We start from the raw sequence: 129838 nt of genomic DNA, 5'->3' as shown, positions 1-129838 counted from the left end.
CACATAAGAATGATGTGCGTAAATACTAGGGGCTGAAAATATTATAGTTTGTTGTTATTATTTATTACCCTTAGGGAATTCAATAAAAAACAACGGTGGGTTAATATACTTCAATTAGAAATAACTATTACTTTTGTAACTGGTCTCTCTAAGGTTTTTCTTAAATAGGAATAGGTTTTTCTTACCTATTCAAGCAAACTTTATTTTGCATTAATTTATGCCACTCACGTGGCATAAATTAATGCAAAACCTACCTTAATGCCCAAATAGGTAAGCCATCCTCTTCCCTTGCGATTGTTGGTAGGTGACAGGGTTCAACACGATAACCAAGGTCAAGGTTGTGGTGTCGCTACTAAGCACGGGGTTCACTACCATTTCCTATTCGTGTAAGAGACAGAGGTCTCTTCTATCGGGCTAACACGAGAGAGAGAGAGAGAGAGAGAGAGAGAGAGAGAGAGAGAGAGAGAGAGAGAAATGAAATGAAATGAAATGATATATTAACATCTTCAAAAGGCCAAAATGACCTATGAGACCAAAAAGGTTACAACAATTGGTGGATCTGATACAATGTCTGTGTAAGGAAAGCTAAAAACAACTAAACAACTAACTGAAACTGAAACAACTATGAGGAAAAGTACGGTACCAGGAACGCCTAATGGATAACATCTAGGAGGAAAACTCCAGCAACAAAGGTAAGCATCATACACATCACTATCCAAAGATGTCTCTCATCGGTCGATGGCGGATATCCTCAATGTCCTCCATGGTGAGTACTCTGACTGGACGTCTCCCATGCCGTGCTAGTATGATCCTGATCCTCTGTTGTAGTCTCCGCCGGTGTCGAGATGGGCCTCTCATCTTGGGGCGCCTGGACCGCCCCAGCTCTATAGCCCGATCAATCAGTGTACCTCTGGTGCGGCTGTACTCTGGGGCTAGCTGCAATGCCTGCTGACCTGACTACTCAATCTCTGGTCGAAAGAAGTCTGTAATCTGCCTCTGTAGGTGTCTCTCCCTCTCTGATCCCCTCCCTCTCAGGAGACCCTCTCTATGTCTACGCAGCTCCAGCAAGTACAATCCAAGGCATCTCTGATCCTGGTATCTCATGACTCTAGAAAGTGGTCCAAAGCCCTCTCTGAACAGGCAGTGAAAACGGCCTCGTATCTCATAATATACTGGACAGTGACATATGTAATGTAACTCTGTCTCTGGCTCCATCTGGCATAGCTGACAAATCCTGGCCTCAGCTGGTACTCCTCTGAATCTGCCAGTCTCAATCTCTAGCTGGTGTGAGGATGTGCGCATCTGACCAATAGCACACCGTACCCCATGAGAAAGATGAGTATCCATGTAGCTGGGTCTAATCACAAACCCATCCTCCGTGAGCTGGAGAAGATGATCTCTATAGAGAGAGAGAGAGAGAGAGAGAGAGAGAGAGAGAGAGAGAGAGAGATCTGCCTCCTATAGCCCGTCTCAGAAGGATGAAAAAAACAAAAGAACTCTACATGTGAGAGTGAGAGAGATCTACATAGTGAGCCACTACAGCAAGACGAGACATCTCTCGGTGCAAAGAGAGAGTGCTGTAGAGAGACAACACCCTTGCTCCTCTTCTTATTCTAGAGAGTGCAATCTATTGAGTAGGTGCATGTTGGACACGCCCCCAGACATCTCTCGGTGCAAAGAGAGAGTGCTGTAGAGAGACAACACCCTTGCTCCTCTTCTTATTCTAGAGAGTGCAATCTATTGAGTAGGTGCATGTTGGACACGCCCCCAAACACAAATTAGAAACTTTTTAATAAAAATCATTTCCTATTTTTGAACCTTACATTCACATTAATACTAACCCAAAGAAATTAATTAATCACACGCTCAAATTTGATTTTGGTGGCCTATTGCTCTCTATTTCTCTTAAAGCTCTCCTCCCTACAATGTACATTCTAACCTCACTACCCTATAGTTTAGTAGGATGCGATCCACATGCTCTACACAAGCCCCAGGGGATGAGAAAAGTGGAGGAGAACTTGTGTGCTTTGTGCTTTTATGTGTCTTCATACATATGTGTGGATTCAACCCTAGACTTATTATGCACGGGCTCCAGGGCTGGGAGAAATGGAGGAGATCTTGAGTGCTTTGTGATCTCATGTGTCTTCATAAGTATATATGCATTCGACCTCTCATGAATGTACTTATGCTCTGAAGAAGTGGCTCTACAAAGGCTCCATGGCTGAGAGAAGTGGAGGAGAACTTGTGTGATTTGTTCTGTCTTCATATGATTTGACATGGATTGTTTTTTCTCTCATGAATCTATCAAAATTGCTCCCATATACATACAATGGCAAGAAAAGAACAGTCATTGCTACAATAAGGTGAATGATGTGTGGGGCACAATGGATTTGGAATGAAAAGAATGATAGCTATCCCCCTCCATATGTGGCCACATAACCACCTCTCTCTCTCTCTCTCTCTCTCTCTCTCTCTCTCTCTCATGTGCACGTGCAAGAACCCAAATCAAGATTTTATTCTATCTCCATATGTGGCCACATAACCACCTCTCTCTCTCTCTCTCTCTCTCTCTCTCTCTCTCTCTCTCTCTCTCTCTCTCTCTCTCTCTCTCTCTCTCTCTCTCTCTCTCTCTCTCTCTCTCTCTCTCATGCGTGCGTGCAAGAACCCAAATCAAGATTTTATTCTCTCCATAAAGTTGAAAATACTCCAACTATTATTTATTTGGAGCACTTCAAACTTTATGGAGAGAACCTAAATGTTGATTTGAGAGAGAGATTTTGCTCTCGATTTTGATAAGTCACTCTCTCTTATTGTGTTCTTCTCATGGATCATACATGTCGCGACTCGCCTTCACAATGGGAGCACGTGGTGGCTATGCAAGGCAGGATAAACGGGTAGGCAATGGAAGTGTTCAAAGGTGAAGGATAAGCTCACCTTCTAATGCAAAGCGTAGAAGTCGGACATGATGAGCTAGTGCATGGCCATATTTTTAATGAGGTGCCAACATATTAGATGGCATGGTAATTTTAATGGTCATAAGTGCTATACAAGGCAACCAAGGGTTGAAGCGTTGGGCAATGAAAGTGTTTAGAGGTGAAGGATAGGTTGGGCTTTGAATGCAATGGGTAGGAGCCAGCCATGATGAGCTAGTGCATGGCCCCAAGGGGGTATAATATGGCCATGTTTTTAATGAGGCGGCAACTATTAGATGGCATGGTAATCTTAATGGTCATAAGTGGCTATGCAAGCAAGCCAAGGGTTAAAGGGCTAAGAAATGGGAGTGTTTGTAGGTGAAGGATAAGCTAGCCTTTGAATGCAAAGGATAGGAGCTAGGTCATGAGATGAGCTAGTGTATATGGCCTCAAGGAGGTATAATAATATGGAGATGTTTTTAATGAGATTGCAATATAATAAATGGCATTAGGCATAATTGTGGTTGTAAAGATAATCACCAAGGGCAAGAGAGGGCTAATGAAGCCTTGTGGATCTTGATGTTAGGAATGTTCATATGGTGACCATGATGTATGTGTGTGAAACACCCCAAGAAAGAGTTGCACTTACCTGTGTGTCCACCCGATACTGATACTCTATAATTGATAGCTTGAGATGCACATCCAAGCCATTGATATCCACATACGTTAGCTCCCTAAGTGTACACACATCCATGAGGACATAAATGGGTTCAGCTAGCACTCATCATAGGCACTAAACCAAGTAATAACAATAAGCCATCCTTAAGCTAGAGACCAAAGAAACCATGGCAAAGCCCACACCCTCAAGACCTGCATGTCTCATACCACACAACCCAGTCCTCACACAACTACCCCACTGGTATGCTGAGCCAGTGGGCTAGCTAGAAGTTGGGTCCCTTGGAAGCTCCTCTCCCAAGGTAGAGTTCCACATTCAAACTCTCTCACAACTATATAGCCCATAACCAGTTCATACTAAGTAAACAAATTGGTTAGCCTCTATACTAGACTCGTGATAGTTCAAACATGGGACATAACATTCTCCTTCTCATAGCCTCGTGAAGCAATAGTCTCCCAACTATTATATTCATCTCCACGATCTCTCCATCTAATCAATAGCTCAAAAATTGATCCGTTTCTAAATGTTTATTTCCTGCTATCACAATAACCAAAACCAGCTCATGGGGAACATAGATCTTCAAGTGTCACAAGCTCTTGGTTAGAAACCAAGTTATCTCCTACACCCAACATCTCTTTTAATCTACTAATACAAAAGACAAGATGCACATGGATTCCATCTAGGAGATGCAATCTGTGAACTACCTTAATTATCTCTATCATAGTGACATATGCATGCAGCATGTCCTCTAGTGTCTGATTTGTATGCTCATGTCTAGTCATCCTATTCAAAATGATTAGACGAGCTCATACTAAACTTTGTGTACAGTTTCTTGAACACCTCTCGTCGGAATTACGCTAGTAACTTAGGATCACAATCACTTTTAATATCAATTGGAAAGCCTCTCAAGAAATAAATGAGCAAGTAGTACAACTAAGATTTTCTCTTATTTACTATCAATGTCAAACTGGCATTTCAAAAAGATACAACAATCCACCACATCTCAAGCACTCAGCTTCATTTCACTTGTCATTATTGATAATTTTAAATATATTGCTCGACATCAACTTTCATCTTTGGCTAAAAGAAATCTTCTCTTACCAAAGTCTCAGTCCTTAGCACCCCAAAATGCCCAGTAAAGAGCCTATCATGAGACACTCAAGGAAGTTGTGATTCCTCTCACCACCATCAATATCAGGTACACAATCCTTCCCTTTTGAAAAGAGAAACTATTTTTAATTGAATACTTTCTCAAACTAACACTAGGGTTGTCTCAGCCTAGACAATGTCCTATATTTTGCCAAAGAAGCTCTCTCTCAAATACACGCCCTTAAGAGAGTCATAAAGGTCAGACCAATTCTAAGTAAAAGAAACAAAAAGTCAAACTCTTGTGTAAGCTCAAACCAATGAGCTTTTCTCCCCCTCAACTCCAAGGAATTGAAAAAGTACTTTAGAGAAGAGTTATCCACATAGATTACAAAAGTAGAGCCATACAAATAATGTATCCATTTCATTAATGCATAATCACAACATAAAGCTCTTTCTTATGTGTCGGCCATTCAATTTGTGGGTCAATTAGCTTTATTCTCAAAAGCAACCAGCATAGCATCTTAGAATAGTGCGGTCTAATAGCATAATCGTTGGCATCCTTTTCAACCATAAAAGGTTTACTTAGATCCATAATTTGGATCATAGGAGCTAAAATAACCTCATGCTTCAACTCGTAGAAACATTTATCCAACTCCTGAGTCCATTCCACAAGCGTGTACTTATTGTGCTTGCCTTTCTCCACCCCTTTAAAAATATTTAACAGAGGCAAAGAAATCTTTGCATAATTCTATATGAATGTTTGAAATAAAAAAGTATTTGACTTGGGTGATAGTTCTTAAAATTGGCCATTCCCACACTTTTTTTATTTTCTCATAATTAATATAGAACTACATTAGCTATAATAAATGTGTCCAAGGTATATCAGATCTTGTTTAAAGAAATCATAATTACTTTCTTTTGCAAACAAACTTCTTTTTAGAGAATATCTAACACAATTCTCAAATGCTCATCATATTTCTTTAAGTCATGCTATGTAATATTGAGTGCTACGGTGGAGCGGACATTGATAACGTGCATGGGTGATAGCTTCCGCACTTATTCCACTGGCATGCTTGGTGAGATTATGGTTGATATGTTGCCAGTGGTGGATGATAGGCTGTGTGACAGCCACTTTGGCGTACTAGAGTTATGGCATAGTTATAGCGCCAGCTCATATAGTCGGCCGAGTTCACACTATGGACCGACCATTGTATGTTATTGTAGGAGAGTACTTTCTCTTTATGTATTTACTCTTATTTTTTACTTATATGGTTGTAGAGAAGAGAAGAAGATCTTTCAGTAGTTTCGGGAAGTTCTAGTGGAGAACTATCTCTGGTCAAAATCTGGTTTTTGCAGTGCAATAGTGCATTTTGGGAGTACAGACAGTCTTTGCAGATGTATTATTGATATTAGGTGTATGTACATATACTCTGGTGAGATCTGGTGACATACAAGTTGTGCTAAAGTACTGCAGATCACAGAAGATATTGTTGTGTTATAGGTTACATATAGAAATTGTTTATTTGTAGGTTTATGATTGTTACAGACTAATATGTCTGATGGACTCAATTAGATTGTTAGTGAGAAGCTGGACAAGAATAACTTCCATGCTTGGAAGTTCAAAATGACCAATTTCTTTATGGGTAAAGGATTTTGGGACTATGTCAAAGGAGACAATGAGGAGCCTCTGGAGCCTCTGGAGAGAATGCCACTCCAACAGATATAAAGGCATCTGGAGAGAATGCCACTCCAACAGATATAAAGGCATTCAAGGATTGGAATTATGGTGCAAGGAAAGTCATGTATTAGCTTTCAATCACTATCACACAGACACGATGATATGACACAATATAGGAAACCCCCTCCTTGCCGTGCCTTGCAAGCAGAAAGGAAGGATTTTCAGAAGCATGTGAGGATCGTCCTTACCTTTCAAAAATGCTCTAAACTCTATCTTTTTCAGGAACCTGTTCACATCTTCATTAGGTAACCCATTAAACTCAAGGAAGTCCTAAGCTATGTCAACAATCTTTGACAACACAACAACTTCGCAACAACCAAACTTTTTAACTTGGAATTATTGCCAACGGATTACAACCAAAGGAAGACACAAGCTTGGGATTACCACCATGGGAAACTTACAACCAAGCTTCCATTACACAACTACAACACACAGTGCACCAAACCTTACACATACCAAGGCTTCTCATCTCCCTTTTTAACACAAAACCTAAAGCATTCTCATCAATGGGGGCACCAAAACAGTGTGAAACTTGGCAAGAACACAAAGATGTCTCTACAGCTGACCAATCTACACTGCTACACAGAAACCATATCTCCAAAAGACCAACACCACAGTAAAAGGGAATCCTATAATCTCCTCTCTCAAATCCACTCTCAGCACACACTCAAACACTCCTGATTTGGACAAGGGAAACTTTGATCTGAATTAAGATACAACTTGGGTATATTATGAACAAACTCATATTGATAGGGTAAAAGGTTTCTTTGAAAGTACAAGGAGAGTTAACATCATGAGGCTGCTACTAATATATACCAAGAGTGAGGAGCATGGAGCTTTGATTGTAAATACAAAACATATCCAAATGCTATATATGGTTTCCACTTCATATTGGCAGTATCTTGGATGCCTCTCAGAGCCAACTTCCGTGACACCCACTTGCAATCAGTGTTTCACTAATCTGAGCTCCTCGTATGCTTTAAAGAACTTTAAGAGGAATTGAGAAAGGGTCTGGTAGAACATTCAACAATGATGATAGCAGAGACAAAAGATTTAAAAATGGAAAAGCTTGGGTTAGGCTCCCCAAAATAGGCAAAGAAGAAGAGAGTCAAAATCACTCCCATACTCCCACTTTCTATTTTCCCACCACCATCAACCTCAATTCATGCAGAGAGTTTAGGCTACTTCGAGACTCCCGCTTTCTATTTCCCCACCACCATCAACTTCATTCATGTAGAGGGGTAGGAAAGTACTGTAGGTGAAGTCCCCAAACGAACACCTCCTCCATCTCTACAAGAACCAACAATCTTGGAAGTCCATGAGCCTAAGATATTGAGCACAATATAGGGTCAATAAGAAAGTGTGCCTCTCTATCACAACAACAAGCCCACATGGTACCTCCTTGGGATTCCACTAACCCATTTGAGTTGGAAGACCTGACTTCCCCCATCCAAACTTGAGCCTCAACTGAACCATCTTCTTCCAAAATGCATGCATAGACAGAGAATATTCAAGTAAGTTCCGAAAAGGATGTGTACATAGTAGCAAAGCAAAAAAAAAGCAAGAGGAAGAGAAAAAAGAAGAAGATTCTTTCAAGCCACTTCTACTCCAACTAAAAGACATGGACACCACAGCTAGTCCAATGGCCATCCATAGCTGAGGTGGAAAGCCTCACCCAATATCACAAGTTAAAGATCACTAAGCTACAGGAAAAGGCAGACACTCAGATGTTGGATATATAGGTAAAGTTCAAAAATGAGGAGGATAGTCACATGCCCTAGAAAAAAGATTGGAAGAGAATGAGAAAGAACTGAAGGCCATTGAAACAAGCTTAAAAAAACAAATGGCAACCTTGGAAGGATAGCTAGCATAAGCAATGGAAATACATGAGATAAGCTATGAGAACTATGAAATGTAGGCAAAGGACCTCAAGGAATCTCTGTAGGGCTTACAAACAAAAAAGGTGACAATGCTACAAAGAGACCAACAAGTCATCTCACACTTGAATGAATAAATTTTAGAAGTGCATATAATAACAACAAGCCTACAAGCTTAAGTGGATTTACTTACAATGGAAAATGATTCCCTTGTAATTCAAAATATGCAGCTCCATGAAGCTTGCCAACAAAGAGAACTAGAAGTGGGCCAAGGCCTTAGTAAACCATGAAGCTCCATGAAGCCCACCAACAAAGAGAACTAGAAGTGGCCAAGGCCTTAGTCAACCATGAAGCTCAAGTCACTGTGGTCCAACAATAACTCCACCAACATAGGGAACCCTTGCACGATTACATGAAGTTAGTGGAAAGGGTAGCCCTCTAGTTTACCTTCAATGGTTCCTAAGGCCCCTGCACAAACCTTTTCCCTATTTTTTTCTTCACTAACACTCTCTCTCTATCAGTATAACCTTAACCTCAATGAGAAACTAACCCAAGGGGATTTGGCACTAATACAAAAAAGTACTACACGTTATGTCGATCCCATAGTCATCATGGCTATATTTACGGGGGCTCTTGAATTGAGGGTCAAGCTATATATATATATATATATATATATATATATATATATATATATATATATATATATATATATATATATATATATATATATATGTATATATACCTCCCGCACCCAATTGTACTTAACTTTAGATCATGCTGTATTTATGGGGGCTCTTGAATTAAACAAGAGTCAAGGTATATATATATATATATACCGCCCACAACCAATAGTACTTAACTTTAGTTCTTGGTGTAGGTTGCTAATCCATTCAACTAACTTTAACAAGGGTGAAGAACTACTTGAGCTAATGAAACCCACTAACACTCAATCATTTATTGCTCCCCTCCCCTCCCTAAAATGTAACAAACCCAGTAACATTAATTACAACAAAACCTTGACTAGATGCTCCAACATGGGTGGGTAAAAGATTGGGATATGCACGAGCACCATCTCCTCCATAATAGTAAAACTTATCATCCTTATGGCTTGATATCATTTGTGCATATCTCTATACCTTACTAAAATTGTTAGTGTATGATTTTGAATAAGTGCACATAGAGTATCCCTCATTCCCTTTATAACGAAAAAACCATCGCCACCTTTTGATGACGAGGATAGGGATAGAAAAGATGAAGAAGAGGACAACACCTACTCGGTGTTTAAATTCATCACATCTTATTTATCTAATATCTATGATGATAAAAATAAGGATGACACTATCACACCATTAACTAAGAGTATATTTCTCTCTTCTTCTTTTCATTTCCCAACTAACACTCTAGACCCCAAGAAACCCTCGGATGGCTAGCCAAAGGCCAAACCTACTACTCAACAGAAAATTCATGACATGGTGGGTTCCAACCTCAACCCAATCTTAGATCTCCCATCACAAGAGTATGAGCATGAATCCTTTGCTCAAACCTCATCTCATGTGCTAATCCCTCTTGTAGATAACTCCTTTTGATCCCACCATTTCAATATAGGAAGATGCTTATACAATGGTGGCTTAGCCTATAGGTTTACCATACCCTTTCGTCAGGGAGATCGGCCACCACACAAGCAAGAGAGCTTGGGTACTTAAATCAACAAGAATCCCTATGGTCAAATGTGGCAAGAATCTCAAAGCTAGCCAACATGTGGCTTGCTAATTTGCTCAAAATTTGCATTGTCACATTTATGATGGCCCATGCTTACAAATGATGGAAGTAGAAGCATTCAGTAGAGTCATGGGGAGGTTATAAGGAAATTCACACATACTCTGATGGCCAAGCTGCAGTGGACAACTTTGGTATCCAACTAGCTGGAGAATGAAATTCATTACCATAAAACAATATGTTGACATATACAAAGCATCTCCATGGCACCTTCGCATTGACCCCTTGTACATGCCAATCAAACGAAGGTTCACTGCTGCTAGAGAGTTCTAAGAAAGGTGGGCTCACAATTCACATTTCATCTACAACTTTACTTACTTCGAGCATAGACAATTCGACACTCTCAACACAAACAACGTCAATTCATGCTCACCATAGTGCATGCATGAAAGGCCATCCAAGATCCCTCTATAGTGGCCACTATGTGCTTGTTCAAGATGATTATTATTCTCATTGATATCTAGGACGACTATGGCTACAACTGCAAGGATATGCATTGGTAGGAGAAACTAGCAAACCCCAAAATCATATACAAGACTGGTCAAGGCTCATTCCCTTTGCCTTGGTACACTCATTGGTCATGTGTCTGTTTTTATTTTTTGCCCTTGTAAAGAAATCTTAGACTAGCTGGCAATAAGTTTATGTATCCACAGGGGAGTTGCGTTTTTGGTGTGTGCATGCATTTTTATCATATGTATAAATATAGAATATGCTTGTTGTGTGTGTGATCATGGGCTCAAGAAATGATGATAACACTTTTGTGATGACTCTCGTGACACTGTACTCAAAAGCTCATTATCATGGTGCTACACTATGTGATAGACCCTTGCTAGCATGTAGTATGGTGGCTAAGTCAAAGCTCATCATAGAGCATTGCTTTGATATAGGTAGGTGGCCTTGTATGTTGCTCCGGGCATTGGCTTGAGGGTGTGGTGTGAATGGGCTTTTGCTAAGGAGGGAGGTGTGTTTATTTGTTTATTGCTTGTGGCATATGAACAAGGACTAGTCTCAAAAATAATTATAAGGTTCTTAACCTTAGTAAAGGCAGCCAAGTTAACACAGCATGGTATGGCGGCAAGATGATGGAGCAGCGTTATGTGCAGATGATTTTGTGGCAGTATGGGCAGCAAGAAGAAGGTCGACTTGATGACGTGGAGATGGTGTCTACATAGTGGCTGATGGCATGGCAAGATGTTAGAAAGACTTTCCTGCGCATGGGAAATTTCATGAAGGTAATGTGGCAGAGATGGCCAACATGCAGGGCGACCGAAATGGTAAGCATGGTGTGATGTATGGATAGCATTGTGATTGATAGGCCATAGCCGCTTATAAAGGAATAGTTGGGGCTCTTGTGGGGTGTGGTTTGGGGCCGCATGAAGAAGGGGTAGATGTTGCTAAATTGATTGCCCACTTAGAGAAGAAGAAGAAGAAGCTCTTTTAATGTCGTAGGAACAATCCCAAGAGACCAAATATGATCTATCCGACAGGAGAGAGAGAGAGAGAGAGAGAGAGAGAGAGAGAGAGACAGAAGAAAACCAAGGTGCAGCTATCAGCCACCCGAAGCACCAAGGGCAGAGAAGTGTGTGGCTTATGTGCCACAAGGTAAACCAAGAAGCAAGCGGCCAAGGAACCGACTGTAGTAGCACACTAAGAGCAATATTGTTGCAAAAGAAAATGTTCACACAAATGAAGGTAAGTTTATGTATTGCCACCTTGCTCCCACTGAGTTAATAGCTAAAATGGACATCACTGATGAACCAATGCTTAGTTGTTTAGCCAGACGAAGAAAAATAGAGAGCTAGCCCAAAAGGAGAAGGAAGTAGAAGCTCTAGCTAAAGCATCTGAAGAAGATCATGAACCAACAGACTTGACTTGTGCCCTGCACCCAGAGCACTATAAGGGATCGTAAGTTAGTATTTAATAATGCCACATGAAAACCAACCAAGTGTGGTGAGTCTACGATGGCCAACTAAAGTAAAAGAAGTAGACTTGGCTGAACTTTGGGAAGACCCTAAACCAGTCTTTATAGCAAAAGACTTTACCCAAAGTCAAGAAGCAAAACTCATTGCTCTCCTTAAGGAATATAAGGATTACTTCACAGAACCCTTTATACAAGAGGTAAGGATCACATACTAAGATGTTACCCTAGGAGGGAGGATGAACACTTATACATCTAAGAACAAGCACACCAAGGGGTAAATGGCGTGGACATTACTACAAGAAAGATACTTCAATTTGGGTATTGGTGGCCCGTGCTTTTTAAGGATCGCACATTATTTGTTAGAGAATGTGACAAGTGCCAAACCACAAAAAAAGGACATGATCCCTTTGCATCCTGTCAAAGTTTTAGAACCCTTTATGAAATGGGACATTCATTTTGTGAGACCCATCAATCTGGTTGCATGTAGCATCCGAGAACGATACATTTCAATAGCTTTAGACTATATCACAAAAATGGCTGAAGCAAGAGCTTTGAGGATGGCAAATGCTGTGGCCACATCTAAGTTTCTTTATGAAAACATTATTTTCCATTTTAGTTATCCTTTCGAAATGGTAAGTGACTAGGGAAAGCACTTTGTAAATGATGTAATCAAACATCTTACCATAAAATTCATGATTTCACATCACAAATCCACGCCATACTATCCACAAGCAAATGGTCAAGCTAAGAGCACTAACAAAAAGTTTGTATACTAGCTAAAACCGTTGAGGCTCAATGCAATGTTTGGGAATTTAAGCTAACCGCCGCAACTTTATGAGCTTATCACACCTCTTATGAAGTTGCAATTGGCTGCACATCTTTTAAGATGGTTTATGGGGTTGAGGAAGTAATGCCTTGGGAATTCATGATACCTAGCTTAATGGTAGCAATAGCCGAGAGACTTGAAGGTAATATGTTGGTAATTGAAAAGGATTGTTGCTAGAAAAAATGGTTTGATAATCAAGAATAAAGAAATTGAAATAGAGATCTTGTACTTATGTGTACGAGGTCTAAGTGAGAAAAAGAAACTCAAATATATAGGGAAATGACCATTGAGTTTGTGAAATAATGTCCAAAGGTACCATGCATGTTGAAACTCTACATGGAGTTGAAATAGTTGGTTTCCTTAATGGGATTAAATTTAAAAAGTACTATGGCACTCTCACCAAAGAAGCCTTACGAGCTGCACATGATAAGAAAGTAGCCAAGGAAAAAGTTGAGTTAAAAAGATCCATGCTTGATAAGAAGAAAAAGAGTGACAAATCTAATAGCAAAATGATGAGAAGCTAGCCTTGTACTTGCACAAACCTTTGTTGGAGAGGTTGAAGAGGGGGATACATGATTAGATAGCACCTTTTCAAACATTAGGTTTCCTTAATGGGAGCAAATTCAAAAAGTAATATGCCCCTCTCACCGAAGAAGTCTTGTGAGAGCTACACATGATAAGAAAGTAGCCAATGAAAAAGTTGAGTTAAAAAAGATCCATCCTTGACAAGAAAAAAAGAGTCCAATAGTAAAAACGAAAAGAATCTAGCCTCGTACCTGCACAAACCTTTGTTGGAGAGGTTGCAGGGGGGGACAAATGATCATATAGCACCTCTTTGAATACTCATAGAGAGTTGAATAGCCCTTATGGTAAAGTGTTGTACAATTCACTGACATTGGAGCTAGTACCAATTACTCTCTTTTAATGCATGGAACCAATTGGGGAAGCCTCAACTTGTTAGATAACTCTTTAAAACTGAAAGGGATTAATAAAAGGAATACCAAGGTACTTAGAATATTACACATTGACATATATTGTGATAACAAGCACCTAGTGGGAGAATTTTCTGCTATGCTTACAAGAACACTAAAGAAACCACTAATACTTGGTCATAGGTGAATGAAAGAAGATGCAAGGTGCACTATTGACTAGTCAATGGAGCACATCCTTATGGGGGAATTTCTAACCCCATTGCTCAACCCTCTACACACAGCTCGTCATTATAGACCTTATTATGTCTCTGTTCTGAAAGTATGCTAGTAGTTCTTTGTTAGCCTTCAACAATTCTGAGAACATGACATGGGAGGCCTCAAAGAAGGGGTTATTTGTGTTGGCCCATGGGACTGCTGAACTATTTGCTAGTCTATATTTTAGGCGCTCATTTTCTTTGTTTGAAGCTTGGTTAGCATCTTGCCTCAACCAACAGCTCTCCTCGCTCTTTCCTTGGCACACCGATCAGTAGCATCTTTGTGTTGTCCGTGGCTAAAAATAATTCCACATCAGCCTTCACCTACGAGTTCTGCTTGTAGCTTGCTAGTGTCCTCTTCTTTTGCTTCATGCAGCTCCAGCTTCCACTGCAGTTTAGTCTTCTGGGTCCGCCCTACCAGATGTGCCTCCTCTATTTTCTTTTGAAGTGATGTCTTGTACTCTGTCCAATCTCCAAGCCTTTCTCTTTTGAGTTGAGCCTCATTCTCCAAACAGTGCTGCGTCTCTAATTCTAGCTCATTCAGTTCATTGATTATGTCAATTTCAAACTTGGTGCTTTTCTCGAGCTTTTCTGTGTATTCCTCTACCTATGTCTTGGCCTTGTCTCTATCCTCCATGGCTTCTCTCAAGATCTATGCATACTCCTGGGAGGGTGTGGCGTCCTACAATTCCTCGTGTAATTCTTGATTTCTTTTTGCTAGCTTTTTAGCCTCCTTCTCCAGTGAGCTACCTTCCAAGCAGTGGCCTTCAGGGATAGCACCAGGTTATAGTCCTTTGTCTTTTGCTTGCTTGTCCTTTCTGGAAGTGCTTAGTTTGGGGGACCCCTGGTCTGCAGGTTGTTGTTGTTGTTGTTGTCTGTTGCTATTGATGCTGCTCTTTATCCGTGTCATCATCTTTGTCTAGGTTGTGGATGACCTTTTGAGCCTTGCAAGACATTTGTTCCTAAATTTCTAGTAGGGGTTTCAGGGCTTGGTCCCAGACCTTGCTGAGTCTGGCCTTCACTATTTTTATGATTTCTACTTTAGCATCAAGGAGAAGACACACGATCTCCTCTTCTTCCTAGGTCTTCAGGGCTTTAACCTCTGTCTGGGTGACTGCCAATGCTGTTGTTCTCTCCAGCACTTCTTCTTTTAGCCCTTGGATGGCATCGCCCCAAACCTTGGCTGGCTTTTGTGCTTCAGCTAACTCTGCTCTGAGCCTATCCACCTAAGCTTTGAGCATATTTTTCTCGTTGGTGAGGGTTTTGATTTTCCCTTCACTCAGTTCTTTCTGTTAGACTAAGGCCTTCTCCACTAGAGTGAGCTTGTTCTACATTTCCATGTTATGCTGAGCCATTGTATGCACTTTGCTCTCCAAGTTCCTAAATTTTACTATATAGCATTTTTTAGCATTACATGTTGTTGCTAATTCCGGGCACACATTTAAATAATGGTGTTCTAGGCCTTTGACTCATATTCTTCAACAGAAGTAATGGCATGAGAGAGGATGGTCTGGGCCACAGTCTCATTAGCCCTTTATTCATGTGTAGTTGTTGGGTGTAAGAAGTTGTGCCTCCAGTTCTCTGGGTAGTTTGGGGTTGTGGCTTGGTCCTGCAACTTCTATGCTAAGGCTACCACCCAAGGCTGCAGTTCCGGTGATATGGATAGATCAACCCCTATGGAGAACTTCCCCTTTTGAGCTTCTTCTTCTTTCTTTTTCTGTTGTTCCTCTTCTTTCTTCTTTCTTCTTTCTCTCTTCCTCCTCCCCTCCTCTTTTCTTCTTCCTCCTTTTTCCTTTTCTCTTCTTCCAGCTTTTCTTCTTTTTTGCTTCTGTCCCTTGGGTAGCTTCCTATTTCTGTCTCTCTTCCAGTTGTCTTTTTCTTTCTTCTTCTGCTTTCTACTTCTTTACTTCGTCTAGGTCAAGCAGGAACTCTTTGTCTACTCTAAGTTTTCTTCTCTTGCCGGCCTTCTGGGCGATTTTCTGCCACTCTTGTAAGATTCCTCCCTCCAAATTTTGAGGTGTAAATGTGTAAGAACCTCCCCTTTTGTTCTTGTAATTATTCCCCTCTCTGAAATAGGAGAAAGATCTTGTTTTACCCTTTTTTGTCCTAGAGAGAGAAAATGTTTACAGAGAGGTAATCCAAATTTGAGATATTTTTGGATATAAAAATCCTCCTAGTGTCTAAAATGGGTTCCCCTGAAACAGAAGCTCAAAATAAATTCTCCAAAATGCATTAGGAATCAATTAAAAATGATTTAAAAGACCTTAGCCTAAGGGTCAAGATTTTCTGAAAATTTTGGATTATGGTCCAATTAAGGTTCCTATGGGCCAATAAGATTAATCCAAGTGGTGGGATGAGATAAATCCAAAGAATAAAAGAAAATACCCAAAAACGAGAAAATGCTCACATAAGATGAAGAGTTGACTCAGTACAAGGTTTATTAGTTAAAAACTATGAGATATTACTAAAAAATGAGATATTTTAAAATAATGATACATTTTTGACACCTTGGTAAGGAGGGGGGAGACTTTGAGGTAGACACCTATTTCACACATGTGGATGAGTTTTTAAAATTGTGATATTTTTATCTCTCCTCTCTCCTGGATCAAACCAGATCAAAAAGGGAGCCAAACTGGTCCAAATCTTGTTCAAATTCAGCCAAACTGAAGCTGGAAAATTCTAGAACTTAGTTGGACTCAGTTAGTGGCCTCCCTCACCTATAAATAGATCCTCATTCTTTTGTATTCTCATCTTTGAGCTATACCATCCTAGTATTACATTAAAATAATGATATTTTGTATTATCCCTTAAAAATCCTCTACTTTTGGAGAGAGTGGAGCTTCTCTCTCTCTCTTCAACAATCCTTGGGGCTTTCTTCTCAACACACTAAACCAATTGATTGGTTGGGGGCTTCCTTCTATGATAAAGAAGCAAGAAAAATCAAGAGGTAAGATGTAATTTCATGGTTTTTCTCTACTATTCTCAATGTTTTCACTTCTCAACCCCTCTTAAGCTTGAGAAGTTTCTAATTAAGTGTTTATGATGCAAATCAAGCTTTTCTTAAGAGTTATAATGAATAATTAAGAAAAGTTTATCTTTATGCTTAATTTAGGATGCTCTTTCTATATATCTCTCTCTCCCCAAAAGAATGGTCATTCCTATTACCAATTCTCCATTCAAATGATGGTTCTCATTGATAAATTCTCAATTCAAAAATCAAACTCTATGCTAGTTAAGCTAGAGGTTAAAGAAATGGCTTTTTAATGCCTACATGTTAACAAACTTATGATTAATTCCATAAATTGGATTTAGGTCTAAATGATAGTTATTCTATCATAATGGTACCACAAAGTCTTATTCTTTTCAAAAATATAGAAAATTATCAGTAATAGCAGCGAAGCTATGGTAAAAATTTTAGAAATTAATACATAAATCATTTTTATGCATAATGTGAAAAGAGGACTTCCTACCATATTCTAGGATGGGACATCCTATGCTAAAAGAATTATTTTCATCAAATTCATGGAAAATTAAATTTTAGTGTTTATGCATAAATAAGTAATTAAGAAAAGAGGTAATTTTAGTAATTTTATTTTTATGTAAAAAGAGGAATTTCCATGATAATGGAGATCCATGTAATCAAATGGAAAAAGAGAACTTTTGGTATATTAAAATAATGAGTATTATATTTAAAGAGAAATTTTAAATAAGTTTATTTTATGCATGAAAAAAATCTAAATGATAAAAGAGGAATTCCCATGACATTTGGTAAATGGTAAAAGTGGAATTCTTGGCATATTTGGAATAATGGATATTTTTATTAAAGAAAAGAGAAATTTTAGATAAATTTAAAAGAGGAATTCCCATGACATTTGGAATTCAATCAATCAAATGAAAAAAGAAGAATTCCCATGATATTTGAGATGCAAGAAATTAAATAGAAAAAGAGGAATTTTTAGCATAATTCAAATTGTGAGTATTTATCAAAAGTGGAATTTTGAGCATTATTGGAAAATATGGGTAGAATTGATTTTTGTAAATCCCATGAATCTTTTACTCAAAACAAGAATATTGAATATATTTCACTTGATAAAATTGAGAAAGAATATGAAAATATCCCTTGAGAAAAAGAACCTTTACCTAGGCCAAGCATTTGGCGAAAATTTAGAAAAGTCTCATCGGTATCAAAAATAGAAAATATTACTAAATGTGAATAAGATGTGAATGCGATGATGTGATAAGATGTGAGTGGATGTGATAAGATGTGGTGTGATGTAAATAAATGTGGATGGGATGTGAGGTGATGTAAATGGATGTGGATGTGAATGAAGAGATGAGAATGAGATGTGAGGATATGTGAAAGGATGTGATGGGATGTAAATGGATGGGGATACGGATGTGATAAGATGTGGTGTGATGTAAATGAATGTGGATGTGATAAGATGTGATTCTTCTTCTTAGCATGTTTCCTCTAAAAGTGCTAAACTTTTATCCTCTCTTTTCCTCAATTTTGGACACTCGGTGCGATAGTGCCCCTTCCCTTGACATTCATAGCATGTGACACTACTTCTATCCCTAGGTTTATCCTCAACTCGTGGAACCCAAGGTGGCCTTATGTTGACTAAGTGTAACTTCAAATCAACAAATTCTGCCATAAGTTGTGCAATGTTATGAGCCAAGGATGGAGCTTGTACTACTTGAGATGTTGAGGCTATCTCTACTCGTGGTGGGGTCGGCACACTTGGAGAAGATTGGAATGTCGACTCAATATGAAGAGTGGCCTCCTTCTTCAAAGAAATACAAAGAGCCTCTTTAAAATTAGTGGGATCTTTGCTTAGAACTTTTCCATGCAAGCGGGAATCCAAAGCCATGATAAACTTGCTCATCTTAAGGTGCTCCATTGCTAAAGAACTCTTTGAATCTCCCATAGAAGGTGAAAAAGAAGAAGCAACAACATGTAAAGCAGCTTGTTGATATTTGATGAACAAGGCTTCATACCTCATTGAAAAGGCAGAAACTGACTCTCCTTCCTTTTGGAAAATCTGGTCCAATTGTAATAGTAAAGCATTTGGTGACTCCACTGTCCCAAATCTCTCCTTCATTGCTTTAGTCAACCTTAGTATGCTCGGTTAAACTCTCGGAGATAACTCCCCGGGTCTTCTCTTTCCGATCCTTGGAACACCGGAATGTTGAACATCGTGCACCAAAAGATGAGTAGCAACAAGGAAATTTACTTATTTCAAAATAACTTTTCCTTAATCATGCGAGACCTTAAGGTTAAAATAGAATAATTCTAAGTAAAACTTGCTCTCGTCGTCTCCACCAAAAAGATGTGACACAAAGCTAGGGTTTTGACTTCGGTCACTTCTTAGAATCAAAACACTTGTATGAAACCTCACAGCCTCCTCACCTCCCTTTCTCTCCCTAGGTTAAGATAAAGATAAACACATCAAAGGTGAGATCATAATTCATGGAAGAAAAGATGAAAGGCTCAGGAGAAGCAAGAATTTCTGCCAATCTTGCAGCTCCAAACAAGAGGGCAATTCTTTGTTGGAAGAAAATCTTCCGACGCAGGATTATGTGAACGGAAACATACGGGGAATGTTGGTAAGGTTCATCCGTTCGAATTAGGTGATTTGGACGAAACATCTTAAAGTAAAAGAATATAGCAATCACTTTACAAGAGGATAAGATATATGGGATTTGGTTTTTTATAAGAGATTAAGAGGAATTAATCATTATTAAGAAGAAATAATAGCCAAAAGTTTATAAAAATAGAGATACATGGAGAATTACAGTTTAAAATCCATATAGACTGTACAAAAGAGGATTACATAGGTACGTAGAGCTTGAAGAGAGCTTCGCGTCTATATAAAAACTTTCAAAAATGGGCAACCGAGCGAAAAGTTATGAGCATTTTACTACAAGACTATAAAACTGCCAAAATTCGCCTAGCATCAATGAAGTAAATGATTAAGAAATTAGTTACATGAGTGGAAAGAGCGTATAAAGAGATTCCTAGCCATATGATCAATTTTAGAAACTAATACCTGAGTGATGAGTAATTACCGGTTGAAATTTGGGTATTAGACCACCAAAACTGCACTTCCCTCTCTTTGCATGAAACCTAGATTTTCACATAGCCTCTTGCCTTTCATCTCCTTCATGATTCAAGCTAGAGGGTAAGGGTTAACATTGCTCAGCGGACAATCGTAAAGATTTACGTATGGTCCCCAAAGTCTTTTCACATGCTCATTACCGCTAAACCGTTGGTACCTCCAAAGGAGGGCAGCAAGGGCTACCTTGAGAAGTCACAGGCGCACCAAGATAATAACTCCTTATCCCACTTATCATGAATCATCAAAGAGGTCCAAAATTGGGTTAAGCATGAGGAGCTAATGCTAAATGAGACATTCACATGTAAAGAGAGTGTTTGAATAAGGGTTTGAAGATAAGAGAATGGCAATGACACAAAATGCTCAATTGAGGAGGCTTCATTCATTCATTTGAAAGGGAGAGGAGGGCTCCTTTTATAGGTGGAGAATCACCCTCTCTTCCATTGTTACAAATTACAACATAAAAATCTTCAACCCTTCAGTGATGCAAGCAAACAAGGAGGCAAGAGATCTAAGCGTGGCAGAGGTGTGTTGATAGAGATTTTATGATTTATGGTTTTATGGTTCATTGTGGATGGTAATATAGTAATGATGTGGATGGTACATTGTATGATAGTATGATGTGGGTGTGATTGCAAGGTTCTTTTCTATATACAGGTGGCATACTCTTACAGTCAGGATCCACTGGCCGAAAGTCTATTGAACAAGAGGCCTCATCTAGAGTACATGTGGCCACACCAATCAAGAGGAGAGGATCTTCCAAACATTGCATTTTTGTAGATGATGAGGCTCAAGAGAATGGCTCTAATGTGGTGAGTGATGAGGAGACACTTCCATTAGTGACAAAATCGGCCTCTCTTCTGGAGTCTGAGGATGGGGCAAATGCAACTACGGAAAATCAAGAATCTCATTCAAGGGTGTTGGGTAAGAAAATTTCCCTTTGTGTGATGAGTCAAGTTCTGTCATCCTTTTATAATAAGCATAGGGTGGAGCCACCGCTAGTGCCTCTTTGTCAGCTTGTATCAAACCAAGCCATTAGAAAGGCCTCAAGTGATGTTACATGGCTTGTTTCCACATTTGACAATGCCACCTACATGGAAAACATGGGATCCTTTACGATGTCTCTCAACGGAAGATTTGGGGAGCGTATGCCAATTACTTCCCAAGAATTGGATAGTTGGGGGCCTATATGGAGATAAGTCAATGATGCTTTTGAGGCAGAACTACCTAAAGAGTGAGAATATTTGAAAGGTATGAAGCTCCTTATTTGGGATGGAAACCACCACTACAAGACATGGATGAAAAGAGTGAAAGATGGATAGTATTGGAGCATGTACCTCTCTTTTGAGTTTGTGGTTTCAAGTGAACCTAAACATTGTGTTTATTTTTGTGTTAAGCATGGTCTAATCGAATTGATTATCATGTGTGGGTTCGATGTATCTTTCTCAATTGTGAGAAAAAAAAGGAAGGAGAGATCTTACTATCTCTAGATTCTACAAACATGTGGGTTTTTTTCTATTCTTGTATGTATGCTATTTGATTATTTCTATTCTTGTATAGTAGATGATGATATTTGACTTCGTTATTCGTATGTTTTTAGAATCACAAGAAGTCATGTGAAACCAACTCTTTCCCATGAGATATACATGTGTCATAAGTTTGGGATAGCTAACAAAGAGAGAATTATTGGGTACATGACACCCGAGCAACGAGAAATTATGAGACTACATTAAAAAGGAAGCATATTGGGCACACACAAGGGAGAAACCACATCCAACAAGCCTACTGTCATTTGCTTGCTGAAATCAAGAGTTCGGGAGACTCCACCTCTATGCCAGAATTACAACAATGAAGCAAAAGACTAGTGTGAAGGTATTAAAAATAATTTTGCTCCCATCATAATCCATTTCATATTGAGTTCTTGTCATAGAGACATAAAGGGTGTGTCTTGAATGAGATCTCTATATGTTGTAGATGGGTCCTTGACTACATGGCTAAGAATGAAATTGAAACCATGCCATTGGCTACTCAAGAGTGGATGCAGCCTTTAAACAAGGCTACCATGTTCTCTCCCACCATTTTTGAGAGAGGAATCATGTTATGGGAGTGTGAACATTGTCCTTTGTGGATAGATTATCCCATTGACATGATCTCTGCCTCTCTCCTTCTTCAACTATGCCTTGCGTTTTTTGCTTCGCTAGATTCTCTAGGCTATAGATACTTCAACAGTTTGGCTGTGTTTTCTTCATTAGCTATGTTTTTGATCTACAAGCCCTCCTACTGCTGTTGGCCAGCCCCAGGCTACGTTTTCTTCTACAGAGGCAAGTGGAGGAGTTCTAGCTACAAATTTAGTAAGGGCATCAATTTTTTGGAAGATTCTTGAAGGGTATTTTTCCAGACAAGTGGCACATCAGCTCGTCTCCCTCCAAGATCCCGTCTCCTTCCAGTAGAAGGTTCGCGGTGGTGTGTTTTGGGTTTCTTTTGCTGCTGTCTAGCCTGCATCTTCAGAGGGGGCTACTAGTCCCTAGTTGGATCATGTGGAAAGGTGCTTGAGAGAGCACATGGATTGCTTAGCTGTAGAGGTTGTTTGAGACATAGCTTCTTTGAGGCGGCAGACATGGGCCCCCCTGCACGAACGAGGACAAGCTCACTGGTTCAAACTATGACCACTGGAAGCTATAGATGAAGGTCTGGTTCACACAACACAAGGGACACCTAGATATCTCAACACCTCTTTGGGTAAAGATGGGGTTGGCCAACTCGATCCCATCCTTGGTCGATTCTCCAATGTTGGGTCATTTTCTACATCAACGTCATGGCCAACTATTCAACCTATTGTCCTGAGGAGGACCCTTTGCCTTTCCCATCAAATCTTGCGCTCATAGTTTTGAAGGAAGCTTTGAATTTTCCCTCATGAAGTTCTCGGGAACGCGTTCCGTTGAAATTATTCTCAAAGTTCATAGCACTCTTGCAGCATTGCTCAAAGGAAGTGTGGGCTAGAGCATATAAGGAATTATGCAAGGGTACATCATCAAGGCTTTCAAGAAATCTATTGATCAGCCTCTCATTTGAGAACTTGTCTTGGTCACCCATTAGGAATTTTTTGAGGTCATTTAGAGGGCCTTGCAAGGAAGTTTGACTGAAATATTCCCTCCAAAAAGTGGCACCGGCGGATAAAATTTTTGGAAACGAACTCCAAATTTTTTGAACTTCACATATTTAGATTCTACCATTCAAAAGCTATCCATTGATATATAACGCGATAGGGTTCGAAAAAGGGAAAAGATAGATACCTAAAAGATTCCTTTTTGTCTGGGGAAGGTTCACATAACGTGAATACCTAGATTCTACCATTCAAAAGCTATCCATTGATATATAACGCGATAGGGTTCAAAAAAGGGAAAAGATAGATACCTAAAAGATTCCTTTTTTCCTGGGGAAGATTCACATAACAAGAAACCATCCATCCTTAGATTCTTGCATAAGTACGCTTCAAATGGCTACATCAAAGGAATCAACAAAGACATGGAATGGTTTGGACCAATCTTGTGGTTGAACAATTGGTGCGACTGCCAACATCAGTTGTAAATATCGAAAAGATTGTTGGCAGGCCTCCATCCATAAATATGGAACGTCTTTCTTTGTAATAAGGAGATACATCGGATAAGCCACATCCACCAGATACGGCAACAAGAATCGATTATGTCATTTAATATGACCCAGAAATCTTTGTAATTCTTTGATATTGTAGAGTGCCAATAAATCCTTAATTACTTCCACCTTCTTGGAACCTACCGCAATTCTAGAGCTGCCCTAACAGGATTCCACTGGTGACTGCAAATGCACACTTAGTCAGATTGAGACTCAGACGAGCAGCTGTCTGGCACCTTTCAAGATAGAGTGTCAAAAACAGGAGAAGGCACTAAAATCATCCAAGAATACTTTCATAAATGGGACCAAGTAATCATATAAGATTTCTTAAACCATTCTTTGAAATATTGTTGTAACATTCTTCAGACCAAATGTCATCACATTGGAAGCAAATGCTCCCCATTCTATAACAAAATCTTTCTTTTCACACTCACATCTGGGGCCATCAAGACTTGATTATATCCACTAAAACCATCCAAGAAAGAATACATCTCATGGCATACTAGCATTTTACATTGAATCTATGTACGGAAGTGGAAAAGGATCTATCTATATTGCAACATTGAGCTTCTGGTAATCCACGGAAACGTGAAGCTTTCCATTCTTTTTCAACACAATCACTATCAACTAGACAACCAAGTCACCTTATCCACAGGATATATAAATCCAACTTTCAAGAGTTTATCAATTTCCTCCTTAACTTGCTTTGCATAATTCGGGTTCATCCATTCGCTTGACAAGAACGACATCCTCCGTAAGATTGATATGCTGTTGATAAAACTCATAATCAACTAGGCTTCATATCTTTATAACTCCAAGCAAATACATTCACATATGATTTTAATAATTTCTGGAATTGTTTAAATTATGCACATCCAACTTACCCCGCTGACGCGAACTATCTTTGGATCCTCGGCATCACATAGATTCATGTCTTCCAACTCATCTACTATCACCCTATGGTTGTGCTTCATTGCTTTCTCATGATTTTTATCTGCCTAGATGAGAGCTTGAATTTCCTCTGGTGCACCCACATCATCTAAGATAGTGCTCTCCAAACGCAAAGCATGAAGACTGGACCATATTCAAAGGTGGACTATAACTTGGGAAACAATTTTATCCACATCCACTTTAAACAATGATACTAAATCTAGATTCTTTTAACGATTTCTTCCTCTTCATCTAATCAACTCCTTCTAGCCACTTCAATCCTTTAGCACAAATTGGGTGCATGGACTCTTGTAACATATCACGAGATGCCACTTATACACGGACTTTCTTCTTTCGGTTTTGAATTGTAATCTAATCAATTGCCCAATTATGTTTAATCTTTGCTTGCCTCAACCATGGTCTACCCAACAGCATGGGTTAAGATGCAGGCACTCCTTCCATCTTTAACACAATGAAAGAAACTGGGAAGTCACATCCTGCAATTTAGATTTAAGAGTTTTGGAGTCCCCCCAAGCAATTTCACTCTTCGTTGATCTGCCATTTGGATGAGAAGTGGAACCGGTTCTAATTCTTTCTCCTCCAGGATGTCTAGTTCTTAGGGGGTTTTGTCCATAATGATATTTTCCGTAGATCCACCATCAAGAACCACACCCTCATGGACTTACCCTATATCTGAACTGTGACTTCTGGTGCCTCGTCCCAATCTGCTAACTAGCTAGACTTTGAAAGCAGACTGATCCTCTTTGTCTTCCGGAGTAGGGACCACTATGGTTGAAACCTCAACAATACAATCTTCTCCCACAAGCTTCCAGATTAGCTATGTCTGGTAGTTGGGTGCTAAAGATAAAAATTGATCTAGCGCCATATCCAGCTTCATACTCTTCAAATCCTCCCAGAGATCATACTTAAAATCTGACGTCTTTCCACATCCGGATTGTTTCTTTACAGACTGCCACCAGATAGTATCATGTTGCTTTGACTGTGTTAAGGCTCACCCTAACCCTCCTTGAAACACATCCAAAAAGAGCTTACCTGGTAAACCGCAACTATCGTGAGGATCTTTCCAATGGCCGAGCTCGTTAACCCTTGAGGTCTCCAAGCTCTACTACTCCTTGAGAAGCAATTCCACCGCGTCTCCCGCGCGAGCATTGTCACACTGTCGCATTGCACTACATGTCCTCATCCCTCCTCTCACCTCACTTCACTCACACACACTCACTAGCATGCATTAGAGAGAGAGATTAGCAAGAGGATTAGCAAGAGCCAGACTCAATTGCACAATGGGAGAGTATGTTGTATTATGAGAGAAATTCACTTATATACATGGCCATAAGTATTCACACTCACTTAAACTGTGGCCATCCGGGAACTTTAGGCTCATAAGAGGCCTAATGCTATTACAATGACTAATCTCATAATATATCCATGAAGTACATCACTTAGGACTTCATCCTATCTTGCTACCACATGCTCTTGAAGCGGGAATTGCCATAAATACTTCGTCACACCATTACGGGCACCCGTCCAAGTTGTAGCTTTGGACATTATTGCTTGATATCTTGAATGTATGACCCTTTGGTGTATCTATCATGACTCCTTGATGTAAGATAATGGTGGTAGCTCTTGTTAATCCTAGAATTGGATTAACATTCCCCCCTTCTTGATGAGACGATCGCATCCTCGTGATCGTGTTGTAGACTTTTGTGTGGGGAGGATGAACAAGCTTTGTCGATGGCTTTGATGTTGAATGGCATTCAATGGTCAATGTTCCTCTAGAAGGAATAAGAAAAACTTGTTAATGAGTGAAGAGGTTAGTGGTGTATTGGGAATTCCTAACCAGGTGGGAGGTTTTGCGAATGATTGCATTTTTATATTTGTGTGAGCCGTTTTTTTTTTTTTGCTCACTGTGTTTTTGGCAATCATCGGTAAGGTTACATGTGATTTTTGTTAGTGGGGACACTAAGAGATGTTAATAATGGGAGATAAGAGAGAGAAGGATCCAGAGAAACATAGACTTAATCATCAGAACGAGATGGTGATTCTCACTTCCTCATTTGATTAATTGAAGTCATATTCATCATTTGAAGTAATTGGCTTGTGATGATGTCCCACTTGCGAGGCTAATATAGATATCTTCACTAAGGATTGAAGATCATTGATTTGTGAAGATGGTGGCATCGTTTTGAGAGGTTTGTAATTTGAAGGAAAATTCCATGCAATGGGATTGTACCGTTGACCAGGCTTTCGCCTACCATGGCCCCCCCATCATCCAGAGATGTACCTGGAAGTTGTTGATGGTGAGGCTTGGGTGCAAATGTTCTCCAGTGCATGAGTATGGATATAAACTGTAGGATTATGACGTGAAACACTGAGGTGTGAAGACCAGACATGAATGGTCAGGACGTGAGCCATCATGACGTGAACTAGCAGACGTGAGACACCAAGGCATGAAAGACCATGACGTGAAACATATGACGGTCATGTTGTGAATCTGTAGACGTGAAAGTGCAAACTTGAAAGTCATGACATGAAGATCCAAGACATGAAAGCCATGACGTGAAAGTGCAGACGTAAAAGTTCAAGACGTGAAAGAGCAGACGTGAAAGTCATGACGTGAAGGTCCAAGACGTGAAAGTGCAGACGTGAAAGTTCAAGACGTGAAAGTCATGACGTGAAAGTGCAGACATGAAAGTCCAAGACGTGAAAGTCATGACGTGAAGGTCCAAGATGTGAAAGTATAGACGTGAATCGGTAGACGTGAAAGTGTAGATGTGAATCTGCAGACATGAAACTGCAGGGATTGACATGGGACATGACTTTACAACTGTGTTTGCACATGTTTAGGATGGATCATTTATCATTTCCAAAGGGGTGACAAGAGCATTTTTATTTTGTTCTTGATGTGATCTTAAGTCTCTGTATTTGATCTTGAATTTTGTGCTGAAATGATGTTGAGGCAGTAGGAAAAACTACTGATTTTTTGCTTGAACAGACAAGCTCTTATGTTGGTGCTGAATGCACGAGAGTGGTTTAAGTGATTTGCTTGTTGTTGCTTGGGACTCCATTTTTATCAAACTTTAGGTGAAGTTGTTGGGGGGTTGAGTCGGTAGTGAGGTTTTCTTCACATTGTTAGATTTTGGCAACCATATGATGAAATTACCATCATAGTATTTTTGTTGTTGAAGCACATGCACAGGCACCCTTCTTTGATGAACACTGTAATTTGGTGGCCGATACACTTGGTGTTCAGGCTTCCTTCTTTGTGCAAGCTTAGGGGACTTTGTGATACACTTGGGGACCCAAGATTTGGTATTTCTTTGGTAGTACCCTTGTGCTTGCAGCAATGTTTTTGGTACCCACACTTGTTGCATTGGTGCAGTTCTTTGAGGAACTCGCATAGACTCTTGTGGACGGTGTTATGGAGTACTCTTCTTCTTCCTTGGCTTTCAAGTGTGTAAGATTCCTCCCCAGCCTCTGAGGATGTCCAATGTCTTCCCTTGTAGTCAAATCCCTCTTCAGAAATATAAAAGATCTTGTTTCTACCAGTTTTGGCCTAGAGAGAGAAAATCTTCTAGAGATTTTTTAAATATTTTTGGATGGAAAAATATCTCTTCTTATTAAAATAAGTTCCCCCAAAATAGAAGTTCAAAAAGATTTTCAGAAGGTGCATTAGAAATCAAGTATAATCTGTTCAAGAGGCCTTATCCTGAGGGTCAAGATTTTTTCGAAATTTTAAATTAAGGTTCCTATGGGCCAATAAGATTCATCCAAATGTGTGGAGGAGATAAATGGAAGAAATAAAGAAAATCTCCCCAAAAATGAGTAAATACTCACATAAGATGAAGAGTTGACTAAGGACAAGGTTATTAGTTAAAAAAGAGAGATATTTAGAAGAAATGATGCATTTTTGACACCTCAGTATGGGGGAATTTTTCTCATGAAGGAGGCGCCTATTTCACATGTGGGGGAGAGTTTTAAACTCCCAAATAATGAGATATTTTTATCTCTCCTCTCTCCTGTTTCAACTAGATTCAAAAAGTGAGCTAAGCTGACCTAAAAATGGTCAAAATTGACCAAACTGATCTGGAAAATTCTAGAATCAGTTTGCTTCGTTAGAGGCTCACTTTTTCTTATAAATAGAAGCCTCCCCCTTTGTTGAAGCTTAATAGTGTTTTTTGCACTGTTACCCTGCTTCTCCCAAGAGCCAAAAACTGTGAATTTACTCATAATTCATTAGTTTTTGACCTTCCCATTGGTGGCCACTCTTGTTTCAAACAAGGGTAGGGAGGAACGGAAAGCTGTTGGTGGCAGGCGTATCTGCAGGTTTTTTGTGAAGTTTAAGAACTAACACCATATTGGGGAATATCGGAATTTTCCACAAGTTTGGGACACGTGGTCAAAAGTTTGGATTAACCATAACTTGAACACCACTAATCCAAAATGAGCGCTTTATAGCTCTTTAGATTCCATTTTTCAAGCGCTTTCCAATGATAGGTCATATGATAGGGTTTTGAGAAACTTACAAACATGTTATCCATGTCCCCTTTTTTAAGTATTCAAAAATGGAAATTAGGAAATTTCCTAATTCACTAATATGGTGTTAACTACCCTGGTCTTGATGCGAAGTGGGTAGATGAAGACTACTTCAAGGATTACTCAGATCTTCAGATCTTCTACATGTTTATTTGGGCGCTTTTCTGTTTTGCGGACAACTAATTAAAAGCTGGGAGAATATTCTTGACTATACACGTGGAAAAACACCATGTACTGGTAGGTATAGACCTTGGTGTGTGTTCCAAGCATGGTTTTAGTACATGTGGAAGGACTTCATGGAAGGATTGATATCCTGGTGTGAGTTCTTGGTATGGCTTATCACATGTGAAAGGGCTCCATGGAAGGAATTTATTGATAATTCATTAGTTTTTGACCTTTCTCTCTGCAAAAGAATTGGTGGCCACTCTTGTTGCAAACAAGAGTAGATCCCTCAAACCATCAAGCCAAAGGAAAGCTCACAGAAATTCAAGTAAGCTAGAAATCCTACTTTTTCTTTATTCCTTTTAATGGTTTTCTAATTTTTATTTTCTTTAAAACGAAAAAATAATGTTATGCCTTGTTGGAAAGGCTTTCCCCCTCTCTTCATTCTTAAATTAAGCCTTTCTTTATCCTAGATAAGTAATCAAATTGTTAGACTTAAACTTTTCATATTGTTTCTCTTTTAAAAATAGAATTTGATTAGTTTAGAATGCTTTAAACCATTTGGGATAATTTTATTGTGACTTGAGGATAGAAAATTTTAAAAAATGATAAGCCATACAAAGGAGGTTATGGCAAACTTTTCTTAAATTTTGTGAAATAAGTTTTATCTTTTATTATTCAAAAAGAGATCCCCACCATTTGTGTATTCTAAAAGTGTTATTTTCATTCTATGCATAGAAAGATGCATATTGGATATTTTTTTATTATAAAAGTGTGATTTTCATTAGAATTAAATTCTATACATAGAAATATGCATACTGGTTATTTTTTATTATTAAAGAGTGATTTTTATTAGATTTAAATTCTATGCATAAAAAGAAACATATTGGTTATTTTTTTATTATAAAAGAGTGATTTTTATTAGATTTAAATTCTATGCATAGAAAGATGCATATTGGATATTTTTTTATTATAAAAGTGTTACTTTTATCAATATTGATTCTTATGCATAAAATGATGCATAAAAGAATTTTTTTTATTATAAAAGTGTTACTTTCACCAATATTGATTTTTATGCATAAAATGATGCATAAAAGAATTTTTTTATTATAAAAGTGTTACTTTTATCAATATTGATTTTTATGCATAAAATGATGCATAAAAGAATTTTTTTTATAATAAAAGTGTTACTTTCACCAATATTGATTTTTATGCATAAAACGATGCATAAAAGAATTTTTTTTATTAAAAAAGTGTTACTTTCATCAATATTAATTTTTATGCATAAAATGATGCATAAAAGAATCTTTAGATCAAAATAACAGTTCTCTTTAATCCTATGTTTAAATCCCATGAATATTGGTATATGAATAAGTAACTACTCTGTGAGAGAAAATTCTATCGTTTCATATTCTCTAGGATGGTAATGAGAAAATTTAGAAAAACTATCGAAGTCAGAATTTTAGATAAATGATTAATTTATTTCTCATAGGAATTCATGATTAGTTTTAAATTCAGTTAAACAAAATTCATGATTAGTTTTAAATTCAGTTAAGCAAAATACTCAATGAATAAAATTCAGTAAAGTAGTAATTGAAATATTACCCTTTGAGAAAGTTAGTTCAGGGAGAACCTTTCTTCCAGACTCAAACCCTGAATCAGACTATGACCAAGACTTAATCTCCTTCGTCAGTTTCAAGAAAAGACGATGTGACCAGTTCAGGAAAATTTCACTCAAATCACCCACCAAATCTGAAATCAAGTTAAGACCCTTGATTCTGATCTGAGGATCAAGGTTACAGAATTCAAGAAATTCTGTTGGAATTTTAGACCTGTGATCTAGAAGTATTGGGATACAGATTTAAGATATACCCATTGTATTCAAAAGAAAATCAAAACTGCAAACTTGCATAGAAACCTGTTTTCTTAAAGGATGGTTGCAAAAACAGCTGGCGGCGGGGGAGTGTTCAAAGGATGGCTCCCGCGGCAAAAACCTGCCCAGGTCTTAACGAGCCTAGATATGGTAAAAAATGGTGTGTTTCCAGGTACGATGGCTGAGGGCCAATGAAGCGATCCCTGAGTGAACTGGCAGGACACCTAAGGAGGATCCTGGAGGATTCTGACCACGCGATGCACGGGCTCGCGGTGCTTAGGACACCCATGCGTATGTCGTGGAAGATATATATATGTATGATGACGAGAAAATTATTGTAATCTTTTACTGGATCTCGTTTACTGACCTCTGCTGGTCTCAATAGAGAGTCCAGAGTGATACTGTTTTGTAAGAAACAAGGATTGAATGGAAATTTTGAGTTATGATATCTATAACCAATAATTTTTTATCAATGGATTGTTTTTAAAAGTTAAAGTTTAAAGAGGAGTGTGTGCGTATCTATATTCTAAAGCAAAAGTTAAGAAAGGCATTCAATTATGGGTAGGTGAATACTTGTCTGGTTCTACTAGTTCCAGTGGTTGGGCGGTGGCTAACCCATGGGCCGGATAGGCTGGAATCAGTAGAGTTTTAATAATAAAATTGATTAATAGAAGTACTCTTAGAACTCGAGTAGTTAAATAAAAGCCTGAAGACTTCTCTAATGAATAGATCAATGGCTGTGCCTGATTCAATTAGGAAAAAAGCATTGATCCCTTCAAGTTAAGTCTGTAATAGTTTTCCTTCTATCTGATTTATTCAGATGAAGGTTAGTTCAGTATCTTGACCTCGTTAGAAAAATTCATTAAGAAAATAAATGTTGGAATCGTGCCCGTTTTCCGGGCATGGAAAATTTTCCCGATTTTGGTTTTTCGGAATGACCACCAACTTAGTCTCGTGCCCGGACATTCGAGGGCGAGGCCCCGAGTGAGAAACCTTGCCCCGTGCAAGAGGAAGCTACTTTCGCTCTACCATCCGACAATCCCAACATGCTCGGGGTGACTCACATCCTCATAACCATGTGGCTGCAACATATACACCTCTTCCTCCAAATCCCCATGCAAGAATGCATTCTTTACATCCATCTGATGTAAAGACCATTGCTTTGATGCAACCACTGCTATCACAACTCTCACTATTGCCATCTTGGCAACTAGGCTAAAAGTTTCCTCATAATCAATGCCATATGTCTGCGTATATCCTTTGGCTACCAATCTAGCCTTGTACCTGCTTATGCTTCCATCACTGTTATGTTTTACTTTGTACACCCACTTGCATCCAATGGCTTTCTTGCCTTCAGGCAATTGCACTAAATCTCCCAAGTCTCATTTCCATATAGTGCATCCATCTCCTCATCCATAGCTTTCTCCCAACACACATTAATGTCACATAATACCTGCAGCCTCCGATAGACAAGATCTTCGTAGGACCCCATACATCTTAATGAACAACATCTAGTGCATTTCTGCTCACATCTCTGTCACGTGGAAATACATACTTTGTTTGCTTTCTAAATTGGCATGCTTCACATATTTTCTACATACCTTCAACTTTAAAATTTGGCAGCCCTGTCACAATTCCTTTAGTCTACATAGACTTCATTCTCTGCACATTCACATGTCCAATTCTTTTATGCCAAATGTCTCTGTCTGCAACAATTCCTGTACCATTTGCAAACATCGCAGCACTCACTTCAGGCATGTTTACATTTAATGTAAACATTCTGCCCACTCTGTTGCCTTTTGCAACCAACCTGCACTTGTCTTTAAAGTCTTCAACATAACAACCATCAGGGTTAAACCGAACCTGCAAACCCTGCTCAATCATCTGGCCAACTGAAACCAGATTCTTTGTTATGTTCGGAACATGAAGTACATCTGCAAGGTACTTCACTTTGCCATCCTGCATAGACAATGACACATCTCCAACATGGGCAATTGGATGACCAGTGTCATCCCCTGTTTCCACAAAACCTGGTCTTTCAAGGTCTTTCATCTCCTTGAACCACTCCCCATCATGACTTGTCATGTGGTTCGAAGCACCTGAATCAACGTACCATACATCATCCTTATGAGCTGCTTCAACATTTTCAGACATGGCATTAATGACATGTTGCATAACAAACAACCTTTCATTATCCTCATTGTTTCTAATCGAGGATGCATAGTTGTTTTGCTGCAATTTTCCATTTTGCATGTCAGCCTGCTTCTTATAACAATCTGCCTGCACATGTCCAAGCTTACCACAATAAAAGCATCCACATGTATCATTATACTGCCTTTGCCAATTTCCACGACCTTTTTGACTCCCTCTGCCTCTGAATTGGCCTCTTCCACTTGCGTGTTGTTGTTGTTGTTGTGAATTCTGGGACTGTTGTTGCTGCTGCTGCTGGCCATAATTCTGATTACCTATTCGGCCACCTCCTTGGCCGCGTCCACGGCCTCCTCTACCTCGTCCTCTTCCTGAACTTGTGTAGAAGGCCTGTTGCTGTGAATTGTTTTTGTTTTGTGAAGAATGTTGGTCTTCACCCAAGCTCTTCTCTTCTATAATTCTTCCACCTGCGTGTTGTTGTTGTTGTGAATTCTGGGACTATTGTTGTTGCTGTTGCTGGCCATAATTCTGATTACCTGTTCGGCCACCTCCTTGGCCGCGTCCACGGCCTCCTCTACCTCGTCCTCTTCCTGAACTTGTGTAGAAGGCCTGTTGCTGTGAATTGTTTTTGTTTTGTGAAGACTGTTGGTCTTCACCCAAGCTCCTCTACCTCGTCCTCTTCCTGAACTTGTGTAGAAGGCCTATTGCTGTGAATTGTTTTTGTTTTGTGAAGACTGTTGGTCTTCACCCAAGCTCTTCTCTTCTATAATCAACATAGACACCAAATCTGTGAAATTGGGAATGTTTTCCCGAGTCTCAATAGACGTCTTGAACGCCTTGTATTGTTGCCCGAGACCAGGTAGACAGACTTCCACCTTATCATCATCATCTACTGAAACACCAATAGATGCAAGGTATTTCACAATACCCTTGATCTTCAATGCATAGTCATTCATAGACATACTCTTTTTCTCCACAGCATGTTCATTCTTCAACTGTATCTTTTGTGCCTTGGTATTTGTTTCATAGAGTTTTACCAAGGTGTCCCACGCCTCCTTGGGGGACTTGGCATCCTGTATGTGCCCAATCATGATGTCATGTATACTGATAAAGAGCCAATACATAACTTTTCTGGCTCCTTGGTTTCAATCCTTGAAGTCTTTCACATCCGCAGTAGTCGGATTGATCTCCGGTATCTCCGGTGCCTCTTCATGCTCACCTTCTATGTAGTCCCAGTAACCCTTTCCCATCAGAAAATTTGTCAACCTAAACCTCCAAGCATGGAAGTTGTTCTTGTCAAGCTTCTCAACAAAAATCTGGTTTATGCCATCATTTGACATCTTGCCAGACACAAATTTACCAGAAACAGCACTCTGGTTTGTCCTGCACAAACTGCTATATTTTCTAGAGCGGTACTGTACTACACTCAAATGTCACAACCAGTGACCTCAATGTGCATACATATACCCAATGGCAACTATTTGACCTCCTTATAGCACACACAATGTCTGCACAACCAATCTGTCTTCCTGCAGTTCTTAAACAAAGTTCTGCATAGAATCGATGACTTACCCATAGTGCTCGAAATCGCTTGTTTTTCGAAAAACGGAGGTCCTAACGCACCCAAAACGCGTTTTTAGCTTGAAAAGTGAAGTCCATTAGGACAATATAGTTTCTCTATAGCTTTACTCCCGCGAAGAAAGCTCCTCAATCAGAGATCGTTTGCCGGTGTCTCCCGTAGAGCTCCCAACAAGGGTGTAGTCGCCAACACCAATAGGGAAGAGTAGATGAAGCTCTTACCCTCGTACCGCTTCTTGTGTTTCTCTTGCTTGCAGCAGCTCAGCCCTTAGCATGAACCAGGCTCTAATACCATGAAAAGATGTAGGGGGGAGAAGAGAGCTTGAGCTCTTGCAAGCACACACACACTCACAAAATCCTAAAAGAGAACACACAAGGTGAGAGGCTGAAAATCTTCTTCTTCTTCACACAACACTCAACACACCATATACAAAGATAAGAGTACACACTAAATGAAAAGGTACTCAGCCAAATACATACTAGGGTTCTCTATAGTGTGAACCCAACTAAATGAGCTGGCGCTATAGCTATGCCAGTCTCTAGAATGGCTGTCACACAGCCTGTCATCCCACTGGCCGCATATCACCCATGATCTCACCAACCATGCCAGTGGTGTAAGTGTGGGGCCTATCCCCCAGCGTCATCAGTGTACACCGCCTCACTAGATGAGCTCGATATCTCAACACCATCATAACAATAATGAGCATGTGAAGACCCCCATTCACAACCCATACAATAACCAAATACAAAGTACATCTAGGGCCAGACACACGGACCATTTAGAGTATACAAATGATACAAACCACATAAGGAATATACCAACCAAGTAAATGTCACCTGTATCTTATCCTAAACATACAAGCCCCACATGCAACAATACTAAGCATGTGAAGATCTTGAGAAAATCGCCAACATATGCATCATGCAAATAACACAAGGATGACATTTATATAGAGATCATAACCATGTGCAGAACATATAGAGCGTATAGACCACACCAAGATAACACCGAGCATAAAGAGATCTTATAGAGACCATTTCAACCATATGGACCATCCAAGGCCATGATCTATAACATTATGCATGGCCATCATTAGGATGATTACATGTGTGTCTACGGTGCACATGATAACATGTATGTCCATGTTATATCACATGTTGGCATGGACTCATCCACATGATGACATGGACATACGAAGAAGCCGGGCGGTGCAGTGTTCTGGAAGAAAGCAAGGCGGCGACAAGTAGAAGAAGGTGAATTGGGGAAATTTTCATGGACTCTAAGAGGGTCGAGAGAAAGTGTGGTTGATCGAGTGTGTGGCTAGAGAAAACACCAGAGAGAGAGAGAGAGAGAGAGAGAGAGAGAGAGAGTGTGCAGTGGAGTAGACTCCTATAGGTCTATTTTCTTGATTACGGTCGTAGGCTGGAGATCCTACATAATTGGAAGATGGCATTAGAGAAGGACAGTCATGGTGGCAGTGGATTCAAAAAGTTTTAAGCTATGTTGTTGAGGTCTATCTTGGAGGACCCCAAAAAGCTTTTAGTGTTTTCTTCTTATATGATTGAGCCCACGTCTCAGGGATGTTGAGACACTGATATGTTTTTATCGAGTTGATGAAGTCTGAGAGTTTGGGTTGTATCAGCTGTTTATGGATGCAAAGTCCTTTGTTTTGATGTTTTAGTTATGATGTATGTGTGGTTTTGATTGAGTTTATGGGGATAGATCATCTGTGTGTGTCAGTATATGGTGGATGGTGAACTGATACTGAGTCAGTGTTGACTCAGTCAACATCTATTGAGAAGGTACAAAGTCAGTTGTGTGCCAGTCTGCTGGATGGTGAACTGATACTGAGTTAGTGTTGACTCGGTCAGCATCTATTGAGTTAGTGTTGACTCGATCAGCATCTATTGAGAAGGTACAAAGTCAGCTGTGTGTCAGCTAAGCATCAAATATGGTCAACAAAAGGTGGAGAGGACTTGGTTTGGCTTGTCTGGGATTGAGGGAAGTGTTTGTGAGTTAGGTCTGACTGTCAGAGGTCCGTTCGGCAATCACCAGTCAGACGGGATAGTGGGCTGAATGGTGTTTCAGAGTCAATTGTGTGTCAGCTGGAGTCAGCTAAATGTTTATTAGGTTGGATCCTTGTTTGGTTTTAGTGTTCTAAGGATTCAGTAGTGTCAGAAGCAAACACAAAGAAGAGGAAGTATGATCCCGCTGATTCAATTTAGTCAGTTTAGTCATAATAGTCGAATTGGAGTGAGATGTGAGTCAGCTGCTATTAGCAAAGAGTTTTTAGTGTGATATCTCTTTGAAGTGTGAGCACCCTGAGGGTCGGAGAGAGTCGAAGGACATAAGGGATAATGTTTCTGATTCAGTTGAGTCAGTTGAATCAGCTGGGTCTGACTCCAACAGCTGAGTCAGTTTTCAGTTAGATTCAGTCAGAGAGGTGTCAGGAGAAGGTCAGCAAGACATCAGAGCAAAGTGTTTAGTAAGGTTCTAGGCTTATGGATTTTAGGTTAGCTGATGCTGGAGGAATATAGAAGAGCCTAGAGAACTCATTTTAGACTGGAGTCAATATCATCAACCATCTGATTCGGTTTACATTCAGTTGTGTGTCAGTTGGGGAGGATTCTGGTCAATTGTTGAGCTATATAGGTAAAAGATCAGAGGTGTTGGAGGTCAGTGCTAACTTGGGAGGATATCTGGAGGAGTCAGTCAAGTCGGATTGAGGTTTGTATAGATGTCCAAAGGTGTCAGCTGGAGGACTGAGGATAGGAGCATAGTTGAGTGATGCCCTTGGAGCTGGGATCTTAGCGTCCCCGAGTTCTGATCCCTTTTCATTTTCTTTTTGTGTGTCTATTGGTGGTGTTATAGAGGCCATCACCTAGCAGCCTCACAACGTCAAGTGTCACATCATCAGAGTAGTCCACACAAGCAAAACCCATGGAACCAAATGCTCACTGCCAAATAAATTAACTCGACTTGTGCAATGTGGCTGAGAGAAAACTGATTCTTCATGGTATTGATCTCACTCTCTACAAATGGGTGTTAATGATTTTTCCAAGTTCTTAAACCACTGAATAACATTAATTAATGACAGTGAAGGTTGTCTCAATGTGGCGGTTGCATCCATTTCTTGAGGAACAATATTCTTTTATAGAGGAGCCTCCAAATAGAGGCAACTCTATAGAAGTTGTCACTGAGGCCAGCCTTGCTTTTCTTTACAAAAGTAAGCTTTGGGAATTAGCCAGAGGAGGCAGCTATAGCTAGCCTAAGGCAAAGGCAATCTAAAATGCACTCTATCAAATGGTTTGAGGCCTTGTCATTATCTTTTTTGAACCTCTTGCACTCCATCTAATGGATCAAACATATAATCTTTTGAGCTAAACCTCTTGCCTTGTAGTAATGCTTCATTTTTGTCATTAGATTTATTAGTGTTTAATCTTTTTTTTGCAGTAGGCAAGAGCTGTGTCGATGACAGTTGGGTAGGATAGAGGGGATAGGCTAGGTGGAATGGCAGGGATTGTTGTGGAGGAAGGTTGACACATGAACTAGAATTGATTGTAAAAATATTAAATACCAAACATAAATAGAATAAACAATTTCTCAAGACACAAGATTGGGTCCAATTTTCCCCCACACAAGAGTGAGCCCATGCTTCCTCTTGGTCTACTTAAATATATTGACATAACTTTTGGGACTCAAAATAGGATCTTTCTATGAATATGACGAATTCTTCAAGAATAGCTTGCTTCAAAAATAGCCTGCTTGAGCATACAAGGTACTTCAAAAATAGATGTGAATCTAAAACCATGTAAAGGTGTACATATCTTGTAAAATCAAATATGTACAAGGGATATTTCACATATCCCAAATAATATATACATCGTCTCAAGAAATATGGATGGTGCCCAAAATGAATTAATGGCGCTTGTTGTCGACACTCAAAAGCGATTATCTCAAAATATTTCTAGCTACCACCAAAGCTTGCCTCCATTATCCAATCCAGTGATCTGCACTTATATCAACTATGCCAATCAATTAATATAAAACTCATAACATTAACCAATACTCCCACACGTGTACACATTTGTCATCTGCAAGTAGTGGTTGAAATACTATAAAATAAAAGTGTGATTCTACAATCCTCGCGAGACGAAAACATGTGTATGCATCATGACAAATATCTTTTCAAGGTTGAAGAAAATGTAAGTGAGAAAGAAAGTGTTTACAAGCGACATACGGTGGTATCGTCTTCGATTCTGTATCCTTGAATGATTTCGTGTTTCTCCATGAGTTGACAAAATTGAATATAAGGAGAAATACATGAGTGTTGCCAATGGGGATCATGAGACAAAACATGCTTCAAGATCGTTTGTCCAAATTTTTGACCATTCATCTTCGGATTTGTCATTGTAAAGATGTGCAATAATGCCTGGATGAATAATGCATGGAGTAAGTGTGCATTGCTTGCGGATATATAAGCGAGGATATATAAGCGAGTCGCATATATTATGCCTTGAGTTGTAGGAGTTTGGATGGTTGAGGTGTATTGGGGTGGTGAGATGGAAGAGTCATTGCGATTGTGTACTAAATATTCTGGTAAAACGAAAGTGGCAAATATGTTATTCTTAAAAAGAAATAATAAATAATATTACCTCGATTTGAACTAGCACACAAAAGTGGTAAAAAATGTGGCCAATTTGTCGTAAAAGCTTCACGAATTTTCAAAATTTATTGGGTATGTTTCTGTAATTTTCTAGTAATTTTAAGAGGTTTTTGGGCTCAAGAAGGGGAAAAGATTTTGAAAGGAAAAAGCACTCTGTAATTCTTTGAAAAATATCAGAGAAGGGAAAATTTGTAGAAACTTTGTGGGGTTGAGGGAAGAGATATTTTTAAAAAAAAATTAAGAATTAGAAAGGTTTTGAAAGCTTAGAGAAAGGCTTTTTTTTTAAGCTTATATAATATTAAGCTTTTGTGAAGCTTTCAAAGCTTTTAAGAGAAAGCTTTAGGCAGTAACGCGGGGGCAAAAAAATTTACAGTAACTCCATGCAACCTTATCTCCTTAACCTCACCCCCCCCCCCCCAAAAAAAAAAAGAAGAATGAAAAGAAGCTTAAAATCAAAGGAAAAGAGAAAGACCGCCTACTTGTGCACTTGTGGTGAGCTCCACATCTCTATTGTTCCATTGCTCCAAGAAACAATCCAAAACATCAAAACAACCAAGATTAGACTAGCAAACCGATAGATTTGCACCCCAATCAAGTAACACAAACTCCACTAAGTAAATTGAATGTAAGAAATTCCTAAGCTAGGACACCGCTATGAACAATAATAGCAACAAAGATGTTCACTAAAATGGAACAATCTAATGCCTTGCATGATGGGAGGGAAAGGAAAATATAAGGATGAATATGGGGCTTGCCTCTAGCCATCAATGTTGACAACCCCCTCTTGTGAGCAAGTTAGCAGTCCATTAATACCTTGCCAAAGTGGGTACAGAGCAATGAGAGAAGAAGCTATGAAAGAGCTCACCTCAACCTCAATGCCTTGGGTACTTGCAAGATGCAGGAGAAGAAGAAGAAGGTAACTGAGAGAGAGAGAGAGAGAGAGAGAGCATACACCGTCAAGCAAACACCATACTATACACTTGCATGCATCCTATTTACAATGGCCAACTGCCCATGGAATGTCATGGAGACCCAAAAAGCTAGTGACGCTAACATCTAGATTGTGCATATAACAAAAGTAAGCTAGCCGGCATTTATACATGTCAGAAGCTCGACAAAATCCCATGATCATATGTCATGAAGCACTTGTAGTTAGAAAGGATAGTTACAAAATGGTGTGCATGGAGTGGTGTAATAGAATGAGCGTTCAATCAATGTGATCTCCATGTGATGTGAACCAAATCTTTAATGATGCATATCAACACAGGATCTGAGGGCCATATAACATTGTCTAGAATGGCTTTTCTCCTTGTCGATGCTTGTCCAGAATATGTCTCCCAACCTTCGTGCATCGAGTTGTATGCCCTAACCAACTTGCCGCAGCTAGATTGAGAAAAATGTAAAGAAGAAACAGAACTGGAAACGCATTGGAGAAACATGGAAAAACAAATCTGAGCAAAAACAAGCTACGTCAACATACATCTGCAGTGCACCACATCGATTTCGGGCCAAAATGAGAGGAAACACAGCGTTTCTAACTTAAACATTCAGATTAGCAGCGGCTTTAAAGGAGATCAGCATACAAATTAGACATAGATTTCCAGCAAGATTAGGAGAACACAATCATGTCAAGCAAAAAAAAATTGCAGATTAACACAACGGCTTTGGGAAATAGAAAGAGAAAAGAAGGAAATTCTTAACTCAGGGATTTAACGCAAACAAAAGATTGAAACAGCGACATGAAGAGCAAACTACAGCTATCTAAACAAAAAACGAAGCAATTTCGACGCGCACAGAAAAAGCAGGGCGAGAGTGAGAGAGAGAGAGAGAGAGAGAGAGAGATTACCTCGGACTGCATGTTGCAGCAGGAGAAAGCAGAAGGCTTTTGATGAAGCCAAGCCGTGGAAACCCAGCAGGGAAGATAAATGAAGAAATCCTCAAAAACAGGCCGATGTTGAAGATGAATGGCTATGGCGGTTGTAAAGCTTTTCCTGCTTTGATGCATTGTGCGGAAGCGCAACTACCTCGCACACAAGGTAAGGTTATCCTTTGTCGTTGACATATCCATAAATTTGGTTGCACCTGTATGCTTTGCTAATGTTTTTTTTTCCAACAGTCTCTCTCAAAACCATTACATCCTGAATTGCCCTAATCAACTTGTCATCATGTTTGTTCTTTGCTTTCATGTGCAGCTATGCTATCTTGGCTTTCAAGTCCCTCACAGGCCACTAGATTGAGTCTCTTCCATGGAGCCCCCAAGTGTGACTAGGTTTTCATGATATGATTATTTGTTGATGTCTTTTAAGTCGCACCATAAGCATACCTTCTAAATGCACCGCTTATGCATGGACACAAATGTGTGCTTTCAATGTTGTGCACGGACTGTCTGAATAAACACAATACATGAATCTTTATAATTTTTAACTAGCATGTACTTTTGTAAGATGACTTACTTTGGAATATCAAAATGGAAGACGTTACCAACTTAGCTAAAGCTTTGTATTTTACTCAGTATTTATAATAAGTTTTTATGTTTATATCCTCTATATATAAAATAGTATGTCATAGATTAGTAAAACCTTAGCAACTTGATTGAAAGTTCTGGAAATTACACCCTTCCAAGTATGAATAAACTTGGATTTCAATTTGAGATGGTTGAATTTCTTGCTATAGCCAAGGTTTCAAAGCAACCCGTTGTTTTACAAGAGAGAAGTACGATGGAAAGGATGAAAGTGCTTCCGAACTGGTCCCTTCTAGAGCAAAATTAAGCATATAATCACTAGTATTTTCATGATACAATAAAATTTAACATAGGACATCGTATACATTTTTGGCCTTTTCATTGTGTTTGTGGGTACATGCACACAGAACACAGCATATATCAGACCACACAAACGTGAGACAGGAAAAGCAACCACACGCTTACATTGCAACTCCGACCCAGCCCAAGTAATAGCTTGGCCTCCACCATAACTAAATACTAATTGTACCCATTTTGAAAAGCATGTACTCCCCTAAACTCTCGCCTCTTCAACCATAAAATGAAACAGCAAACCCAGGAACAAAAATGGGGTTAAAGAGAGTTTTAATCCATTCAAATGCCCTAACGATAGCCTCCTATACTTTTGCTGCATGTAGACGTAAGGTTTTTAAAAAGAAATATGAAGATGCAAAAACTGTTTCTTACATTGATCACAAACCTTTTCAGTAATGTACAGTGGATTTTGAAAAGATGCTAAGAAACACGTGTGGCTTCACACTTCATTTGCTTAATTCTCTGTCCCATCCTGAAGGCCTTCGTCTGTTCCGAGGACGCTCCTGGTCACTGCAGTTTCACAAGGGAAAAAAAAATTATAAGCAGGTCTGCCTTTCTTCTTTCTTTTGTGGTGGTTGGTGGGTGGGCGTGTGTGTGTGTGTGTGTGGGGGGGGGGGGGGGGGGGATTGCGCACATGATCCATGCAATGGCACATAAGTGCAGGCAATGGGACTCGAACCCATGAAACCACTACACCAGCACGAGAGAGAGAGAGAGAGAGAGAGAGAGAGAGAGAGAGAGTATATTATGGATACCTAGCAGTAGAATCTGTGTTTATGTTACTTCCTGCACTCATGAAACCAGCGGGCGGTCCCCTTGCATGGCCTTGAGGCGTCCCATCACGTATAGAACCCCCTGACACAAATCCACTTACAGTGTGCCCCTTGCCATTACCATATCCAATACCCCCCAAGCTTCGCCCTTGGTGGGCAGGATTTTGGCCCAACTGCTGTGTGGGAGTTGAAGCAAACATGGTTGATCCTGTAGCACTCCCGACTGATGCTGCAACAAAACTGTTCTTGAAGCGGGCCATCATCCCGACTTTCAGAGCATCAACAGCTACACCACAATTGGAAATATCAACTTTTTTGGTCACTTGTGAGGCTTTGTTGGTGTCCGTGTCCGGTTTATAACCTAAACCCATGCCAAAATCCACACCACGAACACTCCTCCCTCCACCACCTCCTCCTTTACCCCTTCCTTTGCCCCCACTTTTTCTTCCACCTGCATATGAGCAAAAATTTTAAAGGGCATCCAATTCACCTGCTCTTCACAGCAAGTAGCAGAATCTTCTACTGAAAAATGCCTATAAAAGAAACAGAATTAAGAAAACAACATACCTCTCCTTTCTTCTCGCCGGGCCCTGAATCGGTTATCCTGCCAGGCCATGGAAAAACCATCATGTTAATACAAAAGTAAACTAGATCTTACAGATTTCTGGTTTCATACGCATGCAAACACCTAATAAGTTGCATACTTATGTAAGCCTATGGCTGTGCATGGGCCATCACACATCCATCCACACAATGTATATTGCAGCAGCAGACCCATAGAGCCACAAGCCCAGCAGACCCCATCAAGGACAAGCTACACCGACCGCTGAACAAGCCCACAGCAGCAGCTAGTGGGAGGATGCCCAAATGTGGACATGGCAGCTTGGTCGGCATGCTCTCAAATTAAGAGAGAGGGCTCTAATTTATAGATTTGGGGCTTTCATGAGCTAGAATGGCAAGTACAAGCTATAATGACAAGTGCAGAGTTGAAGTGACAAGTGTGAGGCCACTTGTCTCACTTTGATCCACAATCTTGCCACATGTCCTAATTTAAGAGATGGTATCTTCTCTCATGGTCTGTCATGTGCACAGTGTGTATCTACCGTGTGCTACACGCACGCAAGACTAGTTTCGAGGCTTGGGGAAGCTTGGAGCTAGGCAGGCTGATTGACGAGCTGAGTTAGGGATAGACTAATGGGCGGGCACCCAAGTATGGATGGGCGGGCGCCCAAGTGTGGACGCTCGATGACCGGCCAAGAGCCTATAAAAGGGTGGCCAAGGTTAGTTATTGGGATATAGAGAGTCTCGCGAGTTTGTGAGAGCTCTATGGTCTTGGAGCCTGGATCTAGTACAGACGTGCACCTACTTTATGCAGCCGAGGCCGGCAGCGATCTCGAGGCCCGCGAGGGTAGCTTCGTGGCGGTATGGGACGTCGCGAGGAGGAGATTGGTCGGTACGTTAACCTAGTTAGCTCAGCTCGTGGCTCGGTGGGGACAGCCAAGACTATGGGCTTGCCCACGGCTGTCATGGTTGGGAGGTGTGTCACCAATTGGCCGACCATTTGGTCCATTCCCACATTTTTGCGTCTCGTTCACTTGAGGCCAGGCCAGTGTCTCATGTGAAGAGGCCAGTATTTTGCTGACATGGACGGGAGCCAGACTGGTGCCACCCGTGTGTTAGCAGGATGGTGTCGTATGGACGGGAGCCAGATCAGTGCCACCCGTGTATGACCTGGACTGTGTTCGATCCATGGGACTGTCACGCCATGGAAGGGCCAGTATTCGTGCCGTGTTTTACCTATGGGACTGTCACACCTAGGGAAACTCGTGCCTGGAACTGCGTCTTACCTATGGGACTGTCACTCCATAGGAAGACCAGGTTTTTATGTAATAAATGTCGTGCCAGTTTTGTGCCGACAGATATTTTGTACATGTTCCATGAACGGGAGATATGTCCATGTTACTTTTGCACATGCACACATATTTTGCATGCTTGAAACTGTTTTCGCATGACCTGTATTTGTGTGTTTGCCTGTCTGACGTGTTACTTACTGAGCGGGGACGCCTGCCAGTGAGTCGTGAAGACTGCTCTGTATTCTGACGAGTTTCAGTGCATGTGAACAGGTGGTAAGTATATGGTACATGTTGTTTTAATGTGTTTTATTCTAACCCTTTGATTTATAAGGTTAGGGGTTCACATTCATTTAAAAGTGGGCACCCCCTTTGGGCACCCACTTTGGGGCCAAGGTGGGGAGCCTCACTTTTAAGTGAGTGTGGGGGTGGGCATGGTCACCAACCCCCACTAATCCCCCACATGCATGGTGGGTATCACTAAGGTTAACTCCACATGAATTTTATTAAGAAAGGGCCCTCCTCTTCAAGCGTGGCATGCATCGCTTCTCTCTTACGTGGAGAACCAGGCGGCTACCATCTCTGCGCTTGCTCTTCTACCGGCTGGAGTTCATCTTGTTGCTGCTTCAGGATACTACAGCTACACAAGAGGCGACTGCCCCTTCATAGGCTGGCTGCAACTGCCCCTCTACAGGCGACTCCTCCCATCTCTATTACTGGCGACTGAATTCTACTGCAGGTGGCTGCGTTGAGTTACCTACAGGCTGGGCTGCCTTCTGTGCACTGGTATTACCTACAGGCTGCGCTGCCCTCTACTGTGCGCTGCCCTTTACTGTGCGCTGGTATTCCATACAAAAGCTGCCATCACCTGAAGGCTGCGCTGCCCCATGTGCGTTGGTGTTTACCCTCTACAGGCTGGCTGGAACCCTCTCCTACAGGCGACTGCACCATAGGCTGCGCTGCCCCTACTCAGTGCTGGAGTTATCTGCAGGCTGCACACTACTCCCTCCGTCCTCTCCTATAGTCGGCTGCCTACCCTGCACAGCAGCTGCCACCTCTGGAGGGCTACGTTTCCCTTCCTACAAGACAGCCAGCTCTTCACAGCAAGGTAACTACACATACTACTCTTTCTGCTCCCCTTGCTAGTGGGCACTCCTACTCTCACAGCAGGCGGCTGTGGAACTTCGTGGTGGTGCTGGTCTTGATAGTTCCACACTAGACAACTCTTTCTCCAACAAAGGTGGTTTCATCCTCAGCAAACACTACTAGTTTTGGTCTTCTATCATCCACCTACAAGTAAGTGATTTTCAGATTTGAGTAAAGTTCTATATGTTTAAATCTGATAAAAGATTCGCCCCGCTCGGCCTACACCCGTTCGGTGCCGGGTTGTCCAAGCTATATGGGCGAACCTCGGTCCAAAGGTGCTGAGATCGGGAGAGCCAGGCGTTAGTACGAGAGCGCCTGTCTGTGCGTGGTCTCGGAACACCAGTGTGGTGCTCTCCGCGGAGTCCAGTGAAAGCACAGGACCGTAGTGATTGGACCACACTAGTGGTCGTTCTGCTCCGAGTTTTTCTACATCAAAATTCGAGTTATTTGTTTAATACTGTTTTCATATGTACATGGACATCATCTGGTTCTCAGAACCCATGGAGCATTGTATTCTTTAAATACTCCCAATAAATATATCATATATTGAGGGGGGGGTCGGCCCGTTCCGGCCCCAGTGCTGGTGTCCATCTTTCCATTTCTGTTCATTTAAATTTCAAGTTGTTTTAAGTTGTCCATTTCATATTTGTGGTTTTAAAAGTTGTGCTATTAAACGTGTAGGTGTCCAACTGAGTCTTTCCCACTTGACGGGATCGGTTTCATTGGTATCAGAGCACGGTTGTTTCCCTCTTCCTAGTGGGGAAACGAACCTGTGTATTGGACATCCCGCTTTTAGCAAACTTTGAACACAATGGACAGCCAAGGCAACCCTTTGGAAGTACCAAATTCGAGGGGTCCCTCTAGTGCTTCTCGTGGGTCTGATGCCCTGCGAGGTAGACACAAGCCTCTTGAAAGGGTTCTGGATAGTGAATCCAAAGGTCAACTGTCTCCAGGAAAGACAGTTATGCTTGAACAAGACCCTGATGCTATGAGGGCTGAAATGGAACATATGAGAAAACTTTTGCAGGCTCAAGAGCAAGAATTGAAGTTTTTGCATGAAGATCCTCATCTGCAAAGTGCTATCGAAGCCAGGAAGGCTGATGCTATGGTTGATGTAACCTTTGAATCTATGGCTCGTGAAGTGGGCAAGAAACCAAGGGAGTTGGCACTTGCCTATCTCCTTCGCAAAGGTGATATCAAAGAGGGGGATGACGGAGAGCTAAAATTCAGAAATCCACCTCGTTTAAAGCATGGAGATCCTGCATCCCAGAGGCTGAAATCTTATATGCAAAAGGAAGAGGTGACTGTCACTTCTCGTCATGCATCCTCTCCCCAAGGCACTAAGCCTGACAGAAATATGTATGCCAGTGCTCATGGAGGGCACGAAAGTCACATGCATGCAAGATATGTATCTCATGGTGACAGGTCTGCTTCCAGGAAAATTTTGCCTTCTGAGTTGTCTCATGGAGAGACCATGCCATATGCAGGTAAGTCACATGCATCTGAGCTTCGAGTTCGTGGAGCACATGCCACCGTGCCCCATGAAGCTTCTATGACGGCCCATGGAGCCCATGCAGACAGGGCTACCCCGTTGGATAAGGGGAAAAGAAAAAGAGAGGACCATGAGCCTCATGCCAGGAAGCTCAAGGAGTTCAAAGCAGGTGATAAATCTGTTAAATTTGATGTATTTCATGGTGAACATGATGCTTCTAAGGTGTTAGCGTTTGTGGCACAGTTCGACATTGCCTTTAGTGATGAGGATTTCACAGAAAAGTCGAAGGTGCGCCATGCTAGCATGTTTCTCAAAGGCACTGCTGCTCATTGGTGGATCACCGAAAAGATCACCAAGGATCCCATCTCTACTTGGAAGGAATTCAAAGACAGATTTTATGCTCAGTTCTTGCCACCCAATGCAGAGCAAACTCTCACTCAAAAGTGGGATAGGCTGGAACAAAAAGATAATGAGAGTGTGCAACAGTATGTTAATAAATTTTGGAAAGTGTTGCTGGAAGTGACTCCCTTCATGCTAATCTCTGAGGAGGAAAGAAATAGGAAGTTTCGTTCTGGATTGCAACCTGCTTATAGATCGGGTATTGAATTGCACCCAAAACATACGTTGCAACAACTCACAGCTTCTGCCCTTGCTACAGAGCAATTGGTGCTCAAGATCAAGCAAGATCAAGGAGGTTCCAAGGCGAAGGACAAGGCTGTCCCAAATCAGCAAAAGGGTGGACAGCCACCTAAAAAGAACTTCCGGGAGCCTTACAAGGGTGGTAAAGCTGAAAATAAAGAACAGGGCCCAAGAAAGAACAAATTTGGCTTAACCCCAGAGCAAAGAGAGCAATATGCTAAGGATGGAAAATGCTTTTCTTGTGGTAGCAAAGACCACATGTTTCGGCAATGCCCAGATCGCAAACCAAAGCACGAGGACAAGCATACCAAAGCTAATGTTCATGCAGTTCCTGACGTGCAAGGTAATACAGGTCATGATGCTAAAGAGAGAATGGTTTGCAAGGCATGGGGACAAGTTAAGGATCAGCCCGCACTCTTCATGTTTGATGACTGTGCAACTGACAATTTCATCTCTATGCAAATGGCAGCTGCATTGGGTATTGAGGTTGAAAACATGGGACCTCAGATTGAAGCCGAAGCTGCATTCATTGGTAAAGAGGTGCAGGTTACCCCTTTGATTGGGAAGTTGCGTATTCATATACAGGGCTACCTTGACAATGAGCATTTCTTAGTTGCTCCTTTGAATGGATGTGATGTATTGTTGGGCAAGCCGTGGCATCATAGGCTTGAGCCCCGCAAAGACTACAAGTCCAATATGATTTCTTTTATGCATAAAGGCCGCATGCACTTTATTAATGCTGGCAAAGAAGGGGATTCCATCCCAGTTGTATCACACATCCAAATTAATAAAGCAATGAAAAAGAGTCTTTCAGCGTACTTGATTTTTGTGCGTGATAGTCTTGTGCCAAATCATCAAAGTGTGGATGCTATGTCTAATGATAGGCTGAATTTTCTTAATGCATTCAAAGACTGTTTTGCTGACTCATTGCCAGGTGAACTACCTCCCCAAAGGCCCGAAGATCATTGTATAGATCTTGTGCCAGGTAGTTCTCCACCTAACAAACCCGCATACCGAGTGAGTGCTGCACAACAAGAAGAAATTATGAAGCAGGTTAACGAGCTTTTAGAGAAAGGTTTGGTTCAGCCCAGTTCCTCACCTTACTGCTCTCCTGTGCTTCTTGTTCAAAAGAAGGACGGATCATTCCGTATGTGTGTAGACTATAGAGCTTTGAACAAGCTTACCATCAAGAACAGATTTCCTATTCCACGTATTGATGATATCTTGGATAAGCTTGATGGCTCAGCTTGCTTTAGCAGACTTGATTTGAAGAGTGGTTATCACCAGATACGTGTGGTACCGCAAGATGTCCATAAGACTGCATTCAGAACAGCCTTCGGATTATATGAATTCTTGGTAATGCCTTTTGGTCTCACCAATGCTCCTGCTACTTTTAATCGTATGATGGATAGGATATTCCGATCCCATCGCAAGTTTACAGGAGTCTTCTTTGATGATATCTTGGTTTTCTCCAAGAATGAGCAGGAACATAGAACTCATTTGGTCACAGTGTTCGAAGAGTTGCGGAAGCATAAACTCTTCGTCAATGCCAAGAAAAGTGAGTTTTTCCTTTCAGAGATTCATTATTTGGGTCATATTGTATCCAAGCATGGAGTTACAATGGATCCTGCAAAGATACAGACTATTCGGAATTGGCCCGAATTGCAAAACGTACATCAAGTGCGAAGTTTTCTGGGATTATGTTCGTACTACAGGCGTTTCATAAGGCATTTTGCTATGATTGCCACTCCTCTACATGATCTCACGAAGAAGAAAACTGTTTTCAAATGGACTTCAAAGGAACAGGATGCCTTCTTGCAGCTCAAGCATGCAATCATATGTGGTCCAGTATTGATAGTTCCTGACTTGCACAAGTCATTCGTGGTTGAATGTGATGCTTGTGGTGATTGCATAGGAGCTGTCCTAAATCAAGAAGGGCATGCAATTGCATACGAGAGTCGTCGTTTGCATGATGCTGAGCTTCATATGGATATCTATGAGAAAGAGCTCTTGGCTGTAATTCACGCCTTAAAGATTTGGAAACATTACCTTCTTGGGGCTGAATTTGTGGTCAAGACAGATCATCAAAGCTTGAGATACTTTCTATCTCAAACCAAGCTTTCAGAGAAGCAAATGAGAATGGCGAATTTTCTTTCCATGTTTCATTTTCAGATTGTGCATACTCCAGGAAAGAAAAATGTAGTGGCCGATGCACTATCTAGGAGGCCTTATATTGCTGCAGTCTCAGTGGCCTCTCATGGAGATCTATCTGCTATGAGAGATTTGTATCATTTGGATGCTGATTTTTGCCATATATGGACTGATTTGATGGCTGGTCATTCACATGCCTCTTATGTTATCAATGAGGGTTATCTCATCAAGGATAATTGCCTATGTGTGGTGAAGGATTTGCGTCCAAAGGTTATGGACGAATGTCATGCTCCACCTTATGCTGGTCATAGAGGTATTATGCCTACTACTCGCATGATTCAGAGATATTTCTTTTGGCCAAGCATGCGTAAAGACATTGAGGCTTATGTGCGTGAATGTATTACTTGTCAAAAGGTAAAATTCGACAGGCAAAAGCCTCCAGGTTTGCTTCAGCCATTGCCTATTCCCTCGCAACCTTGGGAAAGTATCACGATGGATTTTATTATGGATTTGCCTAGATCCCAGCATGGGAATGATGCTATTTGGACTATTGTGGACAGGTTTAGCAAGCAAGCTCACTTCTTGCCCGTCAAGAAAACCATTAAAGCTGATCACATGGTAAAGCTTTTTCTTGCTAATATTTTCAAGCATCATGGTATACCTAAGTCCATTGTTGGGGATAGAGATCCCAGGACTACAAGCCTATTTTGGAGGGCTTTGTTTGATAATATGGGTACTAAGCTTGAGTTTTCATCAGCTTATCATCCCCAAACGGATGGCCAAAGTGAAGCTGCGAATTCAGCTGTGTTGGATTTATTGAAGTGTTATGTGGCAGATCAAAAGAGTGCATGGGAGAAGTATCTTCCACTTGTTGAGTTTGCTTACAACAATACAATCCATGCTTCCACAGGAAAGGCTCCATTTGAGGTTGTTTATGGCAGAGTGGTCTTGCCACCCATCCTTCGTACCAAGGATGAGATTTTTGCTACTGATGAATATGTTCGTGACTTAGATGTTGCCTTTGGTCAGGTCCGGACAGCCATTGCAAGATCTCAGGATAAGCATAAAAAGGCTGCTGACAAGCATAGAAGGGACATGGAAGTCAAAGAAGGTGATTGGGTATTGCTGAAATTTGAGAAGGCTAGGCTTCGAAAGAGGCCAGGACGAGAAGGATCATATCCTAAGCTTTCTCCTCGCTATTATGGACCCTTCAAGGTGATTCACAAGATCAATGAAGTGTCATACAGGCTTGCTTTACCTAGTCATTGGAAGATTCACAATGCTTTTCATGTGAGTCTATTTCGGAAATATGTGGGGCCAGATCCTGATAAGCCTGTCACAGAAGATCCGCCAGAAATTGAAGAGCTTGAGGAGATCCTCCAGCCAGAACAGATTGTTTTTCACAAGGAGAGAAAGCTACCTGCAGGAAAGCTTTCCAGGAGATACCTTGTGAAGTTTAAGAATTATTTGCCTATTGATGCCAAGTGGGTAAATGAGGATTATTTTGCAGATTATCCGCAATTGTTGCAGGCATATCTTGAGGCTTTTAAGTTGAGGTCAACTCTTTAGAAGCCCGGGGGGATGTCACCAATTGGCCGACCATTTGGTCCATTCCCACATTTTTGCGTCTCGTTCACTTGAGGCCAGGCCAGTGTCTCATGTGAAGAGGCCAGTATTTTGCTGACATGGACGGGAGCCAGACTGGTGCCACCCGTGTGTTAGCAGGATGGTGTCGTATGGACGGGAGCCAGATCAGTGCCACCCGTGTATGACCTGGACTGTGTTCGATCCATGGGACTGTCACGCCATGGAAGGGCCAGTATTCGTGCCGTGTTTTACCTATGGGACTGTCACACCTAGGGAAACTCGTGCCTGGAACTGCGTCTTACCTATGGGACTGTCACTCCATAGGAAGACCAGGTTTTTATGTAATAAATGTCGTGCCAGTTTTGTGCCGACAGATATTTTGTACATGTTCCATGAACGGGAGATATGTCCATGTTACTTTTGCACATGCACACATATTTTGCATGCTTGAAACTGTTTTCGCATGACCTGTATTTGTGTGTTTGCCTGTCTGACGTGTTACTTACTGAGCGGGGACGCCTGCCAGTGAGTCGTGAAGACTGCTCTGTATTCTGACGAGTTTCAGTGCATGTGAACAGGTGGTAAGTATATGGTACATGTTGTTTTAATGTGTTTTATTCTAACCCTTTGATTTATAAGGTTAGGGGTTCACATTCATTTAAAAGTGGGCACCCCCTTTGGGCACCCACTTTGGGGCCAAGGTGGGGAGCCTCACTTTTAAGTGAGTGTGGGGGTGGGCATGGTCACCAACCCCCACTAATCCCCCACATGCATGGTGGGTATCACTAAGGTTAACTCCACATGAATTTTATTAAGAAAGGGCCCTCCTCTTCAAGCGTGGCATGCATCGCTTCTCTCTTACGTGGAGAACCAGGCGGCTACCATCTCTGCGCTTGCTCTTCTACCGGCTGGAGTTCATCTTGTTGCTGCTTCAGGATACTACAGCTACACAAGAGGCGACTGCCCCTTCATAGGCTGGCTGCAACTGCCCCTCTACAGGCGACTCCTCCCATCTCTATTACTGGCGACTGAATTCTACTGCAGGTGGCTGCGTTGAGTTACCTACAGGCTGGGCTGCCTTCTGTGCACTGGTATTACCTACAGGCTGCGCTGCCCTCTACTGTGCGCTGCCCTTTACTGTGCGCTGGTATTCCATACAAAAGCTGCCATCACCTGAAGGCTGCGCTGCCCCATGTGCGTTGGTGTTTACCCTCTACAGGCTGGCTGGAACCCTCTCCTACAGGCGACTGCACCATAGGCTGCGCTGCCCCTACTCAGTGCTGGAGTTATCTGCAGGCTGCACACTACTCCCTCCGTCCTCTCCTATAGTCGGCTGCCTACCCTGCACAGCAGCTGCCACCTCTGGAGGGCTACGTTTCCCTTCCTACAAGACAGCCAGCTCTTCACAGCAAGGTAACTACACATACTACTCTTTCTGCTCCCCTTGCTAGTGGGCACTCCTACTCTCACAGCAGGCGGCTGTGGAACTTCGTGGTGGTGCTGGTCTTGATAGTTCCACACTAGACAACTCTTTCTCCAACAAAGGTGGTTTCATCCTCAGCAAACACTACTAGTTTTGGTCTTCTATCATCCACCTACAAGTGATTTTCAGATTTGAGTAAAGTTCTATATGTTTAAATCTGATAAAAGATTCGCCCCGCTCGGCCTACACCCGTTCGGTGCCGGGTTGTCCAAGCTATATGGGCGAACCTCGGTCCAAAGGTGCTGAGATCGGGAGAGCCAGGCGTTAGTACGAGAGCGCCTGTCTGTGCGTGGTCTCGGAACACCAGTGTGGTGCTCTCCGCGGAGTCCAGTGAAAGCACAGGACCGTAGTGATTGGACCACACTAGTGGTCGTTCTGCTCCGAGTTTTTCTACATCAAAATTCGAGTTATTTGTTTAATACTGTTTTCATATGTACATGGACATCATCTGGTTCTCAGAACCCATGGAGCATTGTATTCTTTAAATACTCCCAATAAATATATCATATATTGAGGGGGGGGTCGGCCCGTTCCGGCCCCAGTGCTGGTGTCCATCTTTCCATTTCTGTTCATTTAAATTTCAAGTTGTTTTAAGTTGTCCATTTCATATTTGTGGTTTTAAAAGTTGTGCTATTAAACGTGTAGGTGCTATTAAACGTGTAGGTGTCCAACTGAGTCTTTCCCACTTGACGGGATCGGTTTCAAGGTGAGTCAGGCCTGCACCCCCCCTTGTTTGTTTATTTGTTTGTTTGCAGGATTCGAGTCTCGTAACAGAAACGATCACGAGGAGATCCGTGGGGATTTGACATGGTCCCCTTTTGACCTGAGAGGGGGTGTGTGAAAATGGTATTTTAACCCGCCCTAAAAGGGGTTTTTATTTGGGATTTTGGTTTGGAAACCAGCAACCCAACACCATATATATATATGCATCACTTCATCAGCATAAACAACACATCATAATCTACATTATCTACTGATGCTGGCCTACCTTTGAAAGTTTGCATTTGTCTGCATCACCTCACCTTTGGAAAGCCATCACCTCACATCAACGCGTGCCTTCAACAACAGCCCTCTCTGCGTCCATCACATTTGCGTTTTTCTCTTGCAGCACACCTCGGGACAGCAACCCACTCTCTACTCATCATTCTCCATCGACTTGGGACAGCAACCCTCTCTTCTCATCATTCTCCATCGACTTGGGACAGCAGCCCTCTCTACTCATCATCACCTAACGACGTCGGGACAGCAGCCCTCTCTGCTGTTCACCACCTACCTCGTGACGGCAGCACACCATCTGCCACGGACAACATCCCTCTTTGCTCCTCAAATCTGTGTTTCTCTTGCAGGCCACTCATCTGCAGGTTTGCATTTGCCTGCATCACCTCACCTTCGGAAAGCCTTTGCCTCACATCGACGCGTGCCTTCGACATCCAACCCTGCACCCCTTGGGAACTGCAGCACCCTTGTCAAGAGATTCAACACTTGAGCTAGAGATTGAAAATATTGAATGAATTATGAAGGCACAATGGCCATGCTTATATACATCTCAGGTAGAGCAGTCGGCCAGTAGCATTGGAGGACAAATGTCCACGACACATAAAAATGCCTAAAATAGCCTAAGAAATTTGGGAAAATCCCTAAAAATATCAAATAAATATCTAGATAACAAGGGGATAAAATGGAGTAAAAGAGAGATGGAGATGACATGTCCAACGTGGCTGAGGGATCCTAAGTTGTTGAATGAGGTGCTCTAGATGCGGTGTTCTAAAGACGTGATTTTTTCCAAGCCGGGAAGTGTAGCTGAGGGAAGGTTAGAGCAGCCATGGGCATTTTTGTATTGATACTTTCTTGGCAACCCACGTCCAGATCAAAATAGATAGCTATATTGAAGGCCAAAGCAGGTTTTCCTTGTGTTAAGAGTGACCTTTGCGTTTATTGCTATTATTGTATCCTCAAGCTGGAAGAGGCCTCACTAGGGTTGGAGGTGTTCTATTTTGAAGGAACACCTCAGCTAGAGATGACTGGAGATCTGGCTTTGGGTTTGAGGTAGCCTTATATGCCATTGTACCATGCTCCAAAATACAAATGGAAAACCTGTGCTGAAGAAACTGTGATACCAACGTCACGCACGGAAGCCTTGCTTTGTTGTGATACTACTGAGACACGATTGAGTTGTACAACTACTTTGGTGTGTTAATTGAAGAGTGGAGAAGAGAGAGAGAGAGAGATGCAGGAAACCCACAAAGATTCACTAAAGATCCTATCACCAACTTGGACATTTCCGGTGTGAAAAGGGGTCTGGTTGATTCCGGGATGCCCAAATATGCATTAATGTACAAGTTTTGGGAAAAAGATCAAGCACTCGATGTGAGGGCAAAAGGACGAAAGAACCAAATGCACGAGAGATCAAAGCAAATCAACACAGCATGAATGGATGAATGAGTATATGTATCATGGTGAATGTAATCCTGTACAAGAGGCCCTCATATGTGAGGAGACTCTGAGTAGTAGACCGTCGAAGAAGAAAGGACAAGGTCGTAGTTGAAGCACAGTCACGAAGGCCCATGTTGGTGGATGCGGAGGCACTTCGAGGTGGTAGACATATGTAGTGGGGAGCGGAAGGTGTAGTGATGTAGGCTTTGGTGACAAGGGTGCTACGGTACCTACCTGAGGGGTGCGCTTGGCTGTCTAGTCTCTCTTGTGTGATACCTATTTGCTTCCGCTTCACATTCACATATTCTCACATGGTATCAAAGATCTTGTGCTTCCACATATCAACAAGAAGAGTTTTCAGCCTGCATCTTTTTCTCCTCTGCTCCCTTGGTGGCTGCGTTTTATTGAGTATTTATGCATTTTTCTCCTATTTAGGATGTCATGAGCTATCAACCAGCTCCTAAGGGCAATCAGCCAACTTCCCTTGCATCACTATAAAAGGGGCCCTCCCATATTCACTTGATCATCCATCTAACCTATTTGACAAGCACATGTTCTACACCATTTGTTGGCTGATATTGCCATTGTAAAAGTCTCTTGCTACATAACATGATGTTCATTGTCTGATGTCTCTCTCCTTTGCTCTCCCTCTCTCCTAAGTTTTGCTTCCGCATTGTGCAACTTTAGTCGCTTAGGTGACTGGCACTTCGAAACGGAGGCGGAGGCGGCGGCGGCGGCGGCGGCGGCGGCGGAGACGGCAAGTTTCCTTTCTGCAAGAAGTTCAGCATTTTTGGGAGCAAAAGGCGGCTTGCGTTTTTGCTACATATGCAGCAGAGGGCTGTATTTTGTGCAGTTTTCCAGGCGGCTGCATTTTCCTCACCACTTAGCTGGCTGCGATTTCCTCTTGCTGCTACGCTTACATCCCAAAGGCTACGTTTTTCACATTGGTGTGCTCTCGCATCGTCGAAGACTTTGCAAGATTCATCACTCGCATATGCACTTCCAAGGAAATCCTCTTCATGGGTGATACCATGTTATACAAAGAAGCCAAGTGCTGCCAAAACCCTTGGGCCAGCGTCATGTGTTTAATGTGATTGATCACTTGGAATGTGGAATTAAGGAAGATGAAAGAACGCACACGGGCATTGACACGATCTCACAGCTGTGCCTGAGCCTTCCGCTCTTTCCTAGTAGAAAGTGAAAGCTCCTCCTCCTCCAACTCTGGCCTTGGAACTCCAACCACAATGAAATCAGCCAAATCATAGGACTCGAGGACAAACTCCATCATTACCTTCCAGATGCCATAGTTGGTCCCGTCCAACTAACTGTCCACCGAGAATGTCAAGAGGATAGGGATCTTCACATGCTTCTCACCATCTCGAGCAAATCTGCCATCTCGAGGGTTCACAAGGTCTTGTGAAGGGAGGGTGGGTGGGAAAAAAATGAAGAAGAGGTTGCAATTGCTTTGCAAGGTGGCTGCCCAGCAATGATGGCCGACTTCTACCTACTTCTCCACGTACCGAACAGCCCAGAAATTCTCCAATCAGCACCAAAAACAGCAAACCCTCAAGCTCTCACTGTCTCCAAGCTTCAAGCCACCTGGGGCTCTGATACCATGTCGGAATGGATAGCGAAAATGAGACAAACTGCTATGAGAAAGAAAACGGAAAACTGCACGAGAGAGAAGTGTATAAACTCTACTATATACACGAGATCCGGTACAAGAATGGTGTGGGAGGAAAGGGTGGTATGTATACCACCCTGGGCTACTGGTCGGCCACAACAAAACAGGCCGACACCACCAAAACTACCCACGACTGGATAAAATCTAGTCGGCCAGCAAAAAATGGGCCACACCTGGTCAAGAGGTGGAGACACCAATCTTGTCAAAAGAGAAGAGAAACGACGACCAAAGGCTGCTTCATATACGGAGTCCGTCCGACACTGGATGAATGAGTATCGTTCAAGATGGCTTGGACTAATGAAAGATAATGTTCCCATTTGGACTGCTGGTCATGACAATATGACTTGAGAACATCAAAGGCCAACTAGTTATAGATTTCTGTCCAACCGTCTATCTCTGGATGGAATGCACTAGACAACTGTAACTTAGTGCCAAACTTTTCGAATAATGCCCTCCAAAAATGCGAGGTAAACTTGGAATCTCTGTCTAATGTAATGGTGCTAGGCAAACCACAAATGGGGTACCAATGTTTGAGAAAAAGACGGGCTATGTCCTCAACTATGGCCGTATGCTTGCATGGGATGAGCATGCTGAAGCGATCCACAATGGTGAAACACTGAGTGTTACGGGATCCAGTGGATGCTGGTAGAGGCCCTACAAAGTCCATAGAAATGTCAATGAAAGGTCCGTCGAGGATAGGCAAAGGTTTAAGTAACCCAACCTTCTTTGTATGTGGAACCTTAACTTTTTGACAAATCTTACAGGCTTGTACATGTGAATATACATCACGCCTCATTTTTGGCCAATAAAAGAACCGTTCTAATTTCTCAAGGATATTGTTGATACCTCTATGTCCTCCAACTAAGGAGTCATGGGCATCATGGAGAAGAGCTGATCGCTTTTCCCGAATGACATAGAGACGGTTCTTAAAGAACAACCAACCGTTCAGCACTGAATAATGGCCAGGCTTAGAAGTGAGGGCCAAATTGTATTGAGTACCAAACTCAGGGGAGTCGACATACTAGTCTTTCATGCTATCTAAGTCTTTTCCCATGATTTCGAGAATGGTAGACTCCTGCACTACTGCCTGGATGCTGGCCTTTCGACTAAGAGCATCTGCAACAACTGGGTTATGCTTACCAGGGATGTACTCGATTATTCCTCCAGATTGTTGGAAGAGCCGACTCCATCTGGCTTGCCGATCACTCCACTGGGCACTTGGCATGGTTTGAAGCCACTTAAGTGCTTGGTGGTCTGTTTTAACTGTGAAGACCTATCCATAAAGGAAAGGCTTTCAATGTTTGAGCGCTATGATCACACCCAAAAGCTCTATCATAAACCGAATAATTCTTTTCGATGACATCCAATTTTCTACTGTAGTAGGCCACGGGTCTATTGTCCTACTAGAGAACTGCACCTACGGCTACATTGCTGGCATCGGTAATGACCTCAAAAGGATCGTCCCAAGATGCTAACTTCAAAACAGGCGCTTCTGAGGCAGCTTTCTGAAGTGCACGGAATGCATCAAGTGCCTTGCTTGTGACTGAGACTTTTTATCTACGAGTCTTCACTCCCTTGAGCAAGTCGGTGAGGTGTGCTGCAAGGTTGGAAAACTGGTGAACATGGGTGTTGTAGGCTTGACAAAGACCTACGAAAGAACGGATCTCTTGGGCAGTCTAAGGGATGTCCCAATTCAAGATCTCTTGAACCTTTGAGGGGTCCAATCGAATCCCATCGAAATTGATAATATAGCCCAAGTATTGAACCTCTTTAACGCCGAAGATAGACTTTTTGGCGTTTATGTAGAGCCCACTATCTCGCAAAAGTTGCAAGACTTTCTCCACATCTTTCTCATGCTGCTCCGCAATGGCTGAGAATACAAGTACATCATCAAGAAAGATCAAGACACACTTACCAATGAGGACTGCGAAAATCCTAGACATCATTTTATTGAAGGTTGCGGGTGCATTTGTAAGTCCAAAAGACATGACTACGAACTTGTAGTGACCACGCTCTGTCCGGAAAGCTGTTTTTGGAATGTCAGCTTCAAAAATGCGGACCTGATGGTAGCCACTCTTGAGGTCGATCTTAGTGAAAAATTTTGCACCGTCCGAACGCTCCAAAATGTACTCAATCCTTGGCATATGAAACTTATTCTTAATGGTGAGTTTATTCAATGCCTTGTAGTCTACACAAAGGCGTACAGACTTGTCCTTCTTTTGGACAAATATGATGGGTGCAGCAAATGGTGAGGAAGAAGGCCGAACAAATTTGACTCGAAGAAGCTTAGATAGCTGTCTTTCTAGCTCGCCCTTTAAAGTCGTGGAAAGACGATAGGGGAACCTGCTAGGAGATTCTGATCCAGGGACCAAATCGATATGATGGTCCTCAGGACGTAATGGAGGGAGACTGGGTGGAAGATCGCCCCTAAGCATAATGTCCTAATGTCTTGACAGGAGGTCTGCTAACTGTGGGACTGAAGATGAGATAGGTGCTACTGATGAGGTAGAGGCTATCGGAGCACGCACATAAAGTAGTGCTCCTTCCGCTTCCTTACGGATAGCTCGTCGGGCCTGGAGGTGCGAAATCAATGGGATGCCAAGAATGCTTCTATCCCCACGAATCATGACGGGCTCGGAAAAACCTGTACAGATAGTAAAAGTGTCCTGTCCCAATCGGAAATAGGCTCATATTGACGAAACTACTCGATTTCTAAGATCATGTCACACCCCAAAAGAGGCGAGACAATGAAATCTTGTTGGAATGAGGCCTTCTAAACTTCAAAGGCAAAATGTTGCGCCTTCTGAGATATGTGAGTGCAAAGACCAGGTGTGAACCCGTCCACATCCAAATGATATGGTACTAATGTGCAGCTCATCTTGTTAGCCAACTGGGGAGAGATGGCGTCCTCAGAACTGCCTGTAATATGACTACTATGCGGAAGCGTGCTTAATGATTGATTAACGCAAAGCAATAAAGATTAACGCGAATCACATGCTCATAACATAGAGTAGAGAGAAGGAGAAGAGAGAGAATCTTTACCTAACCTACTCCTACTATATATTACTGAATGAATGAGTAATTACAATGATTGTCATAGATCCAATGTAGATCTAGACTATGAATGCTATGAATGAACTTATGCTTACTGTTCTCCACTGTGCGTTAATGGAAAACGCTGATTTGGAGATGTACTTGGCTGATCCAAACTCTTAGACTGCATGTCCTTGGTCTTGGCTCTCCAATCTCTGTCTCTGAATGATTATGAATGATCCATGACTTGCCTTTATATCAGAAAGTGATAGCAAGTCATAATCAGGTCGGTTTTCACTTTTCATGCCATAAAAAGTCATCAAAAATGTCATAAAATGTGTTCATATTGTGCCCATAATATGTCCCAACCATTGGTACATGTCCTGGGCACCTCCGGGCACCTATAGGGCCACCAAATTGGCTCCAAAATGCCCATATACAACCTCTAACTTTGCCCTTAAGGCGGCTGTAAGGAATAGTCATGTCTATGTGGCACCGGATTAACGTGTGCACGGGACACTGCCCATGTCAAATAGGACTACAAACTGCCGGCCCTTGGCAGAGCCATAAGCTCAGATGAGGCTTTTCTGGGCAGCATCGCTCTCACCCTCTTGCTTAGCATCAAATACTATGGATGGGATAGGATGCATAGAAGATAAAAGTTGAACCGCATTTGTGGTAGTAGGCGGGGCTGGAGGAGCTGGAGATGCTGTGGCAACTGTGGCAAAAGGAGCTTTGGAGACTTGCTCCGCCTGCCATTTGTGGCAATCCTTCTTACCATGCCCTATGGTATGACAAAAAAAGCATTTGTTTTCTAACTGGTATTTCCTCTGCTCCTCTAGAGGAAGATAGCCTCCAATGATGCCTGCTTTAGCCTTTTCCTCAGGGGTTTTCTTAGGCTTGGACTCCTTATCCTTCTTACCCCTTGAACTGGAGCTATTACTGACATCCTTCTTAGCATCTTTAGAAGCTGTATTACCTTTCCCTGATTGCGCAGCAGATTGCTGCTGCTAGGGTTTGGTATTGGACTATGACGACTTCTTGGGCTTGCCTCCATTCATCTTCATTTTGAGCAAGAGTCAAAGCCCGGTCGTATGTACTGGATTCAAAGTTGCGAACTGTGAACCGGATGTTGGGATCTAATCCACGAATGAATTGATCCATCTTGGCCTGCTCAGATGACCCTAATTGTTGCGCTAAAGTTATAACCTTTCCGGAAAACTAAAGCACTAGTGACCCATTCTGTTTGAGTCCATAAAACTCATCTGCCAAGCAGGTCATATACTAGGGCGGGAGAAATCTAGTCTTTAGGTCATGCACAAATGTATCCCAGCTAAAAGTTGACACATGTGGTCTAGTCTGTATGAAGACTAGACAATGTTGCCACTAAGTGATTGCCTCACCCGTAAGGTGGGGAGCGGCTATGTGGACTCTATCCTGAGGATCTGTAATCCTAGCTAATGGAAAATGAGCAGTAAATTGATGAATAAAAGGATTAACTGCTAAATGATCACACTTACTATCATACTTACTAAAATTCGGTTAACTTCGAATGACGGTAGTCGATATCACGGACTGCTGGCTGGTGGCACCTGTGGCTAGGGAAACTGAAGAGACGTGCTGGTATCTAAGATGTATGGCCTCCTTTTCCCTTTGGTGCTCGAGTAACATACGTTCTCGATCGAGCTCTCATTGGTGCTCCCGAGCGGCGAGTTCAGCCTGACACCGATCTTCTTCAATCTTGCGTTGAGCTTCCTCGTAGTCTCGTCGATCTGCTTTTTCTTGTTGCTTTCTTGCTTCAACTTCTGCTTTTTCTTCTCTCCATCTAGCCTGGTCTTCTCTTCTTTGTTGTTCCATTAGAAAGAAGAGAGAGATGTAGTCGGGGGTTGCTGGAGGCGGAGGAGGACGTGCTGCTGTTGCCTCCAAGAGTTGGAGATGCTTCATGAGAAGCTGGTTCTGAGCTTTGAGTAGAGCTATGGTGTCTGCTGTAGTCGGAAGAGCAAGGTCTCCTTCGGGGGAGACGTATTCCAACTGATGGGTACTGTCCTCTGTAGACATGATGTTGAAGTCGGTGGTCGTGCCAGAACGCAATCTGACCATCCAAGGATACGGTATGTGTGGACAAGCTGAATCTAATACCAATGTAGCATGCAACGGAAGTATTCGTAATTTGAGGATCCTGTCACACAAATGTTCACACTGTCTTCTGTATCCTAAGTTTCGTGAGTTTAGCAATCCACTTTAAGACTTCAAACTTTAAGAGATTTGAGAGAGAGAGAGAGAGAGAGAGAGAGAGAGAGCGAGATGAAATAGTGCATAGAGCGGAAGCAGAGTGGCACTAGAATGTGCTGAACAAAGAGTGCAAGAGAGAGAGAGAGATGGAGCAAACTATGCTGAATATACTGAACCAAAACAGTCCCAAGCAAGAGACACTATTAGTCTCATAAGTGAGGGAGCAAAATATGTACAAGACTGAATGAGAAATGAGAGGCCAACACCCACTATTTATAGTGGGGAAGTGCTGGCCGACTGGAGCTGCTGGACATGCCGACTGGAAAAATGCCAGAATGGCTGGGAAAAATCCCAGAAAAATAGTAAAAAGGGGTGGCCAGCCCACAAGCAAGGGCCATACAAAAGGGGACTAAATGGGCACCATAAAAGAGCAGAAACTGGGGATGAAAGTGCTAACACCCCCTCTCAGCACCAGATGCTGAACAAACTCCGAGAAACCAAAGATGAGGAGCCAAGGAAGCCTGAGAAACCGGCTTGGTAAACAAATCTGCAGCATTCTCCGCGGAAGGACAATACTCCAAACGCAAATCTCCAGCAAGAACCCGTTCACGATCATAGTGATACTGAATCTCAATGTGTTTCGTACCAGCATGAAACACAGGGTTCTTGGCGATGGCGATGCAATTCTGACTGTCACACCAAAGAAGAGTAGATCCGGTAGGGGGACAGCCGAGCTCCTCCAATAATCTCCACAACCATATCGCCTCACATGCAGCATAACAAGCTGCACGGTACTCCGCCTCAGTAGAGGAAAGCGCCACAGTAGCCCAAGTGAAAAAACACAACCAGTGGTCGAACGCCGTGTATCTGGATCTCCAGCCCAGTCTGAGTCAACAAACTATCCAACAAGAGTGCGTCGTTGGCCATAAAAGATGGCAAAATCCAGAGTGCCACGCAAGTACCGAAGAACTCTAAGAGCACACCGCCAATGCTACTGACGGGGTTTGGATGAGAAGGAACTCAATAAACTCACTGCGAAGCATATGTCCAATCGGGAGTAGGTCAACCATACCAAACAACCGACGAGAACCCGATACTGTCCCTGATCAGTCCCTGGAGAAGCATCCAGTGAAGAAAGCTTCTCACCAATATCCATAGGTGAAGATACTGGTTTGCACCCAGTCATCTGAAATCTGTCGAGAATCTCCCGAGTGTACTTCTGCTGAGAGAAGAAAATGCCCTTCGAGGTCTGCCAAATCTCAAAGCCAAGAAAATAATGCAACAGGCCAAGATCCGTCATCTCAAACTCTGTCTCCAAAGCATCCATAACAGAACGGATCCGCACAGAATAAGAACCTGTAAAGATGAGGTCATCAACATAGACCACAATGATAACAATCAACCCCCTCTCAAGGAGGATATAAAGGTTCGAATCTGCATGAGAGCGGCACAGGCCGAGCTTCTGAAAGAACTCATCAATATGTAGGTACCAAGCCCGCGGAGCCTGCTTTAGACCATATAAAGCCTTCTTCATCCGGTACACATGATCCTGTTTGCCCAGAACAACAAATCCTGGCGGCTAATCAATATAAACCTCCTGTGTAAGCTCTCCATTTAGGAAAGCCGACTTGACGTCCATCTGGAAAACGGGCCATCTATGATGTCCTGCAAGTGCAAGAACGGTGCGAATGGTAGTCATCCGGGCCGTCAGAGCGAAGGTCTCATCGAAGTCGACACCAAGGCGCTCAGCATATGTCACCAATTGGCCGACCATTTGGTCCATCTCCAGTTTTGTGTCTCGTTCACTTGAGGCCAGGCCGGTGTCTCATGTGAAGAGGCCAGTATTTTTCTTGACATGGACGGGAGCCAGACTGGTGCCACCCGTGTTAGCAAGATGGTGTCGTATGGACGGGGGCCAGACTGGTGCCACCCGTGTATGACCTGGACTGTGTTCTATCCATGGGATTGTCACGCCATGGAAGAGCCAGTATTTGTGCCGTGTCTTGCCTATGGGACTGTCACTCCATAGGGAGGCTCGTGCCTGGAACTGTGTTTTACCTATGGGACTGTCACTCCATAGGAAGACCAGGATTTATGTTTTATGTCGTGCCATTTTTGTGCCCGACAGATATTTTGTACTTGTTCCATGAACGGGAGATATGTCCATGATACTATTTGCACATGCACTCATGTTTTGCATGTTTTAAACTGTTTTCGCATGACTTGTATTTTTGTGTTTGCCTGTTTGACGTGTTACTTACTGAGCGGGGACGCCTGCCCCAGTGAGTCGTGAAGTTTGCTCTGTCTTCTGACGAGTTTTGTTGCATGTGAACATGTGGTAAGTGTATTGCACTTGTTGGTGTAATAGTTTTAATTCTAAACTTTTGTTTTATAAGGTTGTATGTTCACACTTAAAAGTGGGCACCCACATATGGGCCAAGGTGGGGAGCCACACTTAACCATTTGTGTGTGGGGGGGTGGGTGCATGGCCACCTACCCACACCACATGTCACCAATTGGCCGACCATTTGGTCCATCTCCAGTTTTTGCGTCTCGTTCACTTGAGTCCAGGCCGGTGTCTCGTGTGAAGAGGCCAGTATTTTTGCTGACATGGACGGGAGCCAGACTGGTGCCACCCGTGTGTTAGCAGGATGGTGTCGTATGGACGGGAGCCAGACTGGTGCCACCCGTGTGTTAGCAGGATGGTGTCGTATGGACGGGAGCCAGACTAGTGCCACCCGTGTATGACCTGGACTGTGTTCGACCCATGGGATTGTCACGCCATGGAAGAGCCAGTATTCGTGCCGTGTTTTGCCTATGGGACTGCCACACCATAGGGAGACTCGTGCCTGGAACTGTGTCTTACCTATGGGACTGTCACTCCATAGGAAGACCAGGTTTTTATGTTTTATGTCGTGCCAGTTTTGTGCCGACAGATATTTTGTACTTGTTCCATGAACGGGAGATATGTCCATGTTACTATTTGCACATGCACACATATTTTGCATGTTTGAAACTGTTTTCGCATGACATGTATTTGTGTGTTTGCCTGCTTGACGTGTTACTTACTGAGCGGGGACGCCTGCCAGTGAGTCGTGAAGTCTGCTCTGTATTCTGACGAGTTTTGGTGCATGTGAACAGGTGGTAAGTATGTCGCACTTGTTGTTTTAATGTTTTATATTCTAACCCTTTAATTTATAAGGTTAGGTGTTCACATTTATTTAAAAGTGGGCACCCACTTAGGGGCCAAGGTGGGGAGCCCCACTTTTAAGTGAGTGTGGGGGTGGGCATGGTCACCTACCCCCACTAGTTCCCCCACATGCATGCGTGGGTATCACCAAAGTTAACTCCACATTAATTTTATTAAAAAAGGCTTCATCCATGAAGCGTAGGGGATCAATCGTTTCTCTCCTTCAAGCGTAAAAACATCATCGCTTCATCTTACGTGAGAATCGGCTACCATCTCTACAAGCGGCGCATGTTTTCTTGAAGGCGGCTGTTTTCTGTACCCTCTGCTGCACCCACAGGCGGCCATCTCTTCCATCGTGGCTGGTGGCTGTACACGCCTCAAGTGACTGCACGTATCCTCCAGCCGGCTGCTCCTCCAATAGGCGGCTGCCTTCCCTGCACAACAACTGCTGCAGTACCCTCTGCTGTTGGCTGCGCCTGCCTCTCTACAGGTGGCTGAGCATTGATACAGGCGGCTGTCACCTCCAGATTGCTGCGCCTAACCTTTCCAGGCAACACTAAAGTGCTGCAGCTGCTCCCACAGGCGACTGTATACTGCAGCCAGGCCATTACAACAGCACAGAGGCCATCGTGGGTCACCTCTCCTCTGCGTGAGCTCTCCTGCAGGCTGCACGTCTTCACCAACAAAAATATCCCTTTTCATCTCCTTTACTATAGGCAGCTGTATCTCCAGCCAGCGCTGAGTGCAGGTGGCTGTTTCCACCTCCCATACAGGTGGCTGCTTCTACTTCATATAGGCGGCAGCAGAACCTGCAGAACCTCAGCGTGCTGCCTTTGGTGGCTACAAATCTACACGTATTGTGCCCGTCTTCCAGCAAGTATTGCCCATCTTCTACACGGGCGACTTCAAGAGGAAAACACCTCTCCTGGGAGGCTTCTTCATACTACGAGTATGGGTTTTCTATCAACCATCTACAAGTAAGTGAATTTCAGATTTCAATAAAGTATTTTATGTTTAAATCTGATAAGGGATTCATCCCGCTCGGCCAACACCCGTTCGGTGCCGGGTTGTCCAAGCTATATTGGCGAACCTCGGTCCAAAGGTGCTGAGATCCGGAGAGCCAGGCGTTAGTACAAGAGCACCTGTTTGTGCGTGGTCTCGGAACACCAGTGGGGCGCTCTCCGCGGAGTCCAGTGAAAGCACAGGACCGTAGAGATTGGAGGTCGTTCTGCTTCGAGCTTCTACATCGAAATTCGAGCCTATTTGTTTGGTACTGTTTTCATATGTACATGGACATTATCTGGTTCTTGGAACCCATGGAGCATTGTATTCATTAAATACTCCCAATAAATATATCATATATTGAGGGGGGGTCGGCCCGTTCCGGCCCCAGTGCTGGTGTCCATTTTTCCATTTCATTTCATTTAAATTTCAAGTTGTTTTAAGTTGTCCATTTCATATTTGTGGTTTTAAAGTTGTGCTATTAAGCGTGTGGGTGTCCAACGGAGTCTTTCCCACTTGACGGGATCGGTTTCATTGGTATCAGAGCACGGTTGTTTCCCTCTTCCTAGTGGGGAAACGAACCTGTGTACTGGACATCCCGCTTTTAGCAAACTTAAAACACAATGGACAGCCAAGGCAACCCTTTCGAAGTACCAAATTCGAGGGGTCCATCTAGTGCTTCTCGTGGGTCTGATGCCCTGCGTGGTAGGCACAAGCCCCTTGAAAGGGTTCTTGATAGTGAATCCAAGGGTCAACTGTCTCCAGGAAAGACAGTTATGCTTGAACAAGAGCCTGAAGCTATGAGGGCTGAAATGGAACATATGAGAAAACTTTTGCAGGCTCAAGAGCAAGAGTTAAAATTCTTGCATGAAGATCCCCATCTGCAAAGTGCTATTGAAGCCCGGAAGGCTGATGCTATGGTTGATGTAACTTTCGAATCAATGGCTCGTGAAGTGGGCAAGAAACCAAGGGAGTTGGCACTTGCCTATCTCCTTCGCAAAGGTGATATCAAAGAGGGGGATGACGGAGAGCTGAAATTCAGAAATCCACCTCGTTTGAAGCATGGAGATCCCGCATCCCAGAGGCTGAAATCTTTTATGCAAAAGGAAGAGGTGACTGTCACCTCTCGTCATGCATCCTCTCCACAAGGCACAAAGCCTGATAGATATATGTATGCCAGTGCTCATGGAGGGCATGAAAGTCACATGCATGCAAGATATGTATCTCATGGTGAGAGGTCTACTTCCAGAAAAATTTTGCCTTCTGAGTTGTCTCATGGAGAGACCATGCCATATGCAGGTAAGTCACATGCATCTGAGTTTCGAGTTCGTGGAGCACATGCCACCGTGCCCCATGAAGCTTCTATGACGGCCCATGGAGCCCATGGAGATAGGGCTACCCCGTTGGATAAGGGGAAAAGAAAAAGAGAAGACCATGAGCCTCATGCCAGGAAGCTCAAGGAATTCAAAGCAGGTGACAAATCTGTTAAATTTGATGCTTTTCATGGTGAACATGATGCTTCTAAGGTGTTAGCATTTGTGGCACAGTTCGACATTGCTTTTAGCGATGAGGACTTCACAGAAAAGTCAAAGGTGCGCCATGCTAGCATGTTTTTTGAAAGGGACTGCTGCCCATTGGTGGATCACTGAAAAGATCACCAAGGATCCCATTTCTACTTGGAAGGAATTCAAGGATAGATTTTATGCTCAGTTCTTGCCACCCAATGCAGAGCAAACTCTCACTCAAAAGTGGGACAGGCTGGAACAAAAAGACAATGAGAGTGTGCAACAGTATGTTAACAAATTCTGGAAAGTGTTGCTGGAAGTGACTCCCTTCATGCAAATCACAGAGGATGAAAGAAAGAGGAAGTTTCGTTCTAGACTGCAACCAGCATATAGATCGGGTATTGAATTGCACCCAAAACATACGTTGCAACAACTCACAGCTTCTGCTCTTGCTACAGAGCAATTGGTGCTCAAGATTAAGCAGGATCAAGGAGGTTCCAAGGGGAAGGACAAGGCTGTCCCAAATCAGCAAAAGGGTGGACAGCCACCTAAAAAGAACTTCCGGGAGTCCTACAAGGGTGGTAAAGCTGAAAATAACACATCTAAAGAACAGGGCCCAAGGAAGAACAAATTCGGCTTAACCCCGGAGCAAAGAGAGCAATATGCTAAGGATGGAAAATGCTTTTCTTGTGGTAGCAAAGACCACATGTTTCGGCAATGCCCAGATCGCAAATCAAAGCACGAGGACAAGCACACCAAAGCTAATGTACATGCAGTTCCCGATGTGCAAGGTAATACAGGTCATGATGCAAAAGAGCGTATGGTTTGCAAGGCTTGGGGGCAAATCAAGGATCAGCCCGCACTCTTCATGTTTGATGACTGTGCAACTGACAATTTCATCTCTATGCAAATGGCAGCTGCATTGGGTATTGAGGTCGAGCATATGGGACCTCAAATTGAAGCCGAAGCTGCATTTATTGGTAAAGAGGTGCAGGTTACCCCTTTGATTGGGAAGTTGCGTATCCATATCCAGGGCTACCTTGACAATGAGCATTTCTTAGTTGCTCCACTGAATGGATGTGATGTATTGTTGGGCAAGCCGTGGCATCATAGGCTTGAGCCCCGCAAAGACTACAAGTCTAATATGATTTCTTTTATGCATAAAGGCCGCATGCATTTTATTGATGCTGGCAAAGAAGGGGATTCCATCCCACTTGTATCACACATCCAAATTAATAAAGCAATGAAAAAGAGTCTTTCAGCGTACTTGGTTTTTGTGCGTGATAGTCTTGTGCCAAATCATCAAAATGTGGATGCTATGTCTAATGATAGGCTGAATTTTCTTAATGCATTCAACGATTGTTTTGCTGACTCATTGCCAGGTGAATTACCTCCCCAAAGGCCCGACGATCACCGTATAGATCTTGTGCCAGGTAGTTCTCCACCTAACAAACCCGCATACCGAGTGAGTGCTGCACAACAAGAAGAAATTATGAAGCAGGTAAACGAGCTTTTAGAGAAAGGTTTGGTTCAGCCCAGTTCCTCACCTTACTGCTCTCCTGTGCTTCTTGTTCAAAAGAAGGACGAATCATTCCGTATGTGTGTGGACTATAGAGCTTTGAACAAGCTTACCATCAAGAACAGATTTCCTATTCCACGTATTGATGATATCTTGGATAAGCTTGATGGTTCAGCTTGCTTTAGCAGACTTGATTTGAAGAGTGGTTATCACCAGATACGCGTGGTGCCACAAGATGTCCATAAGACTGCATTCAGGACAGCCTTCGGATTATATGAATTCTTGGTAATGCCTTTTGGTCTCACCAATGCTCCTGCCACTTTTAATCGTATGATGGACAGGATATTCCGACCCCATCGCAAGTTTACAGGAGTCTTCTTTGATGATATCTTGGTTTTCTCCAAGAATGAGCAAGAACACAGAACTCATTTGGTCACAGTGTTCGAAGAGTTGCGGAAGCATAAACTTTTCGTCAATGCCAAGAAAAGTGAGTTTTTCCTTTCAGAGATTCATTATTTGGGTCATATTGTATCCAAAGATGGAGTTACAATGGATCCTGCAAAGATCGAGACTATTCGGAATTGGCCCGAATTGCAAAACGTACATCAAGTACGTAGTTTTCTGGGATTATGTTCGTATTACAGGCGTTTCATAAGGCATTTTGCTATGATTGCCACTCCTCTACATGATCTCACGAAGAAGAAAACTGCTTTCAAATGGACTTCAAAGGAACAGGATGCTTTCTTGCAGCTCAAGCATGCGATCATATGTGGTCCAGTATTGATTGTTCCTGACTTGCACAAGTCATTCGTGGTTGAATGTGATGCTTGTGGAGATTGCATAGGAGCTGTCCTAAATCAAGAAGGGCATGCAGTTGCATACGAGAGCCGTCGTTTGCATGATGCTGAGCTTCATATGGATATCTATGAGAAAGAGCTCTTGGCTGTAATTCACGCCTTAAAGATTTGGAAACACTACCTTCTTGGGGCTGAATTTGTAGTCAAGACAGATCATCAAAGCTTGAGATACTTTCTATCTCAAACCAAGCTTTCAGAGAAGCAAATGAGAATGGCAAACTTTCTTTCCATGTTTCATTTTCAGATTGTGCATACTCCAGGAAAGAAAAATGTGGTGGCCGATGCACTATCTAGGAGGCCTTATGTTGCTGCAGTCTCAGTGGCCTCTCATGGCTATGAGAGATTTGTATCATTTGGATGCTGATTTTTACCATATATGGACTGATTTGATGGCTGGTCATTCTCATGCCTCTTATGTTATCAACGAGGGTTATCTAATGAAGGATAATTGCCTATGTGTGGTGAAGGATTTGCGTCCAAAGGTTATGGACGAATGTCACGCTCCACCATATGCTGGTCATCGAGGTATTATGCCCACTACTCGCATGATTCAGAGGTATTTCTTTTGGCCAAGCATGCGTAAAGACATTGAGGCTTATGTGCGTGCATGTATTACTTGCCAAAAGGTGAAATTTGACAGGCAAAAGCCTTCAGGTTTGCTTCAGCCATTGCCTATTCCCTCGCAACCTTGGGAAAGTATCACGATGGATTTTATTATGGATTTGCCTAGATCCCAGCATGGGAATGATGCTATTTGGACTATTGTGGACAAGTTTAGCAAGCAAGCTCATTTCTTGCCCGTCAAGAAAACCATTAAAGCTGATCATATGGTAAAGCTTTTTCTTGCTAATATTTTCAAGCATCATGGTATGCCTAAATCCATTGTTGGGGATAGAGATCCCAGGACTACAAGCCTATTTTGGAGAGCTTTGTTTGATAATATGGGTACTAAGCTTGAGTTTTCATCAGCTTATCATCCCCAAACGGATGGCCAAAGTGAAGCTGCAAATTCAGCCGTGTTGGATTTATTGAAATGTTATGTGGCAGATCAAAAGAGTGCATGGGAGAAGTATCTTCCACTTGTTGAGTTTGCCTACAACAATACGATCCATGCTTCCACAGGAAAGGCTCGGTTTGAGATTATTTATGGCAGAGTGGTCTTTCACCCATCCTTCGAACAAAGGATGAGATTTTTGCAGCTGATGAATATGTTCGTGACTTGGATGTTGCCTTTGGTCAGGTGCGGACAGCCATTGCAAGATCTCAGGATAAGCATAAAACGGTTGCTGACAAGCATAGAAGGGACATGGAAGTCAAAGAAGGTGATTGGGTATTGCTGAAATTTGAGAAGGCTAGGCTTCGAAAGAGGCCAGGACGAGAAGGATCATATCCTAAGCTTTCTCCTCGCTATTATGGACCCTTCAAGGTGATTCAGAAGATCAATGAAGTGTCCTACAGGCTTGCTTTACCTAGTCATTGGAAGATTCACAATGCTTTTCATGTGAGTCTATTTCGGAAATATGTGGGGCCAGATCCTGATGAGCCTGTCACACAGAAGATCCGCCAGAGATTGAAGAGCTTGAGGAGATCCTCCAGCCAGAACAAATTGTTTTTCACAAGGAGAGAAAGCTACCTGCAAGAAAGCTTTCCAGGAGATACCTTGTGAAGTTTAGGAATTATTTGCCTATTGATGCCAAATGGGTAAATGAGGATTATTTTGCAGATTATCCGCAATTGTTGCAGGCATATCTTGAGGCTTTTCAGTTGAGGTCAACTCTTTAGAAGCCCGGGGGGATGTCACCAATTGGCCGACCATTTGGTCCATCTCCAGTTTTTGCGTCTCGTTCACTTGAGGCCAGGCCGGTGTCTCGTGTGAAGAGGCCAGTATTTTTGCTGACATGGACGGGAGCCAGATTGGTGCCACCCGTGTGTTAGCAGGATGGTGTCGTATGGACGGGAGCCAGACTAGTGCCACCCGTGTATGACCTGGACTGTGTTCGACCCATGAGATTGTCACGCCATGGAAGAGCCAGTATTCGTGCCGTGTTTTGCCTATGGGACTGTCACACCATAGGGAGACTCGTGCCTGGAACTGTGTCTTACCTATGGGACTGTCACTCCATAGGAAGACCAGGTTTTTATGTTTTATGTCGTGCCAGTTTTGTGCCGACAGATATTTTGTACTTGTTCCATGAACGGGAGATATGTCCATGTTACTATTTGCACATGCACACATATTTTGCATGTTTGAAACTGTTTTCGCATGACATGTATTTGTGTGTTTGCCTGCTTGACGTGTTACTTACTGAGCGGGGACGCCTGCCAGTGAGTCGTGAAGTCTGCTCTGTATTCTGACGAGTTTTGGTGCATGTGAACAGGTGGTAAGTATGTCGCACTTGTTGTTTTAATGTTTTATATTCTAACCCTTTAATTTATAAGGTTAGGTGTTCACATTTATTTAAAAGTGGGCACCCACTTAGGGGCCAAGGTGGGGAGCCCCACTTTTAAGTGAGTGTGGGGGTGGGCATGGTCACCTACCCCCACTAGTTCCCCCACATGCATGCGTGGGTATCACCAAAGTTAACTCCACATTAATTTTATTAAAAAAGGCTTCATCCATGAAGCGTAGGGGATCAATCGTTTCTCTCCTTCAAGCGTAAAAACATCATCGCTTCATCTTACGTGAGAATCGGCTACCATCTCTACAAGCGGCACATGTTTTCTTGAAGGCGGCTGTTTTCTGTACCCTCTGCTGCACCCACAGGCGGCCATCTCTTCCATCGTGGCTGGTGGCTGTACACGCCTCAAGTGACTGCACGTATCCTCCAGCCGGCTGCTCCTCCAATAGGCGGCTGCCTTCCCTGCACAACGACTGCTGCAGTGCCCTCTGCTGTTGGCTGCGCCTGCCTCTCTACAGGTGGCTGAGCATTGATACAGGCGACTGTCACCTCCAGATTGCTGCGCCTAACCTTTCCAGGCAACACTAAAGTGCTGCAGCTGCTCCCACAGGCGACTGTATACTGCAGCCAGGCCATTACAACAGCACAGAGGCCATCGTGGGTCACCTCTCCTCTGCGTGAGCTCTCCTGCAGGCTGCACGTCTTCACCAACAAAAATATCCCTTTTCATCTCCTTTACTATAGGCAGCTGTATCTCCAGCCAGCGCTGAGTGCAGGTGGCTGTTTCCACCTCCCATACAGGCGGCTGCTTCTACTTCATATAGGCGGCAGCAGAACCTGCAGAACCTCAGCGTGCTGCCTTTGGTGGCTACAAATCTACACGTATTGTGCCCATCTTCCAGCAAGTATTGCCCATCTTCTACACGGGCGACTTCAAGAGGAAAACACCTCTCCAGGGAGGCTTCTTCATACTACGAGTATGGGTTTTCTATCAACCATCTACAAGTAAGTGAATTTCAGATTTCAATAAAGTATTTTATGTTTGAATCTGATAAGGGATTCATCCCGCTCGGCCAACACCCGTTCGGTGCCGGGTTGTCCAAGCTATATTGGCGAACCTCGGTCCAAAGGTGCTGAGATCGGGAGAGCCAGGCGTTAGTACGAGAGCGCCTGTTTGTGCGTGGTCTCGGAACACCAGTGAGGCGCTCTCCGCGGAGTCCAGTGAAAGCACAGGACCGTAGAGATTGGAGGTCGTTCTGCTTCGAGCTTCTACATCGAAATTCGAGCCTATTTGTTTGGTACTGTTTTCATATGTACATGGACATTATCTGGTTCTTGGAACCCATGGAGCATTGTATTCATTAAATACTCCCAATAAATATATCATATATTGAGGGGGGGGTCGGCCCGTTCCGGCCCCAGTGCTGGTGTCCATTTTTCCATTTCATTTCATTTAAATTTCAAGTTGTTTTAAGTTGTCCATTTCATATTTGTGGTTTTAAAGTTGTGCTATTAAGCGTGTGGGTGTCCAACGGAGTCTTTCCCACTTGACGGGATCGGTTTCACCACACCATGAACTGGCCGCCCCCATGCAATCTTGGGGAGCCGGCCACCTGTGGTCGTAGAACTCCCCTCCAACACCTTCAAAAGATGGCGACCACCCTTCTGCTCTGGACACACACGATCATGCGCTTCCATCTCCACCACCTCAGCAGCCAGCGACTCTGTTCCTCCACACCTCTTCAGGCTGTGCCACTTTTCCCCTTCAGACTGGCGGCTATGATCTGCATGCAGGCGGCGGCTGTGCTCTGCATACTGGCGCCTCCTCCACTTCAGAACTGCTGCGCCTCCTCCTCTCATCAGGCTGGCCGCTGCACTTCTACAACCCCTCAAGCTGCTCCTTCTCGTGGCTCTCAGGCGGTGCTTCTGCAACCCCTGAGGCTGCTCCTTCTCGTGGCTCTCAGGCGGCTGCAACCTCTCAGGCTACTCCTCCACGTGGCTCTCAGGCGGCTGCATCCCCTCAGAGGGCTCTTTCCACCATCTCTCAGGCGGCTGCATCTTCTTTTTTTTTCCATGAAAAGATCCTTTCATTAGTTATAAAAAAGCCCAATGGACTACAAACCCTCTCCTCCTCATAAGAAGGCAGAGCAGAGACCAATCAAGGCAGCTAGGGAGACTCTCCCTAGGTGCAGAAAAGTACAAATAAACTGAGAGGCTATATCATACAATAGGAGGGGGGGAAATCCAAACAGGTGGCCTGTAGTGCCAGCGGGGGGTACCCGCGTGTATAGAAAGGGCCGCTGCGCCAAGTGGTGTGGAAAGCCTGGCGTCGCAAGATCGCTCGATCCGAGTCACCCCGGATGCGGTCATACTGACCTCGCAGGGTGTGAATCAACTCCTACCAGATAGCCCGAACAGTCTCTGCTGGTGGCTCCAGTCTCCCCTCAAAAGCCCTGAAACAACGGGCTCTCCAGGTGAACCATATGGTGAGGCTGCTGAGGAGCTCCCATCGTAAATCCCTCTCCTGTGTCCAGCCGACTGTCGAGAAATCCGGTGAAGAAACAAGGCGAGGCTGGCCCCCAATGAATCTGATGGCCTGGCTGGCCTGCTCCATCTCGTATCCCATAGCTAGCCCTGACGAAGTCGACCAAGCAGCGGCTCCCCACGTATACATTCCCTCTGGAGAGAGGGGGGCCAAAATGCGCAAAATCCTCAGCCAAATCTCTGTTGCGCCTGTGGTGGACAGTCCCATAGGCAATGTCGCTGTGTCTCCAATGGGTGGCCGCAACGGACGCAGGCCGGCGAAAGGCCACTGTAGACAAGCCAGGTGCCAACTGCAGAGCCCCTGTGGGCAACCAGCCACTGGAAAGCCGAGATCCTGCGTGCCTGTCTGCTAGCCCAGAGCCTGGTCCAAAAATCCTCCAAGAACTCCTGTGAGAGTCCCTGTAGCCGCCAATGCTCAGATGCAGCTGGAGAGCCCATCCTCCTCGCAGTCAAAATATGCCTCCCCAACCGAACAGTGTACTGGAAAAAGGTGATCTCTGTGGCCTTGGATACGCATAAGGATCATGCCACTCGTACTCGCCAGGGTCCCACTGGTGGAGCCGGGCCAAGGGGCGCGCAACATATGCCCATATGCGCCAATCAGAGTCCACATCTGCAAGGTCTGGATCAATATGCCACTTCCGAGAAGCAGCGGCCACTATCCGTATCCTCTGAAAGATGCACTCTGCAACCAAAGGCGACTCCGCCTCCACTCTAAAGTCTGCCCTCATCCTGTATTTCATAGTAGAGGCATCTACCATCCTCAGTGCAAGCTCTAACAGCCTCCAACTGGGTAAAGGCTCCCATCCACCGTGGGGCCGCTGGCTCGAAAGGCGTGAACCACTCCTCAGTGAGTGCCTCCTAAATGTCATCCCTCATAATCAGCCCCCCTCTGAAGTGAGTCAACCTCTCCGCCTGGATCTCCTCCGGGAGACTGCAAAAGGCCTACCAATCTCCAAAACTGCATGCTGGGCCTGCCGCCCATGGTCCCCAGGCTAGACGAGGCCGAGAACCCAGCATATGACCTTGCTCTGTGCGTACCGCGGGGCTCCAGATGAGCGGCTATCTGGCCCGCTCCTCATAACAAGTGGGAGGTCTCTGAGAAAGCCCCGGTCTCAGCAACTCCCAAGCTCGTAGGATGCTCAAGGCAAATCTGTCCTCCCATCCTCTATTGAGGCCTGTCCTCCTCATCTCTATGAAGATCCACCGTATCTCTGGTGCCCAAGTGCCCCCTGCTAGGGGAGCTCTAGCCTGCAACCACTGAAAAAGAAGCTCCTTCCAAGACTCAGCGCCTGGAAGCAGCCCCCGAACAATAAGCTTCCCCAACAAGGCTCTACTCTGATCAGCTGGATCTATAATGCCCAAGCCCCCCTGGGCCAGCGGAAGAGTAATAACTGCCCAAGCAACCTTTGCTCGGGCCGGCTGACCATCCTGCCCTGACCAAAGAAAGTTCCTGATCAGCCTCTGTACCTGGCTGATGCAAGAGCTCGAGAAAATCTAGCAAGACGTGATATACCACATAGTCGCTAAAAGCACCTGATTTGTCACCACCACCCTCCCAGCCAAGGAAAGCCGAGCTGTACTCCAATATAGAAGCTTCTTTCGAATGCTCAGAAGAAGCAGGGCGATCTGCTGCTTAGGTGACAAATCAAGTCCAATCTGGCATCCCAGATACCGCGCTGCTGTGCCAGGAGGAATCCATCTAAAACCCGGGTCTGGGCTCCATGCCGGAGTGAGAGCGCTACTGATCCAAAAAGCCACTGTCTTGCGCCAATTGATCAATGCTCTCGAAAACACACCAAAAACCTATAGAGACTGCTCTGCCCTCTGTAGATTGGCCTCCTTGCCATGCAAAAACAATCCCGTATCATCAGCAAACTCAGAATCAAGCAAGTCCTCACCTCGGACTAGAAGCTGGAGTCCTCTCAAGCCAACCTCCTCTGCTGTCAGATACATGCTCATAGCCTCTGCAAAGAAAAGAAAAAGGAACGGAGCGAGAGGGCATCCCTAACGGACTGATCTGGTCAACTCAAAACTCGGCCCCCGTCCTCCTGCCATCAACACCTGGCTACGAGCTGTGGAATATAGAGCCGCCACTCCTCGAATCCAGTCTGGCTCAAAACCCAGGCGAAGCATAGTGCCCTCCAGAAAACCCCAATCAACTCTATCGTATGCCTTCTCAAAATCGAGAAGCATAACGACGAAGTCCTCGCCGAGAAACCTAGCTCGGGCCGTCGCCTCCCAGAAGGTGAAGATGTTGTCAAGGATACTGCGCTCCTTGACAAAGCCTGTCTGGGTAGCATGGATCAAATCCCCAAGGAAGGGCTGGATCCTCAAACTCAAGGCCTTGGCTAGGACCTTGTAAACAGTATTGAGGATCATAATAGGCCTCCAATGCCGAATATCATCTGACACTCCCTCCCCCTTGGGGATAAGAAAGATCAAGCCGTCTGAAAAACTCTGTGGCATCACCCCAGTGTCCAAAACATGCTGAAAACCCCTGCGGAACCCTGGCCCCAAAAGGTCCCAATAGCACATAAAAAAGGCAGGCGTCAAACCGTCCTCCCCAGGGCAACTATGACGCGGGAGGGCCCTCAAAGCCTCAACAAGCTCATCCTCTGAAAGGAGCGCACCCAAAGCTGTGCGCATACGATCTGTGACCCTCCTCTGCACATGGGTCCACACAGTTTGTCTGCAAGCATCACGTGCCTCCGTGGCTGGCTCCACTGAAAGCAGGTCTCTGTAGAACTCAGTGGCAATAGCTCTAATCTCCTCGGGCTCAGTGGCTAACGATCCGTCCTGCCTCCTAAGCTGGCATACTCCTGCTCGAGCATGGCGGGGTCCGGTGATCTCAAAAAACTTCCCAGTCACTCTATCACCAAGCTGAGTCCACTGAGAGGCCTGGCGATGATAGTAAAACTCGTGTCTTTGCTCCTCTACCTCTCGAGCCTCCTGACGTGCCTGGCTCAGCGGGGACGCCACCCACTCACATGTGGGCTGCTGCTCCTGAAGGCGCTGGAGCGAAGCAAGGCTACGTCTCAAGCGACGCTCCCGCTCTCGTGTCTCTCCTAGCCATGTCAAGGCTATAGCGTGCAAAAAAGAGCTGAGCTCGATGAGCCCCTGGGCACACTGGCCTGCTGCATCCAGATCAGAGCTCTGGCTATCCTGCCATATCCTCTCAATGTCCTCAAAAAGACTGGGGTCTGTAAGTACCCTCTCTAGGATCCTTAACTGCAAGCTGGTCTCCCGTGTCCTCTCCTCAAGAGTCAAAATAACTGGCGCATGGTCTGAGAAAGAGGTGCTAGCGAGAATGCCAACGGAGCCACCACGCTGCCCGACCCTGTCGCCCACATAGAAGAGATCAATCCGTGATAAATTAGTCCCTCCCTGTCTGCGATCCGACCGAGAAAAACTAAGACTGTCCTGAGAACGGGAGAAAGCCTCGTGCTGCCATGCATCAGTGATCCGCAGTGTCATACAAAATCGCTCCCAAGCTGCAAGCTCCGTGCCGTGCACTATAACATGACTGCCTCCCACCCTATCGGCCGGGTCCTCAAGCATGTTGAAGTCTCCCCCAACACACCAATGTGCGGCCTCGGGCAAAATGCATCTGTAACAAGGGTCCACAACTCTGCTCTAGCACTGGCATGATTGGGCGCATAGACATTGAGCACACCAATGTGCTCATCGTGCATCCTCAGAATAACATACTGCGCTCTACCAGGCACAATGACCCCGCAATCCCAATGGCCTGCCGCCGCCATGCATCCGCAATGACCATACATACTCCTCCCTACCCTCCCAAGGGGCCAAAACCTGCAGACCAAAAATTGTCCCATCTACCAGGCATCACCGAACCATATCTCCAAATCCTGCTCTCACTCAAATGGTGCACCTGCATCATCAAAATATCAATACTGCCCCCAACCAAGCATCTCTGAAGCTCCTGCCTCAAGCAACCACGATAGCGTACATAGTGTGCGCCGCCAAGGCCCTGTACATTCCATGAGATGATCCTCATGGATGACCTGCTGAGGTGGAGGCTGTCTCAGCCATACGGCGGGCCTTCGCAAGCGGCTTGGATGGAGAGTAATCCCCATCCGAGCGACTACGAATCTGCCCACCCGGTGTGCTGCAAGAGTCTCGGACCAGGCGCCAGTGGCTGTGTCCCATAGCGACTACCTCCCGCTCGGAGAGAGAATCCTCATGTATGCATACATAGCCAGGGTCTCGCGCTAGGTCTGCCACTATGCGAACCACCAAGTGTCGATTCCTGGAGGCATTCGCACTCCCGGTATCAAAGAAATGTGCCAACTCCCAGAGTCGGCCTATCATGTCTGTAATCTCCAAATCGCTCACATGGTGAGAAAACTCAACTGCCTGTGTCTGCAAAATACTAATAGCAAGATCTAGAGTCCACTCCCGGTCGCTAGTGCCGCAAAGAGGCAAGGAGAAGGCCACCGCTAAATCAAGTGCCTCCTCCCCGCGGGCCGGAAGTATCACCACATGAACTCTGATAGGTGCTGGCTCATGGGGGCCCTCCGCTCCAAATAGGCGTGTAAAGGAGTAGTCGAAAGCCTCCGAGCGCTGTCTAGTGTCGAGACTACTCAGCCGACTGCGGATAGAGGATATCCGTGAAGCACGAATCGGCATGGTAGGTCTCCTCTGTGGTACACGAGCAAGGTCGGTGCTCAGTGCCCGCCGGACTGCAGGTGAGCGCCAGGGCACTGCCAGTGCCTCCCGGGGAGTTGAGGCGAGCGGAGGGGGAGGAGGGGGGGGGGAGAAGGGGGTGGGGAAGGAGACGCTGAAAATGCGGGAGCGGGAACGGGAGGAGGCGAGGGTGGAAGCGAGGCGGGAGGGGGGGACGGGGGAGGGAGGGGGAGGGGTGGAGGTGAAGGGGGGGGGCGCTGGCATCTCCTAATCCTCAGTCTGCGCTGGGGTCTCCTCCTGGAGGGGAGCAAAGCTGTTCCTCACTGGAACCCAATGATGCTGAGGCTGTGTTTGCTCTGCTGCGTCGATCTCGGGGCATGCTGCTGTGGCTGTCTCCCTCTACGGCGCTCCTGTCCAGATTGCCAATCAGAGGTCTCTGTGGGCTGAGCAGGTGTCCCGGCGGCTGCCTGCCGAGCCGCATCTGTGGACGGGCCATCGGAGGTCTGCTGCTGCGGTGAAGGTTGGGGTCTCCTGTCACCAGCCTGGACATTTCCCAGTCTGAAAGGGATCTGGTGGACTCAAGGATGTTTAAATATTTGGAAAGTACAAGCTTTGGGAATGGGGGATTATCCTAGAATACAAAGGACCACACTCCTAAAATTTAGGAGAGTTGCTATTTTTGGCCCGCTCCGATGGAAATTCTGTTCGCGTCATTACATGTGGAATTGAGCAGATACCAAGAGTTGGCAAAGTGCCTATGACAGAATGTCTACTAGTTGGGATATTTTTAGAGGTAAAGATTATGGAAGGACCCATCTCTTAGATTGGGACATGTGGCAAGAAAGTGGACCAAAGTGAGACAAGTGGCCTGACACTTGTTAGAAAATGGATCAAAATGAGACAAGTGGCCTCACACTTGTCACTTCAGCTATTGTGTGGCTCTCCACTTGTCATTGTAGCCTTCTCTTGCCATTTTAGCTCATGGGAGGCCCAAATCTATAAATTGGAGCCCCCTCTCTTCATTAATGGAGGCTCTCTTGCTGCACACTAGCCTCTACCACCGTTGAAGGCTTCCCTAATGATGGCTACTCTCTTTCTCTCTCTCTTGAAGGCTGCCCATGAAGAATACCGGCTGTTGGGGACTGTTTTGGAGGCTTCCATCGCGAAGAAAGACTTAAGGCAAGGGTATTCAATCATTTATTATGATTTCTAGCCATTGTATGTGTTGTACCAGCATTTGTACTTGCTGTACCTGCTGTACCAGCCACCGTACCGGCTGTACCAGCCACTGTACTTGCTGTACCAGCCTCTGTACCTGCTGTACCTGCTGTACCAGCCATCGTACCGGCTGTACCAGCCACTGTACTTGTTGTACCAGCCACTGTACTTGCTGTACCAGCTTCTGTACTTGCTGTACCAGCTGTACCAGCCACCGTACCTGCTGTACCAGCCATTGTACCTGCTGTACCGGCTGAATGGAGAGTTGTACTTGCTGTACTAGCTCTATTGCATGAAGACCCGTGGTTTTTGGGGAAGAATCAGTACCCACACGGAGGTATATGGATTATATTGTTGGCTCGGCATTTCTACAGCCTATGTTCCGGCTTGGTTGCCTTGTGTTGGGCTGTGTTATGGCATTTGTATATGGATAATCCGGCATCTCCCTTGGGGAGAGTAAGGCCCTCAAAGCTTGTACATGATATTATTCTACTTGGGTAATAAAATACTCCAAGGGGGGGGTCGGCCCATTCCGGCCTCTATGCAGTGTCACTCGTGCAAGCTCCATTTGCAGCATTTGTGGATGTTTTGTCCAGCTTTATGTTTTATGCAAAGTGATGATGGATATGTGTTAAGGCTGTGGCCATGTTTAAATGTTTTAATATGCATTGATGGTATCAACAAGTGTGTCAAAGGCCCTAGTCCCCCGGGCACCCGCCGCCGCGAGTAACATTGGTATCAGAGCATAGGCTTTCTTGGAAGCGGAGGCTTCCTTCTATCAATAAGGAAGAGAAAAGATCTCGAGTGGGGACCACACTTACCATCATTGCTGTTAAGCATGGCCAGCCGCTTCATAGCTTATGAAGCAAGAGCATGAGCAGTAGACAGCTTGTTGATCTAAGGATTTATGAATTCACAAAATTTATCTTGGAAGTATGGAGTTGGCTTTATGTGCACACGTTTAGCACTCTTTCCATATGGATATTGTGGATTATATTATCAAGCTTACAGGCAAGCTATATGGAGATATATCTCGGGATATCTTAAGGATATAGTGAGGAGATATTTCTTTTGGCTTCATGACCAACCTGGCAAAGAACAGCTAAGTATACTTTGAGTTTCCAAAGTTGGTGCTTTTGCTATTTACTATGAAGTGTTTTTGATGTTCACTAACCCTTGTATAGCTATGCAAGGAGAAAGGTGTTGTTGTTTGCCTTGAGATGGTTTCAGGGAAACATTGTTTATGGCTCCCTTTAATGGGATGAATTCTTTTCATGCCTCCCTTTAATGGGATGAATTCTTTTCATGGCTCCCTTTATTGGGATGGAATATATCTATGGAGATTTCTTTCTTGTCGAGATTTATATAGATATTGGGCTTAACAGGCAATTTCTATGGACGAATCTATTCGAGTTTATAGAGAAGAAATCTTTGGTTATCTCATGGATATGATGCTTTTATGGATTAAGTTCACCTCTACTCCAAGGTGTGTGGTTAGCACGGAGTATGTGGTAAGAGTTATGGTATACAAGGATTATGGTATACAGGTGTATGGATTCCTGGACTTCTTTTCTAGGAATTTGGATCCATCCTCAGGTTTATGGATTATGTTTATGGCTCCCTTTTACTGGGATGGATTATTCTTTTTGGCTCCCTTTATTTGGGATGCATTGGACTTATGAAACTCATGATTCACATACCCTGTGTAGTGTTCTCTTGTCCTACGTGCTCTCTTGAAGATTGTTTCTACCATGTGAGGGTGGAACAATAGAGAGCAGATGGAAGGGAACATGGGCACTTCAAAGGGTAGTGTGGAGCACAACATACCCTGTGTAGTGTTCTCTTGTCCTACGTGCTCTCTTGAAGATTGTTTCTACCATGTGTGGGTGGAACAATAGAGAGCAGATGGAAGGGAACATGGGCACTTGAGAGGGTAGTGTGAGTTGGTAGCCGAAATGCGTGGCCGAAATGCCTATAAACTATGTGTAGCAGAAATGTGTATGGAACACCAGGTTATCTATGCCTGCGAGTGATTATTTTCAGGACTCCTTGTTTAGCCGCCCTGTGTAGTATTTCTCTTGTCCTAAGTGCTCTTCAAGATGTTGCTACCTTGCTTGGTAGAACATAGAGCCAATGGTAGAGAATATGGGCACTGAAGTCGGGCCGGGCGTCAAGGCAGCTCCTTGGTGATCGACATGGATTATGATATCTGGACTTATGGGACTGTCTTGTCTCGCCCATTTACTTGGGACATGGATTATGATATCTGGACTTATGGGACTGTTTTGTCTCGCCCATTTACTTGGGACATGGATTATGATATCTGGACTTATGGGACTGTTTTGTCTCGCCCATTTACTTGGGATATGGATTATGATATCTGGACTTATGGGACTGTTTTTGTCTCGCCCATTTATCTTGGGACATGATTTTGATATTGGTATTATGGAGACTTATTTAGTCTCACCCATTTCTTTGGGACATGGATTCTTCAGTTATATTGGATTTTTGAGACTGTCTCGTCTCGCCCAATCGATGGGACATGATTATATCTTGAATATATGGCTTGAAGCTTAAAGTTGCGGACAACTTTTAAGAAGTTGGGGAGGATGTCACCAGCCTGGACATTTCCCAGTCTGAAAGGGATCTGGTGGACTCAAGGATGTTTAAATATTTGGAAAGTACAAGCTTTGGGAATGGGGGATTATCCTAGAATACAAAGGACCACACTCCTAAAATTTAGGAGAGTTGCTATTTTTGGCCCGCTCCGATGGAAATTCTGTTCGCGTCATTACATGTGGAATTGAGCAGATACCAAGAGTTGGCAAAGTGCCTATGACAGAATGTCTACTAGTTGGGATATTTTTAGAGGTAAAGATTATGGAAGGACCCATCTCTTAGATTGGGACATGTGGCAAGAAAGTGGACCAAAGTGAGACAAGTGGCCTGACACTTGTTAGAAAATGGATCAAAATGAGACAAGTGGCCTCACACTTGTCACTTCAGCTATTGTGTGGCTCTCCACTTGTCATTGTAGCCTTCTCTTGCCATTTTAGCTCATGGGAGGCCCAAATCTATAAATTGGAGCCCCCTCTCTTCATTAATGGAGGCTCTCTTGCTGCACACTAGCCTCTACCACCGTTGAAGGCTTCCCTAATGATGGCTACTCTCTTTCTCTCTCTCTTGAAGGCTGCCCATGAAGAATACCGGCTGTTGGGGACTGTTTTGGAGGCTTCCATCGCGAAGAAAGACTTAAGGCAAGGGTATTCAATCATTTATTATGATTTCTAGCCATTGTATGTGTTGTACCAGCATTTGTACTTGCTGTACCTGCTGTACCAGCCACCGTACCGGCTGTACCAGCCACTGTACTTGCTGTACCAGCCTCTGTACCTGCTGTACCTGCTGTACCAGCCATCGTACCGGCTGTACCAGCCACTGTACTTGTTGTACCAGCCACTGTACTTGCTGTACCAGCTTCTGTACTTGCTGTACCAGCTGTACCAGCCACCGTACCTGCTGTACCAGCCATTGTACCTGCTGTACCGGCTGAATGGAGAGTTGTACTTGCTGTACTAGCTCTATTGCATGAAGACCCGTGGTTTTTGGGGAAGAATCAGTACCCACACGGAGGTATATGGATTATATTGTTGGCTCGGCATTTCTACAGCCTATGTTCCGGCTTGGTTGCCTTGTGTTGGGCTGTGTTATGGCATTTGTATATGGATAATCCGGCATCTCCCTTGGGGAGAGTAAGGCCCTCAAAGCTTGTACATGATATTATTCTACTTGGGTAATAAAATACTCCAAGGGGGGGGTCGGCCCATTCCGGCCTCTATGCAGTGTCACTCGTGCAAGCTCCATTTGCAGCATTTGTGGATGTTTTGTCCAGCTTTATGTTTTATGCAAAGTGATGATGGATATGTGTTAAGGCTGTGGCCATGTTTAAATGTTTTAATATGCATTGATGGTATCAACAAGTGTGTCAAAGGCCCTAGTCCCCCGGGCACCCGCCGCCGCGAGTTACATCTCCTGCGAGGGCAGGCTTTGGCCAGGTGGCCGACCTGCCTGCATATAAAACACTGGTTCGGGAGCCCCGAAAACTCCGCTCTCTGATCGATCCATCCCCCCCCCATCCTAGGTAGTTGAATGACCTTCGGAAGGGAGGAGATGTCAAGAACCAAAACTCTGACCGAAGGCAAGCAGGCCCGCTGCTCTAGCCACCACTGAAGTTGCTGTGGGGCCAGTCTCGAGCACCGAGCCCACCAATGATCCTATCCTGGAGAGGAGCGGAAGGTACTCGCGACAAAGTCTAGGAAAGCAAACTGTGACATAGAATAGGCGCTCTCCCTGTTCGGCCGCTGCTGGGTCGAAACCATGCTGCCAATGTCTGAAGAAGGCCCGAGCGCCCCTGATGTCAAGGGGACTCATGGCTAGGACCTGGGCCATGCTCTGGGCTGTCTCAAACTCAATCTGGTAATGGCCGCGGCCCAGTAACTAAACGTCCAGGATCTTGCCCACATCTGCAAGAAGGCGGGCCTGGAGAAGATCCCGGATCTCCCCTCTGCTGGGGTGGGTGCCAACTATACGGCAGATGGTGGAATGTGCCTGGAGGCGTTCCACCTCTACGGCGAGGCTCGCTTCCTCTTCTGGCGAAAGAGAAAGCCTGATGGGGGTATCCTCAGGGGCGGGCGAGGGGGCTGCGAAAGAGTCCCTCTGAGGTGGGGCGGGAGGGGCCTCCATCAGAGTCTGAAGCTGAGTCGAGGGCGAAGCGGGACGGGGGGAAGCGCGGAGCGGGGAGGGAAAGAACGAAAGCGAGGGGGGGAGGGGCGGATGACAGAGGGGGATCGGGAGCGGGAGCGGGAGCGGGAGGGTGCGAGAGGGGAAGAAGGGGGGGGTGGGGAAAGGGCGAGGGCAGGCGGGCGCAAAGGGGGGGCAGGAGCAAGCGGGCGCGAAAGGGAAACAGGCGGGCAGACGGGCGCGAAGGGGCTGGCGGGCGCGAAAGGGGCAGGCGGGCGCGGGGGGCAGGCGGACGCGGGGGGGGGGGCAGGCGGGCAGGGGGCGAGACGCGGACAGGGGCGAAAGGGGGGGCAGACGGGTGCGGAAGGGGGCGGGGGGGCAGGCCGGTGCGAAAGGGGGGGCAGATCGGTGCGAAAGGGGAGCGGGCACGGCGGGGGGGCGACGGCGCGAGCAGGCGGGACAAATGCGCGAGCTTCAGCGAGCGCGATTTGTCCCAGGCAGCTGCATCTTTTCAGGCTGCGTTGCCTTTTCTTTTGTAGGCGGCTGTGTGCCTACTCTACATAGCGGCTGTACCTTCTGCAGGTGGCTGCGTTGAATCTCCAGCAGGCTGCCTTCTCTTCGTCAGGCGACTCTACAGGCGGCTCCACCTCCAACAAGCTGTCATCTCCTGCACGCTGCACTCCATCTCCTTTACAGACGGCTGTGCTCTGCATATAGGCGGCTCCTCCTTATCCTCTCCATAGGCGGCTTCGCCTTCTCCTCTTCAACAGGTGGCTGTTACATCCTCTGCAAGCGGATACACTTTCCATCCATAGGAGGTTACAGGCGGCTTGGTGGTAGGAGAAACCTGTAATTTAGGGTTTAGAGTTCATTCATGGGAGATATACACAGAGAAGCAAGGGAGAGAGAGAGAGAGAGAGTTGTGGGGATAAGTCAACTCATGAAAAAGCATGAGTGTGTGACTCCCCTATCACACATGTATATTGCACTAGTACACATAGTGCACTTAGTACATTAAAAGTACTAAGTGTACTATGTACTATAACTTATGGGCTTGTACACACTATAAGGGTGGGCATAACGCCTTTACCCCAACAACCTCCCACTTAAAGGCAAAGTGCCCTTAAGTAAAGGAAAAGAAAAAATCAGCATGTACATGATAATATACAAGGCCATATCAAGGCTGAAAATGGCCTCATCCAATGCCCATCAAGTGTCTGCAATGAGCAAACCGCTCCGGAGGCAAACTCTTCGTCAACAGATCAGCCGGGTTGTCATCCGTGTGAATCTTAACAAGCTGAATTTGCTTGTTCTCTATCACCTCTCTGATGAAGTGATACTTCACATCCACATGCTTCGTCTTTGCATGAAAAACAGGGTTCTTTGCCAACTGAATGGCACTCTGACTGTCACAATGCAACAATGGAATATCCCCTGTATAACCCAAATCAACCACTAACCGAGATAGCCATAATGCCTCCTTGCAAGCCTCTGTGGCTGCAATATACTCGGCCTCTGTAGTAGATAAGGCAGTGCACTTCTGCATCCTGGATATCCATGACACAGCACCTCCTGTGAATGTAAATACATAACCGGTAGTAGACTTCCGGTTATCTGGATGACCGGCATAATCCGAATCCGTGTAACCATGCACTAATGCATCCTGTTTGCCAAAGCAAATGCACAAATCCTGTGTGCCCTTCAGGTATCTCATGACACCTTTCACTGCTTCCCAATGCTTCTTGCCAGGGTTGGCCATGTATCTAGAAACCACTCCCACTGCAAATGCAATGTCCGGCCTAGTAGCAACCATGGCATACATGAGACTGCCACAAGCTGAAGCATACGGAATCTTGGCCATATCAGCCCTGTCACTATCCGACTGTGGGCTGTCCATAGCACTGAGTTTCACATATGGAGGCAAAGGAGTACTAGCTTTCTTCCCCCCGTCCATATTGAACCTCTGCAAGACTTTGCCAATGTATTCCTTCTGAGACAAATACAACACATGCTGATTTCTGTCCCGAAGTATCCGCATACCCAAGATGTGATTAGCATCACCCAAATCCTTCATATCAAAGGTTTCATGCAGCCTCTTCTTCAAAGCATCCATCTCTTTACGAGATTTCCCGGCAATCAACATATCATCAACATACAAAATGAGAATCAATAGACTGCCATCCAAAGCTTTCTTGGTGTACAAGCAGTGATCTATGTCACTTCTCCTGAATTTCTGTGATTTCATGAATGTATCAAATTTATGATACCATTCTCGTGGTGCCTGTTTGAGCCCATAAAGACTCTTTTTCAGCTTGCATACAAGCTTCTCCTTTCCACTTACTGCATAACCCTCTGGCTGCTGCATATATATCTCCTCATGGAGATCACCGTGAAGAAAAGCAGTCTTCACATCCATCTGAATCAAGTCCAGATCATCATGCGCAACCAAAGCCAACACAGCTCTAAGTGTGGTCATTTTGACCACTGGAGAGAAGATCTCATCAAAGTCCACACCATATTCCTGCTTGAAGCCCTTAGCCACTAATCTGGCTTTGTATCTTGGCTTTGCATCTGGTGCAACTTTGAGCCTGTATACCCACTTGCATGGCAAAACCTTCTTGCCTGCAGGCAAAGGCACCAACTTCCAAGTTCCATTTTTATGCAGAGAATCCATCTCTGACTTCATGGCACGCTCCCATAGAGCCTTGTCTGCCCTCTGTAAAGCCTCTTTGTAACATGAGGGCTCCCCACAGTCAGTTAGCATCAAGTAGTCAACCCCTGGAACAAACCTGTCAGGGGCTCTGGAGGGTCTAGTGGACCTCCGTACCCAATGACCATCATTTGCAGGTTGCTGTCCAGCCTGCATATCACCCATTGGTGGCTCTTGTTCCATGCCATAAGGCTGAAATATCATGCCCGGTATATCCTCCAACTGTGGTATATCCATAGGGATATCTTCTGCCATATCTGGCTGTCCATTTGGACCATTTTCAGCACCATTTAAGGGCTGGTTTTCCTGCTGTAATGGCTGATTTACAGCCCTTTGTTGTTGTCCATGATGTCCATCATCATCAAAGATGACTCTGCCAGGCTCCTGTTGCCTTGCAGGCTCCTTATACATGCATGTTTCATCAAAAATGACATCATTGCTGCGTATGATCTTTCTATTTATGGGATCCCAAAGTCTATACCCCATTTCACCTCTGTCACCATATCCTAGGAATATGCATTTATGAGACTTAGGATCAAGTTTGGTGCGCATTTCCCTACGTATGTGCACGTACGCAACGCAACCAAACACTCTCAAGTGCTTGTATGACGGAGGCTTCCCTGTCCATACTTCTTCTGGCACTTTCCCACCAAGCCTCGTGTTAGGTGACCTGTTTATAAGGTGAACGGCTGTCATAACAGCTTCAGCCCAAAAACCATGAGGTAATGCAGCATGTGACAACATAGAACGGACCTTCTCCTGAATGGTCCTGTTCATCCTCTCTGCTGTCCCGTTTTGTGGAGGATCATAAGGAGTAGAGAGCTCCCTCTTGATGCCTTTAGCATCACAAAAGTCCTGAAACTGTTTGGACGTATACTCTCCACCATTGTCGGAACGCAAAGCCTTCAGTGTTTTGCCAGTTTGATTCTCCACATGAGCAACAAACTTCTCAAACACTGAGAATGTATCACTCTTCAAACGAAGAGGATAAACCCACACCTTGCGTGTGGCATCATCAATGAAAGACACAAAGTATTTTGCCCCTCCCAAAGAAAGCTGAGGCATCTCACATACATCTGTATGCACAAGCTCTAACTGAGCATCTTTTTGTCCAAGAGCTTTCTTGTGGGGGCACTGTAGTTGCCTACCATATATACAATGCTCACAAAACTGAAAACTTGAAAACTTTAGAGAAGGCAAGTAACCCAAACGAGACAATTGCTCCATTCCCTTGACACTCATGTGTCCCAACCGGCTATGCCACATAGAGATTTCCGGCAGCTCGGTTGCATTTACATTAGCATGGTGACAAACACCTGCATGCATAAAGTAAAGAGTGTCCACCTTAGAGCCTCTGGCAACAACCAGTGAGCCCTTACTAATCTTCCACTTTCCACTACCAAATGTGGTAACATAATCAGCATCATCAAGCTGTCCAGTAGAAAGCAGATTCTTCTTGATCTCAGGAACATGCCTGACATCATGGAGCATAAGCTGTGAGCCATCTGAAAATACAAGCCTCACATCACCTCTGCCAAGTATCTTGCATGCATGGTTATCACCCAAATAAACCACTCCTTCATTGCCAGCAGTGTACCTGACAAACAAGTCTCTGCAACCTGTGACATGAAAGGAGGCACCTGAATCAATGATCCATGAGTGCATACCATGACCACCTGTAAGAAGTGAATGGGCATCAAGTGAAGACGTAAAGAGGACCTCATCCTCACTGCCACCTGCATGTGACACATTGATTTCTTCAATCTTGACTCCACTTTTGCCCTTTGTCTTTGCATCTTTGGCTTCATCTTTCTCTTTGTCTTTGCCTTTTCCCTTTTCTTTCTGATCATTTTTCCATTTGTAGCATTGCTTTTTAATGTGTCCCTTCTTGCCACAATAATGGCATTCCAAATCCTTTTTCGAGCGAGACTTGCTCCTTCCCCTTTCTTGGCTTTTACCCCTTTGCTGGGATCTCCCACGTGCATTCATTGCATTGGACTTTCCCACAGAGTTGTTTTTCCTGTTCATCTCTTCTTGAAGAAGAGCACCCTCAACATCTGCATATGACAGCATAGCATGCGAATTGCTAGTGGCTGTCCTGAATGTGTCCCAACTCTCTGGCAAAGTGCATAACAAAAAAGTGGCTTTGAACTCATCGTCCATTGCCAACTTTTGATTTATAACCTGGCTGACAATACCATTAAACTCATTGAGATGGGCTGTCATAGAAGCCCCTTCCTTCATCTGAAGGCCTATGAGTTTCTTCAACCAATACACTTTGCTTGAGGCACTTTGTTGGGCATACAAGTCCTGCAATCTCTGCCACATTCCCCAAGCTGTCTTCTCTTCACGAATGCTGAAAAGTAATGAGTCTGACACAGACAACATGATAGTAGATCTTGCCAGCTCATCCATATCTTCCCACTCTTCAGCTGTAAGAGAAGCGGGCATCACACCCCTTTCTTTGATAGGCTTGTGCTGCTTTTTCTGAAGCAACACATTGTAGCACTGGGTTTGCCAAATGTCATAATTCTGCGAGCCTTCAAGCTTCTTGATGTGAAGCAATGAAGAGCTCTCACCTGTGGTTGCCATAGCAATATGCAACCTTTAATGCCTGACTCCCTGCAAATGTGCAAACACTGCACCAAAAGATGTGCAAACACTGCACCCAAAGCACACAAAGTGCTCACAAATGTTCTCCCAAGCTTTATCTCCCACTGCGGAAGCAAGAATGCAACTTTTCTCCCACTTTTTGTGATGAAAACACCAAAATCTGGTTGCTGCAGATTTTGGACAGCACCTTAAATGTGCTCTTTTGCCTCTCCAAAGTACTGTACAGCAGTACCAAGTGCTCACCAATGATGTACCAAACCTGTATCGGCAATTTCAGCAGCTGAATTTGAACCTTTTGATCACTCAAAACAGTGTACAGCCATGCCAAAACATGCACAAAGCTGTGCCAAATCTGTACCAGCAGGTACAATAGCAATAAATGCTCTCTTGGCTGTCCAAATGAGTGAAAATCAGACTTTTACAGTCTCGAACACTGCATAAAACAGTCCCGAACAGAAATTGGGCAAAAGTCCCTTGACTGCAAGCTGATTTTTGAGGATTCAAGGCATAAATGTCTTGCCTGCTGCTTTGCCAAGCTCAACAAGCATACAAACTTGAAAAGCCCCTTGATTTGAGATCAATTTCTGATCATGCATGGTACATTGACGCACATGAAGGCATCCAGAGTGTTCACGATGTTTCCCCCTGGCCACATATACATCAAATACATGAAAGCCCCTTGATTTACAGGCACATTGAGTGCTTGTAAGGCATCAACACATTATCCACAGCATCAAATGCGATCGCCTGCATGCAAATCGACCAAATCGGCACAAAAGCCCCTTGATTTGCACTGCAATTTGCTGCAATTTGCTGCGATTTTGCCCAAATGTGCGATTTCTCACATCATACAGCATGTATGAGTGCTTAATTGCACAATTACATCAAAAGCCCCAAATTTCGACATCCAATTTCCTGCAAATTGATCCTGATTTGACCAATTTCCTGCAAATTTATCCTGATTGTGACCAATGTCACCCAATTTTGCCAATTTTTGCTCAAAAATTGAGCAATTGGGCACCTGTACCTGCTCAATTGCTTTAATTGATAAGAAATTCGCAAAATTGAAGCAAAAAAATACCTCTGATTTCTGATTTCTATTCAATTTGCAGGCTGTTGCAGGAAAAGAGGGTGGTGATGCTGCTGCAAAAAATTTGATGCTGTTGCAGAAAAGGGAGGGAGGCTTCTTGCTGTTAAATGCTTATTAGTTTACAGCTGTACGGATGACTGGGCTGCGTAGCTCTCCTCGTGGGCAGCACAGTAGTAGACGGGGCCTTGCCTTCGCTTATCCGCCCGGCTGTTGGCTACCTGTAGCCCGCGTGAGTGATTGTCACGCCTCGTGTGTTCGCCTAGCGCTTAGGATCGCTGCTCACACTCGATGCTCCAGCTACGCTGCCTGTGGTGTGCTTCGCTTGCCTAGCGATAGTCTTCGCTCCACGCTGAAGGGCCTTCGCCTATCCGCCTGCGTGGTGGCCAGCGCTACACGCTATCGTGCCTGCGATTTGCTGCCTTGCGTGTCGGCTCCAGTGATTACGTTGTGCTCGCCTCCTTCAGTGTTCGCCAACGCTCACGCTCGACCTCCGCCTTGTGGACTTAGTTCGCCTACGGCTGCTGCCTTCGCCTAGTGCTGACGCCCGCCTATGGTGTGCTAGCCAACTCCATATGCTCTTATCTCCTAGTAGCGCTTGAACGCTTAGCTACCACAGCCGATTTGTGTGTAGCCTTCGCTTCACGCAGACAGCCCAGCGTTCAACACTCAGCAGAGAGAGAGAAAAAATCAGCGCTTGAACCTTCTTCTCCTCTACAGCAAATTCGACACCACCAGCCTCTACAGCAAATTCGACACCACCAGTTGGAAGTGAAGGCTCTGATACCAGTTGGTAGGAGAAACCTGTAATTTAGGGTTTAGAGTTCATTCATGGGAGATATACACAGAGAAGCAAGGGAGAGAGAGAGAGAGAGAGAGTTGTGGGGATAAGTCAACTCATGAAAAAGCATGAGTGTGTGACTCCCCTATCACACATGTATATTGCACTAGTACACATAGTGCACTTAGTACATTAAAAGTACTAAGTGTACTATGTACTATAACTTATGGGCTTGTACACACTATAAGGGTGGGCATAACGCCTTTACCCCAACACTTGGCACCTCCTAGGTGGCTACACCTTCAACACAAGCAGCAGCTCCTCCTCCTCCTCGACAGGCGGCTGCGCCCTTGTGTCCTTCTCTAGTAGCTGCACACAGACACCACGGGTGTTGGTTTTCCATCTGCGAGCTACAAGTAAGTGAATTCAGATTTAAGTAAAGAACTTTGTTGTAAATCTGATGAGGGATTCTCTCTACGGCTAACACCATGCTGTAGATGCTACGTTTTACTGAATGAAGGCTGAATTGCTCAAGCATTGATGCTCCTGTATGCTGATGAAAATGCTGAAGGCTGATGTGCCGAATTCTGCAATCGCTTATGCTCCTTGTGCTGAAGGCTCCAAGCCTTGAGGTCTTGAAGGCTGATTATGATATGAATGATATGCTAAGCTATTTATATGGACAACTGATGCTGGTTGGCTGGCTACAGAGCTGGCCGACTGCATCTGTCCTAGATAAATGATGTAAAAATGCCCAATAAATGCTATAAATTATGGAAAAAATACTGGATAAATTCTAATGAATGCTAGGTGTTATCTGAAGGCTTCTGCAATGGTCTAAATGCATTGGATGAATGCTATGCATTATGCAGAGTGCTTTCTCTTCAAGTGGGTTAAGGGACTTGGTCTGACATACTGACTGTCTAAGGCTGAGAATGACCTACGTAGCTCGTGCTGCCTGACTTATCCTGATTACAATGGGGTCACGGCGTACAACAAATATCATCCTAGAGGGTGCTAACAATGTTGCACTGATGATGATGAGCCATCGTGTCACCATGCACTACAGTGCAGAGTGCATGTGACAGACTGGCGGGCGAAGGAGCGAATTGGGGGCTTCATCTCCAAAGCCTTGCATAATTTTTGCTCACAGAAAGTATAAGCTGTCAATTTTCCACACCTCACACAAAATGTGTGGTTGACGCAAAAACAAGACTGTTCAAGAGATGGCCCGTACCATGCTTTCTTCTTCGGATCTTCGTCCCTCTTTTTTTTGGGGGGGGGAGGGGGGGGTGTTGTGAGCACTGCCGTTTATATCATCAAATTATTTGCCTTTGGTAGAGTTCGCTTACAATAATTCTTTCCATTCGACAATCGGAACGACTCCTTTCCGAGTAGCATATGGTCATACAGCACCAGTCACACCGACAAATTTTGTTTTGCAACATAAGGTGGCATTAGCTAATCAATTAGTTCAAGAAATGCAAGACATGATTCTTCAAATTCGTGATCATATGATTCAAGTTCAAGAGAAATATCAGAAGAATGAAAACAAAAGCAGAAGACATGCAAAGTTCAATGAAGGTGATCTTGTTCTACTATATGTGGCACCTCATCGATATAAGACAGTGAAGTCAGTCTTTCCGAAGCTTAGGCCTAGATTCTATGGTCCTTTTCGGATTTTGAAGAAGAATTCAACAGTCAGTTATAAGTTGGAACTTCCTCCTTCTTGGGGAAAGATTCATCCGACCTTTCATATTTCTTGGCTTAAGAAGTATGTCCAAGGAGATTCGTCTGTGCCAGATGTTTCCTCCTATGTTCCTGAAATTGAAGATGAACATTTTATATTGATTCCTAAGATGATTCTGGATGTTTGTCAGAAAGAGACTAGGAAAAAGCTTACAACAGAGTTTCTTGTTAAGTGGAAAGATTTGGATGAGTCAAATTCTACATGGCAAAGTGATGAAGATTTGCAGAATTATCTAGACTTCCTCCAGCATTTCTTTGACAAGTGGCAGATCATTATTTAGCAGTGCATTTTATTATAAATGGGAGGGAATGTCACGATTTGTGACTAATATTATTATTATTCATTAAGTGAAGAGTTGTGCCTTCTCGAGTGGTCACCAGTCAAGGGACACATCTTCTCGAAGGATCACACCACTTCACAAGGGACGTGACTATTAGTCTAAAGACGCACCTATTCATGAAAGGGTATGATCTGCATAGGGACATGACTCTTCAATTGTAACTCTTCAGCCCCTATTTAAAGAGGGCTCCTATGTGCAATTCAATTAACTCAAGTTCTGTCAAATCCCCACCGGATCTCCTTGTGATCGTTCCTTGTACGAGACTCGAATCCTGCAAACAAACGAATAAACAACAAGGGGGTGCAGGCCTGACTCATGTCAAATCCCCACGGATCCCCTCGTGATCGATCTTGGTTCGAAACTCGAATCCTGCAAACAAACGAACAACAAACAAGCAAGGGGGTGCAGGCCTGACTCACCTCCCAACCATGACAGCCGTGGGCGAGCCCACAATCTTGGCTGTCCCCTCCGAGCCACGAGCTGAGCTAACTAGGATGACGTACCGACCAATCTCCTCCTCGCGACGTCCCATACCGCCACGAAGCTGCCCTCGCAGGCCTCGAGATTGCTGCCGGCCTCGGCTGCATAAAGCAGGTGCACGTCTGCACTAGATCCAGGCTCCAAGACCATAGAGCTCTCACAAACTCGCGAGACTCTCTATAATACAATAACTAACCTTGGCCACCCTTTTATAGGCTCTTGGCCGGTCATCGGGCGTCCACACTTGGCCGCCCGCCCGTCCATACTTGGGTGCCCGCCCGTTAGTATATCCCTAACTCACATCGTCAATCAGCCTGCCTAGTTCCAAGCTTCCCCAAGCCTCGAAACTAGTCTTGCATGCGTATAGCACACGGTAGATACCCACTGTGCACATGACATACTCCCCTTCCTCTAAGAGCTCACTCCTGAGCTCACTAAAAAGCCAGGGTAATCTCTCTGAAGAGAAGTCAATGTCTCCCATGTAGCGTCCTCCTCAACACAATCCTTCCACTTGATCTTGTATTCCGTGATAAGCGTATAACGCAATCTTCGTTCACGAAAGCCAAGAATCTTTTCAGGTTCGTGCGGAACAAATGTCATATCCTGGACATCTATGATTTCTTGAGGAGTAACTAACCAATCTGCTCCACCCAGTACTTCCTTAAGCCTACTGACATGAAATACAGGATGAACTTTCACATGAGAAGGCAAATCCAATTCGTATGCAACTGAACCAATCCGTCGTGTAACACGAAATGGTCCACAGTATCTAGGGGATAATTTCGGAGATCTACCTGTTCGTAAAGTCTCGGAATCTTTCGGAACTCGCAAATACACCATCGTTCCTTCAGAGAACTCTCTAGGTGAACGATGTCTATTAGAATAAAACCTGTCTCGGTCTTGAGCACTTCTAATAGATTCCTTCGCAACCTGTAACATTTCCTGCATATCTTGCAAAAAATTACGTGCTGCATCATGCTGAAGTCCTGAGAATCCTACTAACAGGTGATCTTGGTTGAAAACCATACATAAGCATGAAAGGACTAAACCCTGTACTCGTATGCTTAGTACTGTTATATGCAAATTCTAACATAGGAAGATAATCCTCCCATGAACTCTGTCTTTTGGATACATATGCTCGAAGCATATCCTCCAAAATCTGATTCACTCTTTCAGTCTGGCCATCAGATTGAGGATGATCTGAGGAACTCAAATTCAAAGTTGTTTCCAACTTCTCAAAAACAAGTTTCCAAAAGTCGCTCGTAAACTTAGAGTCCCTATCACTGACTATGTCCTGCGGTAGCCCGTACAGTCTAAACAATTGTTCGATAAACTGGCGAGCTAATTGCGTAGCTATAATAGTCTTCCGGATCGGTAAAAATCTAGCCATTTTTGTCAAGCGATCTACCACAACCCAAATAGAATCGTAGCCTTGATGTGTTCTTGGCAATCCGGTAATAAAATCCATGGAAATACTTTCCCATTTATTACCTGGGATTTGCAAAGGATGCAACAACCCAGCCTGTCTAAAGCGTTCAGCTTTATTTGCCTGACAAATCTGACACTTGAGAACATAATCTTCTACATACCCTTTCATCTTCGGCCAATAAAAAGTGTGTTTCACTAAAGATAGTGTCCTGTGTACCCCAGGGTGTCCAGCAGAAGGGGCGTCGTGACACTCCCTCAGAATCTTGGACCTAATGTCCGAGATCTGTGGTACACAAATTTTGTCATTACGGAATAGTAAACCATTCCGAATCATCCACTGACCTCCTGCAGCCTGAATAGTAGACTGCTCAGTCACCGAGTCTTGGTCAATCAATGAGCTCCCGTCCTGGATCTTCTGCCAAAATGGACCAAAATAACTATCAGTCCTGCAAAGCCCTCTCAATGACTGAAATAAGTCAGTAGAAATCTTGGTGAACGACAAAGTATTCACCTCTCTAATCCGACTAAGCGCATCTGCAATATTATTCATGGACCCTTTCCGATAATGGATCTCAAAATCAAAATCTTGCATTAACTCTGTCCAACGAGCTTTCCTGCCTCTCAAATCATCCGCATCACACACATACTTGATTGACTGCAGTCAATACCACAAACTTGGAGCCATATAAATAATGTCTCCAAACCTTGAGAGCATGAATCACAGCATAAAGCTCCTTCTCAAGGGTTGGCCAACGAGATTGAGTGTCGTCTAGCTTTTTACTTTCAAAAGCAACCGGTCTACCATCTTGAAATAAAGCAGCCCCGATAGCATAGTCACTGGCATCAGTTTCAAGAACATAAGGCCGACTAGGATCAGGCAATGCTAAGATAGGTGCTTCCTTGACTTTATCTTTCAAAAGTCTGAAGGCCATATCCAAATCGTTATTCCAAGTGATAGGCTGATTGGACTTACGTCCACGACCTTTCAATAAGTCGGTCATCGGTAGTGTGAGCTGAGAGTACTCCCGTACAGATTTCCTAAGAAAAACAACAAAACCGAGAAAAGAACGAAGTTGTTTCACTGTTCGCGGTATAGGCCAGTCCAAAACCTTCCGACTCGGTCATAGTCAATGCTCAATCCATCTCTAGTGATCTTGTGTCCCAAGTAAATGATGTCGGTCATAAAGAACTCACATTTACTGAACTTAGCATATAGTCGATTCTGTCTTAAAATAGATAAGACAATCGTGAGGTGTCTGACATGATCCTCAAGAGTACGGCTATATATCAAAATATCATCCAGGAACACCACCACAAATTTTCCCAAATGTTCACGAAAAAGATCGTTCATCATTTGCTGGAAAGTGGCTGGAGCATTGGTTAACCCAAGAGGTAATACGAGAAACTCGTAATGGCCATACCTAGTCCGAAAGGCGGTTCTTTCGACATGCCTTTCATGAATACGTATCTGGTGATAGCCAGTACGTAAATCTATCTTCGTGAAATATTTCGCTCCTGCTAACCGGTCAATTAGGTCATCTGATCTAGGGAGAGGATAACGGCTCTTAATTGTCAGCTTGTTCAATCTCTTGTAATCTATACACATTCTCCAAGTATTGTCCTTCTTTCTCCTAAGCAACACAGGTGCACCCCAAGGTGATTTACTTGGACGGATCTGGCCCATCCTCAAATAATCTTCGAGTTGTTTAGCCAACTCATCTTCCTCAGCTTGGCTCATCCTATAAGGTGGAATACTCACAGGATGAGCACCAGGGATCAAGTCAATACGATGATCTACTGCCCGTTCAGGTGGTAAACCCGATGGCAATTCCTTAGGAAATACATCTTGAAACGAATCAAGTATCTTCTGTAATTCTTTGCTTTCAAACACACTTAATTCATTCACATCCATGGAAGGGATGAGAAAAGAAGAAAGTGGAATCAATACACAATGGAAAGCGGTGTACAAAGAAGAATCCATTATATTTCCAAAATCAATAGTATTTACAAGAGGTCCCTGAGAGGGATGAATACAATCACCTAAAATAGAGTACTTGGTATCCCTATGCTGAAAAGAAAAAATATGACTAGACCAATCTATCTGGACGTCAAGAGTCTTAAACCACTCAATCCCTAATAACAAGTCTACATTTTCCAGATGCATCACATAGCATTCCAGAGTATCTTTGTAGTCCTGAATCTGGATTGGAAGCATCTCCACCTTGCGATCCCAAACTTGTCTGCTCGCAGGTAGACGTACCTCATAGGTATGGTCGCTGAGTGTCGTATCAAGACTCAATTTCTGCACAAGTTTGTAGTTAACAAGGTTATGCGAACTGCCAGAGTCTAACAGAATGTGAATTTTATGGCCATTCACTTCTCCATGAACTCGGAGAAGATCATGTATGCCAAATACCTTAGAATTGAACAGACAATCAGAACAAGTACTAGGGCGAGAAAGTACAGTAATTGACGTACCTGTCAAAGACAACTGGTTAGCTGCCTTTGGCTTGGGTCCTGCGTTTGACTTGGTACCCTTTTTCTTTGGGCACTCGTTACGCATGTGTCCTTTTTCTTCGCAGATAAAACAACGTCCTTCCTTCTTGAGCTTCAAAGCCCTAAGGAGTCGTTTCTTCTTCGCTGGTGTCGAACTTGTATTCTTCGAAGGTTGGTCCGAAGACTTGCCTTCAGTCGTGTTAGCCATAGGTGCGGAGAACTTTCTTTTATGCTTGTTCCCCTGCTCGGTAACGGGTTTCGACTTGGAAGAGACCATCGTATTATCATAGATACGAGCTGAATGAATGGCCTCGTCCAAAGTTTTACATTTGTTATTTTTAACCTGTAATCGGTACGAGTCGGGTAAACCGGCTACGAAAAACTCCATAAGAGTAGTGGGATCCATCTTTGTAGCCTTCATCTGCAAGCCACGAAATTTCTGGAGGTAGACCTCATAAGTGAGGTGCTGCGAGGTCATGGTCAAAGCTGAAAACCGGGCAACAACATCGTAGTCATCCTCTTTCTTGAGGAATTCTTTCTTGAAAATATCTTCAAATTGTGCCCAAGTCGTTGGCTTTGGATTCAGTTCCTTCCACCAAAGCAAAGCTTTGCCGGACAGGAAACCTGCTGCTAACTGTATCTTCTTTCCATCATCATATGGATGAAACTGAAAGTGAACTTGCCACTTGTGTAGCCAAGTGTCCACGATCTCCTTGGTTCTCTGCTTTTGCTCGCCCCCGAACGGTTTCGGAGTAATATTGGGGCCTAAAGCAGAAGCCAAGGTATCCATTCCCGAGAAAGTAGAGAGGATAGTGGTCAAGAGAGCGATGGAGTTCTGCAAAGCCTGCATTTGGGCTGCGATTTGTGCCTGACGTTCCGTCGAAGAAGCTTCGAGAGCTACTTTGAACTCTTGGAAATCTGATTTTGACACAAACTCGTCAAAAAAGATCGGCATCAGTGCCTTCCGTAGCCGGCAAGCCTTCGCGTTCCACGAGGGGCTCCAACTCTGATTCTTGCATCGACATCGTGAAGAGGGTACGCGGAGAGAAAATTCGATCTTTGCACAATGAAAGTGCGAGCGAACTCGAGAGCTTGAGAGCTTAAAAACTTGAGAACTTGAGAACTCGAGAGATGTGTGGCAAGAAGCCCACGTGAGGGGGTTTATAAAGGTTTCCCAAAAGCCCAAAAATCTCGAAAAGCTAGGCTTAGCTTTTGCTTTAGCTTTTGTGTTTTTTTTTTCTTGAATAAATATATATATATATATATATATGTGGATATATATATTCGCTTTTCTTTTTAAAAAAATAAACATCTTAAAACCTTTGAAACCCTTGAAACCTTGGAGGAATCTTTTAAACTTTGAAAGTTTTAAATTCTTAAAAAAACGAAAGCTAAAAAAAAACGTAGCTTTTCTTGGTTTTTTTTTTCCCCTCAACCTCCTGGATTAGCCTAACGATGAGCTGCCGGCGCATGCTTTTCCGCCGGCTGATGCTGACGTCTAGCTGATGGGCTGCCGGTGCCTTCACGGCAGGATGCGCCTACGCCAGCCGCTACCTGCACTGGGCCGCCTACGGCCGCCTGCCTGGCTGGAACTCTTGCGTAGACCTGGGCTGGCCTGGGTTGGCTGCGCAGGCCTGGCCTGGGCGCTGCCTGGCTGGAGCGCCTGCGAAGGCCTAGGCCTGGGCGCCTGCCCGCCTGGCCTAGGCGCCTACATGGGCCTAGCCGCCTGGCCACGTAGGCCCATGCGCCCGCCTGCATACACACCTGCTCGCCTGCCATGTCAACAGAACTCGCCAGCAAACCCACTCGCCAACGATTAAGTGATCCAGCAGTTCTCTTGCTCTCTCTCTCTCGTTCAATCAACGAAAAGCAAACTTGCTTTTTCGTTTTTCAGTTTCTCTCACTGCAGGTTATGCGACTGCACACAAGGCCTCTTCTTTGCAAAAACATTCAACCCTACCAAAACTACCATCTCCCATCAACATGGGGTTCTTTGATGAAGAAAAACACATACAAAATCTGAAAACTGCAGTATGTACAGAAAAAACAGCAAGTTTTTTTAACACATACCGTACTTCGACCTCTTCTTCTCTACCTACCGACTTGCTCGTTCACGAGGTATGCTCTGATACCACTGTCAAATCCCCACGGATCCCCTCGTGATCGATCTTGGTTCGAAACTCGAATCCTGCAAACAAACGAACAACAAACAAGCAAGGGGGTGCAGGCCTGACTCACCTCCCAACCATGACAGCCGTGGGCGAGCCCACAGTCTTGGCTGTCCCCTCCGAGCCACGAGCTGAGCTAACTAGGAAGACGTACCGACCAATCTCCTCCTCGCGACGTCCCATACCGCCACGAAGCTGCCCTCGCGGGCCTCGAGATTGCTGCCGGCCTCGGCTGCATAAAGCAGGTGCACGTCTGCACACTAGATCCAGGCTCCAAGACCATAGAGCTCTCACAAACTCGCGAGACTCTCTATAATACAATAACTAACCTTGGCCACCCTTTTATAGGCTCTTGGCCGGTCATCGGGCGTCCACACTTGGCCGCCCGTCCGTCCATACTTGGGTGCCCGCCCGTTGGTATATCCCTAACTCAACTCGTCAATCAGCCTGCCTAGTTCCAAGCTTCCCCAAGCCTCGAAACTAGTCTTGCATGCGTATAGCACACGGTAGATACCCACTGTGCACATGACAACTCACCTCCCAACCATGACAGCCGTGGGCAAGCCCACAGACTTGGCTGTCCCCACCGAGCCACGAGCTAAGCTAACTAGGTTGACGTACCGACCAACCTCTACCTCGTGACGTCCCATACCGCCACGAAGCTACCCTCACAGGCCTCGAGACTACTGCCGGCCTCGGCTACATAAAGCAGGTGCACGTCCGCACCAGATCCAAGCTCCAAGACCATAGAGCTCTCACAAGCTTGCGAGACTCTCTATATCCCAATAACTAACCTTGGCCACCCTTTTATAGGCTCTTGGCCGGTCATCAGGCGTCCACACTTGGGTGTCCGCCCGTCCATACTTGGGTGCCCGCCCGTTAGTCTATCCCTAACTCAGCTCGCCAATCAGTCTGCCTAGCTCCAAGCTTCCCCAAACCTCGAAGCTAGTCTTGCGTGCGTGTAGCACACGGTAGATACACACTGTGCACATGACAAGTTCTTAGGCTTAATCTTGTAAGTCTTGTCTCTCTAGTTCTTAATCATGTGATTAGAATAGTTAATAGAAGGATTAGAAGATAGAAATCCTCACAAAGTGTCCCTGCCTACTACCAAACATCTGACAAGCCATCCACCAGCTAGTCCCGGAAAGCCTGCCACAGCGTATCCACATTCAAGTGGCCAAAACAGAAATGCCACAAATCACCAAGCTAAGTGACTATCAGAGAAGAGAGTGCTGAGAGTTTGTAAACCCCGTTCTCCACTCCGCCTTCCCAAACAACCTGGCATGTTGCTTTGTCCCGAAGAGCAACAAAATGCTCATCAAACTCCACCTGGATGCGATGCGAGCCTTGCAAAACTCATGCACTGACAAACGATGAAAACCAAAAGTTGGGACATAAAGAACACGAGAGGAATGCTTCTCCCCTTTGCCATCAGGAATAATCTCCATCCTACCCTCACTATGAATCGGGATAGTGAAATCGTCACCAACGAAGATATGACCTACATGTCCGTCGAAAATTCTGTAATAACTCTCGGAAAGGAGTCATGTACTTGGAAGCACCACTATCGAGAATCCACTCCCGAGTATCCCTGGTGGTGCGACCAACCGCCTCCCTACTTGAAGAAGATGAAGCATCTATGTCCATAATCTCCAAGTGCACAAAAGTTGGAGTCTTTGTAGCTACAGTTGCAGTTGCAGAGTCAGCACTCTTCTCGGTACTCCGCTGAGGACACTTCCTCCAATAGTGACCCTTCTAGCCACAATGGTTACAAGTCTGCTCAACCTTCAAAGCATCACGCTCTGAGTCGGGCTTCTTCTCAGAAGACTTCTCCGATAGAGACTTCCCTTTGTCCTTATTGTTGTTGTTGCGGCCTTTCGACCACTGGCCAGTCAAGGCCTCAGAACCTCCGCCCTGTGGAGGGTTCGTAAAACGCTCTTCCTGGTCCAAAACCATAGACACAAGCTCCTCCCATATGATGGTGCTGAGCCTCCCACTGGTGTCACGATTGTGACGTATGTATGTATCAGATACTCTCTTCATTGCTGATTCCTGTTGCAAATGAAAGAGTAACCAACCAAGGGAGCCCCTACTCTCCATTGGTTGCGACTCTTCGCCAAAGGATGTACCTCTTCATCGAATAGCCACATCCCTTTAACGAATGGTTGTATCCCTTGATGAATGGTTGTGCCTCTACATCGAATGGACACATCCCTTAGCCTAAAGTTCTATCCTTTCGTCTATAGTCATGTCCTTTCCTCAAAGCACATGCCTCTTCAAATGTGTCTCTTCATCTCCTATATAAGAGACCTATTGTACTCAGTTTAATCAATTCAATTCAAGTCAATTCAATCTTCTCTCAAGTATTCCCCTGAAGGTTCTTGTTCTCTAAGTTAAGTACTTAAGTAGTAATTAGTACACAATATGAGGGATTAACAACATAATCCTCACAACTAACGATCAAAGAGGAATAGAAAGCTAAATACTGAGAGGTCAGATGAGACAACAAAGTGATGGCCATGTCCTCTGAAGATATCTCTTTCCCAGCCTAAAGAACTTCCTACTGAAGAGCCTAGAGTTTGTTGATGTGCTTCCACATTGTCGAAGACTCTGCAGGATTCATCACTCCCATCTGCACTTCCAAGGAAATCCGCTTCATGGGTGATACCCTGTTATACAGAGAAGCCAAGTACTCTCCCGACATTCCCAATGGATCGACAGTTGGATGGGACCAACTATGACATCTAGAAGATAATGATGGAGTCTTATGATTTGGCTGATTTCATTGTGGTTGGTGTTCCACGACTAGAGTTGGAGGACGGGGAGCTTTACCCTCTAGGAAAGAACGCGAGGCTAAGGCACAGTTATGGGAAGGTGTCAATGCCCATGTGCGTTCTTTCATCTTCCTTAATTGCACACCCCAGGTGATTAATCATATCAAACACATGACGTTGGCCAAAGGGATTTGGCAGCGGGGATCTTCACGTGCTTCTCAGCCATCTCAAGCAAATCTGCCATCTCAAGGGTTCACAAGGTCTTGTGAAGGGAGAGTGGGTGGGAAAAAATTTGAAGAAGAGACTACAAACACCATGCAAGGTGGCTATCCAACAGTGATGGCCACCTTCTACCCGTTCTCCAAGTCCCGAACAGCCCGAGAAATCTCCAATCAAGACCAAAAAACAGCAAACCCTCAAGCTCCCACTGTCTCCAAGCTTCAAGCCACCTGGGACTCTGATACCATGTCGGAATGCACAGCGGAAAATGAGACAACTGCTGTGAGAAACAAAACACAAAAGTTAGAGAGAGAAAAGTTGTGTATATACACAAAGATCCGGTACAAAAAGGAGTGTAGGGGCAAGGGTGGTATCTATACTACCCTAGGCTGCTCGTCGGCCAGCCCAAAAACAGCTGACAACACCAAATCATGTCCACAACTGGGATACAGCCAGTCGACCAGCATATACATAGTCGGCCAAGACAAAAACCTCAGTCGGCCAGCACATACAGAGTCAGCCAGAACTAGACAGCCCCCACGACCAAAAACAGAAAAAAATGGGGAAAAATGGAGCGCACTCTTGGGCGGGCACCCCCACAACAAAGGCCCTCACTGAGTAATATGTCCAGACAAGAGATGACTGCTAACATGCTCTACATGAGATGTATAAAAGCATGGCCATTGTGCCTTCATAATTCATTCAATATTTTCAGTCTCTAGCTCAAGTGTTGAATCTCTCTTGGCTGTCTACTCTCTTTGTGTGATCTCTATTGGCTTCTACTTCACATTCACGTATTCTCACAAGCCAATCGGCTTTGCTCTCTGAAAATGATTATACGACAATCATCACCGTTTTGAGGTCTCTTATTTGCCAGTTCTTGCTCATAAATGCTTGCTGTGGGTGGCCAGTGTGAAAGTATACAGCATTGAAAGTAAAACATATTGCTTATGGAAATGTCAAGCAGCACATCATGGTGGATGGCCCACCTTACATCAGCAGGGCCCACAAGGGTACCCTAAGCAAGATAAGAAGGATCAATATAAGAAGCGACAGGATATGCAAGCAAAAACAAAACTGACCTTCATGGCTAGGTCTATTAGGTCCATAGGAGCAGTTTGACCAGCTGCCATAAGACTAGTCACAAGCTCTCCAGCAAACCGTGCCTCTTTCTGTGTTACGAGGGTATGGGCCACACCTTCCTTGTCACCTGCTCTGCCTGTTCTGCCAATCCTATGCACATGGCCGTCTATGTCCTTCGCAGTATCAAAGTTGACGACTGACTTGATTGATTTTATGTCTAGGCCTCGAGCAGCCACATCTGTTGCCACCAAGACATGGTATTCCCCAGCTTTGAACTTCTGTAGAACATTCATTCGTGATGCTTGGTCCTTATCTCCATGCAAGCAAGCAACCTTGAATCCCTTTTCACTTAACCGATTCTCAATATCTTCTACTTTGAGCTTTGTTGATGCAAACACCAGAACGTCACCTTCATCCACCAGCTCAGGGAGCCTGTTAAGAAGCCATGGCAGCTTCTCCTCATCCGAAGGTAACACGGTCACAATTTGGGTGATATCTTCGTTAGCACCACCCACCTCTCCGACAGTAATTCTAACTGGATCTGATAGAATTTCCCTGGCCAGCCGTTCTACTCTCCTTGGCATTGTAGCTGAGAACAAAAGAGTCTGTCTATCAGGCCTGATCTGACCAACGATGGACCTGATTTGAGGTTCAAACCCAAGATCAAACATCCTGTCAGCCTCATCTAAAACAAGGTATGTTGCTCTGAGCATTGTTAAGGCCTTCATTTTGATCATATCTATCAGCCGTCCTGGAGTGGCTATGACGATCTCACATCCAGCTTTCACCTCCTTGAATTGTTCAAACTTTGACATTCCTCCGAAAATGCCTGACACTCTGATACCATGAGCTTTGGCAAACTTTTTAGTCTCTGAATAAATCTGCTGAGCCAGCTCTCTTGTAGGCGCACAAACAACTCCTATGGGACCTTGCCCTTTACCAAGCTCTTCCTGATCCAAAATGTGTACAATCATGGGGAAAACAAAGGCAGCTGTCTTTCCTGAACCCGTCTTTGCGATTCCAATAATATCCTGACCACTGAGTGCGGCGGGAAATGCCTGGCACTGAATAGGGGTAGGCTTTTCATAACCCTGCTTAGAGATGGCACCCATAAGCAATGCATCAAACCCTAGGTCTTCGAACTGTCGGATCGGGCGGGGCACATCAAACCCAGACACTCTGATTGCCAATGCCTGCCGACATGCAGAAACTTCCTCCTGACTCATGCCTGCACATGTATCAGCCATTTCAATTTTACCACAGTACTGAACTCTTGGCTCGCAAAGAATGCCTTGAAGAAGCATCATTACAACCATTATCGTTGCTGTGTAAAAGGGTGCATTTCACAGATAACTGCAAGAATCGTGGCCAGATATGTACCTGAGATGGAAGGCTTTTCGTCGTAGAAATCTTTACTGAAGGGCTCGTAATCGATGTAGCTGTGGTCCAAGGGTGGGAGGGGCTCGATCTTCTTCTTATCAGCAGTGATGATTGCGTTGTCATCTAAGTCATACTCCACCATGCCTGCATCCACAGCTTTAGCAGCTGCATAGACCTCCTCGTCAGTGTCGTACCCTGCGTGTAGAGCCTCTGCTGCAAGTGACAAACCCGCATCTCTCCTCGCCTTCAAGAAGCTCTCCATGGGATCGTCTTCTTCATCTTCCAGTTCTGCAATTTTAGGGTTAGGCTTAGGATTTGCGGGGGCCTTCTTGACTTCCTCCTGGATGCCAGCCATGAAGGCGTCGAGGGGGTCAATTTCTTCTTCATCAAGGGGACCGTTGGGGTTAGGGTTAGGGCTAAGGGTTTGTGCAGGGGGCGTTGCTCCTGCAGCGTTGTCTTCGTCGTCATAATCGATGTCGTCCACATCGTGGTCTTCGTAGTTGTCATGGGCGGGGCGGCGAGGGGGGGAAGGGGCGGAGGGAGGGCGGCGGGGGGGTTGCGAAGGGTCGACGATGAGGGGGGCCTGTTGTTGCCTGCTGATCCCGAATCCTTCGAATGCAAACTTACGCTTCGACATGGACCCTGCCGGGAAAGAAACAGCACACGAACGTCATAAAGGCCACATGCCATTTCACATGCCTGCTGTCGGAGAATTTTTGTGCTTAACAAAAGGAGGGTCCTACGTTGGAAATTGAGTAGTACTAGTATTGCACCTGGGCATTGCTGCAGCCGACCAACATTTCTCTCTCTCACACACACATGCACATGCACATGACCCTCTCCCTCTCTCTGTCACATACACACTCTCTCAAATGTTGACTCTCTCTCTCTCTCTCTCACATGCACACACATATACACACTTGCCTCTCTCTCTCTCTCTCTCTCTCACACACACATGTACACACCGCACATACACTAATGGAAACACACACTATTTCCTCCCACACAAACTATCTCTTACATAGAAATTCTCAGCCTCTCTCTCTCTCTCTCTCTCTCTCTCTCTCTCTCTCATGCACACACACACTCTCTCTCTCTCTCTCCACACTCTCTCACATAGAAACTCTCTCTCTCTCTCTCTCTCTCACACACACACACACATACACACGCTTAAATAGATTTACACACATATATATAATTTTAATTAATTAAATTAATTAAATTTTAATGGTAGGGATGAGTGGTGAGGTGTGCTCACTCTCAAATAAATGCATCTTACATGTAATCTCTCTCTCTCTCTCTCTCTCTCTCTCTCACACACACACACACACATGCACATGCACATGCACACCCTCTTTCTCTCACATACACATGCACACATTCTCAAATGTCGAAACTCTCTCTCTCTCTCTCTCTCTCTCTCTCTTACACACACACACGTACTAATGCAAACACACACTCTTTCCCCCTACACACTCTCACACATAGACTTCCATGTCTCTGTATCTCTGTGTGTTTCTCTCTCTCTCTCCCCTCCACTCACACACACACACACACACACACACACACATGTACACACATACACATGTACTAATGCAAACACACACTCTTTTTCCCTACACACTCTCACACACATACACTAATGAAAACACACACTATCTCCTCCCACAAACTATTTCCTACATAGAAATTCTCAGGCTCTCTCTCTCTCACACACACACACACTTAAATAGATTTACACATATATATATATAATTTTAATTAATTAAATTTTAGATTAAATTTTAATGGTAGGGATGAGTAGTGAGGTGTGTTCTCTCTCAAATAAATGCATCTCACATGTAATCTCTCTCTCTCTCTCTCTCTCTCTCTCTCTCTCTCTCTCTCTCACACACACACACATACACACACATGCACATGCACACTATTTATATATACATGCTTACATACCTATAGATACACATACATACATAATATATAAAAGTGTGTGTATCTATAGGTATGTAAGCATGTATACAAAAATTTCATTGAAAGATGTGAGATGAGATCTTCTTAGATTCAAATTCAAAATTGCATTGGAAGATGTGAGATTTGGCTCTTCCTCACGCTTGCAGGAGGAGTGATTATTTTGAATTAGCCCCACCTCCTTTGCCCATGTGGAGGGAGGTGGGGTTGTGGTTAATCTTGTATAGATACAAAAATTTCATTGAAAGATGTGAGATGAGATCTTCTTAGATTCAAATTCAAAATTGCATTGGAAGATGTGAGATTTGGCTCCTCCTCACGCTTTGCAGGAGGAGTGGTTATTTTGAATTAGCCCCACCTCCTTTGCCCACATGGAGGGAGGTGGGGTTGTGGTTAATCTTGTATAGATTTAGATTAAATTTTAATGGTAGGGATGAGTAGTGAGGTGTGTTCTCTCTCAAATAAATGCATCTTACATGTAATCTCTCTCTCTCTCTCTCTCTCTCTCTCTCTCTCTCTCTCTCTCTCTCTCACACACACACACACATGCACATGCACATGCACACTATATACATGCTTACATACCTATAGATACACATACATACATAATATATATAAGTGTGTGTATCTATAGGTATGTAAGCATGTATACAAAAATTTCATTGAAAGATATGTGTGTATCTATAGGTATGTAAGCATCTATAGGTATGTAAGCATGTACACATAATATATATAAGTGTGTGTATCTATAGGTATGTAAGCATCTATAGGTATGTAAGCATGTATACAAAAATTTCATTGAAAGATGTGAGATGAGATCTTCTTAGATTCAAATTCAAAATTGCATTGGAAGATGTGAGATTTGGCTCCTCCTCACACTTGCAGGAGGAGTGGTTATTTTGAATTAGCCCCACCTCCTTTGCCCACATGGAGAGAGGTGGGGTTGTGGTTAATCTTGTATAGATTTAGATTAAATTTTAATGGTAGGGATGAGTAGTGAGGTGTGTTCTCTCTCAAATAAATGCATCTTACATGTAATCTCTCTCTCTCTCTCTCTCTCTCTCTCTCTCTCTCTCACACATGCACATGCACATGCACACTATTTATATATACATGCTTACATACCTATAGATACACATACATACATAATATATATAAGTGTGTGTATCTATAGGTATGTAAGCATGTATACAAAAATTTCATTGAAAGATATGTGTGTATCTATAGGTATGTAAGCATCTATAGGTATGTAAGCATGTATACATAATATATATAAGTGTGTGTATCTATAGGTATCTATAGGTATGTAAGCATCTATAAGTGTGTGCATCTATAGGTATGTAAGTGTGTGCATCTATAGGTATCTATAGGTATGTAAGCATCTATAGGTTTGTAAGCATGTAAGCATGGTTAATCTTGTATAGATGATCACAAATTGTGTGTATTTTTTAGGGCCATTGTCGAGGTTGTCAGAAATAAACTTTTTTTCTAACCAGTGAAAAAAAGGATGACCTTCAAGGCTAACCGGTTTTTATTTAAAAAAATGCATAGATTAACCGGTTTTATAGCTAAAACTTCAAAAAATTGAATCTTTAAATTAAGGGCGAGTGAAAATTATGACCTGTTTAAAGGACGGTTTTTTTCTAACACTACTACTAGCCATGAGTGTCCCTACAAAATGGCCCATAGAGACTAGGAGGCAGACAACTCATAATAATTTTCAAGCAGTACCACAGACGCATCAGCTCCGAGAATTCAAGTATCCAATCAGAGTTGGACACATCAACATGCGAAAAATCAGCTGGATGGTTTGACGATCAATTGTGCATCGGCTAGTTCGGAAACTATCGACCAAATGGATGGTTGTAGAGCCCTTCTGGATACAATTTGACGAGCTATAGAAGTATGAAGAGCCCTAAAATATATGTTGCCATATACATAGGCAGTGATGTGTGTGAACACACTTAGGACCGTCGGGGCACTTTTTCCCTCTTTAGGAGGTTTTTTCCCCCAGCTTGTATATACGCCCATCCTTTTAGGGCTATCTTATCTTTTGTACATTGACACAATCTAATACACTTTGTGTTGTGTGCATTCTTGCTGCTTCTTCTCCAAGCTTTGTGTGCTTTCCTGCAACCCTAATTCCAACAATTGGTATCAGAGCAGGCATCGGCTCCCAGGGCTACGCCGCCAGCACCCTCCGACTCACGTTCTCTGATTGAGGTGAGTTTTCACGAGCGCTTGCAGGTCCCTATACTCTACAATTAAGCCCATCCCCCGTAGGGCTTAGGGTTCTCAAAATTTGCATCTGAGGTCGTTTCGGGCTCCATTTTTTGCATTTCAAGTTCTACACAGGTGTTTTCGTCATTTTCTGCAGAAATTTCGACAGTGCAATTTTTTGCAAAACAGGCATACGTATTTTATTGTTGTGCGCTTTTGCCGCACAGGTCGTAGCTGGGGACTTGCCAGACACCGTATGCGAGCCACGAATGGCTACAAGCATACAACCAGGGAAGGAAGCTCAAACAGAATGCCAAAGGGTGTGTCACTCACCGCTCAACCGCCGCCTTGAAGGATTCCCGCGTCGCAGCCGTGAAGGAGGAGCCGCCGTCGCCGCTCTACCGCCTCGCTGCCGCCGCCGTGCCGCTACACAGTGCGCTCGATCACTCTCTCACTCTCTCTCTCTCTCTCTCTCTCACACACACGCAGGAGAAGGAAACCAAAGAGATAAGGCAAGAGCACTCTTGTATTCACAACACATGAGAATGAGGATTTTAGGGTTACATTTGACTCTTATAGGTGACTTGGCCGTTCACACTTGGGCGCCCATACATGGCCGGCCGATCCTAACCCTTATCCTACTGACATTCAAGGTGCGCCTCTCATCGGCGATCACCCAATCCCTTTATCCTTAACATATGGTGCCGACAAGCCCGGCCCATGACTCAGAATATTTAAATAAATGACGTAAAACATAGTACGTCTCAATGTCCGTCAGGGGTTAACATGCCCCTCTTCCTGATGTAGATTCCGTCCTCGGAAGCTATGGTATGGTAAGCTCGATAGGGTTGTTGTGGTGGACCGTCTCCAAAATAGGAAAGTAGAGTGAAAGTATGCTGGAATTCAAAAGATATAAAGTGTGTAAATTCAAGCATGTTAAACCACAATGGATGTTGCTATGAGAACTTAGTTTAAAGGTCACATGAATGAGCTAGTGTAGCAAATTAACAGGAGTTTAAAATTATTGAAAGTAAATCAAGAGTAAGCAAGGTGTCAAAGGTTAATCAAGGTTTATAACTGGCCTAAGTCAAGGAAAATAACCAAGCTTAATAAATAAACAGATGACCACACTGTGTCTACTCTAAGAACAAGTTAATACCACAAGCCTTGGGACACAAGAAACATCAGAGTTACAGGAGCTTTTTGCCTTCTTCTTTTTTTTTTTTAATGCACGTGACAATTTTTACACACAATGGCGACCTTCCTAAGGCAAAACTAACATCGATCCTGGTACCATGTTTAACACAAGGCATTATCCAGGAATCTATTAGCTCACTTTAGGCAAGGCTACCCCCTACCAACCAAGGCATCGGTCTGGAGTAGAATACTCCTCGCCTACCAAGTATCAATAAAGCGATAGGCCAACATTAAAGCACATCATAGACTTGTATTGCCATTTATTGTAGGCTTTTTTTTTTAATCTATTTCTTTTGATCTTCGCTCCTGAACTATAATTTGTCTTGCATCCTTTCGACAAAGGGGTAATAGCTATGTCCTAGAGGTCAACACACACATGGCCAGGTGTCAAACATTAAGATGGTTTGACCCTAGACCTAAGACAATCGTATTCCAAGGTTAACTAAAGACGTCATGCTGCCTAGGAATATTTCCAATAAAGTTAAGCTCATTAATGATTTACACTAGCATGCAAGCAACTTCAAAAACTAAGTAGTACATTGACAATTTCCATGTGGTCATGCATTATAGTTTATGCAATTGATTGAACAGTAAAAACGAAAGAGAGTGGGTATGGAAGAATTACACCTGAAATTGGAGATCTCCTTGATTGACGAGACGCTTGCAATTTGATGTAGATATATTTTGATGAACGTTGCGGCAGTCTCAGGACTTGGAAGCGAACCCACCTCAAACTTTTTAACCTGTACAATCAACTAACAAGCACTATACCTCGAGAGGCACATCAGTGTGAAAATTTCAAGACTCGTTTAAGGAATCTAAACTAGAAAAAAATGAAAACGCTAACCTACCTACCAGTCACCACACTACTACTGAGGATACGGTAAGAGGATGTTGTAGAGTCCTGGCTCTAGCCCTAAGGCTAAGCCTCTATCGGCATCATCCAAACAAATAAAGTCAACCTCAGTAGTGCCATGAGTTTCATCCGTCCATTCATCATTGTCAGATATTTCCTTTTCATTTTCCCATCGACATAAACTCATCAAGAATGTCACCATACGAGGATAGTCATCTTGTGGAAAAGGAAAGCATTGGGCTATCGGGGATATGTCCTCTACGGAGGAGTAGGGGTCAGTCATGGTCAATAGGCGAATTAGCCATTCTAATTCCTCAACATTTTCCTCTCTGGCTAGTACATCTATATGATCCCATTCAGTTTCAATTACAGGATAGCACATGTGGAATATCTGAGAAAGGTACAGATGATACCTCTCACCAAAGGTAGGAGTGGATGAAGTGTATGATGATCGGGCATCTGCCATATCTGCAAACACAGATATAGCATCAGTAGGTTTATGACAGGACAATCTAGTTCTTGATTGTATACGGATATTTCTCTTGTTTTTGTGCGCTTGCTCTTTTTACTATTTTTTTGTTTTACTTTTCTTTGTTTTTGTTTTTGTTTTTTTTTTAATGTATGAAGCTATATATATACATCCCCTTGAATTTGGCAATTACATGGTCAGGGGAGAAGGTTAAGGAGGATTCATTAGAATGTCGAGCGTGAGTACATGCTCCCCCTTTCCTTGGGTGGATCATAATATTTGCAATGATGTTGCAGCCTCTTGGAACCAATTTGTCCAGCGGGTCATAGGTTGTGATGTGGGCAGATAGCTTTTTATGACCCTTGTGGCCACATCCAATTGCAGAGATGGTAGTGTACGCTCCCATTGACGAATGGAGGAAATGGTTTCCGACGATACTATTACAAGGGGAGACGTAGACTCATCGGTTTTTTGTTGGGTGTTGGCAAGAGTAGGTGTAGAGCATGTAGAAACTTCTATATCAGCGTGTGCTTGGCATGAGGAGCTAGAAGCTTCATGTGGCTCCCCCCTTCCTGAGCTAGGTGGTAATGATCGATATCGTTTGGGAAGCCAAACTAACTCTGGAAGAAGTGGTGTGGAGCACTCTGTTACCTTTCCCTTACCACGATCTTGAATTATTGTTGGGGTGGCAACAATTGGTTTGCAAGGTTTTACAGGTGATGTAGAGGGATTTCGCTTATGTTTAGGGACCCAAATCTGGTCATTTCCCTCATAGTACCCTTGGGCTACTAATAATTTTTTAGGGATCCATCGCGATGTTACATTGCCCTTTCTCGGGTGGGTAGCTGCTTTCCTTTTACGAGGCTTCTTGGTGGCTGAACGAGATTGAGCAGGGGAAGTAGCTGTTAATGAAGCTTTGGGAACCCATTTGTATGTACTCTTTGGCATAGTAAGAGAAGCTTTAGAGACCACCTTGCATGTTTCCAGTCTTGGCGTTGAAGCGTTAGAGGGGTGGCAGAGATAAACTACCTTAATCACACCCACACCCTGAGAGAGCTTGCTCTTCATTCCACCGCTCCCACAAGATAAATAATAGCATAAATTAATCAACATAAAAGCCTACTCTCATCACATGAATCCACTCCTAAACACACTCCAATAGCACACACAATCACATAAAGCAACTTTAATCCTACTTTAAAACACATTTCTTCAACATTCTACCAACCCCTTGTCCTTGTGTCTCTTCTCTAACTACCCTATCATCCTCCTCTGTTGACCATAGTTTAGACATTTCTCTAAGGGCAAGATAGAGTGAGAATAATACACAATTTTTTAGTAGAAAATTAGCTCTACTTTACCTCATCCAAGAGTAGTTTGATCCCCGAAAGCGGCAATTGTTGCCCAATCGATATTGCATTTGGTGGCCATCATCCATTTGCGCCCTAAGATTACAGTCCCTTCCATGGTACCAGCAGGCATAACCAAAAAGCTTTGAATTATGGTTCCCTTGTCATAGGCAACCGGAGTGTACAGAATTCCTGAGACAGGGGTTTTCTTCTTGTTGATTCCTTGAACTTGGATAGAACTCTTGGATAAAAGTGGTTTTCCCAGTTGACACCACACACCATATGATAGCAAATTGTGTTGAGCTCCTGTATCCAATAATGCATTATACAGCACCTCCCCGTAAGGACTCTGCAACTCAATTGGGTATCTTAGAGGTGGGTCAGATTCCAGTGCATCCTCTTCTGCTTCCTCGAAAAATACTTGCGTAATTCCCAAGTTGGCTTCTCGTTGTCTCCTAGCACGCTGTTGACGTTCTTTGGCTTCGACTCTCGCTTGTATCTTTTTAAGCTCAGCTTGTTCTTTAGCTGTCTTCTTTTGATGGATTGCATGTAACTCCTCCTGGCTCAGGGGGTCATAGTATCGTTTGAATTTACTCCCATTAAGGAATCCAATGGTTTCAACTCCGTCGAGAGTCTCCACTCTGATGGTACCTTGCGGGGTAATTTCACATACTCTATATGGTCCCTTACCAGCATATTTGAGCTTCTTCTTTTCGTTTCGCACTCCATACATCAGGACTTTATCCCCAACCTTGATGTCCTTGTCCTTTAGATGGCGATCAAACCATTTTTTCCTTCTATCCTTCTCCACAAGGGCATTGTATACAGCCAATTGTCTTTCTTCGTTTAGCCGCTCAAGGATATATAGACGCTCTACTAAGGGATTACCATCCCAACCCTCTTGAGTAGCAACACGAAGACTAGGAATGACAAATTCCCACGGCATGACTGCTTCTTGGCCATATACCATTTTGAATGGTGTGCAATTAATAGCCACTTTGTACGCAGTACGATAGGCCCATAAAGCTGTCGTAAGCTTTAGATCCCAATCCGTGCGATGAGCTTCCACTGTCTTTGTCAAAATAGAGATTAAAGTCTTGTTGGTACTCTCGGCTTGGCCATTCGCTTGCGGATAGTAAGGAGTAGATTTATGATGGGATATCATGAAATTTGTTGTGAGCTCCTTAATCACGTCATTTGTAAAATGCGTCCCATTGTCGCTCACAAGTTCAAAAGGACAACCGAAGCGTGTGATTATATTTTCAAAGAGGAACTTAGCTGTTGTCCTCGCATCTGCCTTACGTGTCGCTTTCGCTTCAGCCCATTTGGTCATATAGTCAGTGGCCACAATAATATAGCGAGATTGTGTGTTTCGGGCCGCTGGACTAATTGGACCTACAAAGTCTAAACCCCACTTTTCAAATGGTTGGTTTACTTTGATCGGATGTAGGGGCATCTGATCTTTCCTCTGGGGTTTCTTGTATCGTTGGCATTCATCGCAACCCTTCACAAAGAGTGATGCATCTTGGAACATAGTGGGCCACCAATACCCTGATTGTAAGATCTTTCGCGCAGTTAAGTCTCCTGAGAAGTGACCACCGGCTACGCCCATATGTGCCTCTTGTAAAATGTATAGATACTCATCCTCTCGGGCACAACGCCTAAGAACGTCATCCTTTCCTCTTTTATAAAGAGTCCCGGCTATCAGGCAATAGGGTTCGCATTCTTTGATTAGCTTTCGAGCTAGATCTTTACGAAGCTCCTTGGGTGGTTAACCAAAAAGTTAACAATCTTCTCACTCCATTCAGGCATTGTCTCCACCATGAACAGGGAAGTGTCCGGTAAGTCATCATCAACCCCTGTAGGAGCCTCACCATTAGGTATGCGAGACAAATGATCAGCCATAACATGTTTTTTGCCAATCAATAGCCATCGTGTGATTCTTCCTGTGGAGCATGGTTTGTTTACCAGATACAACAATGCTTGATGATCTACATAGAAAACAAACTTGGTGGCAAGGAGGTAATAACGAAATTTCCTTACTGCATATATCATTGCCAACCCTTCTCGCTCCGTAGTGGTGTAGTTCATCTCAGCATCGTTCAACTGGCGACTGGCAAAGCTAATGGGGTAGTCGAGCTTGTGTTCTCCAGGTTGAGTCAACACACACCCAATAGCAAAGTTTGATGCATCAATATGCACATGGAAGAGTAAATCCCAGTTAGGCATTCTCAAGATTGGAGCACTCGCCAAGGCCTTCTTTAGTAGCTCATAGGCACGGTCACATTCTTCGGTCCAGATAAACTCGATGAGAAGCTTATACAATGGTCGAGCTATCTCAGCGAAGAAGAGAATAAACCTTCGATAATAACCAACGTGGCCCATAAAGCATTGGACTCCCTTGTAGTTGGTGGGTGGCGGCAGTTCCAGAATGACCTTGATTTTACTCTCGTCCATGGAAATCCCATTTTTGGACACTATATGCCCTAAGATAACTCCGTGTTTAACCCAGAATTGGCATTTGAAAGGATTCAAGGAGATGCGATATAATCTACACCTTTCAAATATTTTTCGTAAACACATCAAGTGCTCGTCCCAAGAGGAATGAACACAAAGATCATCTAAGAAAGCTTCACAGAAGTCCCTTAGATATTCCTTAAAGGCCGTGTTTATCAATCGTTGGAATGTTGCAGGTGCATTGGTCAAGCCAAAAGCCATGACGCGAAAGGCAAACACTCCAAACTCCGTGATAAATGCTGTTTTAGCTTGGTCCTCGACTGCAATTGTGATCTGATTGTAACCCGAGTACCCATCTAAAAAGCTATATGCCTCCTTACCTGCCACTCTTTCAAGAACATGTTCAGAATATGGCAAGGGGTAATGATCCCTTCTGGTGGCTGCATTAACCTTTTTGAGATCAACGCACACTCTGAGTTTCCCATTCTTCTTTGGCACGATGACTATCGGAGAAACCCATTCTGAGTGCTCAATTGGGTATATGAATCCACATTTTACCAGCTTTTCAATTTCCTCTTGAACAATCTTTGCGTACTTAGGATTCATTGGGTAGGGACGTTGCTGGACTGGTTTAGCAGTGCTAATCATTGGAATCGTGTGTTGCACCACCGAGGGTGGAACACCCTTCATATCATGATATGTCCAAGCAAATATGTCCTTGAATTCTTTAAGAAGCTTCGTAAGTGCAGCTTCTTCCGCCTTGGTGAGGTCTTGAGCAATGAAAACTGGTTTAGACTCCTCACCCGGATCTGCTAAGTCTATCTCCTTGACTACCGCAGGGCCATCGTAGACACCGCTACTCCCATTGGTAGGCGTTCGTTGGGCTTTTGTGTAGATTACTTTACGTTCCCCTGTGTGGTGAATGATTTGAAATGCTCGGGTGCGGGGTGTAAGTCTACTGGTTCTTGTTGTGCCAGGCTTTTTTCTTTCAATTCCGCTTCCTTTTGTTGTTGAGCCAACTCTTGGTTTTGCCGCCTTCTTGCAGTACGACTTAGTTTCGGCTTCTCTTCGATTTCTAATTGGGCGACGTCATGAGGTTGCGGAATACACCACATGACACTTTGGAGGTATTGTCCCCAATTATCCGCTATCTTCCGATGAGCATCTTCCGATGAGCATCAATGGCTCCTACATAACTAAGCCATTCTGCAGTGGATCTTTCCTTGTTTATTGCAGTGCGTACATTAGCTCGATAGCGTTGGCGCTTGTGTTTCGTTTTCTTCTTACCAAGTTTTTGATTTTTTTTTCTATCGGATTCGGACTCACTTGGTCGATCTTCACTTTCGGATGAACTGTAGGAGGTCACTGTCCTAGGCCTTGAGCACCTTGCTTCCACCCTTGGGTGAATATTTGATTCATTTTCCCCATCAGGCTCAGGGTCAGTTTCTTCTTGAGATTCATACTCAGAGTTGCATTGGTCAGAGTCTTCGCTACTTTCAGTGTCGGTGGAGTTTGCCACGTTCTCGCCATCAGGAGTCAAGTGCATAACACCTATCATGTTTATTGGCACTAACGGTGGCATATCTTGCCCCTCAGGTGTTACCCAACTTGTGCCTCTATTTCCCCATGTGTCTATGGTTGCCGCTAGATGTACCCAATCCATGTTATCCGACTCAGTCATACCCGGTAGGACATCCATGTAAGGAGAATCCTTCCCATCATCAGTCTCTTTTTTGCATGTATAGCAATACCTTAATGGGGCGGAGTGAACAGTGGTATCCGATCGATTATCGATGATAACCTTGCTTCCTAAAGGATGCGCACGACCATTCTTAAGATCAACTCGAATGACAGAGTCCTGGAATTGTAGATAGACATGGTTTTTCGACCAGTCATGCACCATTTGTGCTTCCCTCATGAAAGGACGTCCTAAGATCATTTGATATGACATAGGATGCTTGGAGAAATCCATTACAATGAAGGTATGTTTTACCTTGTATCCCAGGACCTTGATCTTAAGGTCCCTTAACATTCCAATAGGTTTAGCAATAGTTCCGTTTGCCATCTTAACCACTATGTTTGTGACTTCGAGGTGAGGTCTCCCCATAGATTCCCAACAGTTTTTAGTCACAATGCTCACTCCAGCACCACCATCAAGGATTCCCTTTAGAGTTAATCCCTTGGTAGTAATGGGGAGGGTTGCAGTCACCTTCAAAGTACTGTCCCAACTTGTTCATAGGTATTTCAACGACCGAATCTTCCTCTAGGTTGGGTTGTAGATCCCAATGTTCCCCTTCATCTTGAAGTGTGTCGGGTCTATCCATATTTGCAAATTGTGGTAGCCCCGCCTTTAGTTCTCCATTGAGAAATGCTCGAAGAGCTAAGAATAGCTCAGGATCTCCGTATAATTTGGATATGATCGTGGTTCTGATTTCAGAGGACATGAAATCCATTAGCTTGGACACATTCAATGGTACTTTTCGAGACATCGCTCCTTGACTAGGAACTGGTGAAGATGGAATCACTTCCTCTTCGATGGGGTCAGGCATTCCCTCACTAAACATTCTTTCAAGCAAAAAGGGTGTTTGCCCACTTCCGGATGTCCTATCCTCACTTTCTTCCCGAATGATACTAGGTATAGCTAACGGTTTATGGTTCCTGTGAGGCTGAGCTTGCGTAGGAAACACTGTGTCTGGAATTTTGATTTTTCTCGGGTTTGACTCCAGTTCTCTTTGTGTTTCTTCCACCAAACCCCTTAAGTGTTGCACTTGTTCAATCTCCTCAACTGGGTTTGGGTAAGTTCCAATCTTTTTCTTAAGGGTTTTTGGCCCACGTGGCTTGTCTTGGGGAGTCTCAGTCAGTTTGGGTGGTCGAGAGGGCATTAACTGACTTGGTTGTGGGGCTGAGGAAGTTTCCTTCTGTTTCCCCTTATTTATGTACTCGCTTGATTCTCCTTCCTTGAGCTCCCGAGTGGGTTCTTCCCTTAAGGTAGTGGCTTTGGTCCCCATGGTTTCTATTGAATCGGAATCATCTTCAGGATCATTCATATACACGGGGTCGTCTCCTGTCCCTATGTTAGTCTTTGAACTAGGCTTGGAGCTCGTGGCATTAAGCGATCTCTTCCGCCGTGTTTTCTTTTTCTTTGCCTCAGGGATTGATGCAGTATCCCTCTCTTCAAGAATGTAGTTTTGATTTTGGAGCATTGACCGTGTAACTACATTCGCGGGTACAATGGGTGTGGTTCCTCGTGCTTGGTTGGTGACCTCAACCAAATTCAATGACGTAATCTTGGGTGCATTAGGATTATGTGGACATTGAGCGATCAAATGATCTATGCCACAACGATTACATGTAAGTACCGGCATTCCCGATGTGCTCCCTTGATTTGGTTGCATTTGAGTAGCGATCTTCTGTAGCCTATTAGGGCACTCCGCTACACGATGCGGTCCACCACACTCATAGCATTGAAGAGGTGGTCTCCTCGCCAAGGTGTTAAGGTTTTGCCCTCTTGTGGCGAGAGCAGCCGCTTGATATACAGGCTTGACTTGCCCGAAATGATCCTCCATGTAGTACTGGGGAATGATTTCAAACGTATCAATCCCGTATGAAGCAGTGAGGTCTATCTCCTCTTCATAATCCCCACACGCACTATGTGACTCACAACCCATCTGGTTTATTGGGGTAATCCTTGTGGATGTGGAGGTTGTGGTCCTAGCACTGGCGGTGGTAACGGCACAGACTGGACTACATTCGGATTCCTTGGAGCTATGTGTTGTGACGGTTGCTCGACAGGTTGTGCAGGCATTAGCGCGGGTACTTGAGGTGTGTTTGACCAGGCTAGTGGTGCCTGATTTGCCAACATTCGCTTAAGTACTAGGCAATCTTTAGATTGATGGCCATACTTACCACATGCATTGCAATTCCCATTGAATTTGACTCTGAATGTGGGACATTCACTCGTGCTATGTGGTCCTAAGCACACCGAACACCATTGTTGCTCTCTTCTTGGGTACATATGGCTATTCTGAGGAGCTCGATTACCCCTAAAGTATTCTTGGAGAGCCTTAGTAAGGTCGGTCTCACAGACATTTCAGATATCTTGGGCTCCTTGGCAATAGGTTTCGCCGTCATTGGCTCGTGCCCAGATACTTGCGAACTAACGGATTTTGTTTCTGAAGACACCTTTTTACCTGCAATCATCAAGTTGTCTTCTAACTGGATTGCATTGGCAGTGACTGCTTCCCACGTTGTAAGACCTCTAATGACTAGGCCATTGTAAATGTCCTCGTGGCGCAATCCTCGAATGAATCTATCGAGCAGTTGGTTATTATTGAAGCGCTCATCGGGAGTGCAGCGAGAATTTAGATGCTTCAATCGACTTATAAAGTCTCTCACTGACTCCCCTTCCTCACGTTCAGCTTTTTGGAGTTGAGATGCTACTCCCCAAAGCACACCCTCACGTATGTATTCTTTCAAGAACAATCTCTTGAGAGTGGGGTAGTGAGTGCGCTCTTCAACCCTTAAGGTTCGATACCAATCTCCGGCCTTCCCACTCAAGGTTAAGCCTAAGGCTTTACACTTATGTAACTCATTGTGCTCTTCCAAGGAATCACACACGTGTTCAAAGACTTCAATGTGCTTCCTAACATCCTCGTTACCATTGAAGTTTTGAGTGAGCATAGCCACTTGTACGGCCTTGCTTCTAGGTTCTCTCTCAGGCATGCCACGCATGTTTTCCGCAATGGATCGTCCGATCGTCTGAGCAAACGCTGCGAGATCACCTAAGTGAGCAGGCATAGTTGGTGGAGGCACTTCTGGGATAGCCTGGCTGATAGGAGTTGGCGTTGGTCTGAGTATGTTGGCAAATGATGTAGGATATGATATGTGGCTAGGCCTAGCTCCCCTTGGATAATGGTTATGATAAGGTGGTCGTGGAGCATACGCCATTGGCATACTAAGAGGCGTAGGAGCTACATGAGCATGAGTAGCGATAGGTACATATGGTTGATAGGCACTGGCACGCACTGTTGTAGGTACTGTTCCACTAGGTAGCGGTGTCGTACTAACTACAGTGGTAACAGGTGCACTTTCAGCTATGCTCATCATTGGGGTAGGCATTGCGGATTCCCTAATGGAAAGTTGAGCCAAGGTTGGAAAGCTAAAGTTACTGCTCGTGGGCTCAACCTGCATTGAGACTCCAGGCGAAACAACATACGAAGGGTCTATGGGACTCACCGAGGGAGTCTCCAATTGTGATAAGGTTGGTTGTTTGGCCTTGCCCGTATCCAAAAACCTCATAGGGCCAGTGGAAACTAGGTTCACTCCCCTATTTTGCCTCTCAATTTGGATAATTCTATGAATAACCTCACATATCATTTGCTGTTGCTCTTCTAGATTAGTGGCGCTAGATGTAGATCGTAGGACTTCTAACCAACCCACATAGTACGTGTAACCCGTGTATAGGTCCGTTAGAGTCTCTGTGTGTAGATCATATTCCCAATTTTCATTGAGAAATATCCCATCTAGACTTGGTGTGCCAAACGGTTCTCTTGAAGTGGACGCAATGTCACTTCTTATGGATTGGCTTCTAGGGACCTCTGCTTTAGGAAGAGTATCGGAAGGTGGTAGCTCAGTAGGGCCCTCATTAAACGAAGTGGGTAGAATATCCACATGGACACTCTTTGGGAAGGTAGGGTCCACATAAGATGTGAATGGCGAATCTACTACCCCTCCTTCCTCATTTACTTCGCTTGTCGCATGCTCAGAGCGTGTAGCTCTACTAAAGGTCTCTATTAGACGACTAAACATGCTAGATCCGGGTTGTGGGGCCCACACTGGCATGTTTTGGCTTGTCTCCTCAGGGTTCTTGGTAGGGTGTCCTTCCATGGCTTCTGAGTCAGAGGACGAGTCACTATCCACTATTCGTGGATCTTGGGTTGCACTCCCTTGGGTTCCAGCCGAAGGCCAAGATGCCAACGTGGAGGGATGGTGTGAGCCTGCGTAGACTGAAACGCTTTCTAGTGTCTTGGACTCCAGCACCCGACCAGAGCGTAGATGCATGTGACGTGGGTACCCTACGTGCGTTGGTAACTACCCTTGAAACTCACACAAGTGGTTTCTTAGGTGTTTCGTCGCACCCCGTTTTTACTTGTTTTTGTGTTGTTTTTAACCCGTTTTTGACCCCCTTACTTACGGTCGAACGTGGACTAGGGCGTGTGATAGCTCGAAACGAGCGTATCGCTCAAAGGGTCCTAGTGTGCTTTACAGCACCGTATTCGCCTATCTAGAGCTCCTGTAGTCCTCAAAATAGTCCGTTTCCCTTGGGGGGAAGGGGCAAAAGCCTATTTGCTTGTGGAGGAAAGGGTGAGGGCTTTATCCCACATGCTCACTTTACTCCTTGGGGAGTGGGCTACATATAGGGCACGACTTCCCATAAGCTCTCACTTGAAAGAAAGCTATGGAGGCTCACTCTCCTATATATATATATCAAAAGACCGAGACCGAGGCCGGGGTCGTGGGTCAATTGGGGTTCTTTCTTTTCAAAATTTTTTTCTCCAATTAGAAAATCTTTCCTCTCTTCCTCTCCACACGTTTGGTTCTTTCTTTAAAAATAAAATTTATTTTTTTTGTTTTTTATTTTTTGAATTTTTTTTGAAATTTTTATTTTCTGTTTTTTTTTCGAGATAAGTTTTCTAGGGTTTCTTTAGGGGCTGATAATAGCAATGATGTATTTCGCATGTTGTCTGTGCTGAAGACAAACTGGATGGAGACAGTGACTACCCACTTTGGGCATACATGATGCAGCATGTTTTGGTTGCAAAAGGAGTGTGGAACATTGTGTAGGGTATGGATGTACGTCCAGGTTCTGTGGATGTAGGATTTGTTGAGGATGTTGTAGCTTTTTATTTAGCTCTACTGTTGCTGCTGTTTTACCCACTGCTGAACAAGCTCGTTGTTTGGGATGGTAAAGATGCGCAGGCTCATGCCTTGATTGCACTGTCTGTCAAACGTAACATCACCCCACATATTCGTTCAGCTAAAACAGCAAAACAGGCTTGGGATATTCTAGCTGGTTTGTATGTAGGTCGTAACGAGGCAAAAATCGCTTACCTGCGTCAAGAGCTAGAATTGAAGATTATGCAAGAAGATGATGACATGAATGTTTTTCTTGCTGAGATTAAAGATCTCAAAGAACAGTTGATTTCTGCAGGTGAGATTATTCCTGATCATTCTCTTGTGCAGACTGTTCTTGATGCTTTACCTGAGACATATCAGACTTTTGCTTCCACATGGAGACTTCTTTATGAGGACAGTCCTGATGCTGTCAAGTATGATACTTTAGTCAACAAACTCTTGCAAGAAGCGCAGTCCAGGCAAAACAGGGCCAGGCAGCGTGCAGTTGATCAAGCATTTATTGCTGCCCAGTAGCAGAGAAGAAGTGGTAAGGCAGCCCCTTCCACTGTTTCTTCTCCTATTAGTAGGTCTGCAACTTCTTCTCCTTCCACAGGTAGCAACAATAAGTCTGAGAAGGCTCTTGATAAAGGCAAGAAAAAGACCAGGTGCAACTATTGTAAGGTAAATGATCATGTCATTAAGAATTACCCTAAGCTAAAGGCTAAAGAGGCAAAGAAGAAAGAGTTAAATGCAGCCACAATAGCGGATGCTTCTACAAATGCAGATTCTGCAAATGTTGTGCAGGATACAGAATGGGCGTTTAGCGTGTATTGCCAGTATGACCCATCTGTACATGGCAGTTTCTGTTGACTCTCATGTTTGGTATTTTGACAGTGGTGCTACAAAGCACATTACCTCGCATCGTGATATGTTCACTTCTCTTGAGGCTGTCCCTAATGGGAATACTGTCACATGTGCCAATAATGCTTCTTACCCAGTGAAGGGCGTTGGTAAAATTATGCTTACTGCAAATGGCAGCGCTTTCACACTTTCAGATGCTTTGTATGTGCTAGGGATAAAGAAGAATCTATTGTCTCTCTCTGCGCTTGCTAGACTTAGACTTGTAGCCAAATTTGTGGATGACAGATGTACTGTTCATGATTTGACTTCTGGTGATATGATTATTGTATCTGGGACCTTGTTTCGTGGGCTGTATAGGCTCAATTCTTATGACAAGTGTGTGGAAGATTCAGCAAATGCAGTTTCTGATGAAAAGGCAGTTTCAGATGCAAAACTATGGCATGCTCGTTTTGGTCATCTAAACTTTGCTGTTCTTGATGCTTTACGTGAGACATATCAGACTTTTGCTTCCACATGGAGACTTCTTAATGAGGACAGACCTGATGCTGTCAAGTATGATACTTTAGTCAACAAACTCTTGCAAGAAGCGCAGTCCAGGCAAAACAGGGCCAGGCAGCGTGCAGTTGATCAAGCATTTATTGCTGCCCAGCAGCAGAGAAGAAGTGGTAAGGCAGCCCCTTCCACTGTTTCTTCTCCTATTAGTAGGTCTGCAACTTCTTCTCCTTCCATAGGTAGCAACAATAAGTCTGAGAAGGCTCTTGATAAAGGCAAGAAAAAGACCAGGTGCAACTATTGTAAGGCAAATGATCATGTCATTAAGAATTGCCCTAAGCTAAAGGCTAAAGAGGCAAAGAAGGAAGAGTCAAATGCAGCCACAATAGCGGATGCTTCTACAAATGCAGATTCTGCAAATGTTGTGCAGGATACAGAATGGGCGTTTAGCGTGTATTGCCAGTATGACCCATCTGTACATGATGCATGTTTGGCAGTTTCTGTTGACTCTCATGTTTGGTATTTTGATTGTGGTGCTACAAAGCACATTACCTCGCATCGTGATATGTTCACTTCTCTTGAGGCTGTCCCTAATGGGAATATTGTCACATGTGCCAATAATGCTTCTTACCCAGTGAAGGGCATTGGTAAAATGATGCTTACGGCTGCAAATGGCAGCGCTTTCACACTTTCAGATGCTTTGTATGTGCTAGGGATAAAGAAGAATCGATTGTCTGTCTCTGCGCTTGCTAGACTTGGACTTGTAGTCAAATTTGTGGATGACAGATGTACTGTTCATGATTTGACTTCTTGTGATACGATTATTGTATCTGGGACCTTGTTTCGTGGGCTGTATAGGCTCAATTCTTATGACAAGTGTGTGGAAGATTCAGCAAATGCAGTTTCTGATGAAAATGCAGTTTCAGATACAAAACTATGGCATGCTCGTTTTGGTCATTTGAACTTTGCTAATTTGCTGCGTTTGCAGAAATTTGATATGGTTGCTTCATTGCCCCCTCTTGAGGCACCATTAAAACATGTTTGTGAAGGCTGTATTTTGGGCAAAATGCAGCGTTCTGCGTTTCCAAAGGATGGTTCTGTGCGGGCCACTCACAAATTGCAACTTGTACATAGTGATGTATGTGGGCCTATGCAAACTCCTAAACACTTGTACTTCGTGACTTTCATTGATGATTACTCAAGGCATGCATGGGTATATCCATTGAAGGCAAAGTCCGAAGTGTTTTTGTGCTTCAAACAGTTTATGCTTATGGTTAAAAATGTATCCAATTGTACTTTGGGCACCCTCCGTTCTGATTGAGGGGGGGAGTACATGTCTAAAGAGTTTGATGCATTTCTGGCTAGTCGTGGGATAAAACACCAATGTACAGTGCCGTATACCCCTCAGCAAAATGGTGTTGCTGAGAGGAAGAACAGGTCACTTATGGAGATGGCACGATGTATGGTCAAGAGCCAAGCTTTGCCACATGCGTTTTGGCTTGAGGCTGTCATGTGTACTGCATATATACTCAACAGGTGTCCCACTAAGGCCTTGCAGTCTATTACTCCATACGAAGCTTGGCATGGCAGCAAGCCTTCTATTGGTCACTTGCGTGTCTTTGGTTGCTTGGCCTATGCTTTAGTGCCTGTGCAACAACGTAGAAAATTGGATGATAAGGCTATCAAATGCATTTTTGTTGGTTACAGTGCTGAAAGCAAGGGTTACAGATTGTATCATCCGCAGTCAAAGCGTATCTTGATTAGTCGAGATGTTGTTTTTGTGGAAGATGCTGTGCAGTCCTTGTTATCATGTACCAAAGAGACAGGTGTGAGCTCACGGGATGTATTTGATACGTTGTTGCCTCTCTTTACAGGTGGGAATTCAAATGTAAGTCCTAATGAGGCAAATATTTAGCCTATGCAGATTTCAAACAACATCATAGATCAGCCTATTTCTGATGCAGATTTACAGGATGTAATTCATGAGGATAGGGCTGAAAATGAGCAGGCTAGAGGTATGCCTAAATGGCTAGTGCAAACCTTGCGTGATAGTAAGATTGATGCACCTATGACTAGTCGTACTCGTTCAGGTTTTCAGCATGTCTCTTATACATCAGATTGTTATGCTTTGGCTGTGTCTAGTATGTGTGAAGAGGAAGAACCTCTTTCATTTGATGAGGCACAAAATTCAGAAAATTGGTTGGCTGCAATGCAAAGTGAATATGATGCTATAATGAAGAATGGTACATGGTCTTTGTGTGATTTGCCTATTTTTAAAAAGGCCATTGGATGTAAGTGGGTTTTTAAGTTGAAACAAAAGCCAGATGGCAGTGTTGATCGCTATAAGGCTAGACTTGTTGCAAAGGGTTATGCTCAAGAAAAGGGCATTGATTTTGATGAGACCTTTGCTTCCACTTGTCATATGACTACCATTCGTAGCATTTGTGCATTGGCAGCTCATGATGTTTGGAATGTACATCAGTTAGACATAAAGACTGCGTTCTTGAATGGAGATTTGCATGAGGAGGTGTATGTATTGCAGTCTCGTGGTTTTGTTCAAAGAGGGCAGGAAAACAAAGTGTGCAGGTTGAAAAAGGCTTTATATGGTTTAAAGCAAGCTCCACGAGCTTGGTATGAAAAGATACATGCATATTTGACTGCACATGGTTTTCAGAATAGTCCAATAGAAAGCACTTTGTATGTTAAACGTGTGGATGGTGTAATCATTGCTCTCTATGTCGATGACATGCTGCTCACAGGACCAAATGAGAGTCATATTGCTGATTTTAAGGCTGATTTGAATGCCTCTTTTGAGATGTCAGATTTGGGACATTTGCATCATTATTTGGGGATACAATTTAAGCAGTGTGATGGAGGTATTGCTTTGTGTCAGACAAAGTATATTGAGACATTGTTGCGGAGATTTGGCCTTGAAGACTGCAAGCCTATTGCTACTCCAATGGAGACAGGTTTGAAGTTGAGTCTTCATGATGTTGGAGATCACTTTGATGTCACACTCTATCATACAGCTGTTGGTTGCCTCATTTATGTATGCATTACGAGGCCGGACATTCAGTTTGCAGTCTCACAGGTGAGCAGGTTTATGCATAGCCCAGGGTCTCAGCATTGGAAGGTAGTTAAACG

General features: G+C 44.0%; 1 protein-coding gene across 1 annotated transcript; it reads right to left on the bottom strand.

The window, feature by feature from the left end:
* Positions 1-42748: 42748 nt before the first annotated feature.
* On the bottom strand, positions 42749-108671 carry LOC147606387 (P-loop containing nucleoside triphosphate hydrolases superfamily protein). Its single transcript, XM_086792304.1, has 5 exons — positions 107935-108671; positions 106554-107782; positions 43836-43872; positions 43251-43719; positions 42749-43005 (listed from the first exon to the last, which is right to left on the bottom strand). The coding sequence occupies exons 1-5, from the start codon at positions 108569-108571 to the stop codon at positions 42942-42944; spliced, it is 2436 nt and encodes an 811-aa protein (XP_086648430.1). The 5' UTR covers positions 108572-108671; the 3' UTR covers positions 42749-42941.
* Between the last annotated feature and the right edge of the window lie 21167 nt (positions 108672-129838).

This window comes from Cibotium barometz, chromosome 57 (assembly GCF_041138505.1).
Source record: "Cibotium barometz isolate CiBa-2024 chromosome 57, ASM4113850v1, whole genome shotgun sequence".
NCBI lineage: Eukaryota > Viridiplantae > Streptophyta > Polypodiopsida > Cyatheales > Cibotiaceae > Cibotium > Cibotium barometz.
Note: the sequence above shows the minus strand (reverse complement) of the source record. Positions and strands in the feature narration are given on the sequence as shown.

Excerpts from the sequence above, each read along its gene's own strand:
- LOC147606387 (XM_086792304.1), bottom strand. The coding sequence starts at position 108,571 with ATGTCGAAGCGTAAGTTTGCATTCGAAGGATTCGGGATCAGCAGGCAA. Across the intron at positions 107,783-107,934 it reads CGAAAAGCCTTCCATCTCAG|GCATGAGTCAGGAGGAAGTT; the intron begins GTACATATCTGG and ends ATACATGTGCAG. Across the intron at positions 43,720-43,835 it reads CCGGCGAGAAGAAAGGAGAG|GTGGAAGAAAAAGTGGGGGC; the intron begins GTATGTTGTTTT and ends GCTCATATGCAG.